The 144,179-nt window shown below is 30.3% G+C and overlaps 2 protein-coding genes and 1 long non-coding RNA gene across 5 annotated transcripts in view; all 3 read right to left on the bottom strand.

The window, feature by feature from the left end:
- Positions 1-6,425: 6,425 nt before the first annotated feature.
- LOC143195607 (peroxidase) lies at positions 6,426-110,944 on the bottom strand. 2 transcript variants are annotated; one of them, XM_076402876.1, is made up of 12 exons: positions 110,909-110,944; positions 19,083-19,383; positions 16,399-16,610; positions 16,162-16,338; positions 15,906-16,102; positions 10,780-10,975; positions 10,372-10,717; positions 10,159-10,315; positions 9,281-9,454; positions 9,036-9,219; positions 6,984-7,101; positions 6,426-6,929 (listed from the first exon to the last, which is right to left on the bottom strand). In XM_076402876.1, the coding sequence occupies exons 2-12, from the start codon at positions 19,373-19,375 to the stop codon at positions 6,818-6,820; spliced, it is 2,166 nt and encodes a 721-aa protein (XP_076258991.1). In that variant the 5' UTR covers positions 19,376-19,383; positions 110,909-110,944; the 3' UTR covers positions 6,426-6,817. The 2 variants fall into 2 exon arrangements, with proteins under 2 accessions (XP_076258991.1, XP_076258990.1); XM_076402875.1 differs by lacking the exon at positions 110,909-110,944 and adding an exon at positions 66,194-66,611.
- A 25,003-nt stretch (positions 110,945-135,947) lies between these two features.
- LOC143195609 (uncharacterized) lies at positions 135,948-137,182 on the bottom strand. The gene is made up of 2 exons (XR_013005567.1): positions 136,384-137,182; positions 135,948-136,134 (listed from the first exon to the last, which is right to left on the bottom strand). It is a non-coding gene; the product is annotated as an uncharacterized LOC143195609 (long non-coding RNA).
- A 4,873-nt stretch (positions 137,183-142,055) lies between these two features.
- LOC143195608 (E3 ubiquitin-protein ligase RNFT2) overlaps positions 142,056-144,179 on the bottom strand; it is a 3,094-nt gene continuing 970 nt past the window's right edge. For both annotated transcript variants that reach the window (XM_076402878.1, XM_076402877.1), the window contains exons 3-6: positions 143,959-144,179; positions 143,793-143,875; positions 143,124-143,339; positions 142,056-142,762 (exon numbers count right to left, since the gene is read on the bottom strand). The exon at positions 143,959-144,179 is cut by the window's right edge and continues 107 nt beyond it. In XM_076402878.1, coding sequence (XP_076258993.1) covers positions 142,529-142,762; positions 143,124-143,339; positions 143,793-143,875; positions 143,959-144,179 — 754 coding nt within the window. In that variant the 3' untranslated portion in view covers positions 142,056-142,528. The remainder of the gene's footprint in view (positions 142,763-143,123; positions 143,340-143,792; positions 143,876-143,958) is intronic.

Below are 144,179 nucleotides of genomic sequence, written 5' to 3' on the forward strand. Positions count from 1 at the left end.
GTTCTCAAACGAGTTCGTGTTCAGAAATTGATCAAGAAAGTTCTGTGAAAATTTTCATGAAGGTTTCCTTTAAACTGACAAAATAATAAACTCATATTACTTATAGCGGATATCTAATGTAATAATGCTGAAAAAGGTATATAACATCAGTGTATTAATAGTTGGCTTGCTTTTGGATATTTTCGTAACAGATAAAGTATTATTTATTCATATAATGGTATGGTATGGATAAGAAAAACAGGAATGATTAATATTTGGGGCATAAGGTGGGTGGGTTTCAAATTATGCTATTTCGATTTAACCTATCAGGTGCATTCGATAGTAATCTTCAAGATTATTATAAGTGATCTATTGTAAGACTTCAACATTTCTATAAAATTGCTAGGAGTTTTTTTTTTGCGATATAAAATTTTTTTAATGACAGTCTACTACTAGTCGTTGTTCGCTAATCTACTACTTGTTCTTGGAATAACTAAATATCTAGGAATAGAACACAAAACGTTTAATTTACTTTTAAATACTGTTTAATTTAAGGAAAGAAAATTTGACTTTTTAAACAGCAATACAACACGACATTGAGGATTTAAATTTATTTGAACACATGAGCCTATAAATTAGTTTTTTTTTAAATTTGAAGCTTGAAGAATTTTTAATTTTGAAGATTCATTAGGTTTTATCTCATAGTATACTATATCTAGCATTAGCTTGTAAATATGGATATTCGGTTTTGTCGTTGATGTTAATGCATGACCAGGTGGTCTCTATGATTTTTTCAATTTCGATTATCGTAACGAATCCATTTTTCATCACCAATAACAATACGATGTCGAATTCAGTATTTACATGATGGAATCGATGGAACGTGGTTGCCATAACCTTCACACAGCTATTTTCTTCAACACTGCTATTTTTCCTTGTGTTGAATACTATTTCATTGTATTATAAGATCCAATGTTTCGATTATTTTTCTTCTTGATCGATTATTGACCACGAAATGCAGCACTTCGATGTTAACATGCGAATTGACTCTTTATCATATCTCCTTCAAATTCCCTTAATTTCACCAGTGACAATTGGTATATAAAAGTTTCGGCTAAGTAATATTTCCTATAGTGCCCTCCTATAGTTACTCCACGATTCCTCTTTGGCTTTTGGTGTGAAAAATTTGTATTTTATATATGTTAATTCTTGCGAAATGCCTTCTGAACTGGTTTACTTATACATCAGCGACATTTTATGTGCGAATAATAAATATTTTCTTCCATTTACTCAATGTATTTTTTATATATTTCAAATCCATTCCTTTTCTTTTCTTTTTGATGTGCATAGCAGATACTGTGCAGCCATATTCTTTGGTTCATTCGATCGAATTTGATCGGATTTATAATACGATGATTGCTGTTATGCCAATCTAAACGAGGTTCGCCATATAGTAACGCATCCGCAAAGAACAATGTTTGATGGAGTTCTTAGACCTGTGGTATCATTGGTCCGTACTTTTTCGAAAACGACGTGTTGATGAAGCGTCAACCAGTAGCGCTGTACAACTATGATAATCGATTTATTTGGGACCCAAATTGAACGATATGTCGGCCTAACGTTTTTCATTTTTTCAGTTGTACACAATTTGTTTTCATGTTATTTATATAATAATGCTTTTTTTATTTGTCGGCTCTATCTTAGGATATTTAGTACAAAAAATTCACCATAAAAAATATTGCAATCATTCGAATTTACGATTACTCAGATTAGGTAAATATTTTTTTTGCAGTAACAACTGAGTGACTCATTGATAAAGATGTGTACGACTGCTATTTGTAATCATCTCTCTCAACTAAATGAAATACAAAATCGATTATTGTTTATTTTTCTTGGGAAATGTGAGTAAAATACTACAATCGCTAATTCAAAAATTATGTGTTTTTTTAATGAAATTGTAAGGGTTAATTAGTACAGATAATTTTCTTGTTAAAAACATGACTATCATCGCCTACATAAGTGGATAATGAGTGATAATGATGACTGGAATATGGCATGGTGTTTTATTTTGTATTTTGAATTTTTTTAGTTATTTGTAACTCGTGAAACTATAACTTTGAAATTATAACAATATTAGCGTCATTACTAAACTCGATATATCCATTTTCAATATAATATGGTGCTGATAATAATTATATTTTTCTTTGGATGACTCTAGTATTAAAAAATAAAAAAAAATTTGATTTATAATATTAATATAGGAGAGACATATTCTAAAAACACATTGAAAACATTCAAACAATCATTAAATGCTGTTGAGTGTATATTAAAATATTAAAACATAGTGACATAGTGAGGCTTATCTATATTTAATAACTAACACAATATATTTTATCTTAACTTATTAAACTCTTAAGCTTTTATTAAATAATGGAACAAAACTACTATTTTAGTTTATTTCAGATTTTTCTTCGTTACCGACCTTAGTATGATTATAAATTGGTATGTGGAAAATGGAAGTGGACAATAGACCTTTTTTGGTACTGCTAAATGAATTGAGTATTCCAGACATACTCGCGACACAAATATTAGAAACTGAAGTATGTTATACCATTAGTGTTAGTTGACAAGATAATTAATGCCGTGCTGCTTCACAGTATTTAGAGGGTACTCATTGGTAGATGGGAATTAAGAACTAGGTTGCTAAGATATATCAAAATTAGTTTACTAATTGTAAATGTACTGCAAAATTTTATTATGATAACTGTATCATGCAGATTGAAATATATACGATAGTGTTACAAAAAAGTATTTTTATATAGTAGAGTGTGACTACAACAGAAATAAAAACGTATAAAATATATATTTTTCTTTTAGCGTAAAATGCACTAATTATAATTTTGATGTTTAATTTTCATGGAACATGATAATTTTCATAATAGCACAAGGAATTACAATACTTTATTAATTGTGAAATTAGACGAAGAAAAATTATTGAGCACATTCTTATTCTTAAACACAATAATAATATAATGAAAATAAAATGTTCAATTATCTTCTCAACGTCATCTCTTTAACTAAGATCTGCATGATTTTTTTAATTATATATATATTTAAGATGTTTAATCTATATTTTCTGGGTCTCGTAATTTTTTTCTGTTTTTGAAATTATTCTGAGTTCTTACCGATGCATTATTCTGAGATATCATCAAACAAAATATTATTTAATCAAGGTGCGACAATCATCGTCTAATCTAATAATGCAAAATAACAGAATCGACCATTTGGTTCTTAGATAGAATGATTAATTCCGAAAAAGAACATGGGTTGAGTTCCAATAAAAATTTTTGTATTATGAAATTTATTAAGCATATAACAGTAAAAAATATTTCATTTTACATAAAGTTATTTTATAATTATAAAAACAACTTACCTAAACCTTATTAAAAAATTACTCTGTCTATGGTTCTTTGACCACTTATTTTTATCTTTTAATTATCTTCGTTGGTTTCTTTATTTATATTATGGGCATGCGATAAGATGGCCTTGAAATTTCGTCTAGAAATTGCATTTAAAACTTCATATATATTGGCAAATATATCAGTTGAATTTTATTAGTTATAGTTAGGTAATGGTAATCTGAATTGTAATTGAATTGGAGTAATATGAATTGAAGTATAATTTCTTCATAATTTCATTATTTTGAATAAGCGCTGGTTATTAATCTATTATTATAATATTACCAGATTAATGAAGGTTTTTCAGTTCATCGTATTTAATACTTTTAAGTACTTTATAAATGAAATAATATAAGTGTCGTTGTATTGTTTGTAATATTGATTTCGATATTGAAATTCAGTTATTGGTTTTAATAATTTTTTATCGGCCTGTTAACATTATCATTAATTGATTATCTTGTGAATGAGTTAAAAAAAAATATATAACCAGTTTAAACTGGATTAAAGATCTCTCTCATTTATATTGGAAATGTAAATAAATCTCTGTCGAATGTTATAAATCTCATCTCCGTCATTTGTTTCGAAAGAAGAGAAAGAGATTTTGTTCTCTTCTATTTAATATAACAATTTCATTTTTACGAAACCGTTTTGGGGGCTATAAGTATAAATAGTCTATAATACAATTTAAAAATGGATACTAATATAAGACTACCAACACAACCATGTTGAAGTAGAGGCTCTATCCAGACGGCACACATTAGCACCCTTACTGAAGTGATAATGGTTATTTGGTCAGCGACACTTAACTTAGCATAGGCTAGATTAGACGGAGAAAGTTGATTTCTCCTAGAAAGCCGAGGAGTCTGTTTGTATTTTCTCCTGTTAAGGCATTTCAAAAATTGTGCAGTCCATACATAGTTCTAATTTGGGTGAGTCGTAGACGGTCATTCAGTATGTGGTAGACTGAAATAAGGATATGGTGAAAAAATTCACAGTGAGCAGGCGGGCTCGAAGGCATCAAGTGACCGTGCAAGAAACGATAGTGATCCAATCTCAGTCGATTCAGAGCTGGCACGGTAACGAAGGGACGGAACGCAAAGAGAGGAGAAAAATCATTTGAGAAGGGATCCACTGCAAACTTGCCCTGAAGCCATTCAAATAAAGGATACGGATAATTGACAGTGAGTCGATGGTCAGGGAATGGTTGAAGTTCTGTTCCAGGAATATTCGAGTGTATGGGTAAGGGGATATGTCGGGAATCGGTAAGGATTAGCCATTCTTTGAAGGGTTGTGTTGTGATGTAGGATAAAGGATAAAGTTCAGGGAGCTTGAAATGGAACAAATGCACCAAGTCCGCTGCGACATTTAGAGCCATCAGTATATATGCGCTTGAGGCCAGGGTAAGAGAGGAGAAGTTCACAGAACTTGGACCGAATATGGTAAGGACAATGCTCTCTTTTATAAAGTTGACACAAGAATGCGTTTATGAAGGGAATAGTGAAGGTCCAAGGGAGAAAATTGTGGTAGTGGATAAGGAGGGGTCTTCAATTTCAGCCTTGGAAAGAATATCAGCAATTATATGGAAGGTACGAGTGGAGTAGTTAGGGATACGACAGTCCTTCTAATTCTTTGGTTTTCTATTGGTAATTTTTTAATACGATGTGTTTCTGACAACTCAGGGGGCCTTCCAATCACTCTTTCAGCACTCTTGACTGTTAAAAGGAACTGTGTTAGACTTGGGACTCGTAGAATTGCACGGATCTGAGTATAACTTTTTATAGAAATGTGTTAGATATTACTTTATAATAATATGTCCTGTCTATATTGGAGAAAGTCTTCGATATTCCATGAGTGAAACTGTTATTATAGCCCAATTGTTTTGACTTCAACATCAGTTAGACTTCGATTCCATCATTGAGAGAAGATGAGAAAAGCATTTACTCTTCACTAAGCACTCTCTCTGCAGTCTCAATTACTGAACACTTTCCAAGAAGTGAAATCCAATTGTGATTTTATTACCTCATTCGGAAGGGTACGCTTGAAAGTCTATGTACCTTTTTGAAGATTTTTGATTGTGGTCACAATAGCTTGTTTTCGTATTGCTAAATGGGTATTTGTAGGGTATTTCGAGCTTTTAAAATCGAACAAAGCTGTTACTGCAGAAGTGCACGGATTTCAATTGAACATATTGAATGAATATATTGTAAAGCTCAGCAATAGCGAGTAACAGACTCAAAGTCCTTTTGCATCATAACGTTCGGCCATAAGCTGCAAGAGTTGTGAATGTACACTGTTGCAACTAAAATATGCTCAAGTTCTGTCACATTCAGTATACTCAGCAGATTAGCGTCTTCTTATTAGTACTTATTCAGATGGATGAAGCATGGCTTAGCTTGCACGTAATTTCGTAATTCTTAAGAAGTGTGGAAAAGGGCCCGTAGTTGTATCGCAGCCAAATCAATATGCCGGATAGTTGTGCAAAAGTTGTAGAAAATGATAGCAATTATTTTATTCAATATATATTACACACAGAGAAAAAATTAGAGTAAATATACTTGGCACAACGTCTTTTGGAAAAATATTTGCGAAGCTCATATAAAATCTAATATTTGAAAATTATGTTGACATATGCTGGATATATTCATATAATATATGAAGCTTTATGTCAGATAACATTCATATACAGTCTTGTTTTGTTTATAATGAGGAAACATATTTTGTTAAATGTATGATTCATGTCGACACAAGAGCACATCTGTTGTATGTATAAAAGACCAGCGACGTAAATAAAGTTATTCTCTTGTTCCAAAGTCAAAAGTGGTGTTATTAGTTCAGTCTCATCCCGAATCAAAAGTGATTCGTAACATATTTGTCTGCAGAAGTTTTTAATAGTAAGTTTGAAGGAACTGAATTAAATTGGCGATGAATACTGCTTTGGCAAAGCTGATTAAACTTGGAAACATTTTATAATTATAATAAAAATACATATTAAAGTTACCAGTTCTAGCCATTTATTAATCAGTTATTCGTCCAGTAATTTTATTTACATATTACTATATACAACAAAAAAATAATGCAAACACTGAGTTTAAAGCTATGTTCTAATAATTAAAGTTATTAAATATTGGCATTGATGCAGTATATGGTTGCACTATCTATGGTTAATGTGAGTTGTACATGTATGAAGTTGTGTATATACATAAGAACGGTAGAACAACATTCGATTTTAACAGAACAGATTTGGTTTCGATGGAATCTTATAAATTAACAAATTATTAATAACTATTAATTAAAAAAAGTAGTGAAAAAATATAAATTAACAAATACTTAGTCAGCAATAATACTCGTTCATGTAACAGTACTAGCATTCACTTCATTCTTCATTTGTAATAGAAATCTGCACTGGGCCCCGATGGAAAACTAGAGAAAGAGTTGTCTTTCCAGAGGGAAAGGTCTACAGCCGGTAGTGATTCGCATGGTACAACGGTATTTCTAAAAACACATAGATATAGAGTATGTTTTAGATGTTAATGAGGATTAACTTACGCGTGTGATATCCTTTCAAAACCTCGTGGTTGCATAGCCTTAATGTTGTTTCCATTGTCACACATCAGTCTAGAAATACTGGATTTTCTTAATTCGTATAGTTGAGGTAAAGTAAAACCTAAAAGAGGTAATTAAGTTTTACATTCGTAGTTTATTTGTGGTAATTTAGTGAATGATTGATGAACAAGAAATGTTTTCCTTATTTTTGTTAAGAACATATTGGGTTGGAAATAAAATACTAGGGCTGTGAATTAATTATAAGGGATTTAAAAGTCTATTTTATTTTTATTTTTATTATATGCTATTTTGCTGAAGGTATAGACAAACATTTTTTTTTGCTCTTTAATAATTTTTTCACTATAAAAAAGCATTTATTGAGAAAAAAGGCATAATATATGTTAATCAAAATGGTTCCATTTTTCTGTCAATATGGTCATGCCGTGTCAAAGGAACAATGTTGATTTAACAGCGATCCATTTATAGATCTATTTTCACACTTTTTCAGCATTTCAATCAACAGCGGGCAAATCAGCCAGGCTGCTCTATCTGAAGACCTTTTGATTACTTAGAGGGTGTTATATCTCGTCGTACTACGCTGGGTGTGGCAGAACTTCGCATTCGAACTACAACAGTGTATTCTTCACAATTATTGTAACATGTGGCCGAGCATTGTTTTACAATAGTAAGGCACTGTATCTTTTCAATTTATTGAATTAATATCGGTAGACATGTGCATACAGTAGTAGTAGTTTGTTTTTAGTATCTTGTAATACACTACACCTTGGTGATACGATACCATATGCACAGTAATACATAAATAAATATTTTGACATAAATATTTTGTGTTGGTGTTTGCGTGGAATATCGTAATATATTTACTTTTATTTCAATAATTTATTACCAATATTATATTTAGTTGCAATATGCCTCAGAATACTTTTCTTTTTATACGACAAACAATGAAACGGTTCGAAATGGTATTCTCAGTCAATTCGTGTAGCCTTTTGAATCTTTTCTGTTAGATATAAACATTTAGAAACATTAACTGATAAGTTGTTTGAAAGTTTTTTGAGACTTTGAGCTGAAACCATCGAATTTAATAGTTAAGTTACTGCTTCTTGTTATCATCACATATTTTTATCTATATTTGACTGACATATTGCACTGAACTTATTATTATGAAGATAATCGAACATTAGCCAACTCTGTGATGTCTTAACAAAGCCTTGTTCTTTGGATCAATATATAAGCTTGAATTTAGAATCCATCTATTAGGTAATTGCTTGAATTTTGATAAGAGGTATCTATTGCAAAGCATCAAATAACTATTAAAATAGATGGTTTAATACTTCTCTCCACAAAATAACAGTTTTTCACTTAGCGTTCCAGAATTATTCTTTATATACATACGCTAATCATGGGATGCTTCTAATTTAATTCTTGACATTACTTTTTTTGTATTATTTGAAGAAAGCTGGAGCCGAAGCCCTTCAAAAATTCTTAAAAATCTATGCTGATGTTTCTATATCCGATATGCCGCCATATTCATAACAATGGTGTTGATGTCAACGATTTAAGTGATCAGTTTTGATGTCAATATCAAAGAATGGCCTGGAGGGTTCAAAGACCGTAATTAACAAGACGTTTTGGTCGAAGACTCGGTTCAAATTCTGTAGCATATTGTAACTGGATAGGAAAAGTATATCCACTATGACGACCCTGAGAGCAAAAAGTCATGGGATATTCCAGGAGAGTCATCTAGATTCACACCGAAACAGAATATTCATTGCCATCACATTGCTGTGTCTAGAACAAAATGTTATTGCATATATCTACCGATGTAAACTGAATGAAATGATCGGCATATTATTGCAAAAAAGATTAGCAATACTGAGTAACACATGTGAGTGTAAACATGGTCAGATGATTGAATCGACGTCAAACTAGTATGGTTCTTTCGACACACTATCGTGTGTGAAATATCGTGATGAAAATAGTGAAAAAAATATCAAGAAAATTATCTCGATAAATGTTGTGAAGTTTACAACTAACCTGAATCTCCACTATTTTCAAACCAAAAACGATCACCGGCTCTCGTTCTGAAAAATTGTTCAGTCAAAATGCACAAGAAGGTTGGTCCGGCTAAAGTTCCAGGAACAATTCTTTCCAAGGATCCCCCGACAGTCAAATCTACGTCATCAGGGTGCTCGTACAGTGTTTCCAAACGATTGACATTCTGAAACATGAATAATATGAAATTACCGTCAACTATATACATTGTGAATGTTTAAACTTACGTCAATAGAGATGACATCCGAGAAGTCCAGGAACGAACGAGCACGAGGAAGTCCACAGAAATGCCTGTAATCGTTATACGATGCCAAACCATGGTCTCGGTTTCTTTGGATGCAGATGGCTTTCAGATCTTGACCGAGCTGTTGTCCAGGCTGTCTGAGCCAGTTGAGTGTAATCTAAAAATGTGAAAGTGTGGAAATTATTTAAAAAAAAATATTTTGTGTCTATAACTTTTTAAATTTAGTTCTTAAATTTTGTATGTCAAACAAACATTCTGAGTGAAGCATCGATGAAGTATTGAATGAACAAATTTAATCAAAAGTATTCAACAATTGACCAGGTCCATAGAATAACAGATGCTATTGAAAATCCTATGAATGTAAAGAAGTATGCTCAGCTATATTCATAGATGTAGCACAAGCCTTTGCTAAGGTTTGGCATGATGCTTTGTTCATAAACTGCAGAAAATGCTACCAAAACAATACACCGAACTACTAAAATTGTACACTACAGCAATAATGTTTAGAGTTGAACAAGAAGAAGCTTACTCTACAATAAAAGAAGCTAAACCAGGTCTACCACAAGGAAGTGTACTGGGGCCAATGCTTTATCTACCCTAGAGGGTACAGCAGTGACATGTACAAATATTATTTCACCAGAGACTGAGATAGGGCCAATGGGTCCTCATAGTTATATACCTAGATTGAAGTTTTCATAAAAACAAATTGTAGGTTAGTCGAAAATGACTAGTAACTGTGTAATAATTGAATAATAAGAAAAATGTGAAGCTAATTTAAAATTGCAAATTAGTATAATAAACAGAAAAAAAATGCTGTAATATTTTTTTAAAAATTTTTAAATGAAATAAATGTTGTCTTACTTCTCTATCATGATAAGCATCAGCAGCTAATTCGGGTTGAGTAGCTAAACCTCTGGTGAGTTCGTCGAAGTTGTTGCCTTGTTCTAAAACTGCAGGACGATTGAACCAATCACTAAGTCTCACGCTTCCGTAGCTGTTTCTCTTTTCAGATACCAAACTAAAGGAAACATGATCATTAGAACCTATGATTGCAATATTAATAATTATAATTACTCTAATTGTCCAGCGATTAATGTATGGAAGAATCTGAAAGCAGCGGTGGCATGTTCGTTCAAGATGCTGGGATCTACGCTGGGGTTGTAGTCATTGACGTAACCTTTGGTTCTAAATACGATTTTGTTTTTCAGGGAGTTGTCCAAACCGATAAAGATAGGCAACCACTCGTAATAACTGATATGTTGGTGTTGAGCGATGTTAATTTTCCTGGCCTCTTGGAAAATAGTTTCGTCGTCCCAGTGAGGGTTAAGTTGAGCGAGCGCATTAGCAAGTCGGTTGTGTTCTCTGAGAAGAAGAGTTTGAAGAACGGTGAGTTGTGGATTTTGGTTCACTCTACTATCACCTGAAAAGCGTACCAATATTTGAATGATAGTCTACTTTTAACTTATGCGGAGGTGATCTTACCAGCCATATAGCATGGTTCATTGGGATTAAGTAGTGTACAAACAGCACTGACGTTTTGGTTTCTGGGTAACCATTCCTTGTTGTTTCTGACATCAGTTCTCAACCTTCCTCCTTGGAATAGACGCACTTGCTGATTGGTGATGTCATTGTTACCGTAGACAATTGATAAATCCAAATAATGATTTACAGCAGTTAACTGGAATAAAATAGAAAGATCAACATGCTTTGTCTGTTAAGTTATTATCATTCATTACTATGCAGTTATAATTGAATCAAAATTTTATATATTGGTAGCTAGTACGTATTGCTTAATATGGGTTCCTAACCTAAAGAACCTTTTTTCACCGTAAATGACCTCAGAGGGATTAAGAAGTAAAAAATTGGATCTTTTATGTTTTAGTTTAGGAACACAATTCTGAAATTTAAAAAATATGGCAAAAAGTAATATGGCAAAACATTTTAGTTTTATTATACTAATTGCAATATAATATAAAAATAATTATAAAATAATAATTGTGACTTATAACAGGTCAATTGAAAATTCCTCGGACATGACACATAGATGGCGCTACTAGAATTAAATCCATATGTTTTTAATTAGGCCTAACCCTCCAAAGATGCCTGTAGAAATTCAACAGCTGTCAGATCATTAGTTTGTGAATTATAGCGTTTTGAGTGAAGCAACTTTTGTTATTGTGAAAAAAATGGTTAAAAAAGAATGTCATGCATGTTGATAAAATATTGATTTTCCAAGGGAAAAATACAGTTGAAGCAAAAATTTGGCTTGATGCCGAGTGTCCGGGCACTGCTCCAGGAAAATCAACCATCAAGGTATGTTAAGTTTAGATGCGGTGAAATGAGCACCGAAGACGGTGAACGCAGTAGACGCCCAAAAGAGGTTGCTACCGAGGATAAAATTTAAAAAATCCACAAAATGATTTTGAATGACCGCAAATTGAAATTGAATGAAATAGCAGACTCTAAAGATATCAACTGAACGTGTACATCATATCATTCACGAATATTTGGGTATGAGAAAGCTCTGTGCCAAGTGGGTACTGCGCATTATCTAAAATTCATGTCTTTAGACTAGAATACTCCGTTAAAAGTATCATATGTAAATAAAGAATTTCATTCAAACATACGACATGTATAAATATCACTACATAGTATAAAACAAAGTCGCCTTTTCTGTCCCTATATCCCTATGTGCGCTTAAATCTTTAAAACTACGCAAGGGATTTTGATGCGGTTTTTTTCAATAGATAGAGTGATTCAAGAGGAAGGTTTATATGTATAATACATGCATAATATACTAAGGCAACATTTCTAATTTTAGAGGTTTCTAACGTGATGTCGTAAATTAACCTATTTTTTTAGGCTTATTTAGCAATTAGCAAAAACGCTGCCTAACCCTACGAGTTAGATCAAATTAATGTACTACAGTATTGTACACCATAAAAAGGTCTACAAGAAAGTCCGGGATGGTATATGTTTATCTTTTAGGGATAACCCACATTAACCATTTTTATTGTTTACTTTTTACGTGAGAAAATGGCTTATTTACGAAGCTATTTTAAGCAATACGGCATTAATCCTTATCGAATTAAGTACCTTAAATACAGTGTGCAATTAATATAGATCAATATGGTTCCTTACAGCATGTAAATTAAACAAAGATTTTCGGAGATATTACAAATTTAAAATTTGCGTTTAAAAATGTGTAATGTAATAAAAATTGTATGAATTTAGATATTCCAAAGATAGCAGGAAATCTTCATAGTAAGTATAGGGGAAAAGGAATTGTTTTACTTCAAATTTAATGCGTGCAGGCCAAGGGCAGTAATGAATGAACCAAAAATACTGGATCGATTTTAATCATGTTTTCATTGAGTGACATAGGCATATATATTTTATGCCCGTGCAAAGTCGGAGCGGGCCGCTATGTTTTTATATACAACGTTCATATTTATTCTGTAGTGTATTTAATTTAGTATCAGCATTGCACCCGTGCGAAGCCGGGGCGGGTCGCTAGTTTAATAATAAAGGAGTAACCATCTATCATTTTTATTATTTCTTTATATCAATATATAAGCAAATTAGCCGTTGATACCAGTCAGATAGGATGAAATATTAAAATATAATCTGATATTACAATATGGACAATTCTGTTTAATTGGGCCGTATTATAATTGAATTGGATTTACAATTGAACTAAATAGAATATGTGTAAATGTCGTTTATTCGATTTTTCTCAATTCTGAAGATGTAGTAATACAAACGAATAAGAATGAAGGCCCAAAGTAATGTTATTTTAAGTTAAGATGGTAACACAGCTTGCTTGGTTATATTAATCTGATAGTGATTTTTAATAAAGATTCCTACAATTTTATAATGATATAACTATGTAATATTAAATGGTAACTATGTTATATGAGAACTATGAGCATTATGTGTGTTTCTACAATTATGCTATTGTTGTTTATAGGCTAGTTTTACTGCTAGTTACATGACTGCCAATAAAACCCTAACCTTTCTGTATATGTAAATAAGTGTTGGCCTATTGACCTTTAATCCTAAATCTGTTCGTATGCATTTTAATTTGATAGTAGTAAGGCAGGCACAAGTTACTTAACTAATACTTTATTATGATTTCTAAAAGTGCATCTGTGAATAAGATAAATAAATATTTGTTAGTGTATTTATTATAAGACCTTTATTTATTTAGTAGTGACTATTTTTTTCATGATAATTAGATAGTGAATAATAAATTGTTGCTTGTTAGTATCGCTAAAACTCGAGAAAGGTATGTAAGGTATATAGTAAAAGTGTGGTTAACGAGACATAATTTTGATTTTCAAAAAATTGTCCTGGGAATGTTTATATATGAAATAATTACAAAGAAAATATTAAATCCAACAACTTTGTTCCCTATACAAACTGTCACTGTTATTAATAGTTTCACTGCCACAAAGGATCGACTTTGTTGGTGGTCAGATATTAACCGAGATTCCAATGACCGATATGACGAGAAGACCAATACACAAATATTGATATTTTTTGATAGGTACGTCAATAACGTGAAAATCAAGTTAAAAATAATGACGTATATCAAATATGATATAACTGTGAGCTAACGGAAATTTCGAATAATACTCTAAATGTGATTGTATTGGAGTTGAAATATGTAGTGACTGTTTATGGTATCTCTGTAATTGTATTCCCATTTGTTATTATTTAGTTACAAATTTAGTAGGCCAGAAATTTCTTTTTATTTATTATTAACAATGCCAAAGAGAAGAAACTTGCTTTAGTTCATCAAAGTCAATCAAATATGTTACGAGTTACTTCATATACTAGCCGTACTGATGACCAGCGAGAGACAGAAAATGAATAGTTGTATTGGTATGTCATAAACACGTTCGAGCGTGATTGGAAATGAAGTATGTATAAAGATTTAGAATGTAACGACTTCGTGTACTTTATACACAATAATGGCAACTACGACACAATGAAATTGAGTGATTCCTTAGACGTAGCACTCCTGCGTCTCAGGAGCGAGCAGTATTCCACTACAATACAGAAATAGTTCAGTTAAAATTGTGGAAATGACAATAGTCTTTTTGTTGAAATAAAATTGCCACAATTGGCATCACCACCAGGTTCATGATGCTCATTAGTTTTTGGAATGGTAAATGATTCTATCTTCTTCCTGTCCAACATTCATATGAGATCTGTTACCACTACTAGATGCAGATCATCAATTCTTACAAATTTATTTTATTGATAATATGAATTTAGAAATTTATACCTGTTATGCGCACAACCCAATAGTGAAACGAATTGTCCAAGGACTGCAAATTTATGGGACATATTTGATATAGTCAAGATATTCAAAATACAGTTTGCTGACAAAATACATGTAGATATTTAATTCACCTACAATTGGTATAGATGTTGGTAATACTAATTTGGACTGCTCTGCTAGTATATTATTATAATTGTATTACTTAATCTTATTATTCTTACCAGCATATCTATTTCTTCATATGAAATGAAATTTTTTATTTTATATTTCTATATTTTAAAAATCTGTAAAACTTTTGACATGCACCTGACTTCTCTAAAACATTTAATATATTATTACAGACAAAAATAGAGATTTAACTTTATAGACAATGTTTGAGAAATGTTTCGCGACATTTAATATCTAGATGTCACTACCTTAAACTTATTCCTTATTTGAATCGCTATGGTAAGAACCACAAAGGCATTTGGTTGGTTTAAGTAAAAAAGAGCGTTTTTATATGGTTTAGTTTTTAGTTGAAGTTAGTAGTATTTAGCTCATTAGTATAATAGTTGCTAGTACAATATAAGTATAATGCACCCTCGATCTAGGAAGTGTTGTGTAACCGAATGCACAAACAAAAGAAGAGGAAGAAGAAGTTGAATTTGAAGAAGTATCCGGCTGTCTTTAAAATATCTAAGATATATTTATTTTTATATTTTAATTGAATTTTATTTAATAAATTTGTTTCAGAAATTAAAAAGTTGTTTATTTAAGTTTGAATGAAAGGCGACGTCAGAAACCCCTATTGAGTTTTCTCTCTATTTCTTCATATTTATTGGTGTTTTAGCTCTTATTATGAATATACCTAAGTTGTACTATATTGCTACGAGTATTACTAAGCTGTTCAGTGGCAATCAGATCCATTTGTAAATTAAGCTCATTTAATTATTACAATGGTTGTGATTTTGTTTAAATACAAAATAGATAATTTCGAATAGTGATAAAATACCTATTTTGAAAAGCAAACAAACATTGAAATAATATTGATTGAAATATTGTTCTAGAAATAATGAAACTAAATAATGAATTATAGTTCTAATAATAAGGTCTAAATTTCAGAAATTAATTAAAGCCTAAGAAGCTGTAATTTTCCTAGGAACGTTAAATTAAATATGCATAGAACAACTCGTTTAATTTTGAAAAGGTTAATCATTGCATACTACTAGAGATTGAGTAAAGGTTTAAAATAAGTTTCCAACCAAGGAAAGTATTTCAGAATGTACACGATGTAAGTTTTGTCTGTAATTTATTCCATATTGTGCTAGTTTTATATTACCTGTTCAGCTGGCTGATTTCTGCTGATACAGTTACGATCACGGTCCGTGATGGTTCTTACGAAGTTCATGCATCTGACATTTTGTTGAGAGTAAGCTGGATCATCGACAGGAATGACGATAGGGAAGCAATGTTCGGGACTATTAGCCAGTTCCAAAAGTTGTCCATTGGGCGAACAACATCTGGTTGCGTGAGGCTCTATAAAGTTAAACACATTTATTTTAGTGAAGACTCATAGTTTGTTGATAGAACATTACGTGTTTGAGTGCTTCCAACAATCATACTCATATCGTGAGTGATGATCTGACCGTACTGCATAGCGTTTAAGTTCCAGATTGGATCTTCGATTGGTATGTCCGGGTATATGTTGATTGAAACTGTCCTGGCACTAGGTAAATCATTGCCGCTTTTAGCTAGAGTTGGAGTACTGATTCCTTGAAACATAAGAATCCATTGAAATAGTGCAAAAACGGTATTGGTCCTGTATCGCTTACCATCACCATATTTTTGGGGCAATAAACGGTTGTATCTGGTTTGGGGAGTTCCTACTCCAGGATTTTGGAGATTGTTGCAGGATCCGTCGTAGGATCTGTATCTAGATTTCGGACAGAAATTGGGTGTTTGGCCGCATCCCATTGCAGCTTCAGGGTCTTGTGTTGGCTGTGGTGGAGGAATGTTTGGAAAAATTTGTCCGAAATTATTTGAACTAAAACAAAAATTTTAAAATAGTTAATTGATTTTGATCAGTAAAATTAGGTTTGAATTCAATTTTGTTAAATAGTTTTAAGAATATTGTGGAAATGTATGTTTGAAATATAAGTATTATTGAAAATCATCAAAGAAGTTTTTATAGGGTGTCTTATTTTTTTTATATTTTTTTATTCAATATTTAAATTTAAAATGTCGCTAGGAGAAAATATTTAAAGAATGTATACTTAAATTGTTCAATATTTTATTAACTCAACATATATATTATTTAATAAGATATATGACAAATTGGTTCACAGACTCACATAATTTTTCTGGGTAATATTTACTTTTAATACCTCTAAATGACAAATCTCAAAACTTCATGTCATTCAAACTATTTTTTAGTAAGTTTAGGCATGATAAGCCTAAAATTATTTTATGAGGAAATATGATGTTGATGCCAAAATGTGTCCAATGATTAACAATTGTGGAGCACTGGGTAAAATCTGTAGCTGTTTCGGAAAACATAAAAAAGTTCACAAAATAGTTTTAAACTGGAGTTATGTAGGATAGTTTGTATCTTAAGGAAATCAGAAGGTAATATGTTTTCAATTTTATAATAGGATTTGAATTGAAATTTGATTTGATTTGAGAGTAGTGGAAATATATTTAAAGAAATAATTACCGAATTCAAATCTACTTAACTATACTCTATACAAAAGTAGTTTTAATACTTCTCTATGATCTTCTTATTTTTTTGGGATAATATAAAATTACACGGGGCCATGTCTGTTGAAGATGGAGACCTGGGGCATGTTTACAGGTTTTCTTTGAAATGTGAGTACGTTCTTTATTATAATTACTTTTAATTGTTGACACTAAATTGATTCGGCGAGCGTTCTGAGAAATTCGTTAATTTTTTCACGTGTTTCACTTCAGCTTCAACGTCTTCACTTACACTGTTCGTGACCTCTTCTTTTTCTTTTCTTATTTTACATTTTTAATATTTTGTTGCATATTAGTTTTATTATAACACTTAATACAAACTCTTTCATGCATTATACAAGTTTGCAAATTCGGCTAAACTTTTGGACCCGAGCAGATGAGAAGGATTTTTTACGTTATTTGATGTTCTGAACTCAAATCTTCAATCTATGTTTTGAGTATGCGGATGGTGGCAGCACTGTGCTCTTATAACAGCTGTCAGCTGACGATGTTGCATTGGACATTATTTGGAACTCATTTTATGCTACGATTGTGCTTCGGAACGTGTAGAAATGCAAAGATAACATTGCACAGTCGATTCAAAGTGTGTTTGTTACATTCGTGGACACTGTATTTCTGTAAACGTCGAAAAATAGGGACAAATGCACTCAAAGATGCGTATTTGCAGTACTTTGATTTTGTTGTAGTAAGTACGAGTATTAGGTGTTATAGTGTAGGTTATTGAGCTATTGGTTGAGATGTAACCTAAAATCACTGTTAGTTGATCATCATTATGTGAGAACGGCTTGACCAAGTTATAGCCATTACTACAAACTGTATTCTCTGTACGATTTGTGAACCCACAGGATGTTTTATTGCTAGACCTACACATTAAAGTTGACCTTATTAAGGACTTCTTCAAAGCGCTTAATAGCGAAGGACCGGCTTTCCAGTACTTAAGTAAGTTGTTCCAAAAACTGTCATACCCAAAAAATCAAATAAAGAATATATGGCGGACTCAATATTCGATGACTACAAAATTTTTAACGCGCGGTCAATCGATAACATTAATAACATTTATAACATTATAAGCTGCATGGTTTTAAAGTGTTTTTGTCAACTTTCTCAACTCAGAACTTGGGCGTCTTGAGTAAAAGGAGCGGCTACACCAAGATAACTATAGCGAAAATCGAAAGGCCATACCAAGGATTTTGGAACGAAGGCATTATTAAGACACTAAGCAATTATTGTTAAACCCTAATGCCTGAAAAAAATCCCAAGCAATATAAAAGACTCAGTTCCTCTGCTCATTTGTGATTTATACTTTCTAATTCAATAAATGGCCGTTTATGGCCAAAGATTTTAAAATAATGAATATATTTATTGAATATTTTAAAAACTACTATCAATCTTAGAAAAAGCGATGCCAATATAGCTTCATTGCCCCAATTTACCTTAACCACAGCTTTTGAATGCTGAGATCCAAAACCGTGATATTGACAAAACAAATTAAAATTGTGAACTGCTCTTAAATGCGTATTATTTAATCAACAGCTGACAGAAAATAAATAAATAATATGTATGGTAATTTGTATATACTTTCTAAATGTGGGTGGTGGCACAAAGGAAAATTGGATCAATACAGCCTCCACAATTTAAAAGGCCCCGTTACGTTTTGAAAACACCTGCTATACTTTTATCGCACTATTTGTATGAAAAATTATTATATATAACATTATATTATTGTTTATAATTATGTTTATTACTATAATTAATAACTTACCCTCCGGATGATGACGATGATGATGACGACGATGATGGGAAGAATCCATTGGTAAAATCAGTCTGTGGTATTTGAGAAGCACTTCCTTGACCGGTGGTACCCGAGCTGGTGAACGGTATTTTTTGCGGCGTAGTACTGAAGAAACTATTGTCGATGATGCTGCCACCAAATATCGTGTTACCGTATGATGGGTTGATCCTGTCCAAGAACAAGCTCTGGAAAGAGTGGCTTGGACTATGCGCTAATATCCCCATCACTTGCAGGATGAACAGTGATATTTTTACGACCGTCATTGTCGCGTCTGCAAACAAAAAGATGCTGTTACTGCATAATCGAGACTAAGAGTTAGAAATGAGAAAAACCAGTATTTAAAACCGTTTTCAAAAAGAGGACATGCATATTTTACCGGCATTACGTAAATAATTTTTGAAGTTTTGATATTTTCACAAATCTTCGATGACATTCCGTTACGTAACGAACGCTATTTTTATGCATTTCATAAATTAAGAATCGTATGTCTGATGTATTAGTACTCAGTGTCTTATGTAAGGTCATTATTCATATTAATGCAACATTTGCATATATTTAAGCCTTAGTATAAATAGTAGTTAAACGGTAGTATTTATTGTAATATTTAAATATTTTCTTTCTTATTTTAGGATGTTAAATGATGGTCATGATGTGGCAAATCTTCTGTCGATTACTGGAAACATAGTTAAAGAGAAAGCAAATATGTGTTATATTTTTAATTCGATATGTATTTACCATATGTTGAAATGGATGACAATCATTCTGCAGCAAAAGTAATTAAGTAAATTTAAGTTTGTAAGCTTAAAACCTATGTCTAAGCTAATACTAAAACTTCATTGATACTTTCAACAAAATGTCTATATTTAAATTATTTGTGACCATATTTAAAATACAACGTAGGGAAAAATTCTGCTACCATTTTGCTATGTTTGGTTTTCATAAAAAGTTTATTTGGTCTTTACAGTTTTTTCTTTATGATTAAAAATTTATATCGGCTAAATGGTGACCGCGATTTGCTATGTAACTTTCGGTTCTTTTTAAGGCATTTTTCCTGAAATCCTGCAACATCTGAGGATGAATTTCTTCAACTTCGTGACGAAGATTGTGTTTAATACATTGAATCGTTTGAGGCTTATTCACATAAACTAACTTTTGATTAAAAAAAAAATCCTATAAGAAAAAGTCTAGTGCTGTTAAATCCGGAGATCCGGCTGGCCATGCTAAATCGCCACTTTGCGAAATTAGACATTGTGGAAAAACGTCATTCAATAATTGAATTGTTGACAGAGCTGTGTGTGCTGTGACCCCATCTTGTTGAAACCACATGTCCCTGGTCTTTACATTTCCATTTCAGGCACAAGAAAATTTCGAATCATGTCTTGGTACCGTTCAGCAGTAACAGTAACTGCAACACCTTGGTCATTTTCAAACAAATAGGGCCAATGATGTTTCCAGCTTGAACACCACACCATAGAGTCATTGTAGTAGATCCAATGATGTTTCAGGAATTAAGTGAGGATTCTGTGTTCCCAAAAACTGACTGTTCTGTTTAGTGGCCACTGAGAAGAAAATGGGCTTTATAGCTCATTATTAATTTAGACGAAAAATCTTCAATTTCACTAGATAACTTTAGGATTGAGTTACTGTACTCAACTCGTTGATCAGGATCTCTCGGAAACAGGTAATTTTTGAGCTAATTGAATTTTGTACGGGAACACTTTCAAATCAATTTTCAAAATTTGCCTTAAACTGCATGCAGAAATATCTAATTGGGAATCACGTCTCCGAGTTGTAACACTATCGCCCACCATAGCCACATTTTCAACGTTACCAGAAGTCCGTTATCTTCCAGTACGAGGCCTGTCTGTTGTCGTACCGTACTGTCTAAAATTTGCTTGTAAACGATAAATTGTGGTTTTGTGAGGCACTGGACGATTTTTGACGCAATTTCTGCTGAGTGGCAATAGTGGAACGATTATTTTCAATAAATACTGTCACTACTTATGCTCGTTGTTGTGACTTATATGTAATCTATAGTAAAATGTGGACATCCACACAACACAATGGTTAAAGCGAAAATGGTAGCGGGACTTTTGCCCCACTTGTTATTTATATACATTAGAAATTTGGATACAATATTCGCCAACTTAAAATTTTCATTCATATCATATCCTCAGAAAATCAACAAATCAATATACGTAAGAATCTCCATTTTTACAATCAAGTAATTTTTTATATTAACTTAGAGATTTTTCTTTAACAATCATGCCTATACATTAATTTTAAAGTATTATTACAACAGATGGTGTTACTGTGTATTAAATCGCATCGGGTACATTTGTAACCAACAATGTTGAAGTCTCACTGATAGGGTTTAGTATGTGAAATTTCGTGGAAGCGAGAACAAATTAAATTTTCAGTGCGTTGAAAATGTCTGAAATTGTTCCGATTAATTGCATTTGTGTGAAATTTTGACTTGTTTACTTAGAAAAGGGCAGCTGAAGGCCATCGATGAATGTGTGTGAAGCTGTATGAAGCCTATGGCAACTATGCTCCATTGATTTCAATTTGTGAATACTGGTATCGATTTTTTTAAGGAGGTGATTTCAATAGTGAAGACAAGGAGCGTTCTGGATAATTAAAATAATCTGAAGACAAGATTAGAAAGCATTACTCGATGAAACCATCAATGGAGATTACTATAGAAAATAACTGATATATATGAGCCGATCACTGTGTGAAAATCGGTCGGAATACGAGCAAAGATACCAAAATGTTTTTCCTTGACATGAGAAAGTTCGACCACATGTTGCAAAACCGGTGAAAATACAATTGAAAATATAAAAATCGGTAATGGTGCCCCACCCGCCGTATTCTCCAGACCTTGCTCGTTCTGATTACTATTTGTTCTCATATATGAGTATATCTGAGCAGCGCTTCATTTCTTATAAAGATACCAAAAATTGGGTCGATTCGTGTATTGCTTCAGAATACAAATCGTTCTTTTCAGATGGATTTCGTAAATTGCCCGAAAAAAAGTAGTATAATACTTTGACTTGTATAATACTTTGAATAAAATACATTGTACCGATTTTTTACAATAAAGTTTCGATATTTAAAAGAATCCTTTAAAACTAATTTATATGCAAATACTTGGAATTGTACACGTTTGCATTCTTTAGCAACTTTTAAACTAATTTAAAGTGGTAATTTTAATATATAAAATTTAATACATTTCTTTATTTTTTAAGGAAATAATAAAGCTCTCATATGAAAGCTGGTTTTCAGTTACATACACAGTTGTATTGATTAGATAACGTAGGTCATTGAATAATTAAAAAGTCTCGAAAATATTTGTTACTTAAGGAGTGTAATATCTTTATTCATGTAATATGTGCATTATAATTTAATTAATATATTTAGTGATAATAATACACATAATTATATCCACATGTTACTATCTACTCTTGAAATAAACATAAATAATGAAGTAATTTCATATTTACACAGCTCACTTGTTTTTGAATATTCTTTTGGATAATTTGGTAATAAGTTACATCATCTATGGTGCAGTGATTTTATTTCTATATAAATAATTGACACAGATTGCTTATATACTTTCTCGAATAAAAAAAAACATGTCTTAAAGAGGCAAGCGCGCTGAGTGATGAGTTGATTCAGACTTTCATATTAAGGAAGCAATAAAACACGTCAAGTTTGATTAATTTGTAATACATAATTATTACACTCGTGTGATCAATTACATCAATTATTTAATAATTAAGGAATGAACTGCACAAATTAAAATATGAATAAAACTATTATCTTCGCTTTATTCGATCAGTATTAGATCAAAAATCATATTAATATTAGTGCTGGTCTTCCCGGCTGACGAATTACTTTTTCCACTATATCATATCAAGGTTATGGTAACACCAGATCAAAAGAACAATATAAAGCAAACAATAATTGAAAAACGATTCTTATGAAATCGTTGTAACGCTGTTTACGTTAAATAATAATATTAGTGTGGCGGTGGTTGAGAGGCTACCCACACACTGGTGAAACCGTAGGTACGATTTCAATGTTGTTCAAGAAGTATTACTCTTGAGGTTTTTTCCTATCGATGCAAAAAAAAGTCTGGCATTGACCAAGGTTGCGTTAGTAGGTATTAATACACCTTTCAAAATTTATTTATTATATATTGTACACGTCACTCAAGGAATTTTAATACTAGAAAAATTATATTAGTGTTACTAAGCTTCAAAAGATATATTTTAATAAATTTACTTATAAAAATTGGTGTTGAACATAATCGACATATTTTAATAATCTAAATACTTCTAATAAATAATAATTTTATCGATCATTTTATCATGAGTCACATGTTATGTTAAAGTATAATAACATATCATACACACTTTTATTATATTGTTACTAATTTGAATTATTTGCATTTAATTATTACGAATTATAACAATATTATTTGAATCTAATAAAACTTATAATCCTGTAAATTATCTAATTATTACTTATAAAATATAATAGAAATTAATCAGATAATTCTATTTTAGGGTGTGTATTCAAAAAGTAGTGTATGTACGTACGATATGTCTGGAAGTATCTATATTTTTTAGCCATGGTGATTGTTTACTTTTTTATGAGTTATTAAATGAAATTGTCAGAGCAATAGGAAATATCAATATTTGATGAATTTTCCAAGAGTAAAACAAGAGTTTACGAGTGGTGTAAGCGTTTTAAAATATCCATGAAGACAGATGATGATAGTCCTGCTACATTAGATAGTGAACACGTGAAAAAATGTGAGAAAACTAATTGCGAATGAGAGCTAAATTAATTTAATTTTAATAATTGTTAATTTAATAATATATCTGCTGACTCTTAATTGTATTGTTGTTTATAATGCATGGCATTAAAAGTGGATCGTTGGAAAACCATCACACTATTCTAAAGAACAAGTTCCAGACATTGTCATTGTTTTGGAAATAGGGAGAAATGGAGACATATTAATGTGGACGACTTTGAAGAGGATAATATTAGTAAAGATGAATAAATAATATTATTACTATAAAATAAAAAAATCCGTTAATATCTAATTTAATATACCTTGTTAATTTAATTTTTGAATTCTAGCAATATTGTTATTATATTTATTATTAAATAAATTTAGAAATACAATGAAAATTAAATTATTTGTTGTTTTACTGGTTATAAGCGAACAATACGGCTTAACAATGTTATAATGATATGTATAATTCTGGGAGTAATATATGAAAAAATACAAATCATTGCAAAAACGAAATAAGAACTGCATTAAATATTTGAATAGTCATATTAAATAAGCAATATAATTGACATTCTGTAAATGTTTTTATATATGTTCGTTTATATTTAAAGTCCCCTTTTACCAATGAAGGTTTATCTGGACTGGACATACTGTTTAACGTGGGCTCTGAACAACGGTCTTCAGCATTAAATCTACCGACTGTCGAATGACCAACTTAGAAATCATTCCAGAAGACATCCGGTCTTACCCAGCCTGGTTACTGGCGTGACTGGGATCATTTTCCTTGTCGAATTTTGCCTAATTACAATCAGAAATGTTAAACAATTTCAAATATAAATTTACGACCATGCCCCAGCAGGATTCGAATGCGCGACTATCACAACAAGAGGAGGACGGTCCTGTCGCTTTTACCACTGTGCCAACCAAGCCGGCTTATTTAGGTTTTATTTCCTATTTAGTTATATTTTATATCAATATAATATTATTGTTTTATTCTCTACTATGATAAATTTAGAGCCAAAAGAACTTATTCAATAAGTTTACTAAGGACCATCTGTTTTTATTGGAATTAGAACTACTAGGCATTTAATTAGATACAATGGGCAATACTTTAGGATTGTAAATTAGTGTAGAAAAAAAATTGTGTTCATATTTTCAGACCTTAACGCTTTAAGAATATATCCTTAAGAGGATTTTTCAAAAAATAAATAATTTTCTACTGAAACGATTTAGTTGAAATTTGGTGCGAGCCCGTTCTAATCATTATTCTACCGTACACAAGTAAACATAAAACAATATTTGAATATTTGCTAATTTAAAAATACGGAAATATTAAAAAATATTGGTAGTTTTCTTTCCGTTTGTTCGAACAACCGCAACTTTAAAAAAAGTGTTCTTTTACTATTTACGACAGCAGTACTTGTTTATATCAAACATTTTCTTCATATTGAACATTTTCTTCATGATATCGTGTCAACAAGGGTACGCAATTTTTTTGAGAATCTTCACGTCATCAACTTTTTATAACACACATCACGATTTTTAACTTTTCACTTTTTTATTTTGTGTTTTGCTGAATAATTAATTTTTTTCACTTGAAAAAATACCTTATAATAACATTTCTCAGCCCTCTGGACTTTTGAATAACCCCTTTAGCGATAAATTGTGAAATATACGCTGAACAGTGTAACAAGAACTAGTTCTTTTTTGTTATATTTTAAATTCCCCTTTTTACATTAAGTAGAGTTTAACTGGACTTGACCTACTGTTGAACCTGGTGCTTTCTGAACCACGATCCTCGTAATTAAGCCTACCTACTCGCGAGTGACCAACTTAGAAGATCACCTCAGAAGGTATACGTTCTAACGGTAACTCAGTCTGGTTACTGGCGTGATTGTGATTACTTCTCTTGTTAAATGATGCACTCTTCCTTAATAGAAAATCACAAACATAAATTTACAACCCCATACCATGTCCCAGTAGGATTCGAATCTGCGACCACCTCAATAGTGGAAGGACCGTCCCATCTCGTTGACCACTGCGACATCCAAGCCACCCAAAACTAATTCGAATGCTGTTGTGTTTGCAACATTTTGTGTAACTCTCTGTCGATGAAATTTAAGAGTATCGCTATTGTCTAAATAAAAACAAGATGCTGAAGAGTGATGCTAATCAGGCAAATCAGAAGCAATATTCAGTGCTTAGTATACAAGAATGTTTCAGTATTATAAAATATTAGAATCTTCTTTTTACCAACTAGATTTTATCTGCCATGCTAAACAGATTTATTACAGTTGGACAGGAATGTAAAAAGTAGCACTTAAGAAACTCTTTAGCAATATTAATTTCAGAATTATATATATTGTTAACTGTGCATTTCCACATGTTTCCGTCTTAACATATAATGTCTTAATACCTCAGAGATATTGCACAGTTTTAAAGGAAGAATCTATCATTTACTTAAGGTTAAAACAATAATTTATTCTCAACTTTTGTATGGCCCCAAAAAGCTTGTTACTACATTACATGGGAATCAATTCAAGGTAATAAATCATTCGTAGTTACGTAAAACTGTTGCAAATTGTAATTATTTATCTTAAGAAATATCTTATTAGATATTTTTGAGAGTCAATTGAGTATCAAATGTCATAATATTGTCTAGTTTTTAGATTTACTATTAACATTAACAGAAGAATATATAATAGCGTTGAATGAATGAGAAATTTTAATATTAAATAAACATTAATAATAGAATTATTTAAAATTTTCATACTCTATTTTCATTTTCATTTTTATTTCCCACATAAAAGGACTAACCTCTTTTTTAGTTATTCTTCTATGTTAGGCAGGTAACCTATTGACTGGCGGGTGACAATTTAATGTTATATTTATTTGTCGTGGATATATGGCAATTTATAGAGCTTATATTGAAAGCGAAAGTAAAATTGTTTAAGGTGTATTATTAATCATTTACCTTTAAATACCTTTTGTGTATTAGTCTCGTGACAATTCGATGCTTTATTTAAATAAATACGGATTTATTGGAAATGTTTTTTCAATGAATTGTTCGTGATTTCTCGTCATGTCTCGTGCCAACTCGTAAAATAACAACTATTATTTCCTATGAAATATAGACGTTGTCGTGCGGGTTGCGGACATACCTTGCCGTGACCAAGAACTGCTCGTTCTGAAAGCAAGCACGCCAAGTGTTAATGCACTTGAAAATTTTTTTTGGTTACATTTTTCGGTCGTGCAATATGACGTCAAAATATTAAGACCAAATTTGAAAGTAGGTTTAATATATACCGTGCCTTGTTTATCGGCGACGGTTTAGATCAATCGATAAGTTAGAATTAATTATTTTCTGCTGGTTTTGTTTATGAATTACTTTTAAATCATTTAATTACTGTTATAATTATTATGTTGCAAAATGGTAAGTTGAAATAGGATTTTTAGGAACAGCGTAAATATATTTATTATAAGTATTATTTAATTTTTACATATTTTTTCTTCTTCAGGCTTCAAATATAGATGTTTTTACGGTGTTTTAAGTTTATCTTAATGCCAAACAAGCCCACGCGGGTTACGTAACATCTTAGAAAGCAGATTTGACGATGGCAAATCGTTACATTTGGCATTGCACTTTTTATAAATTTTAACACAGAAAAAAGGCTTTGAAACCTTCTAAAATCAATTTGAAGTAATTTTGTTAATGATTGGTACAGATGCTTGCAATAACACGCATTGTCAATTAACAAGTTGTAGTAGGAAGCATTGTCTATAGTGTTATTGTAGAGTAGTGTGTGTGTTTCAGTTTCGATAAACTCCATCGGACACGCAGAGGAAGAAATTGACAAACGGTAGAATTGTGAACAAGTATTAGATAGATTGGAAATTATCAGCTATTTTTACTGATTTTAATAATGACTTAGAAAGTGACAGTGACTGAGTGAAACTCTGAATGTGGTAATTATGTTCAAATGTTCACAATTGCCAAGAGAGGGAGCTGAGAGTAGTGACAACTAAAGATGAATATATAAACAATATATGATAAATGTAGAAATCTGTATTGTAGAGTGTGCAAGATATGTGTTATATATCAGAATATACATGACCATTAGGTTAGAATGTATGAGGAAAGAATGAATACTAATTGTTTTGCAGATATGGCAAATGCATTAGGTAGAATTCACTAGTTAAATCTAATTAGAAGGTAAATATTCTCGCTAATTAAAGTAGAATATATTAATTGGATATACAATTGTTAATTAGGTGGATTAGGCTTTCAAGGATTCCACTAAATAAAAAATGCGACTAAAACACTCAGAGGTGGTGTAGAAAATAGTTTAATGTGTAATAATAATAAATCAACTTTAACCTACAAATTAATGTAGCTGTTTAATTTATTGTAGTTAATAATATAAGTCCTTTGGAAGTATGTGTGTTGTAATATCTTGTTGTACTATAAGAGTTTGTTTCTATATTTTATTTATATTAGAATGTTATATGTTAAAGTCAAAATAAACAAAAAGTCAAAGTTGATGCGGCAACATTGTGACATTTTGATGTAATACATTTTTATCGTCGATAGTCCTATGTTACAAACATATATTTTCAATGTACTTCTCAATATTTAACATACTTGAGGTTGGGATTTAATAGGTTAAATTTTAGTTGAAAATTATAATTGTGTCATATATTTCTATTTTTAGAGATGCACCGATGTACGATTTTCTTACTTCTCGATTTGGAACCCACTCTTCTTACACTACTATGATAGTAGAGGGTTCAAGCCCTTTTCAGGTGATTGATAAAATTTATATTTGTCTATAAGGAAGAGTCTTGGATGTCCTCCGACATAATCTATAAATCTGTCACGTGCCAGTCGGTACGCTTAACTCCGAGAACGGTGGTTCTGGGTCCACGTTAAGCAGTTAGTAAGATTAGTTGGTAAAAAGGAGACTTACAAACTATAATATAACAAAAAAAGTTCTAAATAAAAATTTGACGTAACTATTGAAAACATTTCTTTAATAAAAAATTATTTAGGTTAATTTTAAAGTGTATGTAACATTGGTTATTGCATATATTAAGTTGCAACGATTTCAGTTAATTTGAGAATAATAAGAAAGCAGTAATTTGCGTTTTAACAGTGCGAAATATTTATTCACGCCAATTGTGCTTGTTTCTGAAACAATTATTATTTCCCAAAATGTCGATTTGGCAACGTTTATTTGACTTTCGTTAACTCGTTAAAAGTTCATTTTAACAATGCCAACCGTTTCAAGAGCAAGAGTGTTTCTCGGAGGTCGCAAAATAATATTAAAGAATTTGACCTTATTTCGCAATATGGAATTTACCGGAGTATTTGGTGCTCTTATTAAACACTTTGACTTTTTTTCCTGCCGTGGTGGTCAAATAATCCTATTGCATGATTATTCAGTATCAAATACGGCTATTCAAAAATTTAATCAAGCTAAGAGAATAATTAAATAGGGCCTCTAATAATATTTCGTGATTAATCTCTATTATTATTTTACATTGCTTAAATAACAGACATTAATAACAATTTCTTTGGCGTTAAGTCCATTCATCAAGATATTCTCCTTAAGAATAATATCTTCAGTTTAGCACCTACACTCCGAACTTTTATGCTTATAATATTTTCGGCCTTTACAAAATATGATTAAACTTCTGTAATTTTTTTATTGAAGCCAAGCCTCATCTCATTGAGGTGTTCGTTTGAGGTCTACTAAGAGTCAGTAATCATAAAATAAGTAATCAAGGAATGACCTGGATCAAATTATGCAGAGCGACAAAGAAATTGGATGAGCAGTTCTTCCATTTTGATCATTGTTTTATTGACTTATTGCACGGTGAATTATCATTAACAGAAATCGTAAAGTGCTGTATGGAGATTAAGACTTCTGTAGATAAATATGCCCTCAATGTGTTTCATTATTTCTGTTATGTACTTGTTCGTATCATTATATTTAATGCTTTTGGAGCGTAAGGTTTATGAATTTAGTGAATTGGGATCAGCAAACGGATGAAAGGTTGTTGTTATATATTTATATATAAGTGCTCAGAAATTGCTGTTGTGTAATATAATCCAACCAAGAATCAATACCCCCAGCAATAGTGTTAGTCAATTTACTATTCATTTGTCAATCAGTTGTCCTTTATTAGTCATTTTTAATTGCTGATATTTCCTTTCAATCTATTTAAAATAACAGCTTTAATTTCGTGACTCACTTTTCCGTTAGTAAACATTAGTTGGAAAATCTCTTCGAGGCTAATAAATGAACTCAATCATATTTTCGTTATACTTGAATAGTATTTATGAGATTTGTATAATTTTCCAATTATTATAGCGGCCATCATATTAAACTGATGTTATGGGAAATGAAGAATTTAGTTAAACAGAGAAAGCTTCATAATGGACTAAAAGTTAATTAAGATATATAGAAATTATTTGTTTATATAATTTGTATTAATCATGGTAACTAAGGAATTGCGCTTAATTATTTAGTTATTAAAGTTATTGTTGTATTAAGTTATTGTAGGTTAGAGTTTTTATTATATATTTTTTATTATTATATTATATATTTTATTATATTTGTATTGCATTCTTTTCCACACCCCTCATGAGGTAGAGATCTAGTCGCGTTTTTTTATGTAGTGGTATCCCCTGGAGGCCTAATCCAGCTAATTAATAATTATATATCAAAGTAATGTATTTTACTTTCATTCAAGAGCATATTTACCTTTTTTCCATTTAGTTCTTGTTTCTTTTGATGGTTTGTTTACTTGTCAAGTCATCTTGATATCACTGTATTTTTTATTTCTTCTGCTACTACCTGTGTGCACCATTCTCGCCTAATGCTCATGTTTAATTCTGAACAATTACAATCATATCTGTGTATAAAAATCTATTACGCCCTAAAATTCCATTTTCTACAATTCTATTAATTTGGTGTATATATTTTACTAAATAAAATAGTGTTTGTACAAAGTTTGTTGTTTAATACATAATATACCTTGGTTAGCAGTAAAACTTAGAGTAGTTTAGAACGTTTAGTGATAAATTATTAACTGCTTTGAAATCGAGATTTAATGGACACTGTACATTCCGGTGATTCATGATGATCTACTATAATATAATGTAACTGAGAATGAATGAGTAATTAATAATATAGTGAATGTAACTGAGAATTTATAAAAATAATGTACATAAAATTGATATAAAATACGTACATATGAAAGTTTATAAAACGCGTAATAAATATAAATGAAAAGTAATAAAAATGCAACTAGTTAACAATAATAAGACGTTAATTATTTGAATTATTGCTTAAAATGGTTTCAAATTACTTTAATATCAATTATGAATACACGTTATGCGAACAATTAAAATGCATTTCAAGAAAGTTTCATTCATAATCTGCCTCGCTTCCTGTAAGAATGAAATGCACATAAACAATTTGTACATTTCTATCAATCAATAAAAATTATCACACTAGACTAAACGGGTGATGTGAGTGAAATCTGACTGTCCTGGAGATATATTATTCTAATTTGCATTGGAGATATGAAATACCTGATGGAGAAAGCACCTGAACAATACTTCATTGCATTTTTCAAAATCATTTTCAATATCAGATATATAGAGAGCTTGGGTTACAATTACACAGTAAATATTTATTAGAAATTGTGCTATGAATATGGAAATAAATCAAATGTAAATATTTTAAATATATTTATAATAAAATTCATTAACCTATTTTTCACCAGTATTTGCATAATAAATATTACAAAATAATAAAATGACTAATAATTATGTAAAAGTGATATATTAGTAACAAAATTGTAACAAATTTCGTAAAATGTTTTAATGTGATAAAACCAATTACAAAATCTTAGGTATTAATAAAGTTTTTTATAGTGTTTATGCTTTCTCGTATCTAAAACTCTTAGAGACAAAAAATGTTTTAAGAAATCTATTACTAAAATAGGGAAAGCTTCTTATTCGGAAATTAAATGACTTTAAAATGTTAAATACTGCCAGTAAATTTTATCAATTTCTATTAAAATCTGTGGAATTTGAATTAGTTAAAACTTATTAAAAGAAAACCGAAATAATCATTAAATAAATATTTGAACGTAAAATTGAAGTATAATTAGAGAAAGTTCTTGGGCTGTGACCTAATCTTAAAAGATTCACATATATACTAATAATTATACCAATGTTACTATAATTGTTCTGTACTTTATGTAATTTTGCTGGAATAGTTTATTATTGATGGCTATGATATCGCTATAATGAATTATAAGCACACAAAACACTTTTGCTAGAAGTTTTACTTCTGCCGTTTAATACGAAGAAAAATTCTGCTAATAATAATCGAGTCTTTCCTATTTTTATCACTTATAATGGTCTGGTAGGTCTAGGTATGTTCCATAATTGTATTATTCAAAACGGATTATCGCTCGATAAGAAAAAATACCATTTTCTATGATGCCCAGAACTTCTATTAAATCTTTCTGGATTTACTTTAGCGCCTCTATTCTTCTAATATAAGTAAAAAAGTAACAGTTTCTGTAAATATCCTATTAGTTAAAATAATTATCTCTAATAAATAAAAATCTCTAAAAAGGAATTTACTAAAAATTAAAAAATACAAAACATACAAGTCCAAACAATACAAAAATAATAATATAATTTGATATATAAAATTGATAATATAAAAAATTAGCAACAAAATAACTCTAAATAAACATAACTGTTTGGGTTCGGCACCGGCTTCAAAGTAGTTAATTGGTAGTAGTTTAAATAATATTGCCTTAGGTAGGTATAAGCATTCTGTGCAATTAGTAGAATATAAAATGCGTGTAGTAGATAGGTTAAATAAAGGTTTTTGATTATTTTTATTTAGTTATAACAACGATTATTATGTGTATATTTTATTTTAAAATGTTTTTTTTTGTTAAAAATCTAAGTGTGATTATTTCTTAATGTTTAGTGAGTTCCTTATTTATTTTTTGAAACCGGTTCAATTTTTATGTTAAAAATATTTTTTTTATATAGGGAAGTTATACGGACCCTTTTGTTGAAAGAACGGTGTATTTATGACTATTTGTGAGAAGTGATGAGTGAAGTGATTAGAATGTAGAGTTTCGTTTCAAACAAATACACACATGACCTGAGTGTTATAGGAATTCTTGACCATCGTAGCACGATGCATAGGAGATTTTCAGTTTTAGACTGTGTTTGTTCTAATGTTTTTTCAACGTAAGAGTGTGAAAGTAGTCTTGTGTGACCTTGTCAACTTCTTATTAGGTGCCGCTTTCCAGAAATATATTTCTTCAAATTGAGAATTAGTTAGTGATCTGACAATGCCTATCTGGCACTGTATCAGAGAATAAAGGGAATGGTAATTATATCTCAAATCTCGGTTTTCCTATTGACATTGCATCGTTGTGTTTAGGTGAGTTGTGGAGAAATACTGTTTTTCTTTTTCAGTCAGACGCTTTCTTTTGCGAATTTTGTCATCCAGCTGGTCAAAAAGTTTGTATTAATACTGTAATTATTCTCCGTTTTCGATTTCTGTCATTGGCGCTAATTTATCGGCTTCCACCTACTGTTTAGACTGCAGTTTCGTCCACAGCTTGTACTGGTGGCCATTGCAATATTTCATCCTTGGTAGTAAATCGCTGCACGAAATTGGCCCGATCCCCAATCGAACCGGTTCAAAGATTGCTGCTAAAATCGCCACACGTCCGGAATTCGAACTTTACTGCACATCGATGAAGGACAGGCAATACAGCAGTGAAACAACACGGTGAAACTTGTACGAAATAATGACACATACACCGAGACAGAGAACATCAGTTTTTGCTGATCGAAACGTCATATGTATTTCAAAGGGATAATTTTTCACCTTACCCAAGTATATATGACCTCACATATATTAAAGGTCTAATAAAGTATTATATTATGCATAATTATGTTAGCTGACTGGGTTTATTATTGCTTATTAATTTTAATTCATGTCATAAATATGGAAATATATTAATTATAAACATAATAATGGTTCTTATAATAACATACTGTTATAATTGACTATATACATTTTAGCTTAGTTGAAAGAGCACTTTTGGTGAAGCCAACTGAAACTAATTTAATTTCCCGTATGTAAAAACAAATGGGAAAATTATTCAAGGCTGCGAGTTAAAATTATGATGAAAAACCTGATTTTGAAAACCTGAACATGATTCCATTGATTTATCGCGTTTATCGATTATTTCTGTTAATTTTATACAGTTTTATTTATTGTATCTACATCAAATTAAAGTAATTTAGCTATGTTAGTTCTTCTAATAGGTGCTTAATAGATAGAGTTTTTAATTGGTTAAAATATTTTTAAGTCTATTCTTCTCTAGTTTTCTCTTCTAAGTCTTTCTTTCTATCGATTTAATTTTTGTTGATATCTTTGTACGTAGTGTAATTTTTAGAACATTTTTTTATTTATACTAATAACTTTAAAGTCATCAATCTTATCTCTATCAGTATATTATCCATTTTGGAAAATTTGTATTATCAATGCTGATATCAATATGTGATTGTGTTTATTTAATACTTTCCTTATTAATTAATTTTAGAGGATCTACAAAATATGGTGTTATGTGTATCGCATCGCACATTCCTAACCAACTTCATAGTGAAGATTCATTGACCGGCTTTACTTTTCAGTATGTATTAGTAGTTAATGCTTTGTATTTGGTGCGATCAGTTTGTAGTAATACTATGAGCTATCAAAAACGAGTGAAATCATCAATGGTGATCGCTGTCGTCTACAATTAACACATTTCAGACGAACACTGTGCGAAAATCCATCTGAATACGACAAAAAATATGTTTTTCTTGTTTTGTTTTGTTTTTCTTGTATGGCAATACTCAACAACATGATGAAAAATCGGTGAAAACATACTTGGAATCATTAAAATAGGAAGTGCTACTCATCTGCCGTATTCTCCAGACCTTACTCCTTTTAATTACTACTTGTTCCGACATACGACTTCTGATCTTTCTCAGCAACGTTTCACTCTTATAAAGATATCATAAAATAGGTCGATTGATGGATCGCCTCAAAAGATACATCGTTCTTTCGAGATGTAATCTTGAAGCGAAATAAATGGAAGAACAAATGGAAGAAGATGGAAGAACTTTGAATAAAATAAACTGTAAAATTATGTAAGTTGTAAAGAACTATAATAATAAAACTTCTATGAATTTTACTTGTGATTCTAATTACTACTCTTAGTTCATTGGTTACTAAATAGATTATTAAATATTTTAATTTCACATTGAGATTAGTAACGTCAACTATTAAACATTTCGTATGGCATTTTACATAGCGCCAAATGAATCATAAAGATACAAACTATATATAGTAATTGGTTCTTATGAGATTATGAAAAACTCATTGATTCTTTATTTAACAAATATCATTAATCAAATGCAAACTATTTAACGTTTGTTTTACGAAGACATGTTATTGTTTTGAAAGATTAAAAAGTGAAAAACAAAACATTTGAAGACACTGAAATTGAAAATATAAAGTTCAAGTATTCGCAAAAAACTGTAACGAAAAATGCTGATTAATATATTTGTTCTTAATCACTAGTCATAGTTGGATAGTTATACTTTAGATATTTTAATAAACATAATCACGATCCTTGTGAATTGTTACTACAGTATACACGTCGCCGTAAACACATGAGTCCAGTAAACCGAAACCATGTACACATCCTGATGTATACATCCTGCAAGAAAATGGTGAAAAACCTGACCCGATTTTGAACAAAACCTTGAACATTATTCCGTTTAACTAGAGCAAAACGACTGTATCTGCCTTATTTTTCTATTGTTTATTATATTATTACAGCACATTATTGGACTAGTTAAGGAAGGAAAAAAACGGCGTTGAGTTTCATAATTTTCCTTTCGTCCATTCGTACGTACAAGTCATTCAGATACGAGTGAAAGGATGTCGGAATTTTACTTGGTACGATATGCGCTGCAGCGTGGCTCGTAAATTAGTGGACTGATTGCAATCCTTAATGCATTTTGAGGTTGGCTTGACCAGTGTTACGGTTTCATGAGCGTTTAGATTGGTTATTGAGATCAGTGTTCAATAGTGGTAATAATTTCGCATGAAGTTTATGTGCTTTGACTATCTGTATAAATAGCCATTAACATAGTGTTTCGTATACAGTAAAATAACCGATTGTTTTGTTATAAGGTGTTTATTTATCATTCCGATGGATATTAACGATTGGCAATGATTATAGTTAATTGGGTCAGTCAATCACCTATAAAGACGGGGAAAATGTTAATTCGTTTCAATAATATTATTAGGAATACAAATATTACGTTAGACTTATTTTTGTTTTACGAGCAAGTATAATTTTATTTAAATGGCTTTATTTAATTTTTGCTTTTAGGGTTCTCCTAATATATTAAAAGTTTAATATTTATTATATTATCATGTTTTAGCCAATTCCTATTACTGTGAATATTATAAAACATATTTAATCAAACAAAAGTTAATGTTATAATACATTTTCATTAGCCTTGATTATTTTTTATCGGGTAATGCTTCAAATTTGCCAACAAGCTTTCAAAACTGTTTTTCTTATTTCTTTTTATGTTGTACTTATGTACCAGATATATCTTCTTAAAGTATTGTATGTTTGTATGTGTTCTATTGAACGACAATAACACAATAATTGGTATAATATAATCAAAATATAGTACAGAATTTTTTTAAAAATCACCTCTTTCTGGCAATATGGAAATTATGTGTTCAAGGAACGAGATTAATTTGGCAGCGATGGAATCATCGATCCATTTGCGAACTTCTTTATCGTTTAGCAGCCATGTGCCAACCAAGCCATGCTGAACCGATCTAAATAACTGGTAAACAGAGGACGCTGCTTGGTGAGATCATTGGGAAGGACAGAACTTTCCATTCCCAACATTCTCATGCAAAAGGATTATTTTGGGTCTGTTATTCGCTATTGTTATTCTATTTGTTCTATTGATTTATGAAGTAATACTTTAAGTTAAAAGTATAGTTAATAGTAATAGTTCGATTTCAGTAGCTCGTAAAACACAACAGTTTGTTTATCACGGCATATGTATTGGCAAGACTTTATGGCCATGAATATTCCGCTTCGGTGTCGATGTGAGTGACTTTTTGAGATTGTGATTCTCATAGTTGATCTACTTTTCATCGCCAGTGATGATTCGTCTTCTTCTTTTTTAGACTAGCAAGCAATGAGGCCGCAATGAAAGCTGCTCGAAATGGCATGTCCTTGCTATTGACAATTGTTTAAGAGTATGAATTAGGTTTGCTTCTTGGAATGTATTGTTTTTGATCTTTTTTGGTCCTATATTGGTATTTGGTTCTTTTTGAGTGACATTAAAAAATAGTTCGGACCCAAAACCGACAAGTGGGATATGACATAGCGCATCACATGTGAGCATTAACATAAGTTTATAAGAGTGTCTAATGAATGTTTACAGCATATTTATTCAAAGCTTGTTATTCTATTTAAAGAAATTATAAAACTATTTAATTTAACAGCTGAGTTGTTTAACACTTGTTTATATCGATAGTTCGCATGTTTACCAATCTCTGATCAAAATATATGCAAAATATATAGCAATCATAATTGTTAGTATAATTTGTTACGTTTTTGTTTGTTGTGGGTGTTGTGTCTTTCCAGAAGAGGGGACTTTCTTTCGCTATAATAGCAACTGCTAAATATAATAAATGCAAGCACGAGGATATCTTTTTTTTTCATATTTTAAAGTCTCCTTTCTACCAACGACGGTTTATCTGGACAGTATCTATTATTTAACGTGGGTTCTGAACCGCGGTCTTCAGTATTAAGCCTGCTGACTGGCGAGTGACCAACTGAGAAATAATCTCAGAGAGCATCCGGTCTTAACCAGTTTGGTTACTGGCGTGGCGGGGATCATTTCCGTTGTCGGATTTTACACTCTTGTCGATGACTATCACAAATATTAAACAATCACAAAAATAAAATTACGATCATGCTCCAGCAGGATTCAAACCCGCGACTATCGCAAAATTAGGAGGACCTCCCTGTCGTTTTTACCACTGCGCTAACCAAGCCGGCCAGGGGGATATCTGAAATTAATCTGAAATCAGTATGGATATGTGTATTTGATGCATACATGAAATTGTATTAAGGAAAGTAATGATAATCATCTCTTGATATATCTATAATAGAATGCTCTATAGGTTGTTGTAGAAGAGGGCATTCGAAAGCTATTCGAAAGAAAGGTTGATGGAGAGCTGGACAAAAATGTATTAATTTCAAGTACTAGAGATTTAGAGTAACACTCAAGAATATAAGTCAAGGCTCAAATATAAGGTCAGTGGATAACAAATTATAATATAAGACAATCAAGATGCTCACAAAATATGTATTTATAAAGTACTTTTTGTATGTTATTGGTCATAATTAAAATTAGATTTTTAATTACATTACTACTGGTTATTAACTAAGAACTAATTGTTAATTTATAATATTAATTTTTATTATTTGGATATAGTACTTGTGAGCGCTTTTTGTGAATAATTTTAATTAATACAATGTATTTTATAAACGTGTGAAGTTGTTTATCGTAAATATTTCGTATTTCAATATAGGAAAATATATTGGCTGAATAGAAGAATATCATAATTTTCAGTACATAATAAATTGCCATTAAATAAGCAACTACTGAGACCTATATGGATATACGGAGTTCAATTATGGGGATGTTCTGCAAAGAGTAACATAAACAGAGTACTGCAACTTTTGGACATCACCAGAGTAGGACACATACTCAAAAGTATCAAACCATCTGATCTTGTGTAGTGTTGTGCAGTGAGGTGCATATAATAAAAAATACAGCAGTGACATGTATATAACATTATTATTTCATCAGAGACTGAGATAAGGTCGAGGGGTCCTCTTAGTTATATACCTAGTTTTAAGTTATGATAAGGAGAAATTGTAGGTTAGTCGGAAGCGACTACTAATAATGCAATAATTAAATAATAATAAAAAATTCGTGTTTTGAATTGTTTTTGCAAATTTAGGGTTGGATTCAAACTTACTATGGAATTTTTGAAAATTATTCTATCTAATCCGGAAGATATTAATATAAATTCTGAGAATTACTCGATTATAATTTTTTTATGAAAAAATAAGCATAATCAATTGTAAATTTTCTACATACTGTATTTTACTTTTTATGCATTATTTGATATTACTATATTATTTAATCATCTATAAAGACATTATTCAAAAATATAGAGCATAACAATCTTATAATTATAGTAAGATTTAAATACTAATAATAACTACAAAAGACCAAAAGATATAAATTAACGTTATATATAAAGCTTATGTCCGAAGTGACATACGTTTCTGGGTCACAATATATTTCAACAAAAATCAAGCTTATATTTTTTGATCTATTTCAAGAAAGACTGATATATCTCTTATAGAATCCTTTTATATAAATAAAATGATCCTTATTAATGACAACCAAACCAAATAAGAAAAATAATGAATGAGACTAATTAAAATCTCTTTTTTAATTCTTATTTAAATGCTAGTAATTGTATATTTATATAGTCATCTCTATTCGAAACGCGTAAATTCTTTTTTTTAGCATTACTGGACGATTCTGAATAATACCGTGAATTATACTTTCTTTCTATGTATTTTAATTGTATCAAATAATAGTTCAATTGCAGCTATAAACATTTCAGATGTAATTGTCGAGTGCCTAGATGTAATTAGCCAGATGTAAAATGTGTAGACAAGCTGTGCGAAAAGAAATGTATCTTATAAAAGAAAAAAGGGTGGTATTTATATTTATTACTCTTTAAAAGTATTTATTGACGGTTATATCTAAATGAAAGTATTTTATACAACAACAGTTGTAGTGCTAATTTTTGCTAATGTATATGCATTATGCAATCTGTTAAATTGTTTGAAATATGCACATACATATCTATCTTTCACTTTATACAGTGTTTTGATTAATTGATATTTGAAACATATATTAACTTAAACAATGCAAACTTGGTCTTATTATTCTGTTGTTATTATTCAAATATGAATAGAAATAAATACACATTTATATTACTTTAATTTGTAAGAACTTTCTTATTCATTATTGTAGAGGTATTTAATATATATGAATATGCGTTTATTTATTTATGTTGCATAAACATACCATCCATAGTACTGTATTCATTTTTAGTTGTATTTAATCCTTTTTAGTGTGTTAAGAATCATCTGCCCATTGTTATAATAAATTTTAAAAGCAAAAAATTAATTTTTGCTAGTGAAAACATCTATACTTCAGTCGTATTATCATTATTAATTAATTCTCTGTATTATTTTATGTTTAATAAGGACCATCTGCATTATTTTATTCATTTAATTTAAATTTTGTTCTTGTTTAATACAGTAATATATTATATGTAATCACATAACAGTGTGAATACTGAGGAATATATTTATGCTTGCTTTTCAAGACACCACTAATATCATATTGTCACAAAATTTAAATCAAATCACAAACCTAGCAAACTAGCATTGGCCAAGTTTGTGCATACTCATTTGGCGCTAACATGAATTGACAGATTTGCCAGAGGTTGAAGAAGGGTTTATTATTTAGGTATTTATTAGGTAGTACCTAAATTAGTAGTACTATATTTAGGTAGTGACTGCAAATAAAAATTGATTTTCAATTTTTTTAAATATTTGGTCGTGGTCAATAAGCTCAGTAAGTCAAACAATCTTTTATTTTAATATTATTTTATTTATTACTGTAATATAATGTTATACCAAAGAAATATTTGCATATGTACATTGGTGTAATTTTGTATATTTATCATAAAAATATGTTGCTGTTGGTCTCGTTAACACAATCATGTAAGGGAAACCTAAAAAACACCCATGGAATAAACAAAAGAAATAAGGAATTAACCATAATGTTATTAACCTATAAAATAGCTTTAAAGGATCTTTTAAAAATTTTATCAGTGGTAAGCAGTTAAGTATCAGATATTATTTTTAATATGAAATAATAAATACATAGCTATACATTATTTCTCTGTATTTTTCGTAATGTTATCGTTTAGAAAGCATCTAACGTTCTTTTCGAAAAGAAACCGACAAAGTAATTTTTGATTTTAATGGCATTTCATTTTTAATCAATTCCGTTATTGGTGACCATGGTTTGTATGTTGGTGCTCATAATTATCTTGCTTCCTCTGCTAATAATTCTTAAAAACTAAAATAGTTTAAGTAATGTAATGCAATGTAGCAATGCTTTTCTTTTATATCACATAGGACACCATTTAGTTAAAATATGCTTTTTAATTCCCAAGTGGTTAACAGGTCAACATGTTATAGTTTTAGCAGTATCTTTTATTTGTATTTAGTTAGTAAGTGAATTTTGTATTAAGTTATTATTTAGTCGTTTCAAAATTTCAGCATGAATGATTTGGACTGAATTACTTTTGTTCTCTTTTCTAGATTACCAAACTGAAGCCGAAGAAGTCAGTTCAACGTTTTCGTTCAACTTTTTTTTCAGGCATTCCATAGATGCCGTCATTGGAATTAGACTTAATACATTAAGGATTATAGTACAAATAATGCAATTAAGTTGTCGGGAAATTTTATTTTCTGCTATCATAGAATATGTCAAATCATAAAGCCTCGAAAAGTTGTTTAAACACGTTAGTTGTTGTTTCAATTTTAGCAAGCTCATTGCTTTTCCCGGAGTGTTTATAAATATATTAAGTGTACTCCATTCGATTAAACGAGATCGAAATTCCGATATCGAAACTACAATTTTTATTACATAAACAGGCGTGGCCCCATGACCTTGTCCAATTGATCGCCAATTTTTTCCTTCTCATTTTAGTATAAGAATATTAATACCAGTAAGTGTTAGCGATGCATATAAACGACAGTAATTGTATCATGTAATATTCAAAGTTTTATTCTTTTCTAAGTCATTATGTCCACTTAGTTACCTCATACAATTCATGGCATTTTTGTAACTAAAAAACGTAATTAAATCATAATTACTATTATGAAATATATGTATGTACGTGTAAATATTTTAAATTTATAGTTATATATATTTATAGTTAGTATATCATTATATATGTAATTTAATATTAAAAATAACGGATCAAAATGTTTGATTTTATAATGGGGAATTACTGTTTTGTCATTTTATCGCAAAAACCATGTCGATTTGATCTCGATGGCTTTCATCAACCTGATATTTGATTGCGTTACGTAAAATTGGGAATTCTATTGGAATTCCGAAAAGTTTTCGCTATTAAATGATTACGACCGTTAAATTTCGTAGCGTGAAAACAATAACAAATGAATTATTAATATATTTTTAATGGTTTGATTATACCTAATTTTGGACGTTTATGTTACTATTGATTAAAAATGTATTATTGCGTTGTGAGGCGGGCGCTGTGATAATATAATAAAGTATTCGTACAATATTTGGTGGGGATTTGTATTATTTTTTTTTTAGTAATAATAGATCTTAGTAGGGGTTCAATATAGATGAAGCAAGCTGCATGAAAGGCATTAATCAAATAATTTTTGTGGCATGTATCGAATATTACATCGTTCTGTAAAATATTTTTATTGGGTGGTTTTAATCTGAGTTAACTGTTGAGCGATATTCATAGTTTAAAGATTATTTGTTAAAAACTTAAAAACTTACTTTACGTATTTGTTTGAAACTGATATTATTACTTCATTACAGCTGTATAATACTCACATTACAAACCTGCTCTGAAAGGAATTATGAAATATTTCATATTTAATATCAGTTTGAATGAATAACAAAAACAAACAGAAATTAATAGAGGCAATTATACAATGAAAATTTAAAATAAGAAACAATGTTCTTGATAAAATAATTAATAAATCCAGTTTACGATACATGTACTCGAGCTCAGTAGTTTCGCAAAATTGTCGTTAATTATCTTTTGCATCTTTATCTGTTCGCACTTTTGTTGTTAAGAGGCCAGTCCAAGGCTGGTAGCTTAATTCGTTTTGTTCCAGTTATCAGATGAAGAAATTCAGGCTTTGAGACCGTGAGTTTCTGGTTGCAGGATGTGAGTATTTTCCTGCAATTGTGATTGCACCTGGAACCGACATTGCGAAAGATGAAATTAATTTTCTTCATATTTTTTTATTTGTATGTTAAAAATTACCTGCTATAATTATATCAGGAATGTAATATATCGCTATATAAGTTATTTATCATTTTCACGTTTTAAAATAGTGATTTTGGCATTTTAGTAATATGATGATGAATGACGATGAATATGCTAAAATATATGTTCTTATGGGTTTAATAAAATTCAGGTATTCTCGAATATAGGATATTTTAAAACGGTGTTTGTATTAATTAACCATGACGTAAACTTTCTAAGTACTGATCTTGACTAGTTTAATTAAACCTGAAATTTGCTTGATTTAATTTTCCTGAATTATTATATTGGTGGTGGTTGCGGAAGTGAGAAAGCTTTTTAAAACAGGCCTCGATGCGGTTTATTAAATTTACTAAATCAATAAACCTTGACTTGTTGACTTGAAATATGTAAAGTGGAAAATTAAGAAGCAGTATTATTTAAAATTTATCTAATGAATCATTTGTTTTAATTTATATTTTCTTTGATAGTTTTTCATGTTTAGTGATTTGTTTGCCTTTATGAAATTGATTTGCAATCGTGTTTATTTCTTTAATATTGTTCAGTGCTTGTAGTGAGTTTAAGATTCCATACTGGACACGTTTACAGTGATTATATATTGAAGACTCAGTAAATTTTAAGAGAGTGATGATTTAGTATTATAGACATTATTTAGGGTTAAATTATTAAGCGGGTAGTACCTTGATATGGTAGTTCTGGTACTATGTCAATATCATTATCCGAATATCAATCCGACAACTATACATTTTTGTTCTCATACTCATTGGATGAAGTTCTGACCATTATTTCACATTAAAATGCATTCCTTAAGAAACATTGATACAATATATTTTAATCGACATTTTCCACGAGTTTTTCCCACCTTTCTGGCAAGACAGCGATACGATCGTGATTGAAAGAACGAGAAAATTAATGTGTGGCCAGGAAGAACAGGAATATGGCTTGTACGTTTGGTACTCCCTATTTTTGTCTTTTAGATTACCAACAGTGCGTCGTTTGATATATTGGAAGATAACTGCAGTAACAGTTTACAGTTACATTAACAGTAATATGATGTGGATAGTTGCTCCCCTACGTGTAGATAACTCTCCTAAAATAATTTATGGATTTTTGAATTTGGGAATGTTCACTTTTTATTATCAATCAAATAGGCCATAGAAAACTTCTCTTTTGTAAAATGGTAAGCAATGAAACAGCGATGTTAAAACTATATGAATTCCAATTATTCATTTCCATGAAGATTTGGGAAATCCATGTATTGCCATGTATCTAACGAATCTATATATGTTGGAGCTTATCCTATCACTAAGATTTCTTTCCATACCAGTTAATAAAAGTAATATTACAATGTATTGCATACTTCTTGTAACTGTTTTCATGCTAAATTTTTGTCATTACACTTTTTAAATTATGCTCTTCAAATACATTTGCTAGTATTAAACTTTAAAATTAATTCACTTTCATTATAAAATGAGATCAATCAATAATAATTTTTTTAAATAATTTCTATGAGTCAGATGAGAGATTTCTTTATGATAATATTTAACAATTCCAATAAAGAATATATCGCTTCAGATATAGAGACTTCAGATCTTCACAGTAAAATTTATAATAAAAAATTAATTGAAATTATCGTTCTGATGTTAGATGTGATGCTATTAATATTCATTATTTTGTTCCAGTTTTGTACAATTTTCCTTATATTACATAATTAACGCAATAGGCTTCAGAACTAGATTATTTATAGATCAGCACAATGTCAGAACATCGCAATTAAAACACATATGTTGCAACAACAGTCCTTTCACCTTTCCAAATACCAGAAGTAAATATCGGAGTGATAGCATTTTGGACATCCTTACCATCGCCTATCATAAATTCACGATTAACAACAATGAAAAAGAAAAAGAAAGATAATTATAGGTTATGTTATGTAAGACGCTAGGCCAGAACGAAAGCCGTTCAAAGCGGCGGATTAAATCAACCAATTATTTATCTTTCGAATCCATAGCAAAATGAGGAGCAATAATTTAATTATACACCGGGTGTCTGAAAATTAACTGAGCAATATTTACTTCTCTAGAATATATTAGTAGCAAGGAATAAATGGATATCAAATAAAAAGAAAGTCAGGCGAAAAGCAAAAGAACATTTTTAAAAACGAATTAACAAATCATTTAGTTTGACATAGTGAATGTAGTATCTAGACCATTTCTATATAATACTAATTCTCAAACAATAAGCGTTACTAGCAGTTTACACTTTATAGTAGTATTTAATACAACTTAGTTAATAACACAGATTTCGTCTATTGATTAAAGACTACTTTTTGATAATGAATTTTACGTTTATGGAAACATATTAAAGACCATATAATTATATATATATATATATATATATATATATATTTATTTACATCTTATAGTAGTTATGCTTAGCACAATATTAACTTATAAAACTAGTTTACTACTACTGTTCTGTGTTAAGAAATCATCCCGAAATATAAAAGCTATATGAGTTAAACATGGTATTAGTTTTCTCGTTATTTTTATCAATTTAATGTGGTTCGAACTACCATCTTCAGCATTAAGTTTAGTCACTCTCGAGTAATCAACTTAGAAACCATTGTAAAAGATGTACTGTTTTACTCAGCTCTAATGTGATTCAGGTTATGGTTGCTTGTCTCGTTTTACACACTCTCCCATAGATAACCATAAACATAAAAAAGCTCAGAGATGTTATGTTCTGTTATCAAATATAACAAATTATAGATGTAATGTATATATGTAAATGTATTAAGAAACTAAACTATAATTCAAGAGTTTACCGCTAGCAATCAATTAACCTAGGTGAAATGTGTATCATACATATACAATTACAACAGATATGTGCTAGAAACACAAAAAACATAAGCTATTAATTTCGATTGTTTTGACATTTATCTACATAAAATAACAGTTTTTCATTTAGGGTAGTTATTGAATTGTTCAGTGAATTTGGATGCTAATTTTGGAACACTCAAAATTAACTTTACGATATTCATTATATTTGTAGTTTGATTTGAGGAAATCTGTTGCTGAAGCCCATCAAACATTTTTAGAAACTTATGGTCATGCTGCTCTGTTATATTCCAATTGTCAGTTTTGACAATGATAAAGAACAGACTGGAGGACTTTTTGGATAAAAACTCAGCCCAAACTCTCAAAAAACATTTGCATCCACATGGGCTCTGGAGCAGCCATATTCATGGCAATAAAATCTTGCTATGAACATCGTCAGCAAGCAGCAAAGCAGCATGAGCTGCTAAAGTCGAATAAACTTGTTACTGTAGATGTGTATCAGCGAATATTGAACAAAATGAATAATATACTGTTGCAACCGAACCAAACCAACGTCGTTCTTTTGACATGGTATCGCCATATTAATAATAGTGAAAATAATATGTAGAAAATGATGGAAATATTGTTATTAATACATATTGTGCCAATTTTTCTCAGTAAATGCTCTTTTGAAATAAAAAAAAGATCAGAATACATGCAAGTATCTAACTAAATAGCATTAAGTTTAACTAATTTTGTTATTGATGATGAAATTAAATCAGTGTTTATTTAATTATTATTTGTGCCAAAATAACACTATTTTCGTACGAATTGAATATGTCTCTGATGTTATTATTTTGTGGTTATTAAAATACAGTGGTTTATATAGAAGTCACAATTAACACCGATCTATTTTCTTTCTTTTTTTAATTATGTTAAAATAAAATCGCTACCAAATTAAAAGAAAATGTTTAAATGTTTGGAAAATGTATGGCAACAGTTTCGAAATTAAAACAATTTCGAAACATTATACATCTCACGCCCACCTGATTCTATTTATGGCATATCATCTCGTTTCACCCCTTAAATACATACGGTTTTTTAATTGGGCTCTTTGAAGTAATTGCAAAAGACCTTTAATTAGAACGGAATGTTATTCTTGAAACATATCCGGATACACCAATTATGATGATGCTTTACAGGTTTGTTCAATGATAAAATTACCACAGCTATATCGATAATTTTTTAATTGGAAAAACAATACGGACTTAAGTATAACAATTTTAATTATCTTAAGGTTTTCTTCTATATATTGCAAAATATGTCTGCATTTAGTCTAATTAATTTAATGCATTTTATAATGATACGCCATTCTATTTTGCAGGAACTATGTTAAAATGGATATGTTTGTCTGAGAAACTAGAAATATTTAAGGTTATTATATATAAAGATTTGTTTACTGTATAGAGCTGCGACAGTATTTTATCATTTATGTTAGTAACTAACAATATAATTTTCAAGTATTACAATTTTGTATCAGCATCACAATTTTTATTCGAATATGCTCTAAATATATTTCTATACCCTTAAGGGGTTATTCTTTTACAATATACTCTTGTCGAGTGATGCGGCCTCTCAACAGGCTCGGCCGGAACCCGACAGTTTAAAACCTTTTTCTCAAAAGCACTCTTTTCGAGATGTTTGACATAATATCTCAAGTTTTACTTGAAATTTTGTGTAAGCCTTCTCTATAGATTCTACTATCTTACAAAGAAAAAGTGTAACAAAATTTAAATTTTTAAAAATCCTTTAAAAATGAAAAATTATAGTTTTCTCAAGGAGCTGTAATTTGGCGAAAAATAATTTGTTTGACTTTTTTTACTTCTGTAGAACAACACAACACATCTTTAGATTAAGATTTTTTTTGTTTTAGATCACTAGCAGTCATGTCAACGAGTTCTTTTCAGCGTCCTCCACTCTTCAGCCTGTAACTTTTTGGATTTTTAATTTTTTCTTATATGAATTTCTAATAAATATCTAACAAAAAAAAGATGGTGAAAATACTGATTGTAAACTCAATTCAAAAAGCAATTTCGTAAACTCAAAGAGGGTCAATATGACATCGAAGGCAAATAATTGAAATTAGTACTTTTGAGGTAAGAATTGAAGCACAAGTAGCACTTCTTGATGGAGAAATCAGAAGTTGGGTCGATGCTAGGATCGCCTCAAAATCTTCTGTTGATATGGAATCCGTACGTTGTTTGAAAGATGGGGAAAAGTCTTAATTAACGATGAACAATGCTTTCAATAAAATACATTGTACCAATTTTTTTGAATAGAGCCACAAGTTTGCAAAAGCAATCCTGTTTTTACATTCTGAATTAAATGTGAGAAGATTCAAAACTATTACTACATACGTAGGTACTACCGCGTCAAATTTATGTACAATGTATATTAAATTGCTCTCAACTAAAAATCAAAATATTCAGCACGTATTTAATTTGTTATTTTTTGACCTACTAATTCCACATAATTGCGAATGATTAGTTTAACATAGTCGGTATATCTATAACATTTCATAAACGATCAGCACTACATAAAGGTGGCCATTTATAGCTCTTGTCACGCAAGGCTGAATATGTTAATCTGTGACATAGAATATGTCTTATGGACATTTTATACCCTATTAGTCTTCTTACTTATTTTATGAGAAGAAAATTACTTATTTTATGAGATTTTGAATTGATAGATTTAGCAAATTTAAAAAAATATTTAAATGATATAAAATGGCCATGAAAATATGATAAATAATTTTCATTTAAGATGAGATGAATTTATATGATATTTGTTATATTGATTCTGTTCGACATATGAATAATATCACGATGTGTACTGTAGTATAAAAGATAACTATTTCTATTTTGAGAAGCGATCTTTTTTTGTAACAAAAGAAGACTTGAACGCAAGAAGGGTATACTTTATTACTAATTTCTTTCAGGCGATTCATTTGATTATTGTGAATTTACTTTTACTTTCTTTTATCATTAGCTTGTAGTATATTCAATTTATAGTTTATTCAATGAATATTTGAAAAAAGAAATGATTTCAATGAAGAAATTTCATCTTATATATATAGTTTCGGGAAATAAATAAATATGGCTCTAAAATAAAATTAGATATATTGAGATAATTTTATCTTATGGACAAAATATGAGCTCAAGTATTATTTGTAATTTATTTAAATCCATAATTACAAATTAGTTGGACCATATTATTTTCTTGGACAAATATGTATGATGGAGTTATCAAGGAAAGGAACAAACCTAGCTGACAGTTCAGGGTTATTATAAACAACATTTTATAACATCTAATTAAGTACAATTTTGTTTTCTATTAAAATTCATACTTGACAGAATATTGGAACTCCCTTTATGTGTTTTAGGCGTGATATTCTTAAAATAGTATACGGAAAGTCTTTGAAAAAGTCTCCCACGTACCCTGTAGTAGTTTTAATAGTAAAATTTAGTTCGGTTCGTTTTTTTATTACCAGTTATTTATTGCAAATGAATAGAATCTCATGATTTATTCAAAGTATCAAGTATTAAAAAATAACGGCTATTTTTTTCCATCTGTCTGATAGCATATGGTTATTATGCCGGAAGAATGCTTTATAACTTTTGAAGCTTTATTATATTAGCATATTTTGGCGTCATCTATGATATTTGGTTTTGCATAAAATTAATAACAATCATAAGGAGTCTATTCATAAGGTCTGGTGAATACTGCAAGTAAATTATTATATTCGACCTTAATTGATTTTCAAGCATATATTCATATGTTTAATACTATTCATATAAGTATAGTTACTTAATCGCAAATTTGTATTAAAAAGAATATTAATTTTTTAAAGATCACTTTAAGCTCATCAACTAGAATTTCTAATTGAACTATTCGAACGTCTTGTGTGTATTTTGTTGTCAATTTCGCTATCTTTTGAATACACATACGGCTATAACAAACCAACCTGATAACAAAATTCGAAAACAATAAGATAATACATACTGGCAAAAATCTCTTTTGTTTCAACATTATGTTGTTGACATTATAGGATATGGCGTTTTACTTTAAACAATTAGACTAATTGGGATATATGTCTAATAATTAACGAATTATTTTCATTAATTGTGTTACTATTGCCTAGGTGAGGAATTATTATATTGTCAGCAAGCTAGCAAACAATTATCACATAATGAATTAAAAGACATTGATGCTTACATGTATTTTGATCAGCGATATCAATTGATCAATGTAAATAATGTAACAATGTAGCTCGTATTTTTATATAAAATAATAACATTTAGTGCTAGTGTATCTACTTAGAGTTTACAGAGCTAATGACGGAGCACTCAAAATTTTATTTTCGATATTCATTACTTCTATTACTTAATTTGAAGAACTCGGCTTACGAACCACATCAAATACTTTTAGAAACTCATGATGATGTTGTTGTCAGTTTTGGTTTCAACTGCTTAAAAGCGGTGATTTTAATGGCAATAATAAATAATTGCCTGTATGACGAAACCCCCCGAACAAAACAGAAGGAGAACAAAAGGAGTGAAAATGACCAATTGACTGAAATGCCATAGTGAACCATTTCATGATGAACATAATGAATACTGAATAATGAACGAAAAAACAAGATCAAAATACATGCAGGTGATGATCAACCTAGTAATTAATTGGTGATTTTTTTATAAAGGTGAAAAATAACAGGATTCATGTTTGTTTAACAATAAATGGAAGATAGACTATTATTTTATCTCTAATTGTATTTTAATTATTTGAGATGCTTCGTACGGCTAAATTACCATTTCATTAAGGTATTGTCTAATATTTATTACACTATTTGGAAACCAATTCACTGATATCTAGTTCCGGATCAGGATCATCAGGTGAAAGAACATTATAAAAAAGAGAGGAAGAATGGTAAAAAGTAAAATATCGACAGCGCGTGATAAAATCGCCTTTTTCTAAACATTTCGAACTACCAATTTAATAATCTTGATAAAATCGACCATCCTTAAACGTTTTATTACCTTTTAATTAACAGTTTCCTTGCGTGGTATATAAAATGGATTGTAGCAGCAATTTAAGTGTGTAAAGTGGTGTTATGCAGATGAAATTCTGATTGAATGATTCGCTCGAATTCAACTCGTTCCCACATCAAGATTCATCATGTGACTTATTAAAAAGAGAAAGTATGAAATAAAAAATACAACGGACGTCTAGCAGAACAATTATGCGCAATATATGCCAGGCTTTATTTGGTAAATAATAACATGTTTATTTTATATTTCAGCGCATGCTACTCTTTAAACAGGAAATAAAATCAGGAAAAAATAATTGTAGTTAATTGATATTGGTATTGTTAAAGCGAATAATATTTTAAAATTCTGTTCAATTATTTTTAATTATATTGCATAGTAGCTTTGTTCATCTTCCTCTGAATATTGGTGTAATTACTCAGGGTTATATTTTATATTCCGTATTTGTTTTTTAATTGAGATTGATAATTTTATATTATTTAGTAATTGAAATATCCCATTGTCTTAAAGGTGCGGATTGTGATCTCAAGCCTTGTCATTGAGAACCAACCAAATTCGAAGACAATGAATTGCAAGATTTACAGGATGAAAATTTAGCTCAAGCTCTCAAAGAATTTTTACCCACAGCTTAGGTGCTCATGAATCAAACGTTTCTTAAATACCTAAATACAGTTGTGGTAAAAATACAAAAGGAAGGCGTGGTTTAATTAAAAGATTAATATTAAATAAATATAGTGTAGGGTAAACATATACTATTACGATCAAGAAATGTACAAAGTATATTTATACAATATACAATAAGTCAAAGTTAAAAATTTGTGCAGTACAGTGTAAAAATATTTGACAATTTAGTTGACAAATGATGCGTTAAAAATATCCTAATCGTCCAATGCCTCACAAAACCACAATTTATCGTTAACATACGAATTTTCGATAGTACGGTATGACAGCAGACAGGTGGAAGATAACCGACGTCTTGTAACGCTGACAATGTGCTCAAGTGCGCAATAGTATAGCAGTCTCCAGAAACATCACTTCGGAGACGTGGTTCCCAGTTACATATTTCTTCACGCAGTTTAAGTCGAATTTTGAAAACTGGACAAATTAGAAAATGTTCCCGTACAAAATCCAGTTAGTCTAAAAATTGCTACCGAAGCTACCGAAAGATCCTAATCAAGGAGTTGAATACAGTAATGCAATTCTAAGGCTCTCTGGTGAAATTGAAGAATTTTCGTCTAAATTGATAGTGAGGGATGAAGCCCATTTTCTTTTCTGTGGCCACGTCAATAAATGAAACAGCCAGTTTTGGAGAACACAGAATTGTCAATTAATTCATGAAACATTATTGCATCAACTAAAAACAACTCTATGGTGTGGTATTATAAAGGTGTTGCTGTTGCTGTTACTGCTGAATTGCACCAAGACCTGATTCAAAATTTCCTTGTACCTGAAATGTAATAGCAAGGACTAGAGGACATGGGTTTCAGCAAGAAGGGGCCACAACACACACAGTTCTTTCAAAAATTCAATTATTGAATGAAGTTTTTCTACGACTAAGATCGCGAAGTGGCGATTTAGCATAGCCAGCCAGATCTCCGGATTAAACAGCACCAGACTTTTTCTTATGGGTTTTTTTAAATCACAATTTAGCCACACACACACAAGACCTCACAAGAGCCGAAAGTTGCATAGCGAATCGTTGTCACCATTTAGCCAACACAATTTTTTAATCATTACGAAAAAAATTAATTACCTTTTCTTTGAGTCATGTTATAGGCAATCAAAATGGTAGCGGGTATGGTATCCCACGTTGTATATTAGGGACTGACTTATTCAATAAACCCTGGTCGGCTTCCATACCAAGATTTAGGTAAATATCGACGGAAAAATAAATTACAGTAAGTCGTAGGTAACTGCACAACGATTATAACCTAAAACTGATAATTATTTCTTAACTTAACAGATTGTAAGTATTGCTACCAAAAAAAAATATAAGATTGTGATTATATCTTAGCCATTCTAAGTGACTATATCCATACAGATGTTTAACAGAAATGAACATGCAGAAGCAGATCTTAAAATTGGAATAATTAGTATATGAGACACTTGTTGGACCCATTCTGTTTGAGAGATGCCTGTGTGTGTTTGTTACCCTCATATTGTAAAGTAAGAAGGGAGTATCTATGCTAGACCGTCCTGGCTATCCCTCATTCTTGAAAAACGAGAGACTGGATATTTTGATTAAGAGAACATGGATTTTAATTAAATCAACTGATCCAAGCTTAGCCAATGACTCAATGGAATTAACAATCTGAGCTAAATGTGTCAAAGGTGTAAAAATAATAAACAATAGTAGAACCAAAAGACATGGATATAGAATAGATATGGATGGATCTGATCACATAAAATATGATAATTCCATCTAATAATAAATACGCTATGTTTTAGTACCAGTGATTGTTGATTTGTTTTAGTATAATATTTTATTTTATATAGAAAATTATTTATTCATATTTAATTCATATTTAACAATTAACGTTCAGACAACATTCATTTTATAACTTATTTTTGTATACAAATCATATATATTGTTACAATGAACATTTGGCTTTGTCAAATATATTTTTATTAGTAGCTCAACAACAAATAATGCTTAAGCCCCATGTTAAAAATTGTGGTTTTGTTCGTATACAAATTGGAGGTCATACCTTTTTCATTTTTCTAACAAATTCGATTCACATTCTTCTTCTTCTTCCAATAAAAAAAAAGAATATTATTATTCAACGGACTATTTAAAACAATTTTGGAAGGATATCGAGAGTTACTGAAGCGTACCGTATATTATTCGTAACGCTTTACCGAAATTCAAATGCTGCAACGTAATAAATCATTTCTTTCATTGCTTGTTTCGTTCTGGCCTGTTCACCATCTTCTTAGAAAGTAATGGTGTTTTATTTATTATTTATAGCATTGTAACATTTAGTAAATATTGGTTGTTTTTCTGTGTTACTTCCTATATAACAAAATTAATTACATTTATATGTCTAACGTAGCTTCGGGAAAGAGCGCGTGAAAATTGGCGAAATTAGTCTAAAACTTAATCAAGAATAGTCTAGCATTAAATGATATCATTATTACCGTTATATGAATCATATTTCGGTATTTAATACCGGCCATTTATTCGCTACAGTTGAAATTCGTGTTTTTCGTTTTTTAGACGTGAAACTCAACGCTATTTGAATGTGCCTCTGTCTATGTGAAAGTTTTTTCGAAAGCAATTTTGGGTTTTTCGATAAACTATTTTATATTGTTTTATTGTATTGCTTTAGATTATCTAAATTAAGTACTATGTCTTGTTGGTTAAAGATATTTATAGCCTAGAGTAACTGGCACGTTTAAATGAACAAGTTTAGCAATAAAGAATCTTTTTTAGCCTAAATGAATATAGTAGACGTTTGATGTCTAATATTTATAAAAACGTGTATTCGTCACTGAAAGACAAACTCAAGTCCTCTTGAATTTAATTATTTTTATTATATAGTATTTTATTAACGAGCTATTTTGATATCTGCCATGAAATTTTCGATATTTTTACTTGGCGATTGGTAGTAAATCTACCGACTGGCCAGTGATCAACTAAGAAACTATTCCAGATGTCATCCTTACTGGCATAATTGGGAACGTTATTTTGCTTATAGAAGATTGAGGATTTTATTTCGTTGGCTAGAGAAATTTATAGATCATCCTGTCGCTTTAAACTCTGGGTCTTATACCAAGAGGGTACACTCCTTAACAAGTCCATAACAACACGGCTGAGTGGTCTGAAAGTTGCTGATTATATACTGAAGAAAGGGAAGACCCATTCTCCATAAGTAATTATAAGTACAATGTACTACTTATACAGATTTGGATTATAATTTGAGTTTTTAATATATACAAAAAATCAAAAGGCAAAAAATAGGATTTATTTTTAACATTTAACATAACTAACATTTCTTACTTCTTCGAGTTACGAATATCTTTACTGATAAGAAACTACTGATATGTATGTTTTTAATGTATCTTTTTATGTATCATTAAAACATTACTAAAGATTACACTTGAGATTCATACCATTAGGTTAGAATACCCCGAAAAAGTTAGTTTCCAGTTATTGTTTTATATGATTAAAAAAAGTATTTGGGTTTTTATAAATACCCACGGTCAGTACTATCTTAACAGAACGTTTATAGGAAATACTACTTGCTCTCTAATTATAAAGTCGTAAATGTATACCAATAAGAGCGACATGGTTATTAGTTTTCATGATCTATCACGAAATTGGTATCAAACTGGTAATCTGCAAGCGCTTGGTGTACCTGTTTATAATAAGAGATTTTACTGAAGTTCTATAATTATGGAATCGCTTATTACAAACCTAATTTGGCAATCGAATATTTGCGATTTAACATTATTGGTCTGTTCAATTTATATAGTAATTTATGTTTGATATAGTGATTTAAGGTTGATTATGATGGATGTTTGAAATAATGCATGTAGAATATTTTGTATGTTGTCTAGAAATTTTGAACTGATATTCAATATTTCTAATTCAAGTCAAAACTTGCTTTATCGGAACATTACTTTAATTCTAATTATTATAGTAATTAAATAATATTGAAAGCATTAGTTTTCTGCTTTAACTAAAGGAATATAGGTGTAGGTATCTCACATCGAATGATTGTAGAAGTTTATTGAATCAATATTGCAACTATGTTGTGGTGAGTTGCCGCTACTGTCTGACGATTTCTGTAGGAGCGATCGGTGTTTGCTACAGTTAATTCGGTTGAAATATATATGATTATAAACATGACAGGAATACGATGAAATATATGATAACGCACAGTCTGATGTCGTAAAAATCGCAAAGATCGCGCTGATAAATCAACTGTTTTTAGGATTTTATCTGCGAACCTTTAACCCGATATAACAAATGTCGGTCACAAGTTACAAAAGATGTGAAAGATACAGAATACAGTTTTTTTTGTTGTGACCTAAAACCAGGCGGTGAAATGCATGACGTCTACCTGGTCGAGGAGACTTACCCTGGAGTGACAAGTTGGACGGGTTATATGGCACTGCATCTGGGCTTACTAATACACTAAACCGAAACCGCCTCACCATTGACCCCCACCACTGCTAAATTTGGCTGATCGGGAAGCCATTAATGGGCACGAGGACCCGGCGATTTTACTGATTCGCGAACGTGAGTAACACACGTCTGTATTCTATCATATGGGGGCAAAAGGTATGACTGCAGCGATCACCAGCTCGTTGTTGATTGTTTTAGTTGAATGATTGAGATATGAAGTGCTTGATTTTAGGAGAGTCAGTTTCCCTATGAATTTCATTATTTCTGACAAACTATGGAGCGTTTAAGATTCTCTCGAGGATCTTATTTTGGAAAACTTGAAGCCGTTTGACCTGGTTGGTTGTAACAAACTTGAAGTAGACATTAGGTCCGTAGAAGAGTGCGGACCAAATTAACATCTTGTAAAATAAGCATTTGATGGAGATGGGATGTTTGCTAAAAGGGCAGATCAGAAAAGATAGCAGGTTTGCTATCCCCGAACGTTTCTGGATTGCTTTCTGGATTTGGGAATGCCAACCGAACCGTCGGTCGATGTGGGGAACTAGGTACGTGACGTTATCCATCCATGGAATTGTTGCGATGTCGATCTTAAGTTGCGAGACGTGCAGTGCGTATTGCTTCTTATGGAAAATGATGGTCTCGGTTTTCAGGGGGTTGATTTGCAACCTCCGAACATACAGAATACAGTATTGCCGCTCGAATGAATTTGATATTCTGTCGTATTCAGCGTACTTAGCTGATATAGTGCCTTTTGATTACCATTTGTTTACATTTCATGGCTAGTACATAGTATATTGTACCAATTTTTCACGGTACAGTAAAAAAATGAATACACGCAAGCAGCTAGAATACCAAAAGTTATTTGTTCCATATTTTGAAGAACCTACTAAAAATTTAACTTCTTGTGATTCTCGGAAAGCAATTTAATTTGAGCCTGAATTAATTGATTAACGTTAACTAGTATTAGTTACAGATTACATGCATGAGATAATTTGATTAACACACGTTGCTTTATTCACCATTAGTCGTAAACAATTAAAGTTTATTCACTTATTTCCATATTAAGCAAAAAAGTCAAAGAAGTCAAAGAATTTTATGGTATTTTAATTAATTTATTCGCAAGTTGATATTTATTAATTTATGTAAGATACTGGAATAAATTATTAGTGATGATGAACGCCTATGGTTTAATATCAGATCTTAAAATATTTTCTTTAATTTTTTCTTATTGTTCGTTTCTTCGCGGGTGTCCCTGGTGGAAGTATTCCTACCAATTATATATAATAGTTACCTTATATAAAAAAAAATCGTTTGAGCATCTATAAATAAGGAGAATATGGAGGTTGTCTTTTATATGTCAGGATTGTGCTAAACTAGTATTTATATTAGGATACTGACGTTAGGTTAACATTTTAAGAGTAAACATATTTGCGTTCTTGGTATTTTTATAGTATTTTGAAAAAAAAATCATGAATTTTGAAATAAAATATAATTAAATTGTTGAAATTTTTTGTGAAACAGCAATCTATCCATGAACTTTGATTTTTGGTGATATACCGTCTCTGACAATGGTTTATCGATTTTTTTTCAGTTTGAATAGAGGCTGTAGATTGCGTCAATTAAAAAAAAATGCAATTTACAAATATTTTACATATAAAGTGCAATGTCATTTCTGATACATCAGCATATCTTTAATATTTCCTGAATATTTGGCAATTATATTATAGGGGTTATACTTATTTGATATGTTGTTCATTTTTTGGTCAAATTCATTCCGATGTATCTTTAAATTCATAACAGGTAATATCGAGGGATGGATATAATGCCGAACTTTTCTAAGAATTATTTATTGGGATCAACTGTTAAACATTAAAAAAAAATGTGTAAAAAAATGAAGAATCGTCCTCGTAACGTAAAAAAATAATACAAAAGACTTGGGAACTTACTTAAAAACTGATTGGTAAGCATTTCGACGAACTTACGTTGCAATAAGCATTGGAGCTATTTTTTAGAAAAATACGAAATGGTGCTTATGCGACTTTATATAATAATTTTTTTTAAATATATTTAGTCTCCTTTTACCAACTAGGGGTTTATCTGGAATCCGAACCACGGTCTTTAGCATTAAGACTACCGACTGGCGAGTAACCAACTTTAGAAATCTTCCCAGAAGACATCCAGTCTTACCCAGCCTGGTTACTGGCGTGACTGGGATCATTTTCCTTGTTGGATTTTACAGTATTGCCTAGGACAATCACAAATTTTAAATAATCACAAATATAAATTTACGTCCATGCCCCAGCAGGATTTGAAGCCGCAGCTATCGCAACAGTAGGAGGACCGTCCTATCACCTTTACCACTGCCGGCTATATTAATATTTGGGTAGGACACGTAAAAATAGTTTTCGGAATATATAGTTAGGCAACTTTGCACTAGTTTAGAACATATTTCAACGAAACCATAGTTGAGAATAGCAAATGGCATGTAAATATTGGCGAAATTTGTAATAGGTGGGAACCATAATATTGGCGGATGGCGGAATATCATTATATAGTGTTATAAATATATATTTTCGTATATAAAATTAAATTAGTTGGATTGTTAGCCATGTTAATATAAATAAAATTGTTGTGAAAATATTAAAAATAATGTTTAAGAATTTTTTTTATATTTTCGCTGTTATTTATTTTGTTGTTAATAAATTGCATAAATTATTACACAGCTGTTTTGAACAAATTAAAAATATCTGCTGAAATGTATGTTAATGGTTTTTAATATCTGATAACGTAACTTATTTATTGGTGTAACTGATTGCTTGTATTTAATTATTCTTTATTAAAATGCTTGGTAAATTTACATATTGCTACAATATATTTGTCGCTCATATTAGCTAATCATTACTAACTTGCTTATTATGTATGGTGTCGTTATATTGATATATTAACAGAATTTTAAAGACAACATTATCAATAACTACATTATCTTTTTTTCTTTAAAACGACGCTATTAGGGGAAGCTTCGATAAAATATTATTATTAATGTATGAATATTGTTATATAGTTTAATTAACCAATAGACGCACATAAAACATAATTTTCGGGGATTTTTAATATAGAAAATTTTCAGAGGCTTACGGAGAACACATTCAATCAATAAAAACATAGTGTGGTGTGGAAGAAGCTGATTAGCTGTCTGGAGAGACTTACGACGATATATACTACCATCAAACTGAATAAATTGACTATGGGAGATGGAGATCTAATTTTAATTGGTGCTGTAACATTAAATTTGAGTCTAATATTGAAAGAAAATGTGTCATTATATAAGCAAAATGTGATACTCCGCCATATTATTGAAACTTTTCACTTATGATTACTGATTACTGGGCGAACTGAAAAGATTATCATTTTTCATCATCAGCTTTTGATATTTCACTTTACGTAGAATTAAATAAGGTCCATAATAATTAGAAAAAATAGAGATTAGATCATGTTTTATTTTCCGTATCTTTGTCTCTTATAGAAAATATATTAAAACAATTGTTAAAGTTTTACGCATTTTTAATATATTTTGTTATCTTCAGAATTCAGAGAGAAAACTGTTAAGTATCAGCGCCCTAACATTAATGATATAATGTGAAAATTATCTTTGAATTGAGTACTACGTAGTATATATACACAATGTCTGTGAAATTGTTGTGAAATGATTCGTTCCGACATAAATAAAATAATCATCAAATTTTATAGGCCAGGTGACACGCGGTGTTTTTTATGATAAGATTTTTTCATATCCTGTTTTAATTAAATATAGTACACAATGGCGGTTAAATTTCACTATTGCCTGTATTGTTTTTATGAATTGGTCTGTGGTTGAACATTATTTTTAGCGAAAAATCGTGTTTAGTCTTTGGAAAGTAATTTCGTTCTTATAAGTCGTTAAACAATTGTATAACAACATAAAATTGTAAAATTACCAGTAGCTAATATATTATATAAAATTGCTCTTAATTAATTTATACATGTTAATTTATAAGTAAATTGGGCTTGAAGGGTTTTATCTTAATTATAAATATTTTGGGTTGTTTGCGAAATTGGATTTTTGATGTGAGAATTTCAAAGAAAGGGTCACAGAAATCATTCAGTATTTACTATCTTAATTGACTGATTGAACTGGCAGTGTACTATTCTACATTGTGAACAATATTAGTTAATTATTTTAAACTAAATATTACAATCTTGATTAAATTTTGTTTTAAGTAAGATTTTGTAATACCTAATGTTATTATAAATACGCCATAATTAGATTCACTTAAAAATAGTTGTGTTCAGATATTGTATAAATATTTTGATAATAGACCTAGAAAAAGTAGAAAGCATTAAAAGATTTCAGCAATTACAAGCACAATTTTTATGAACCAAAAAAAGTAAAAGGTTGGTCCAAATTTATTGTTCTTCAAAGTTCAAAACGTTTAAATAGTTTTACAGCTACATAGCTTCTGATAGTTTGATTTCTTTGTATTATATTAATAAGAAGTTTCTTTGGCAATACTAACAAAATAAAAGGCGAAAATCGTAATTAAAGTAACTAAAAGTGAAACGATTAATACGATTTTTACATATTTATTTATAAATCATGCTCAACTAGTGTTGCTATCAGATAACAATTTTGTTAGACAACTATCAAGTTTGTTGAATTTGGTCAAGGTCGGTGAAAATTAAAATGTCGATGTTTATGGAAAATATTCTTAAAAAGCACTAAAGCAAACTTAAAAAAAGGAAATTATAGAAGAAGGAAAGCCCTGTCGAATCTTCACTGTATATATGTATCTATATGGACTTTAGTTGTGCTAAACTTTTGAATTTTTTAGTGAGTGAATCTCTTACTGTTTAGTTTGAGCTTCGAGTTATGGTCTTCTCTGCTGGATTGTCTTGTCGCCTTGACTTCCGGACTATTGTCACTAAATTAATAATGCAAAATTTAAGCTTGTTAAATACAGTGCTTTATATTGATAAATGTTACTACAAGAATTCAGAAATAAAGGCATAACGTTATAATAAGTTTTTTACGACATTGTTTTTAACATTTCGACTTTTTTTCCTATAATATATAATACTTCTAAAAAACTAAAAATAAAAGGCATAGGAGAAATTAATTTAACATAAATAACATCCTCTACATAAAATAACAGTCAGTTACGTATTCAACGATTTAAGAAACAAAAAACGTACTGGCGAACCAAAAAATTAGGAACACAATGAATTTCAAAATATCTTTAATAAAAAGAACTCACACAGCTGAGCAAGGAAGCTTTCGTGGAAGGAATATGGCTACCACACGAAATGATTGAAAATTGCATTTCGAACAGTTTGAACATTTCAGCGATTTCATTCAGCTTGCGAGATAAAAAGAAGAGCTTCCTTTGTCTTATTACGGTTTGTGATGAATTTTTTTTTGAGATATATTTTAAAGTCTCCTTTTACCAATTATGGGTTTATCTGGACTGGGCCTAAGGTTTAACATGGGCTCCGAACGACGGTCCTCAGCATTAAGCCTACCAACTAGCGAGTGACCAACTTTAGAAATCATCGCAGAAGACATCCGGTCTTACCCAGCCTGGTTACTGGCGTGACTGGGATCATTTTCCTTGTTGGATTTTACACTCTTGCCTAGAATATTCACAAATTTTAAACAATCACAAAAATAAATTTACGACCATGCCCCAGCAGGATTCGAACCCGCGGCTATCGCAACAGTAGGAGGACCGTCCCATCCCGTTTATCACTGCGCCACTAAGCCGGCGTGATGAAAATTGAATTTACTACGACATCTCCGAGATCAATAAGTAATGAGTTAGCACAGAAGAGCTATCCACGTCGATACCCAAACGGAATATTCATGGCGATAAAATCCTGCTCTATATCTAAATATGGTGGGATCAATCAGCTGTAGACTATTATGAGCTACTAGCTGGTACTCCAGATGTCTGTCGACGTAAATTTAATGAGTTGGTCTATGTATTATTGCAAAAAAGATCATCAAAATATATCAAGAAATGATAAATTTTCTTGTATGATTACGTTCGAGTTGTAAGATCTCAAGAAAAAAAGAAGAATGCTATATTAATACACTACAAAAGGAAAAAGGATACATTGTGTAAGCTCGAATGGGAAGTTTTGTAGACCCAGCATTCTCTCCAGATATAGGGCCTTCTCATTACCACTTGTTCAATGGCTAGGCTAGCATATTCTTTCGAAATTCCAAAGAAATGCCAAAATGGATCGATAATTGGATAGCTGCCAAATCAGCATAATTCTTTCAATACGATATCGCTATATTGCTAGAAAGATGGGAATCATATTTTGATTAATATATATTGTACCAATTTTTTTTAATAAATACCTTTTTATAGCGAAAATGTGATCAGAATATATGCAAGCACCAAATATACGTACCAACTTATAATATATGCTTTGATTAAAAAAACTTGGCATATAGGAGCTAAATTCTATTAATACTTTCTACTTTAAAAGTTATTGGCAATTTCTTTGTGCATTATTAATAATTCGGGTACAGTATTCAGTTTTTCAACGTAAACGTTAACAACGTTATAATAAAGGCGATTTAATTATGTTAACTAAACAATATTACAATGTGGTAAGTGTCCTGTTTTTTTTATTAGATTGTTCACTAGATATATATCCTTCGGTATACGATCTGATATAATCACGGGGCCGTTCTGAACTCCGAGAAAGGACCAATAAATTCAGTATTTTGTAACGCCATTAAGTCGAATAAGAACGATTGTTATTAGGCAAGTAACATTGGCCAGCGACCACTTTGATTGTACGTTTTAAAATGTTATTTACCGGGATCTGGACTTGGGCAATTGGCGCTGTTGCGTGATTCTCTTAAATTAGATGCAGTTGTGGTGTGAAATTTTTCGTTATGGGGAAATTTCATTTTACCAGGATGAAATACATACATACGCATGGGAATAGCGAAAAAAACACAAAGGTTCTTGTAAGAATAATTAAAAAAAATCAAACCGCGTCGTGTACTAGTGGTGTCGTTCTTATTTTTTTTGCGAAAAAATATATTTCTCAGTGAATTATTGCATAATCCTGTTGTGTATTGTTGGAGAAAGGCGTGCATCCGTTTGCATTGCTAATGAACTTGCTATACGAATGATACAAACAAATTTACTAAAGATACCGTTGTAATGAGACGGAATCCGATTACATCCTACACAAGTTTGCTTTTACTTATGCTATATATAGTGATTTAGGAGAAATGTTGATGTTTATTAATAACCGAACAATAATTTATTTTACAGTAATTATAATTTTCCCAGGATTTAAAAGGATATCCTTAATAGTGTGTTTGAATCTAATTTAATAAACTGACACAAATGACTGCAATAATCTTAATTTGATCTTTATTAAATCTTAAATTATTTTCCTATGTCTTCAGGATGAATTCTTCACCCACGGATTTTTTAATTAGGGATAGGCAATTCTAAATTAATCTGTCATATTTTTGTTTTAGATTGAAATAGTATTTGATTGCTTTACACTAAATAGTATTCTTCTATAAGTCTGTCATTTGTATAGTTTGTGAATATCTCTTACAGCTTATATTTCATTGATACGAAGTATTTTTCTTGCTATTTCTCCATATTGGTTTAAAATATTTATAGAAACTAAAACACATTAAATATTAATGAATGAGATTTAAATATTTAATAAAAAGTTGCTCGATGTAACAATTTACTGATTTGTTCAATAAATATGAGCAATACATCCAATTTGTCAATAACATGATTTTTGATGCCCTTTAGAATTTTATCCTTCCAAATTTTATGACTAAATTAAATTAAATTAAATTTAAAATTTTAAAAATATTTAAAGAAAGTTGTGTGCACAAGAGGCGACGCATTCCTTAAACATGCAAAAAGCACAATCGAGTGCATCATGCTTAAAAAGGCTTTGTGCTTAGTGGATATGTATAGGATTTCATGATGACCACCATGATTACTATAAAGTATTTTTCCAAAGTAAAATTATGTTTTTATATTGTGAAACATTGGATCCCAAATTATTATTGTAACTTCTTGAACCAATTAGAAGCGAATTTCGAGAAGGAAAAAGGTTTATAGAAGAAAACATTTCCTATAATTCTTATTTCCCTATTATTCTGTATTTTCTATGTAATTTTGTAAAATTGTTACAAAATCATAAAAATGTAAAAACATATTATAAGCATTTCGATTAAATTAAAATAATTTATTACGATATGATCGAATAAATAATTGCGATCATAATAATGATAACAAATATTGATATTTGTACTATTATAAATGCTACTTCATTAAATACTAAAGTTAAAAATTTTGTTAATTTCAAAATAAATAATTAAGTAATAAATAGGAAAAAATAAATATATACAACAATTAGTTATTAAATTATTAAGTATTCACTAAACAATTCTGCTTTCGATGATAATTGGTTACACTGTAAAATAGAAACCACCATGCCTTCATGTAGATATCTAAATGTTATTAAATTAAAAGGAATTATCGCACAATTTATATATAATAGGATAAAAAATGTAGAAAGCAAAGCGGATGTTGTGTGCTCTCACATTTTTGGTTTCTTCTAAAATATAGCAAAAACCTATTTTGAAATTTGTGTCAATGAAAAAGCAAAGCAAACAAATAAAATGTGGTTTTCTAGTTTTCTTGTAGATTTTTTTTGCAATAAATATTATATAAGTAGGACAAAAAGTTAAAAACAAATACTGTTTTTAACTAGGGTGATGGTTGAAATTAAACAGTAACAGTTTTCTTAGGTTTGTTGTTTATCTTTGAACCATATAGAGAAAAAATGTATATTAAATTATATAATTTGTTTCCTTGTAGAATTTGTTTGCAATAGATAATATAATAAATAGAACAAAAATAATGCTTTTAATTAGGCTGGTGATTGAAGTTAAATAGTAACAATTTTCTTAGATTTGCTATTTATCTCAGTGCCATATACGGATATAGATTTTATATTTAATGAATTGTTTTGCATTGATTTTATTTCCTTAAAAATTTAAATTAAATTTGATCGTTGCAAAAATAGATAATTCAGTTGTTACACACAATCAAATTTCGTATTATTTAATATATTTTCAAAACAACACTTTGAAATATAAAATTTTAGAATAACGAAATTATTATTTATGGGAGATAGTGGCAACTTAAATAGTTAATTATTATGTTATGTTGTTATAATGGTTTGTCTTAACACACTGACATATTAAGAAAAATACCAAACAGACAAAATGTAAGATGATTAACATACTATTAATTATTTTAACTAAAATGTGACGATTCTATCTGTATTCATATCTGTTTATATCAAATTATGCATAATAAAATCATAATGTTTTATTCTAATTTATTGTTTTGTTTACTCCTCTAATAGATTTGGTGATATCTAATAACAACACATTATATACATTAAAAACTCAAGGAAGTAAGAAGAATATGAAGAGGGAACAAATTTAAATTGTGTTGCAGATTTCGGTTTTTTACTAGAATTAATAAAAGTATTTATATTTTTTTCCTGCAATTTTATACTAAAAATGTATTGTGTAGTTTCTTTTATTTTTATCTATATTTTCTTTTTATTTTTATTAAAATATTTTTTATTTAATTATTATATAGATTAGTGGTATTATTAAATATATTCTGCTCTATGTTATTCCATTGTGATTTATTCACTTATACACTTAAATTTCTACGTATATTTGGAGCAAATTTTAAAGTGTTAAAAATAAAATAAAAACATAATGTATTGTTGAAAAAAACTTACCTTTATAAAAATATCTTCCTGAATAAACAGTATCGTACACAACAGTTTAAAAAAAACGAACCAAAAATATAATCCCCTTGTGGCACACGAAGCAGTACCTAAAGTATCCGATCAGGATCTAACCAATGACACACGAAATATGACACTAAGAACCCAGACAACCGCCAACCCTATCTTAAATAAATTCGCAAGAACAAGTGAAAGTACCACCGCACCGCCTCAGCTTCAGATATGCTCGATATATGCGTTCCTGCGGCTATTGATAAACAGGGGTCAAGCAAACGGGCAGTAACGACCCGAAAACCTGCTCCAGTACCGCTTTTGGTTTCCTACTGGCTGTTTTTTTTCTGGCGCGGTCCACCGGTACTGCCGGATTTTGACTGCATGGATGCGATCGAGCCGAATGCCGATTGTTTCTGCATGGCCAGCTTCGATTTGCCAGCGTGCGGTCCGCCGTTCTTTGCTTGGATTTGCAGTTTTTTTTTATTGAGACGAATGTACTGGTTTGGAAACAGCTGAGCTAATAAAGGAAAGATGTTGCGTATTAGATCAACTCATAATGAAGCTTGAAGAAGAAAATCATTTTAGATATTCAAGGTGTATTAAATTAGAGCTCTTGAGAAATCCAAGAGGTTAATTAAAATATGATTGTGTCGTGAGGAATAAGGAGCAAGGTTACCTTTCGGTGAATTTCAGAGCAAGCCATAAATAGTCATCTTAGTGGATATGATTAAACAATTTTTTAATAGGGTAATATTCATACATAACAGGTGAATTGAAAAGTATCCGGCCTACCATAGTAAAATATATTTTTTGGCAAAATTTTTTTTTTTATTCAACATAATTCCCTTCAAGGGCGATACACTGATTATAGTAACCCTCCAACTTTTCGATATCATTTTTGTAATACGATTTTGGTTTTTCTTCAAATAGGCCTCAATTTCGGCGATCACCTCTTCTTTCAATGAAAATTTCTTCCCAGTGAGCATTCTTTTGAGATCTGTAAACAGGAAATAATAGCTGGGGGGCAGATTTGGAGAATACGGTGTTATGGAGCGGGTTCATCATGTGCAGCCCACTCGGGTGACTGTCGATTGATCTTCGAAGTGAAATGATGGAGCTATGTTTCATCCATTGTTACATATCGAAGTAAAAACTCGGGTTTATTACTCTTGATCATCTTCAAACACTGCTCCGAATTATCAATTCGTCGTTGTTTTGGTCAAAAGTGAGCTCGCGCGGCATCCACTTTGCACAGAGCTTTCTCATACCCAAATATTCGTCAATGATATAATGTACACGTTCAGATGATATCGTTAGAGTATCTGCTATTTCATTCAATTTAAATTTCAATTTATGGTCATTCAAAATTATTTTGTGGATATTTTTAATGTTTTCGTCGGTAACAAGCTCTTTTGAGCGTCCACTGCGTTCATCGTCTTCGGTGCTCATTTCCCCACGTGTCGTAAACTTAGCATACTAATCCTTGATGGTTCATTTTCCTGGGACAGTGTCCAGAAATTCGGCATCAAGCCAAGTTTTTGCTTCAACTGTATTTTTTCCAAATATTTTATCAACACGCCAAATTCCTTTTTAGCCATATTATTCACAATAACAAAGTTGCTTCTGTCAAAATGGTATAATTTACTAGCTAATGATCCGACAACTGTCAAATTTGTACACGCATCATTTGAAGGGCTAACTAAAAAATATATGGATTTATTTCTAATAGCGCCATCTATGTGTCAGACCCGGGATTTTTTAATTGACCTGTTAATTAGTTATTGGTTTGGTTAGCACTTCTGGATATGTTAAGGTTATAACAAATGGAAGTTAACAAGTCGCCTCTTATTTCCGTTAAATAAAATAATATTTTTAAGCATGTTAATAGTTTTTTTTTGTTTAAATTCCCTTTCATATGTGATAACCGGCGCAGTTGGTAGGATTCCAGGGAGATCATAAGGCTGTTCTTTTTTGAATTCATTCAATTAATCTGAATCGAATAAATTATTAAGATAAGAAGACAGGTTGATATTGGATTGACTATGGTTCCGCAATTACTCGAAGCGTTTTTTGGTGTTGTTAAGTGGACTTCGGGTAAAAGTATCGTAACTGAACCTGTCAGTTTAGAAAATATGGATTGCATGTACTCAACGACCCCTAGCCATAAATAATTCCAATTTTTCGAAGTGTTTCTTGGTGTAGTTAGTTAAATGGGGTTTGGGCAAAAGTATCAGCTATGATGACCTTACATCCTCAGCTATGAGACTGTAATGTCACGAAAGGTAAATTAAAAGTGCTCAACAACACTTAGCCATAAACTATTCCAAGTAAGATACATTCAAGCTATGAAAACCACTCCTAGACCTTGGATTCCGGCATATGCATCACGGTTCAAGATGTTTGATTACCAAAGGCGTACTGAAGTTGCTTTGAATTAATACAGTTTACTGGAATTTTAATAGAAGCTTGAAGTTAAGGGTAAGAGACTACCAACGGCGGATTGTAGTTGTTCATTTACTTCAGTTTTTTCAGCCGTAAACTATTGGAATATGGTGTCAATGAAATTTGGAAAACATTCCATAGTATGGAAATTTGCCTAGAAAGTGAGCCATTTGGATACAATTTTTATAACGTGGCCGTTTCTTGAGGAGGGTGGTGTTATTATATAATACGAGTCTGACTATCCCACCCTATATTTAAAAAACTACCTATTTGGTGAACGAGTGTAATAAATATATATTATATATTATGTTGTAAGTAATATATTTTATGTTGAGTTGCAGAAAAACATCTTTCTTCGTTAGGATGTTTGGAAAAACAAAAAAATAGTAAAATATTTTATAATAATATAATATAATTTAAGAATTATTTATTAGCCAGTCTGGTACCTTACTCATCAAGTAATCGGATGGCTCTTCTAGGTTTTATATTATATTTGGAATTACCTACAGACAGGAATGTATGTAAAATCTAACAACTGTGGTCGATTAGAGTCACGCCAGTAACAAGGCTAACTTATATATCATAGAATATTATAGTCAGTCAGAGCCAGAATTCGCGCAATAGCAGAGCAAGAGCATGCGACTTTAAAGGACCACCTAGAGGAAGTAAATATTACCTGAACCAGATATAATATACCATTGCGAGTGGCTTATAAGGCCTTTTTCTTTAAATTTCATTTATTAACTATTTTTGGTGATATTTCACGATAAGGACCGACGAGTTTCTTTAAAATGTTAATGGTCAGGTTATTCGGCTCATATATGGTAATCAATTCAGTTAAATAACGCAAACATTCTGATAACTTTTTTTCATATTAATTTCAAAGCTTGTTACTTATTAATTTTTCTATAGTTTCGATTAGGTCATCCCTTTACACCAGCATTCATTTGCCATTTGCTGTTTTGATTTGATAACCTAATTAGCTAGCTAATTTTTTGTTTAAAGTTTCAAATATCTTTATTTATTTTAGAAGGAAAAAAAATAATGAATTCACAAAACCAAGTAGAGAAATATTTTTGGGTCAGTTATAAAATCTTGTATCACTAAAAAATAATAGGAAAGTGTTTGTTACTATTGCGAAAAACTAGTAAGACGTAAAAATTCGTCTCAAGAGGTTGAATGGTAGTTTCAGCATTGCTTCCTCGTGTCTCTCTCTCTCGCTTTAGTGGACTTAAGTGTCACGTATTGTTAAATAATTTAAAGTTGCTTTAGAAATCCGTTTTATCTTGCGACGAAAATATTTAGCTATATCAGGTAACATAAGACGACTTATTGACTCAAATATACACAAAATACTGCTAATTTAATCCTATTTTAACATAATGAAAACTTTTTTCTATGGATTACTATATGGATTTTGGATTATATGGATGAATATAACAGATATGAAATTTCCTTTCCTTTCGTTGTTTGATCCTTGTGATTTTATATTTTGTTTGATAAATTTCTTTTTGTTATATTTCTGAGTCTCCTATTTACCAACTAGGGTTTGTTTATCTGCCCTGGACCTACTGTTTAACGTGGCTAACTAGTGACCTCGGCATGACCAACTTAGAAATCATCCTAGAAGACATGCTCAAGATTCGAACGTCGCGGTTACGTTACAGTAGGTAGACCATTGTGCCTTCTTGAGCACTGTACCAACTAACCTGACATATATTTATTAAAAGTACTATTCCTAATCACTGAATTGTCATTTATTAGTTCAATGAAAATATATATTTTAATAAGCTTATTGGGCAAATTGTTAGTAAATTAACATATATAACATATGGGAGATGAAAAAAGTAGGCTTTCACACTTATTAAATAGGTACATTAGTTAAGCAGTGTGCACACACTTTTAGAAGGGAAAAACAAAGAATCACTATCAAAGCAGAATTTCGTTTTAAGGCGAATTTCGAACTCAATATACAGGGAGTAGATTTTCGTCAGTTCATTTATCGTATGTAATTCAAAACGCATTGTAATCAACCTAACATGTGTTATCATCACTTTATGACTATATTTTCATCACCATATATTTATATATAGTTAAATTTACTTGTAGTTTTTTTTAGTTGCTGTATTCGTCAGACACCAGTCCTTTTGAAGGACAGCTCAAAATTATAGACAATAATGGACGATACCTTAATTGAAATTAAATTAATTTTCTAATTGTAAACGATAGTTATTTTCAATGAAAAATCCTTTAAAATATAATAACAGCTGATACTATATTTGTATTATGGCTGACTTACTATGAAATCATACATAACTTCTGGTATTATTAAAGCTGACCTTAATTTGTGTATTGAGACACTACACCAAAATATTCGGTCTATTATTATTGCATTCTAATGATCTGCATGGAATTACTCTTGTGATTAAGAAACGTTTTGTTTTTTGGGTGGGACATTTGTAGAAGATTAATATCTAGAATAATATAATTGATGTGGGTGTGATATATGAAATATTATCAAATTGTCGGTGAGCAAATCGTTAGGTGTGCAAGGGTTCAGTCAATAGAGATTTCTTTTCGAAAGTTATTTTCTAAATTGTCAACAATATGATGTTTCTCCTATAGAGACGATCTTGTGGGTCATTGTTTCTTTAATATTATTTAGTTTATAACATTTATTTATATCAATGTAACAATGAATGCGCTTTCTCATGTGGTTTTATAGTTAACCGTCATCTCAAAATCCATTTTTTGCTTTTCATGCCTTGTCTTGTTTGTGTTGTCAGCATTAATTGTAATTACTGTGATTTCATTTTGAGATTGTTTTTATAGATTTAAACTTTTATTTAACAATATGGGAACAATGAATATTAACTATTATTATCCAAGTATTTTTACGTTTGCTTACTTCTAGCTCGGAACTTCGGAATGAACATTTCATTTGTGTTGAACAGTACACTCTAAAAGTAAACCTGGAGAAAATTGGATACAATTCCTGTGAAAATATGGACTCTTGTCTTATATTGAGTGAAAATACCATAGTTATTATTACATAAGCCACATCTGTGATAAATTTGATTAGATTATACCAAAGATTATATTAAAATGTTTTAGATTTTATCATAACAAAATGGATCTGTTTTTACTCTATGTTATTCTATTAAACTTGATCTGATTTATCCTTTTCCAATACTTATTGTTACTTAACAGAGTTTATTGATATAAATAGTGTTACACCAACATATGTTTAGGTTTAGGTATAAGAATTAATTTAATATAAGTTCTGTTATTTTTCTAGTATGCAAATTAATGACGTGTATAAAAATTTGTTATATATGTTAAGTTGACCATATTTCTTATGCATAAACTAAAGACTGTATACTTTTGAATCAATGGTTCCAAATAGCATTAATTAGCCAGTTGATTAGTACAACTGGCAGTAAAAATGGAGTTGTATGAGTAATATTGCTATATGTCAGTAGTGATCCCAATTATTGTCAGAACCTCCTCTGTCATACGATCTGTTGTAAAAAAAGTACACTTTTCTTAAAACTGTAATAGTAATGGTAATAGTAATAGTAATAGTAATAGTAATAGTAATAGTAATAGTAATAGTAATAGTAATAGTAATAGTAATAGTAATAGTAATAGTAATAGTAATAGTAATAGTAATAGTAATAGTAATAGTAATAGTAATAGTAATAGTAATAGTAATAGTAATAGTAATAGTAATAGTAATAGTAATAGTAATAGTAAAAGTAATAGTAATAGTAATAGTAATAGTAATAGTAATAGTAATCCTAATAGTAATAGTAATAGTAATAGTAATAGTAATAGTAATAGTAATAGTAATAGTAATAGTAATAGTAATAGTAATAGTAATAGTAATAGTAATAGTAATAGTAATAGTAATAGTAATAGTAATAGTAATAGTAATAGTAATAGTAATAGTAATAGTAATAGTAATAGTAATAGTAATAGTAATAGTAATAGTAATAGTAATAGTAATAGTAATAGTAATAGTAATAGTAATAGTAATAGTAATAGTAATAGTAATAGTAATAGTAATAGTAATAGTAATAGTAATAGTAATAGTAATAGTAATAGTAATAGTAATAGTAATAGTAATAGTAATAGTAATAGTAATAGTAATAGCAATAGTAATAGTAATAGTAATAGTAATAGTAACAGTAATAGTAATAGTAATTCTGACTACTGAGGATTTCGCATATATCCAGTTACTAAAATAAAGAAGAACTTGATTTAACATTAAAAGTAACTTCTTTAACCCGTATACATATACATATACATACACCACGTATATCTGCTCTATATTGAAATGAAAGTGTGAGAACATATCGTTAATTGCTTATTCAGCTACATCGTTTTATATCGTAAATCTATCATAGCATCGGATTCCGCTCATTAATATTAAAAAATAGATGTGACATACTTAACTTAGCTTTTAAATCAAACGTACACAACTCAAATACACATAATGAGATTATCTAATAGAGTAATGTAAGAATTTAGAATTATATAATTTTGTGGTTTAGCAGGTTAATTGAACGTTTCTTCTAAAACCACTGACCAAACTAAATCAAATTTGTTAGCTTCGCAGACACAACATATAAAATACTAGTTATATGCGCCATTCACCGGCGATTTTTTTAAAGATTTTTATCAAATTTTGCTACATTTATTTTGTTTTGGCTTTATTTAGTTACAATAAATTCTGCCAATATTTTGTAATCAACAGGCCGTTATTAATTGTTACAAAATTTAATAAAAACAAATATGATCAATATTCAATTGATATTTTTAATAATTTGTTTGTTATGTACCGTTCAGAGCCGTTAATCAAAGATAAGAGAAAAAGTAATTTCGGTTTCTTAATAGACGATTTTGAAGTCATATTTCTCAGATAATACTTATTCAGTGAAGTCATAATATAACGTGTTAGAAATATAAAACTATAACGCTGATGAGGGCTCAAGCAACTAATGCGATTGATTCAGGCAATTAGAAACGCGAGCAGAATTGGTCAACAAGAAAAGTCTTCGTCTTTGATTACGACAATGCTATATTGTACACATATTTAATGAATCGGTAAAAATTGAAAGAGATTTACTGGAATTTTTGAACACCTATTCGCATCTGTGACTACCGTCTGATTTAAAATGAAATTACTTTTTCCCCAACCCATAATAGTTCAGTTTTACTTGAATACTATTCCAAATAAAAATTAAACTAAACTACTTAATCTAAAATTAAGACTAAATATTTTTACACTTATAATAAGTATATAAGTTCATGTGGTTTGGTTCGCTTCAGTCTCCTACATGTTGTTCAGTACCAATATTTCTTCTAGGTTGCTGTGATGTAATAATAACCTTATTTCGTATTTTAAAGCGAAATTTTGGATAACTTCGTTGCTTACGTAGCGATAAGCATTAGACTTTAATCAAAACATTTTGTTTTGGCCTCGTTTGTTTGATTTAGTTTTAATGCAACCGCATATTTAACCCCTTCAAGTCCGAATAGGTTTTATAATAAATAGATAAACTAATATGTTTAATTTTAGGCCAATTTAGGAGAACCTTCTGACTAACCTGTACAGTTCTTTGATTTTGAATCTGATCTGTTCTGCATTTTGTCTGATGTGATGATTAATACTAACTCTAATAATAATAAGACAAGAGGAAATGAATTTTTAACTCAGAAATATGCATTAGTTACTTGGAAGACTGTGTATTGAAATACTTGCTCTTGTATTATTTTTGTAGGGTAGTTAATCTGTTGAAAAGATTATCTTCCCGTTCGATTGGAATTTTTCTGTGTGTCCTTGATAGAGTACCGAAAACTTTGTTCTTCCTCAAAGTTCGGAGGCATTGGAATATTTTAAGAATAAAAACAACTTAAGACGCTTTCTTCTAAAAATGGCAATTGGTCTTAGCAACTACTGAATTATTCATGACATCTATCAATCCATATTAAATGTTCTGTAAGGGAATTTCATGTGAATTTCTATTCAATTATAAGAAGGTTTTTTCTTTAAATTTTAATGAAAATGTGGAAAAACTAAGAAATATGGAATATGTTTTTAATCATAAGTCTTTTACCTTAACCTATCGATAAAAAAATGGTCATATAAGTTCAAAAATTGTATCTGTGAATGTGCTTAATCGAAATTAGTATCTCAAAAAATAATTAGCAGTAAGTACAATTTTTTTAAACAGAATTGAGAGTTTTGAAAATCGAAAATTATAAATCTGCTCGTCAACAAATTATTTTGAAATAAATGAATTTATACAGGCAGTACAACACCAAAAAGACTAAAAGCTAAGTATATATGTGGTAACATAAGTTAAGTATAGTTCCTTATAAAATTTAGTTACTTGTTTATGACATTTTCCATATTTGTTAAAAATAACAGCAGTCGGAGTTAGGCTTTAGGAGTCATTATAGATAGGGTTTTTAAAAATGTTCAGAGTAATAAATAATCTGGCTTATTGCGCCCTCTGGTAATTACGAAGCGCAAAACTTGGTTACGACATTATATATGGGAGATCGCCTTCTATTTTTTCTTTATTCTATAGTCCTATAAACATCCTATTCTTATAGAATAGTTCTATATGACTCCTGTGAGTGGATATATTTGCTCGTGTGACTAAACATAGTTCACAGAATCATATTTTAAATTACAATATTGCTTTATAATACAAGGAAGAACTATAGTAGATCATTAATGAAGAATGGCTAATAACAATGCTTGAGGCTACTATTTAAGCCATCTTACGTAAACATTAAATTACCAAATAAAGGTATGTTGATTAACACATATTTTAACATACCCTGTGCTGATGATTCTTCGTTAAGGTAATACTTTTTCTACATAAATATATTTTAGGTACGAATACTCACCTCTAGTATGAGTTGTATGACCTGATTTGTATACTTATTCTGTCTTATATTTATTATAGGAAGCTTTTTGTATTTTTGAAATCATCGGACGAAAGATTTCAGAATGCTACGTTTATCTGGGTTACATACTCTCTCAGAATACAAATTGTTTTAGAAATGGACGTTTATTTTACCGATTAGATGTGCCTTGGCTAGGCTCAATAGATCGAAGATAAGAAATTGAAAACTCTATTGCATGAAGCTTGAACGCACACAGAATAATTGTCAGAGGACAGCATCACAGCTCCCAAATTACTAAGGGTTTTTTAGAATTACCCAAAGAACCTTCACCACACGTTTATCACAAATGCGATAAATCCAAAACGATGCTTGAGGTTGACTCCACTGATTATGGTATAATGACTGTGTTTATGACGATAAATGTGACCGAGCTTTATTAGAAAATTGATATCAAATTATATTATAGACCTGACATTACTGTTACTATCCCTATGTTGACGTTGATTATAATAGTTATAATATAGCTTTAAGATTCTGATTTTGCGAATTTCTTGAATTATTTTTGAAACACTACGTTTTATATTGGTTAGAAATAGCAGTTCGCTCAAAAACAATTGCCCCGAATGTCTTTAATTCGATTTAATTTAAAGAAAAGGTGCAAACCCATTACGTTTTCTAACACTCTAATTGTTGCTCCTGTTTTGGTTCAATATGCGTTTATTAGAAACATTAACATTTTCAATGCGTTAAGACCTATCTCGATATGACGTGAAATGGAAATCAACTAGCTGGTATGTTAACAAGGCACCAGCAGTTATATAAGAGCAGAAAAAGTCGATTTGCCAATATTTTTGTGCGTTTGTTTTTGTAATTTGCATATCGATTTTATTTTAGCGGTACTTGTTTGTTTTACGGTATTTGGAATTTTTGTAGTGTAGTTTAATTACTATTTACACCAAGTAGGTTTAATTATTTCTTTAATAATAATGAATATCTTAAATCTTTAATTAATATTGATGATTTTTGCATATATTTGTTAGCCTCCAATTTTTTAATTGATATGTTGGCAGCCGTGTGTTGGCCATGCTGTTTTGTCATAAATTATTTCGAAAAGTTAAACTCTTAAACTCCTACATTTCAGTCAGGATGCTTAGGGTTAAAGAAGCAGAAGATCACTAAACACAACACAGTGTTTAGTGTTCTGATCTCTACCTACTCTATACATTTCACAAACCACAAATTGAAAATGTTGTTATGGCAACATTTGCTTATAGTACTGCGAAACTTGCCATTGGAAACAATATCGAAGAAGCAACCAGAAAACTGCAACAACCAAATAATGATAAAAATAAGTGGGCCAAGGTATGGAGAACTAAATCGAAAAAACAAAGAGTAATAACATATATGAATAATAGTATTATTCCATACAATAACAATGCTACATTTTGGGATGAATCTTGATGTTAAACTTGGAAGGACCATATTAAAAAGAAAAGAAAAGAACACGAATTGGAATACAAAGAAATGTATTGATTATTTGAAAGAATATCTAAATTGTTCATACGTATAAGTTTCATAGACTTATGGAATTCCGTTATGGGAATATTTTGGCAGAAATAATATTAGAATAATGTGAGTATTTCAGAATAAAAATCTTGAGAAGTATTGTGAGTGAACCCAAATCCTATAGGAATAACTATTTACACCGAGACCTTTGGAATCCTCTCTGTCATTCATCAGAGAAACAGATTCGCGAAAACTCTAGGACAACACTGGGCTGGGACGCAGACTTAAAAAAACCAAACATTGTGTAGTGAAGCGTACCAAATGACAAAAACACTAAAAATTGCTACTAATGTTTATTATATTAGAGACTAATTTCCAGTGGGTCTTCTTTTTTTTTAGTTTTAAGTCACTTTGAAGAGAATATGTCTTAAACTTTTGTCTAGTCTTTTTCTCTTATACAATTTTTATCAAAGGTATACTCTGCTCGATGCTTGTATTTTGCTTAAATTTTGTCAGAAAGTTTTTAGTAAAAAATTAAAATTACAGAGACAAAAAATCACCCAAATAAGGTACTTGGTATTGTTACCTTGCAAGTATTTCAAGGATCAAGGAAAGTCTCGAATGTACATATTGTTTTATTTATAACCATACTTTTCACAATGATATAACAAAATAAAAGGTCCTTTGAATCAATGAATTTGTGGTATGTTGTTCTCCTGCAAAACAACGTTTATTGCTTAAATAATATGTACAGATTAGCCTTTTTTATATAACACCAAATTATTATAAGCATGGCCATTAACATAACAAATAAAGTTATAAGGAAGAAAAGACTATATGTACGAATATGTGATGTATATATGATATGTTATACACGTGGACATTTCACTATTAGCTAGACATAATAAAACTATAAATTAAAAATATTACCTCTATTTGGTGGCACAAAATTCCTAAATAGAGTCATCTCTTTATTATTATAGAATAATATAGACAGCTACAAACTTATATTTACTTCTTGATTCTACTGTTTCTAAGGTGAGATGTTGGTTAAACTTTGGGTGGTAGAGTCCTTATAAGGATATATTATACTAGTATTTTTAAAAAAATATATTAAAAAATAAGCTTGCGAATGAGCACATTGGAACATATGTTAAAAAAAACAAAGAAGTAACACTTTAATACTGCACTGATGTGAGAACTGCTATCGAAAGAATAACATGAATAAGTGATAAGCTTTACTTTATATTTTACATAGAAAATGTGGTAGTCTCAAAGACATTTTTGGCTAAATACCTTTATGACTATAAAGGGTGGGAAAGAAGCGACAAAAATAAATTAAGTACAGTGATAAATGGATGGATATTTTTATAATATTGACGTGTTTAGTACATTTCAGAACGCATTTTTCTATGAATTAAAGAAAAATTATAGTAATATAATACAATGGTATTGTCTCAACCTTTTTTCAATTACTAATTCTAGTAATTGGACAATTCTCATATATGTTCCGAACAATCATATATTGGAAAATAATATTCCAATAACCGTTGGTAAACTTAATTTTTTATGTTGTTAATAATTATTTTTTATATCAGGGTATCTAATTTTCCTAAATAATGTTTATTTAGGAAAATATAAATATTTTGATTTCAATTTTCATGTTTTTCTATAACGTTTTTATGTACTATATGTATTATTATTAATCATTTCTAGATATTAAACCCATATTTATCATTCAAAAACATCTGTGCATCAATAATTAAATTACAAAGAAAAAAACAGCTTTATTTTCTGGAAACCAAAACCTATGTCGTTCATAATCCCGCCAGTTTTCCCCATTCTCGTTAAAATTTGTTGGCCTCATTCGCGGCTTCCGCGACAAGATTTTATTCATCATCAAGCGCTGAAAGTCAAGTGACAAACATTAGAACTAAGCAAAATGCATGCTTTGTACAACTTTGAACCAATTTTGGACCTGTTCGTCGAGATCAGTTCTGCTCATGTGTATTTTGAATTTACTTTCATTCGGCTCCAATGTTCAGATCTGTACCTACCATTATGTGACACGTAGACATCCAGATGGAACAATATATAGTCTACGTCTATCTAGTTAAGTTATTATAATAGCCACTCGTCCGAAAATACGCTTGTATTTCTGCGCACTAAACATCATCTTCGGATGTATAGCTTCCATTTTGCTATTCGATAGTGTAACTTATCATGTATCTAAACGTATTGACTGAATAATGAACGCCAGATTAAACAGATCTCACCAAAACAACATTAACTCGTCCTTGTTGAACAACACTATATATAATAGATAGATACAATTTAAAAAATATCGATATATTCCATTGTATTAGCTGATTTAAATGGCTATGAAAGTTATGTGAAATATAATCACATCTAAATAAATCAACTATAAATATATGATAATAAATTAAAAAATAGCGATATACTCAACAGATAGAAACATTTCAAAAACATTGATATATTCGATTGCATTATTTAAAATTTATGAAAATTATTATCCAGTTTGATTTCGAAGCGTGTACCTTTTTTCTCTATTGGTAGGCTATGGTATTCTTGAGATTCCACCACATTTTTTTTTAATACTCTTCATGAATCCACAATCTGCCCTATCGGCAATAAGTATTTCTTATGTCTATATTATATATACATGGCATGTAGAAAATCACTTCATTAAGCAATCTTCTGTATAAAATATTATCTTAATTAATTAGTCTTATTTTAAAGCTTATTCCAAAGTCTACATATGTCCAGTAATCAGATCAGGTGGTGTTAAACGTTTTAGTCTGCTGATTAGTGTGTACATTGGGATGCACTGAGACTCTTTCGAAGTACTTCACACGAGGAGTTCCAGAGGAATATCGCGTTTTATCACTTTATTTGAAACATAGTACAGAGCATCAACAATGGCACGCAACACCTTATTTTGGAACCGTTGAATGATGGATATATTAGATTTGCTAGCGGTACCCCATAGTTGGATTCCATATGCCCAAATGGGCTTGAGTATAGACTCATACAGCAATACCTTGTTATCTAATGATAACTTGGATTTTGTTTCCGTTTAGAGAGTATGTGCTTCTTCCGGGTTAGGCTTCGATCTAGGTGCATACCAAGATAATTAACATGCTCTGCTTGCGGGAGTAGACGATGATTGATATTCACTGGTGAACAGGTTCTTCTACACAGGGTAAACGTTATATGCGTCGATTTTGTTTCATTGGCACCATGCCTTCAACCATAATTGTATTTGCTCCAGGTCATCAAGTGCTGAAAGTCAAATGACAAGCATTAGAACTAAACAAAATGCATGCTTTGTACAACTTTGAACCAATTTTGAACCTGTTCGTCGAACTCAGTTCTGCTCATGTGTATTTTGAATTTTCTTTCATTCGGCTCGAATGTTCAGGTCTGTACCTACCATTATGTGACACGTAGACATCCAGACGGAACAACATATAGTCTACGTCTATCTAGTTAAGTTATTATAATAGCCATTCGTCCGAAAATACGCTTGTATTTCTGCGCACTAAAGATCATATTCGGATGTATAGCTTCCCTTTTGTAATTCGATAGTGAACTTATCATGTATCTAAACGTATTGACTGAATAATGAATGCCAGATTAAATAGATCTCACCAAAACAACATTAACTCCTTGTTGAACAACACGATATATAATAGATAAATACAATTTAAAAAATATAGATATATTCCATTATATTAGCTAATTTAAATGGCTATGAAAGTTATGTGAAATATAATCACATCTAAATAAATCAACTATAAATATATGATAATAAATTAAAAAATAGCGATATACTTAACAGATAGAAACATTTCAAAAACATTGATATATTCGATTGCATTATTTAAAATTTATGAAAATTATTATCCTGTTTGATTTCGAAGCGTGTGTAATCGAAAAAAAAGTATAGAAGGAAGTAGTGTAATTCCTTGTATAGATTACTGTTTGAAGGCCAGGCCCGTTCAACGTCTTTTATTTTTGACTTTCTCGAGTCTAGTCTATTAGAGTTCATTGCATTAAACAAATATTGTACTTGAGTGCAACTGTTTTAGCTGATTACAACATCTAAAATTATTAAAAACATTAAACCGAAGCCAAGAGCTTTATAATGCATGATTAATATGTGTGGTTTTGTGTAATTTAAGAGATTAATTAATTCTGGTCTAAATCATTAAAAATCTATTAATTTTTTACGATATACAGGATGTTATGATGTACAAATCGTGACTTAAACATCATGTTAATATTAAAATTTTATATTTTTCGATCTAATATGTCTCGTTTCATTTCCGTCTTATTATAGAGATAATGGGTATGCTTTTGTGTAAATGTATTAGTTTTCTTACCTACGTTCTTCTGTGGTCAAATGTTTGGGAGGAGGCCCACTCACGACGATATTGTTGCTTTGATATTTGTTGGTCGTATTTGCTCTTTTAACGATGATTCATCAAGTTCAATATGCTCAACATCGAAGATTATTTCCTTGTTTGCTATATACACTTTTTATTAAGTAAATGTGACAAATATTATTCTGACAAACAGATATTACGCTATTATAATATGTTGCCTCTAAACTTCAATTACTTTCCAAACAGATATCTTTTACTAGTTACGTTACTTCCACATTAGCAAATATGTGATTTTATATAATTTAATATCTTCTTAACTAATACGGGTGCCACAGAATTTCCAACAGTTCTAATCAAGATTCGTAATTGCTGACCCTGGTTCTGATCTTAAATACTCTGAAGCGTCTATTATTCAAAATGTGTATTATAATGACATGTATATTTTTGGACCGGTTAAAATTTTCTATTCTTTGATTGTATATTAATTAATTTATTTTATTCCAATATGACTTCGGAGAGCTCAGAAGGGCCTGATAGAATTTGCCAATGTAACTTACTAATTCAGTAGTGGATGCCACTTTCTTTTTCTTCTTTTCTGTTTTATTGATTCCAAATACTTAAACATTTGTACTTGTTCTAATTTAATTCATATATTATTCTGTCTCAAAAGATCGGATTGGTTACAAAATGGCATTATTGTCCGTTTTTTTTACATTTTTATATCATTTACATTTCGAGCAATTGGATCTACTGCTATTGTTAAGATTGATATAATTCGTTGTTTGTTTATTCGCAGAAAATTGGAAAAAATATGCTCATATCACTGAATCTGTTTAATAATTTTCCAGAAGGGCATAATTTAAGTTTAAAAACTGCGTAATGTGAATGCTAGAAGTTTAAAGTCGAACGAAAGCCTATAAACCCGAAAATCATCTGCTTTATGGATCAATATACTGACGTCGAGCGAACTTTTATTTTGTGAAAGGTTATTTCCATTATCGTACCGTTATCTTATCGTATTTTCGTTTATTTCGTTCATAAAGGCTTATTCGTTATTTTCGGTTTACTTTATGAAAATGTGTGAGATTTCACACACATTTAGAAAAATATACAAATTTATAAGAAGAATGTATGCCCCGAAAATTTTTTAATGATGCTGAATTATGTTAATAAATAAAAAAAAGTATAATATATATATATATATATAAATGTATAAATAATATGTATGTAAGTATCAATCTAAACTATTGTTAAACAACCTCACAAAAACTGATTGGTAAAAAGATTTGGAATTATTAAGTTTTCGCAAATGTCTAACGTGAAACGCTTAAAATTAGACTTTCGACATTCATCAGTTTTTTGAAATTTGCAAAAATCTGCTTTGAAAGTCCATAAAATATTTTGGAAAAGTGCTTTCAACTACCTAAATATGTAATTTTAGTGTCAATGGCAAAGAACGACCTGGAGGGTAGAAACTTTCAAAGAATTTTCAGACATCTTAACAGTGAATTGTTTCCAGACATTTACATGCGATGGGAAATATCCAATGGAAAGATCATTGATTTCCACACAGGTTAACTGAAAATAGCCTTTCGAAAGGATTTTCGGTAGAAAAATTACAGCAGATAATTACTAGGGAAAGGAAGAAAAGTACTTCCCGTGGTGTATTATGAGTGGCTTTCAAAAGTGGAATATGGACACTGAAACAAAATTTTCATGACCATAAACTCTTAGGGTACATTTGCTGGGATCGACAAGGTATACTACGAGATGATAAAATCGAATGAAACTGTTGCTAGAGATAGCTTTGTACCCTTTTTTGATAGTTCTTTTACAATTTTGCCAGTAATTAAGTCATAACCAGGAGCTTTTTTAATATTAATCTCCCTCATTATTGATTGTTTAACGTTTTTGACCGTTAATTTCTCGTGCAGTAAATCCATTTGAAATGGCGAGATTCCACAACATAAGATTCTAATTTTCATTTTGTTTACTAACTATTACTTTACTTAAAATAGTTTATAGTATAAAATTTAAATGTAGCTCATTTAATGTAGTTTAGTTCAAAGTAAAGAAATGGCTACTTTTTGGATCGATCGATGATCAAACAATACTGATGATGACAAGAAACTTTGACGAAAGCTGATAGTGAAATACACTATTGTAACTCGAATAGGAAGTTCTGCTGTCTTAACGTACTCACCACACAGCGTACTCTCCGATTACCACTTGTTCAGATCAAGGCTATAGAGCTTGTCTGGACTAATGGTTCGAAATTCTGAAGAAGTTTAAAATGAATCAATTGCGTCACTGTCAACGTCACTCTCCCATAGCATAAGCATATTTTCGAAAAATTGTAAATTATATAGAAAATGACGAAAAATAAAAATTTTAAAGTGATTTTTTGTATTTTTTAAGTGAAAAAAATGATCAGAATACATGCATCTAATAATGACTTATTCAATACAAATTTATTAAAGAATTATTTGATGTCACCGTGCAAACAGAACACACTGTATGTGCATTAGTCGCAAATTGTTAATATCACCTTTCAATTAAACATCTAAATAGGATTATATAAGCTGAACGACTGTACATTTCCCAATATAATACAATCAATCCGTATCTCACTAGGGATCGAGTTAGTTGACTTACTGAACAATTCAGGGCACCTGTATGAGTCGACGTAATAGACTAGAATGATTTCAGTAATAATGAGCGATGGTGGTATGCAAGGTTAATAATTATAATATCCATTTCCTCTCCATCTTGTTTACTGCTTCATTGTAACGAGTTCATATTTCAGGCTTCTTTATAGTGTGTAAACAGCCAAGTCATTTTGTATCACTTTGTTCTATCAGTATTAATAACCATAATGAATACGCCAATTAACTTTAATGATTGTTACAAAAAAGCAGATTTTAGTTATTTCACAAATCCATTAATGGTACTGATATAAAAATGATAATTGATATTACTGTAGAATAATGTAAAATAATAAATTTTGATAAGTATTAATAACTTAACATGTATTTAACTTAGGAGGTTGTTGTAAACAGCTCAAGTTCTTACTAATAATAATGTTGAAATCTGTTATCGTCCACGTTTAATTGGTTCATCAATGTTACATGTCTTTTTGGTATTTGAAGATCAATTAGCACTATTCATATCAAACATATGTATATCGTTGAAGTGTACTTTTTTGTCAAATTATATACCTTCCGTATTACCCTTAATTTACATGTTTTGCTTGGATTTCATCAAGATTTACTGCATTTGTTATCAGTAAATTGTTCATTTAAGAATGTATCTATACTAATATGATACAACTGTGATATAGCAACACTTTTATTACATATGCGAATATATCTTTTATATAATCACAGTATCTATAGTAGAATATTAACCATATTGGTGTACTATAATTCCATCTGCCATTGTGATAATCCACTTCTCTAATAAATAATTTCAGCCAACTTATGATAAATGTTCTGTATGCTAGAGTGATGATTCTTTAAAATAGATTTTAAAACTTCATCAAGTTCAATATGCTCTGCATTGAAGATGATTTCCTTGTTTGCTATATACACTTTTTATTAAGTATATATGACAGACATTATTCTAACAGACAGATTATTATGTTATTATAACATATTGCCTGAAAACTTCAAATACTTTCCAAACCGATCTCTTTCACTAGTTACGTTACTTCCATATTAGCAAATATGTGATTTTATATAATTCAACATCTTCTTAACTAATACGGGTGCCACAAAATTTTCAACAGTTCTAACCAAGATTCGTAATTGCTGACCCTGGTCCTGATCTTGAATACTCTAAAGTATCTATTGTTGACTTCGAAGAGCTCAAAAGGGCATGATAGCCTTTGCCAATGTAGCTTACTAATTCGTAGTTCATATGAACAATCGCACGTATCCGTCTATATGATTCTGTTGTCTAATATCCGTTTTTTTACATTCTTATATCATTTATATTTCGAGCAATTGGATCTATTGCTATTGTTAAAATGAATATAATTCGTGGCTTGTTTATTCGGAGAAAATTGGCGAAAATATGCTTCAGGTGGGATGGATTTTGTTTCATTGGCTTTAATGCGCCATATCTTCAACCATAATTGTATTTGCTCCAAGTGGGTTTGTAGGTTTATTGATGCTGTGACTGGATCTTCATGGGATGCTAAGATTGCTATATCGCCTGCATATGTTGCCAAAGTAGTTGTTTTTGTGGTGGGCAGGTCAGCCGTATACAGAAGATACAGTACTGGACTCAGTACACTACCTTGCGGTACTCCTGAATATATGGGATGTAATTCGGTATGTTCATCGCCTTGATTTACAATAAAATGTCTATCAGTGAGATACGATTTTAGTAACTGATAGTCCAGATGAGGGAGAACTTTCTTTAGTTTAACCTGCAAGCCCGTATGCCATACTTTGTCAAAAGCCTGAGATATGTCTAGAAAAGCAGCCGAACAATATCTTTTGGCATTTAGGTCAGCGTTTATTTTGTTTACAAGTCTATGCACTTGTTCTATAGTCCCATGCTTATTGCGAAAGCCAAACTGATGTTCTGGAATAATTTTTCTTTTTTCTATTATATAGTTTAGCTTTTTATGTATAAATTCTCGAAAACTTTCGAGATTATCGGTAATAAACTTATAGGTCGGTAGGAGGTCACATCTTCTGGTATTTTTCTTGGTTTAAGAATCATTAATATTTTGGCTAATTTCCAGATACTAGGGATGTAATTCGTAGCATAGCATTAAATATAAGTGTTAATAGTTTAATATAAATAATAAGCCTTTTCTGACAGTTCTTTTAAAATTTTGCCAGTAATTAAGTCATAACCAGGAGCTATTTTAATATTAATCTCTCTCATTATTGATTGTTTAACTTTTCTGACCTCTCGTGTTGTATATCCATTTGAAATGGCGAGATTCCACCACATAAGATTCTAATTTTTATTTTATTGACTAACTATTACTTTACTTAATATAGTTTATAGCATAAAATTTAAATGTATAAATGTAGCTGATTTAATGTAGTTTAGTTCAAAGTAAAGAAATGGCTACTTCTTAGATCGATCGATGATCAAACAATACTGGTGATGACAAGAAACTTTGACGAAAGCTGATAGAGACAGATTCAAGCAGGTTTGCGTATTTATTTCAATTGTAAAAATAATTTACTATGTAATAATTTTAGGATATGTTTGGTTTAAAAACGTTTCAAGTTGGTCTGATTAAGCCAATTGGCTACGTTAAGCTGCAGGTCCAATCTAGAAAAACTCTAGTAGGTAATAGGGACATTCTTGAATATTGACAAAAAAATCTCAATGTACTCATATTTTTAGGTAATAATCTAATTATGAGTTTGTAAGTGATGTTTAAGTGGTATTTATCGTAATATTTAAGATATAGTTTTTAGCATTTATTCAGTTTTTGTTAGTGCTTTGAAATAATTGTTGCCTATTAATTTATGAAACGAAGGAATGAACAAAAAAATGGATGACTATTAACCCATTATATATCAGAAGCTTGCATTTATTGTGGTCTTCGAGATTCATTTCTATTCGTTACTATTGTATTCTTTATTTTGAAGTAATCTTTTGCCGAAACTTATTAAACATTTCTATAAACTTATGGTGGTGCTGGTTTCAATTGTTTAAAGGCAATGATTTTAATGTCAATCATAAAGAATGTCTTGGAGGACTACAAAGAGTCGAAGACAATGAAACTTGTTTGACGAAAACCTAGCTCAAACTCTAAAAAAACGTTCGGACTATTTAGAATGTATATCAACTATTTTCAGATCTTTAACTTCAATGGGAAATATCTAAGAGAATGAAAAATGGCTACTACAAGAGTTAACTAAATATTTAACTAAATACTAAATAACTAAATACCATTGCGAACCGTTTCAATATCGCAATTTAATTGGTTGTTAGGAAAAACAAGTTTTTATATTACAGTATTTGTATATTCTGTATTACGATAGACCAAGGAAAAAAAGCGATGAGTTAGGCTATTAAAATCATCTATCCATTATAAAGTATTGTTGTGAATACGGTAGGATCAACAAGGTGCAGTTAAAACTTATTGAAACTGTTACTGCATATGCATGACAGTCACACAAATTAAATGGCACATTGTTACAAAAATAACCCGAAAGAAGAGTAGCAGGCGCTACGTAATTCGCTTGTGTAGGATAAACTGTTGTAACTTGGATGCGAAGTTCTACCGCACACGTAGTACTGCTTTCAAATTGTTGCTTTCTTAGATGGATTTAGCATGCACACGGTTGCGAAAAAACAAACACCTTCAGATGTTATATGAAAGGTGATAGGTTTTAGAAAAGGACAGAAAATAAATTGATTAATACATATTTTAAGTTAGTTTTTAGTCAAGTTATTTTCTTAGTTCGTTTGAATATTTGAATTTTAGAACAAAATATTAAACCCAGTACGTGAAGCAGACACCTCAATGTTCTTCTTGTTACTGCCATATTTTGTTTGAGATAATTTGTAATTTCTTTCGAAAGGTGGCGATGTAGTAACACGATGTTATATATATATATATATATATATATATATATATATATATATATATATATATATATATATATATATATATGAATATTAATTAGTTATTTTTAGTAATAGTCTAGTCTATTTTTATTGGTACCTAATTGGAGCTTTATAGCCTAACAAAAATACATTTAAAAACATAAAATTAAAATTATTATAAGAAAGTCGTCGTTGCGTATGAAACGATAAGGGAATGAAATAATATAGTCACATGATTCGAAATCAGGCCGTTTATTTTGGACAAATTCATTAAAAAGCGAAAGGCTTTTTCTACTATAGAATATGAACTGAGAAAAGTAGACCACCGTATATACCTCGACCAGCAAATTTCAATGGATGGTGATATCATCAGAGAAATCGAAAGGTGTGTTAGATACGGCCGGTGGGTTTTTGGGAAGTCGTAATGTTTAGGATGGTGATCTTGAGATACCATTTCAAGATAAATTGCCAAAGATACATTTTTATCAAGAATATTTTCGGTATTAAAGGAAAAACGTTTGTTTATTTGTCCAATACTTTATTGGTATGAAACGATTTACTATTAATAACAAAGTATTTCTTAACTTGGAGAAAGCAAAACGGAGGAAAGCGAAAATGCTGAAATATTTCACAATAATATAATATTAATATGTGGATTGCTATGTGCACGTGTCATTGTATGTTGGTAATAACTCTAATTACGGTACATAAGAGTCAACAGAACTTTATTATGTATCTACTCCACGTGAATCACAAATTCACGTGCGTAATAAGTTAACGATGTCAACGACATTGATGTTACAGCAGAAACTAATCTACTGAAATTAATTATGATAGAAGATGGGATTGAGCGAAGGTTATAAAATGAACTTGAGCTGTTGCACGCTAGTCATCGTAGAAAGTTATGTGGATCGGTATGTTATGAATATTTCACTTATTTTAATATTATTCGAATTGGATATATGGTTTTTTTATTTAAAAAGTACATACATCTAAAATTTTCTAAACAGTTTTATGGTACAGCTTAACTCAAATAGATGAAGTTCTTTTTGTCTCTTTAAGTCCATTGTTGAGGAATAATTGTAGTATTTCGGCGATTTTATGTTCACGCAATTTCGCTTTGGGTTTTTTTTCTCGCAAATCATAGATCTTTGTGTATGTTCTTTTCTCAGAGGAAATGTTTGCAAGAATCTTGTTTTGACCATCAAAATTTAGATCATTCTGATACTGGATTTATTTCAACTGGAACTCAATAACAGGCTAGATTACCATTTTAAAAAACTAGTTTATTACAATTCTACGTACTTACTTTACCCGGAATAAAAGTTATTTCTAAAAAATTGACGTTTTAAAATCCTGCTGGGGCATGGTCGTAAATTTATGTTTGTGATTGTTTAAAATTTGTGAATGTTCTAGACAAGAGTGTAAAATCCGACATGGAAAATGATCCCAGTCGCGTCAGTAACCAGGCTGGGTAAGACCGGATCTCTTCTCTGGGATGATTTCTAAAGTCGGTCACTCGTCGTACGTTAGGCTTAATGCTGAGGACCGTGGTTCGGAGCCTACGTTAAACTTTAGGCCCAGTCCAGATAAACAAATACTTGGTAAAAGGAGACTTTAAAATATATATAAAAAACAATGCAATATAATGGAATTAAAAAAAGCAATATAACACTAGAAGGATTTTTATGACTACATCGTTATAAATAAGTGTAATAGAATTTTAATAATATGCAGTACCTATTCATATTTCCCACTTCGTCAATTACGGCTTCGTAATTGTTTCTGTTGATTGTATGCAAATTATATTCTATTTCTTTTTCCTTTAATGTAACTTAACTTTATAATTATGCAGCGATAACGTACAATTTTTATTTTAAGACTAGTAAATATTGACACGATTTGTTAATTTGGCTATTTTAGATATTGCTTATATAACTTATTAGTAATTAAGATATAATTGAAGTTCAGTTCCAACCTTCGTAGGGTGAAGACGTATTTTCAATACGGTCCAAGCTATAAAAGGATACCTTTTTTTAAAAAAACCCAGTATTTTATTACGGTTATTTAATAGAGTGTTAAAAACGCATAACAGATGCGGCTATCCGTCTCTCAGTGGACTTAAAGTGTAGTGAATACGTGTTTACGTGACCAGACAAAAGGACTGCATCTCATTTTTATTAGTGTTTAAAATTATTTCATCTTATTTTACAACAGTCCTTTTGAAATTAATTTATAGTATTTATAGTAAAAAACTAGTGCTAAAATAACGTAAGTGAAAAATGAAGTGCGTGAAATAAACAATGTATTTATTTTATTTTTTTATCCTCTGGAAGTAAATTAAATAAAATATTAAAAATTAAAAAATGGCAAACCATAGCGATTCAACCAAATCACCTGCACACTTTGATATAAGATTAGAACAAACAGCAACAACGCAAACTCCACCATCAGAATGGACTACAGTCATTAACAAAAAACGATTGAGAAGTCCAGAAGAAGAAATCGCGAGGAAACAAACAAGAATCAGTGACTATTGGTTGCAGAAACCGATAGAGACAAAAAACAGTTTTAGCAACCTGTCGGAAGAAATTGAAGAGAACATACAACCAAGCCCTGAAAAAGTTGTTCCGAAACCACCACCAATAACAGTCTATAAGGTAGGAATAATAAAAAATATCCATGACTTATTGAAAACCATTACTACGAACTACACAATTAAAACAGTGAGCTATGAAACAATTAAAATCCAATTGTTCGAAGCGGATCACTTTAAAGTTCTTATTAAAGAATTGGATGAAAGAAATACCCAATACCATACATTCAGGCCAAAATCCGAGAGAACATTTAAATTCGTATTAAAAGGATTACATCACGGGACGGACTTTAACACCATCAAGGTAGCACTAGCTGAAAAAGGCCACGAGGTCGTAAATATTCACAATATACGACATCACACGACAAAAAAACCTCTGCCTATGTTTTATATAGACATAAAACCTAATGGAAATAATAAGGCGGTGTATGAAATCACCAAATTGGAAAATAATATTATTAAATGCGAACCACCACATATAAAAAGAATTATACCACAATGCACAAGGTGTCAAGCGCACGGGCACACAAAGACTTACTGTCGCAAATCATATAGATGCGTAAAATGTGCAGGAGAACATAAGACAGGAGATTGTACTCGTAAAGTTCGCGATGAAAAAGTGAAATGTGTTAACTGTAACGGAAATCATCCAGCGAACTACAAGGGTTGCGCAGTTCACAAGCAACTACAGCAGAAACTCTATCCTGCCTTAAGGGAAAAAAGGTATCAACAAAAACAATCCACTACTACCAATCTACCACTACCCACCAGAACAAGTCAACCAGACATAACTTATGCCCAAATAGTTGAAAATGGTTCAGCACAAAAACGAGAGACAATATCTCAACCTACTGAAACTAGCAACATCTCAAGATTAGAAAATATGATGGCCAAACTAATGGATCAAATGAGTACGATGCTTGGTCTACTCACAACCGTCGTCAGCAAACTTGCCTAATGCCTGAAACCAATAGCTACAAAATCGCCGTCTGGAATGCCAATGGGCTTCAACAACACGCCAGGGAACTAAAAATGTTCGTAAATGAACAAAATATTGACGTTATGATGGTTTCCGAAACACACTTTACGGACAAGAATTATCTGAAAGTTCCTAAATATAAGCTTTATCATACAAATCACCCTGATGATAAAGCACATGGAGGTACAGCCATAATAATTCGAGATGATATAAAGCATTTCGAAAAAGAAAAATTCCGCAAAGACTACCTGCAAGCCACCAGTATAACCATAGACGAAGCCCATGGACCATTAACAATTTCTGCGATATATTGCCCACCCAAACATAACAACAAGGCAGAACAATTTCAAGAATTCTTCAGTACGCTAGGTAATAGATTTATAGCAGGAGGAGATTATAATGCAAAACATTTAATGTGGGGTTCAAGAATAATAACCTCAAAAGGTAGAGAACTGCTCAAAGCCATAAGGAAAGATAACTTACAACATATCTCTACTGGTGAACCAACATATTGGCCTTCAGACAGAAATAAAAAACCAGATACAATAGATTTCTGTATTACAAAAAATATTGATCCAAAAAAGTGTCAGGCAGAATCATGTTTCGACCTGTCTTCTGATCATTCACCAATAATAGTAACAATTTCTTCAAAAATTACCATCAAAGATAAACCCCCTTCTCTGTGCAATAATAGAACTAACTGGCCCTCATTTAGAGAAAACTTAGACCAAAATATCTCTCTAAACTTACCGTTACAAACTGAAATGGATATAGAAATAGCAGCAATAAATCTTACAAAAAATATACAGGAGGCAGCATATTCCGCGACTCCCAACAGTGAAACATTTCCAAGAAAAAATACACATATATCATGTACAATACAGAAAAAGATAGCAGAAAAAAGAAAGTTACGACGAAATTGGCAACAGCAAAGGACTGAAGAGAATAAAAGAAAATTTAATAGGGCCATAAAAGAGCTGAGAGATCTAATCCAAATTGAACAAAACCAAGGCATTCAAGAATACCTAGAAAACTTGACATCAACTGAGGCTACAGACTATTCGTTGTGGAAAGCAACAAAAAAGCTTAGGAGATCCCAGCAGCATAACCCACCTGTTAAAACAAGCGAAAATAATTGGGCGAGAAGCAATAAAGAGAAGGCCGACATTTTCTCAAAACACTTAAAAAATGTTTTTAAACCTTTCCAGTCTCAGCTACATAAAGATGACGAAAATAAAATTACTAGCTTTCTAGATTCGCCATTTCAAATGGATTTACCGCACGAGAAATTAACGGTCAAAAAAGTTAAACATACAATAATGAGAGAGATTAATATTAAAAAAGCTCCTGGTTATGACTTAATTACTGGCAAAATTTTAAAAGAACTATCTGAAAAGGCTATAAAACTATTAACATATATTTTTAATGCTATGCTACGAATTAATTACTTCCCTAGTATCTGGAAAGTAGCTAAAATATTAATGATACTTAAACCAGGAAAAATACCAGAAGATGTGACCTCCTACCGACCTATAAGTTTATTACCAATAATCTCGAAAGTTTTCGAGAAATTATACATAAAAAAACTAAACTATATAATAGAAAAAAGAAAAATTATTCCAGAACATCAGTTTGGCTTTCGCAATAAGCATGGGACTATAGAACAAGTGCATAGACTTGTAAACCAAATAAACGCTGACCTAAATGCCAAAAGATATTGTTCGGCTGCTTTCCTAGACATATCTCAGGCTTTTGACAAAGTATGGCATACGGGCTTGCAGGTTAAACTAAAGAAACTTCTCCCTCATCCGGACTATCAGCTACTAAAATCGTATCTCACTGACAGACATTTTATCGTAAATCAAGGCGATGAACATACCGAATTAAATCCCATATATTCAGGAGTTCCGCAAGGTAGTGTACTGGGTCCAGTACTGTATCTTCTGTATACGGCTGATCTGCCCACCACAAAAATAACTACTGTGGCAACATATGCAGACGATACAGCAATCTTAGCATCCCATGAAGATCCAGTCACAGCATCAATAAACCTACAAACCCACCTGGAGCAAATACAATTATGGTTGAAGACATGGCGCATTAAAGCCAATGAATCAAAATCCACGCATATAACGTTTACCCTGCGTAGAAAAACATGTCCACCAGTAAATATCAATCATTGTCAACTCCCCCAAGCAGAGCATGTTAAATATCTTGGTATGCATTTAGATCGACGCCTAACCTGGAAGAAGCACATACTCTCTAAACGGAAACAACTAGGACTAAAATTATATCAAATGTATTGGCTCATTGGGCGCAAATCCAAGTTATCATTAGATAACAAGGTATTGCTGTATGAGTCTATACTCAAGCCCATTTGGACATATGGAATTCAACTATGGGGTACCGCTAGCAAATCTAATATATCCATCATTCAACGGTTCCAAAATAAGGTGTTGCGTGCCATTGTTGATGCTCCGTACTATATTTCAAATAAAGTGATACAACGCGATATTCCTCTAGAACCTATAACGAGCGTAATCCAACGTGTTTGTGTGAAGTACTTCGAAAGAGTGTCAGTGCATCCCAATGTACTCGCTAATCAGCTAAATATGCGACGTGATAGTGAAGTGCGTAGACTAAAACGTTTAACACCACCTGATCTGATTACTGGACATATGTAGAGTTTAGAATAAGCATTAGAATAAGTCTAATTAATTAAGATAATATTTTGTACAGAAGATTGCTTAATGAAGTGATTTTCTACATGCCATGTATATATAATATAAACAGAAGAAATACTTATTGCCAATAGGGCAGATTGTGGACTCACGAAGAGTAATAAAAAAAAAAAAAAAAAAAAAGATATAATTAAGTCGCCGTTATGTAACAAGACGAATATTCTCTTTTTGTAGATATTTAAATATTAATATTAAATAAAAATGTATAAATATTATATATTTAAAGTAGATTATAAAGGCAAATTAATTATATGCTATAAGGACTTAATAGAATTAACACAGATAAATTATTATTGGATAAAAGATAATTTCTTTCGAGATTAGTTTTGATTAATTTCTTAATTTCCAATTAATCAGTAGATTTAATATATATTATCTGTAATATTTGAAAACTTAAACTATCAGAAACTTTGTATCAGTATCACATTTTTCTTCATATCTCGGTTTCGACATATTCTGACCATTTTAAACCCAAGTTGATAATGGGTCTAATAATTATTAATAATTCATATACTAATCTGGAATGACGCTGCTGCCAAGATCGTAGATCTCTATAAACAATTTGAAATTATAATTGTTTCTCGCGGATGTTATGTATTCAAGATAGATGATTAGATTCCATTGGACTTCTTCTTGTCCATCAAGCGATACCTTTAAGGCCAATGCGGTAATTAGTCGTATTTATGCAAATAAATCGAATTTATATTAATAGTGAACTTAGAGAACTAGAATGAGAAGTATCAGTAGTAAACAAGCCTCTAAAAACCTTGAGAAACCTAATAACCTAAGGATTCTTACTAGATTTTCTGTTTTGTGACCAGCTGCTTTAAATATAAACAAATGTTCTAGGTTTTCATAACAATAAAAATTGATTGGTAGTTGTGTATATTTAGAATTTTGCGCGTTTAGTGTCAGTAAGTAGTCGCAAACAGTATTTTGCACCAAAAGGATAGCACTTGCTATTTTGTCTAACACCAAGAGGTTAGCGTTCGTGCAAAAAATGTGTGATCTTTTGAAAATAAAAAGAATGTATGGTATATCCCCATATTTAATTGAAACCTACATTACATGTTCCATTTTAAGACATTATCTCAAATTTGTATATTAGTATTTGTCAGCAAATCAACCAAAGAACCTAATAGCTTTTCAATTATCACCCTAGCAAGCCTCTTTGGATCATTTCCTCCCAACAAACTACGATTCAATAGCTATGTTTTTATTAATACTTATATTTTGTCAGAATTACTGAGCCCCATCTTTATTTATTACTCTTACAATAATAATAAGTATGTAATTGTATAAAGTATCTAGAAATCCTGTTTCACCAGCCTCCTGGTTCCCCAATTTATAAACACCACTTTCCCGCATTCCTATAGGCTATTCAATAAAACGGCGAATGTACGTCATCAAAATATATGACGTCAGCACGTAGCAATTTTGCCCCATCAGTTCGAATTGCTTTATAACGTTTGCCGTTATTAGAATAACCTTTAATTATTATCACGTTTAAAAGAATTATATAGACACTTGACAACAGGGTGTATGTTTGGAGGAATTACACAGTGCTCCGTCTCCCTTTAAATAGGGTAAATAGAGGCGGAAAATTCACTCCGAGTTAAATTGATATTAGTAAACTCAGAATTGGTTATTTTATTCGAAGAACTATCATCTATTTTTGTGTTAAAAAAACATGTTATGTATAAATTCGAGCACAAAAAAGTGTCACTTTAGCTTTATATTTTTTGAAAGATTGGTTGTATACAGAGATGAATCTTCCAAATTATGGTTTATATTGCGAAATATTTTTTTTTATACTTTACTATGAAGTAACTGCTCTAATCTTTAATTATAATTTTCCTAAACAAAAGTACAAAAACAAAAGCTAGATAAAAATCCACTTCCTTGCAACACGAGCCTTTTAAATTAATGTATTATACCTGTCTTTATTTTCTTTCTGTAACAATTAAAACTGATTAAATTGCATAATAAAATGGTGTGCGTGGTAACTAAGGAATTACTTTTAAAAATTTAGTAACAAGCAAAAAATCCTGAAAAATTGCAGTATTTATTTCAATTATATAAAATCAATCCCTGTAACTTTTTGTTTCTATATTTTTTGGAATTTCCGTTAACTGCTAATGGTTTGCGCCTATTTGTGTAATTATCAAAACGATCTACAGGATTTCAAAAACAAAGTAATTAATTAAGTTTCATAGTTGCGTAAAGTTTAAAATTGTAGTTAGCGTTATGCACTTGAACTCGATTAAAAAGATCTTAATGTAACGACTAAACGTAAAAAATAAAAATTAAGATGGTGGTGTCGATTCTTTCGCGGAAAAACATCATCATGCGGTAGATAAAATTCCAGTGAAGTTGCAGAAAAGTAAATTATTTAAACATATTTTTACATGCAATAAAACAGAAATATTCAGATAACATTCGTAATATAAAATGATTAAATGTATAATCAATGTATATAGACTGCATCTTATTTCTCTATAACTTAAATACCACTTATCATTGCTTGAAAGACTTCACAAATACTTAAATATCTCTTAATTGATGATATCACTAGTACGTCTTGTACTATCTAAACCAAACTGAGATTTATTATTAATGAACGGTTTACTTAGTTATTTAATATTCGAAATTAAATTTTCATATAAAATTTTGTATACAATATTTCACCAATGAATAATTGAATTATTGCTATACAGTAATTTGAATGAAATATTTAGGCTTTTTGTTAAAATCGAATTCATTTCGCACAGTTCCACGCTTAAATTTGGCACGAAAGAAAAAAATTGATCGATTCTGAAACTTGCGCCATGGTAGAAGCGGACCCAAAAAGTCAAATGAAGTAACCGATGATGGTATTGAAGCAAACTGATAATTTTATAAACAAAATTTCGAAATTATCAAGCGAAAAAGAGAAGCCGCAAAGTTGATTTGCAAATAAACGGACATTATAAAAAATTTGCAATTTTTAGCAAATTAAAAAAAAAAGCGTAAAATGTGTATACTCTTGGACAATACTCTTTGATTCTTTATGTAATCGTAAATATCAGGTCTATAGATTAACTTGAAACAACTATGTTAAAAATTCGCTAATAAACTTCTTCAGTATGAGTCATTTCGTCGAAGTATGCAAAACATTTTCATTTCACTACATTGAAAATGATTTTGTGTGTAAACCGTATTTGTGGAAAACTTCAGTTTTTACTTATATTTATAGAAAATGGCATGCTCCATTGATTTCAACATGTGAATACTGGTTCGAATACATGGAGTTTAAAACTGGTTATTTCGGCACTAAAAAAAAAGAGTGTGCTGGACAGACAAAAAAAAATGAAGGTGATGATTTGAAGACATTACTCGATGATGATCCGTCTACAGTTGAGGTATTTGAGATATAATATGGCCGAAATACGAGCAATGACAAAACAATATTCTTCTTCAGCATGACAATGTTTTGAATAAAGTACATTGTACCAATTTATCACAATAAAGCTTGAAATAAACAAAGATAAAGATATGCTTCTATTTGTATATAGTTTGAAATTCAATACAGATGCTTCTTATTATACAATATAATAATGTTGCCGAAATACACTACTATTTTATCATCTATTATTTCTATTATATCTTCGATCGATAAAAAATTATATATATATATTTATATATATATATATATATATATATATATATATATATATATATATATATATATATTTATATGTTTGTATATATATTCAAATGAAGTAACCGATGAAATTTCGAAATTATCAAGCGAAAAAGAAAAGCCGCAAAGTTGATTTGCAAATAAACGTATATTATAAAAAATTTGCAAATTTTAGCAAATTTAAAAAAAAAGAGTAAAATGTGTATACTCTTGGACAATACTCTTTGATTCTTTAAGTACCGTAAATATCAGGTCTATAGATTAACTTGAACTAACTTTATGTTAAAGCATCACTAACAAACTTCTTCAGTATGAGTCATTTCGTCGAAGTGTGCAAAACATTTTCATTTCACTACATTGAAAATGATTTTGTGTGTAAATCGCATTTGTGGAAAACTTCAGTTTTTACTTATATTTATAGAAAATGGCATGCTCCATTGATTTCAACATGTGAATACTGGTTCGAATATATGGAGTTTAAAACTGGTTATTTCGGCACTAAAAAAAAGAGTATGCTGGACAGACAAAAAAAAATGAAGGTGATGATTTGAAGACATTACTCGATGATGATCCGTCTACAGTTGAGATATATATATATTTGAGATATATATATTGAGATATATATTTGAGATATAATATGGCCGAAATACGAGCAATGACAAAACAATATTCTCCTTCAGCACGACAATGTTTTGAATAAAGTACATTGTATAATATATATATATATATATATATATATATATATATATATATATATATATATACAAATTAAATTGAGTAATAAAGAAAAGGAGAAAAATCAACACGAGCAGATAAAAGTTGTCAACCAGATACGTATCTGATATCAAAATGAATAAATTCATCAAAATTTTCTTATGTATTCATAACGCCAAGTATCGCACGTAATAAGCAATTATAATAATGAATATATAACAATAAAAATTAATGTCTCAAATTTGTGAAATTTAATTCCATTGATATTATTTCCTATACCTTATATAACAACTAAATTGGCGAACATTTTGTAAATAACATTACCAATAAATAAACATATAAAACAATTTAAATGCAGTTTAAAATCAGGCACCATTATATGGAATATATTGATATTATAAATTTTATTATTAACATTATTTAACTTTCTTTCTTTTCTTTTCATTTAACTTTCAAATGCAATGTAATCAGGCAATATGTATTGATTGTGTTGAATATTGAGATTGTTATATTTCCTGTATAGAAGCTCATAGAATGTCTTGGTGATTTTTAGTTGTCTAGAAAGTTTTTTGCAAAACTAGTTTTCTAAATGATATTTATTAGCCAACAGATAATTGTTAAAATAAGGATTATTCAATAGATTCCTTCATTTAGCAAGAAAACATTACTGTATTGTTTGAAATTCAATGCAGATGCTTCTTATTATACAATATAATAATGTTGCCGAAATACACTAGTATTATACCATCTATTATTTCATTTATATTATTTCATATATATATATATATATATATATATATATATATATATATATATATTTATATATAAGGCAATTATAGATAAATAAAATGGGTTTATCTGGACTGGGCTTAAAATTTAACGTGGGCTCCGAACCACGGTCCTCAGCATTCAGCCTACCGACTGGCGAATGACCAACTTTAGAAATTATCCCAGAATACATCCAGCCTTACCCAGTCTGATTACCGGCGTGACTGGGATCATTTTCCTTGTCGGATTTTTACACTCTTGTCTAGAATGCTCACAAATTTTAAACAATTACAAACATAATTTTTCTGGATAGCGTCTTCTTATGCAATTAATCTAAAATGTCACAATAATATTTCGAATTTTTTCTATTAGTTCAGTTCGATTCAGTTATTCTATTAGTGTGTAGCTATTACACAAACAAAATGTTTGCATCTATTGTCATATGATTATATTCCATAGAGATAGATGATTTTTAATTTACGTTTAACGTACTCGATATTGAAGTTTTTTTTCTTTATTTATAATCAATAAACTCAGTGAAGCGTTTACAAAATCCGTTTTTATATGACTCAATTTTGTCCAAAGAACATTGGTCTTTTATTTTTTATTACATCATAGATTTCTTACTAACATAACTTCTTATTAATCTCACTTTTTCTACCAGGTGCTTATAATTTAACAGTAATAATAACCCAAATTTAATTTAAATCATGTCACAATAAATATTTCAAAGTTGAAATCTAGTGAATAGCCTATTTGTTGAAGCATCAGCTAATATGTTCGTCTGCATTAATCGTTGGAACTATTATAATTTTTTAATGATTGCTTGGTATATTATCTGTGTCTTAGTTTTGAAGCTTTTGATACCTTTTTGACACCTTTTTGAAACATATTTTGTTTTATTATTATATGCTTATTTATCTCAGGATTAATTTATTTTCAAGAAAACACCCGGTTTTGGCAATAGGAAACGGATCATCGAACATGTCCAAGAGGCTGATGGATATCCGATAACACGAGAAATGATACACAATGTTCGACAATTATTTATTAATAGTAAATAAACCTAATATTATTATTTAAAAAAACAGAGAGCTAAGAAACTGAGAAATAGAAAAAGAAATAAGGCTAACAATGTAAATAAATAAAACTTAATACAGCGTCGTGATCGCAAAACACAGGAAACAAAACAAATAGGTCAAGCTTTCAATCAAAGAGACGAAACACTTTCAAGTTTCGAAGATTTTGAGAAAACAAACTCTAAGGTAGATTGGATCCTATAGGTCATGTATCAAAGGTGGCTATACGAAATCTGCACGATGTACGATGATTTTTGCAACCAAATTTTTAAAATTGCCCACTGAAGAAAAGCAAAAAAAAGAAAATAAAACAAGAAAGGGAGAACCTGAAAAGGGTACAATTAAATTGATCGTGATTCTTTTTAAGATAATAAATATTTGAGATTAGTATCAAAGATGAGTGGATCATCTAGATAACGTTAATTAAAATTAAGACTTATCCTAAAAACAAAACAATAATGTATTTGAGTTAGACACCTTAAAAAATATTGTTTTCTTATGATAACGATAAAAATAATATAATGCGTGAAATAAATAATAAAGAATAAATAATAACAGAGTATTTAAAGTAATTAAGTACCAAATGTGATTGTGCCATCTGAAAAATCAAAATATTGTTTCGCCAAATACATGCATATAAAATATATGATCATTTTTATTATTTCTTTTATCTTCCCATTCAATAAATATCGAAATTCATAATATTCATAATTATTTCTTCAGGGCAACTATCCCACCAGTCATATTATTATTACGGCAACTACCCCACGCAGTAGGCATCTATCCCAGCATATAGTACTTTTTTTGTTTAGCTATAAGTAAATAAATAACACAAATAATATTAAGTTATCCTCTAAATTATAGGATTATTAAATGGTCGTCTTCTGATAATAATCACTCATTTCAAAAAAGTTAGTATCTATCCCAAATTTACCCTATATCTCAATAGTCAGTTATGTTTCCACGATTTAAAAGTAGTAATTTTGTTGTAAATGACTATATAGTATTATAGACTAGAAAACTAAGTTCGAAGTTAATGAACTGTAAAATTATTAAACGAAAACCCAGCTAAAACTTTCTAAGAACAGTTCAGACATTGGCATGGGATGTTATAGATCCCAAACTGTCAAATGTCAATCGAACCATTTCAATATTGCGTATATTAACTGCCAGTGAAAATGAAACTACTACAATTCTACCGACAATTTGATCATAATCACGCTCAGTCACACGTTAAAAGACTTGTGAAGCATACCATTAAACATACCGTCCTCTAACTATCACGTGTAACAACCAATAAAGAACGACTTGGTCGACATATGGGTTTGAAGTGCTAAAGAAGTGTAAATATTATTTTTTCGACACTGTATCGCCATGTTGACAAAAATATGAGAAAACGTAGAAAATATTGAAAATTATTTTAATTAATATATATTGAGTAATTCACACTAATTATTCCCAATAAACTCATATTTAAAGTAATTTAAAAATGATCAGAATACATAAAAGCATCTAATAAATAATTCGTAAAATATTAACTAGATATACAAGTAATTTATCGATCATTGCATTATATTATAACTATACATTTAAATTTTACAAAAGAACATAACAGGTTTTTAGCAAGTTTCCTGATTGTTTTTCGATAAGTACGTAGTGGTTTGTTTGCTAATAGTCACTTAATAAATAAGAATTATTCAGTGCTACTGTATTTTTTCCTCGGTTGCCCTGGTATTTTGCATTATTAGTTTGTGATTATATAGTAGCGTGGTATCAGTTATTTGATACGGAATTGCACGTTATTTGCATGCATACGAAGGAGAAGAAAATATTTAACCAATTAGTAACATAGTTGATAATTTAATAACAAATACGACCTTCCTTATGGTCTATTGTTTATATTTAAATTTAAACATAACTGGGTCAAACCTCACGGATATTATGTCCTCAGAATTCAACAGACTTCAATGATTAATGGGAATGTTTAAATATAACAGGTAGTTGGTCTTATTTCACAATTTTGTGAAAAAAAGCGTTTGGCAATATTTATATTGCACAGTACCAGTGCGTACTCGTTCGCCTTTTGAAGCGTACTTGAAACCTGAAATGTAATGATGATATTTGGGTGTGACCTGTTAAAATGGTCTTGTATTTTTCTTACAAAATCTTTCAGGTTTGCGGCAGTCTACCTTTATTGACTTAAGAGTTGTTATACCTTCGAAAATACTTACGTTTAATTTTAATTTAATTGGCTGCATTATTGGTATCGCGTATACGCGATTGAACCACTCTCACAACTTCCAAATCCTAATATAGGTAAGATATGGTGTATATAAGTAATACTTATATATATAATACTATATACACACAATTTAGCTTAATACCTACGTAAATCTATTTATCTATTTACAATATTATTTTAACCACTACCAACTGATTATTTTAAAAGCCCAAACAGTTATATTAATTTAGATTTGATTTGTTTGATAGTGATTTGGATATTTTTGTATTGCTTGAGCTCGGATATATATAATAGATAAATAATTATTTGTGTTTGTACTACGACCTGCTAAAATTTTATTAAACCATCATTGCCGATGTCTACTGCCGTCCAAACCAAACCAAATCAAGCACAGCGAATTACAGAGGCAATGTGCAGATGCGTTGTGAGGGATATGCTGTTGCAATCGGAATGGTAAGTTCGGTCACACCCAGCATACTCAACAGACATAGCTTCTTCTGATTACCACTTGTTCAAATCGATGTAACATGACCTGTCTCGCACACGGTTTCGAAATGCTGAAGAAGTGCCAAAATGAATCGGTACTTGGATGTTTGCCAAACCAAGTTGAAGAAATATTGTGATTAATATGTATTACACCAGTTTGCCTGAATAAATGTCTTTCTAACTGAAAAATAATTTAAAATTTATACCCAATTCTAATTTTCTGAATAACACCTGTGTTTCATCAGATCCTAATCTCCATCAACAGTGATAATTCTTATTTGTATTAGCATCACGTGTTCTATCGGTTGAGGGAAAATCCGCTACGGAAATAACATGAGAATTAATTAGATTTTTTAATTTAAGCCAATAGGCTTATAATAACAATAAAATTAAATCAAATAATGTATTAGAAATCAAACGGCGTTAATTCCTGAGAGACAACTACATACTATTGTCAATACGTGTTGTTTTTATAGTTTGTAAGAAAGGTTAATGCATTTCAGCTATTTTAAAACTAATTAAATTATACGCCAGGGGAATTGCTTTTATTTATAGCTTTCTACGTAAATCGCTTATAAAATATGCATATCGATATAATACAAATTCCTTGAAAGTGAAATTTTATTGTTGTTCATCGAGTTACTAAATTTGTATATTGATTATTTAATTGATATTATTTTTTATTGTTTATTTTTAATTTACAACTGAGAAAAAATATTTATTTTATTATATTATTTATTTATAATAGAATTGTGTTGTTGAGCGTTATGACGGATGATAAATGTAACACTCAACGTTGAATTTTAATTTGAAATCTGCTACAAAAACCAATGAAACACTTTTAGGAACTTGTGGTGATGCTGCTCAATGGATCTCACTTGTCGATTTTGGTTTCAACTATTTAAAAATGGAACCTGAAGAACTATAAAGTTCAAAGACATTGATTTACAAAACGCATTTTATTGAAAACGTAGCTCAAACTCGTTAGAGTCGAAGAATCTTCAAATAGGTTAGCAATTCATGAATCAATTATTTCCAGTCGACTACATGCGGTGAGAAATATCCAGAAGGCGGCAAATAATGGCTACCACATGAATTAGCTAAAAAGCCATTTTGAATGGTTTCAATATGGCGGTTTTATTGCTAACCATGGAAGGAAACTTTGTAATTTATTATGACTGACTATGACAAGTGGGAGTGAAAGTTCAGAAATCGTTCTAACTCAATTTTGTTTTGTTGTAATTCTTTTGAAATTATTATAATTTATATCGCTAGAGTACATATCTGAGCAGTACGAAAGTCAGTGGAAACTTAATTAATCTCATTTGACAATTGCTTTTCAAGTTCTGACACCGCTTTGTCAGGTTTTATTGATGGTTATATTAAATGCCACCTAATATTTCTATTGGCGGTTTTACCTTAGCACCTATCTCGAAGGCAACTTACGAATGCTCAACCTTTTGCATACGATTTTAAAGGCACTACCTTCTGATATGCTAAAGTGTCAGTTGTTTCAAAACAAATTCAATCACTTTTTTATTGACTTTACTTACGTTTTCGAAACAACGCCAATTTTTGGGAACCAAAGTTTATTTCACTGAAAGCTTTATAACTTCGAAACTAAAAGTTGGAAATATAAGTAAAAAGATATACTTTGAGACATATTTTGAATGTCGGTACTACCCACAAATCATATGGGTCTTTCAACAATGGTGTTCTCTATGTCTTGGAGCGAATATTTGTTGAGCGACTATTGAAGGTTTTATTATTTTATTATTTCTATGGATATGGGCATGTTAAAGTCTGAGTCAACAGCTTTAAGTTACCATTTTAATAGAGTTTAAAATCTTTTTAATATATATATATATATATATATATATATATATATATATATATATATATATATATATATATATATATATATATATATATATATATATATATGTTACAAATATTATTTGATCACAACAGACACACATCGTATATTTAGTATATAATGGATTGGTAAATTGAAATAGTGATGATATAATGGCTGAATATCGATTAAAATGTATGTTAAAATGAAGCAAAAGAAATGAAATAAATATTTTTTGTTAATACTATAGTTGATCTTTTTCTAAAAAATGGAAAGTATTTAAGAAAGTGTCGAACTAATTCGCATTTCTGATAACCAAATAAGAGCGTTTTTATTACGGTGCACATTTCGTGGTGTTGGTGTAAAGTGAAAAGTTGTCTAAACTGAAGACCATATAGGATCTACTTAATAATTTCGCCGTAAACATATGCGCATATAATTATAAGGCACAGCATGGCGTGTGTAGACGCTGAAGTCCAATAAAATAACTTTATAAATTTTCTTTTTAAATTTTATTATTGCCAGATGTTCACCAGACAGTGTTTGTTTGAATTATGTGAAAGTGGGAAACAAAATAAATTCATGAAATATAATTAGCGATATCAATGCGGAGATATATATATTTTTTATAATATTGTAGAATATTAATTTAACAACCTGCTCTTATAATAGCAAATTCACATGCGCTGTGGGACAACTGCGTATTGAGTATGTGTATTACGCTCGAATTTCATCGACTATAACTAATTCTGAATAAAAAAGACAGAATCCTGCAAAGGTTTGATAAGTTTCACTATGGGTAAAATGACATTAACATTTTTATTTAATTTAGGGCTGTGCATATATTTATTCAATTGCAATAAACAAACAGATACAAAAAATGAGATACAAAAACATGGATTGGCTGTCAGACGCCTGTCCTAAATACTTAAATTATCCCTGTTGGTCTACGACAACGTCTCATATTATTCTTATTCATATTTAGTAAATGTTATAAACTGAAATATATACCAGCTTTTTACGAGCTATATTAAAACAAATATTTAGTTGTTTATTCCAAAACGGAACAATTAAATTATTGAAGCAGAAAAATCGAGAACGTTACTCACTCAAAACATTAGATAGTGCTTAAATAGCATATATATTTTATTCAATACAAAAGTACTTTTACTTTTATTGAAAAAATTAACAAAAAAATGTATGCAATTGACACTGTTCTGTGACTTTTTCAGTCAAGGTTGTGATGTTTCGCGCATATATAGTTTCCTTAATGAGACGGGAATCTTAATTAACTTGTTATTTATTATCAAGAAACATGGAAATACCTGAAAAATTATCATATATTTCTGACAAAACCATGTTTATTTAAAGAATAGTTTAAAAGGATATAATAGATCAAGGTTATTTTTAAATAATATTTTAGTTTTTATCCTTGGGTAAACTTAATACCTCTTGAAAAAAAAATACAGTAATTACAGTGTCCGTAAATATAATTAGTATGAACGAGACAATTTCTAGGGAATACTTATATCATAAATTAACTAAAAATAACAATAAGAAATACGGAATTTTTTTAGAATTTAACTGTATTATTCTTGAATTATGTAGTGTTCGTTGTAAATGAGGCAGTCGTGCAAAGAAACCATTACACCAGAACAAATCGGCTAGTACGAGTGTCAATAACTCTGACTGAAAAAATAAATCAATGGATTGTGGACAAATAAAAATCTAGTCTAAAGCATGAATAAAAATAATCGCCGTTTAATTACATTATATCAAACAAAAAGTATCTTTTTCAATTTTACATAAAAGGTTTTAATCGATGTTATTCCCATTAATCGTGATTATGATACCAACAATTCTAATTAACCTACTAATTCAATCTACTATAGGTATTGGAGTTACGGTAAGTACCGCTATTCGTAACTTATTTGGTTGCTCTGAAAATACTGAAAATCATTCTCAACATCTGAGTTGTTAGGTTGACCAAATCCTATTAGGCAGGTTGACAGTAATCAACAATCACTAAAATTTTTTATTTTTCTAATCCAATAATATTAATATATAGAAGAATGTATTGGAAAAAAATCACAGTGATCAGTACGTAATAAATTGCTATTATATAAGCAAATATTGAAACCTATATGGACATACGGAATCCAATTATGGCGATGTTCCGCAAAAACTAACATAAATACAATACAAGTTTTCCAAAACAAAGTTGTGAGGAGTATTTTAGGTGCACCGAGGCACTACAATATTGATTACTTACATCGAGACCATCAGATACTGACTGTCACTCAGGAAATCAAGAGTCATGTCAATATCGAAGTAGTACCACTCTTGGATAATATCAGAATAGGACACAGACTCAAAAGCATCAAACCATATGGTATTAATGATATTAATATATTTAGAAAAATTATTTATATTTATATTAAGTTAAAATATAGGAGAATGTATTGGTTAATTGGAAGAAAATCATAGTGATCAGTACGTAATAAATTGCCATTATATAAGCAAACATTAATCGATGTTATTCCCATTAATCGTGATTATGATACCAACAATTCTAATTAATCTACTAATTCAATCTACTATAGGTATTGGAGTTACGGTATGTACCGCTATTCGTAACTTATTTGGTTGCTCTGAAAATACTGAAAATCATTCTCAACATCTGAGTTGTTAAGTTGACCAAATCCTATTAGGCATGTTGACAGTAATCAACAATCACTAAAATTATTTATTTTTCTAATCCAATAATATTAATATATAGGAGAATGTATTGGAAAAAAATCACAGTGATCAGTACGTAATAAATTGCTATTATATAAGCAAATATTGAAACCTATATGGACATACGGAATACAATTATGGGGATGTTCTGCAAAAACTAACATAAATACAATACAAGTTTTATACATAAGTATAATACAATACCAAAACACAAGTTTTGAGAAGAATTGTAGGTGCAGCAAGGCACTTCAGGATTGATTACTTACATCGAGACCTTCAAATACCGACTGCCACCCAGGAAATCAAGAGTCATGTCAATATCGCAGTAGTACAACTCTTGGATAACACCAGAATAGGACAAAGATACAGAAGAATCAAACCATTTGATCTTGCATAGTGCTACACTATATTATACTATGAAACGCATTTAATAGAAAAACAGTAGTGTTAATAGATCAACATTATTACACCAGAGACTAAGATAGAGCCGATTGGTCCCTCTTGATATACACCTAGATTAAAGTTAATGTAAAGACAAATTGTAGGTTAGTCGGCAATGACTAGTAACAATGTAATAAATAAATTAAAAAAAAACATATTAAAGAGATTGATTATTTATTTCATAAAATAAAATTGTTAAATTCAGCAATCCGCCATAATAAGTTGAACGGCATTCAAAACAATTGCGTCACATCTACGTAAACTGATGCAAATAACAATTTGATTTGTGCCAACTTCAACAGTATTAGCGCTTTTGTAATCATTTTTTCCAACAAGTCTAGAATTGTATGTGATTTTATATAGTTTTGGAGAGAAAAGCAAATGGCTATAATTTGATTTGGTTGAAAAGTTGATTTTTTATGCTAGTGAAATTTTTGGTATTAGACGGAGACTTCTTTACAGGGATTGTGATGTAAGATACGTAAAATCAGGCAAACCTGCCTTTTACATCTGTTGAAATATGGCTGTAGGTGATTTATTGACGTAATATTGCATTAAAGGACTGCACACTATTTATACGTGTTATACGGCCATGGTTACGAAGACTTCGACATTCAAAGGAACGAGGCCATGTGTTTATATTAAGACTATTTGTGTCATTAGCCAGTGAATTCTAGACACAAGCATCACAGTAAGACTTCCTATCCCTTTGGTTCTTTCTTTAGGAGGAAGATGTTATTCCACGTGCGTGCTACTAAGCTTGCTACGAATATCGTGTATTCGAAGGAACACAGAGTTTGATTTATGTTAAAATAGATTTAAACCATCAGTGTATTTCTGCATCGCTGTTCAATAATTCACAAGTTATTTCATTAAAATAAAATAGTTTTAAAGAAAGATAATTTAAACCTTTCATCAGTTATTATAATTGATTAAAAAGCCATTAAATCATTTTAATACCTAATATAATATTCTTTATATAAAAAATATTACATATTTTGTAAGTGGATCTATGTTCAAGTGTATTGAAAAGACTTTCTAATATTATAGCATATTGGTTTACTTCATGTCCAATCTGCATTTTGAAAATAGCGGATTCTTGAAGATTTAATCTTTGAACCTCTTAGTGGCTTTATAAATAATTACCATATCTAATGTTAATGTAGACGATCAATGTTGTATAATTTATTTAAAAAAGAATTACTTTCATGGCAAGTCGAGATATATATCTCAAATTTATTCGATGTGTAAATAATAAATACGTTTATTACAAATTATTTTTAGTTTTAATTAACGTATAATTTCGATTTTTTAAGTTGTAATAACTATAATAATTAGTGATTCTTTGTTAGAGGCAATAACGAACGCATTTTATCGAATAGATCTGAGATTCGGTGGACGGATAGTTCTATTTTTGCACAATTTCAATGTCTCAAATATAATACCGGACTTAAAATAAATCTACAGTTTAAATCAAATATAGCATCGATAAACATCCTTGAATAATAAAATTTTTTTGATACTTAATTAGTGACAGTATATTGGAACATCTTTAAAAACTATATTTTATAGATGTGATTCTCAAGATTTTTTACAACGGTACGTATATTATATAATACTCTGTAAAATAGTTTATCATCAAAATCATGGTAAAAAAATAGAAAATCAACGCTAAACATAAGTGCTGCTGTAGTGTCGTTTAGAGTATTCTTTTTACCAACTAGGGATTATGTAGACCCTGCCTACTTATTATCAGTAAGCCTACCAGCTGAAGAACGACTAAGTACTGATGTGAGAGCGATAAGTATACTTTACTTTGAATATAAGATGCAGTTAAAATAACTCAGTAGTTCCATTAAAACTGCTTGAACTAATTTTTGTAATCTTAAAGAGTTCGATTGTCAATAAATCATATTTAAAAAGGTATTCAAAACTTGCGTTACGCCATTTAATTACGAATCAGTAAATGATAATGAGATGCTTAAGTAATGATGTGCCATGAATTGATATAGAAGGTATCTCAGAAGAGAACAGGACGGTGCTTGAGATTGAATATTCGAATGTGTAGCTATTTAATTAGGAGTCAAACATTCCTCGCCGGAAAATGAGCCAAAAACGATTCTTAAAACACCAACGTCCAAATGTGCCATACACTGTCGTAAAACACTGTATTATTATATGAAAACTATGAAAGTGGTATCAGTATGTATTTATACATGAAAGCTTTATAATCATGTAAAACTATTAATAATATTATTAATAGGAATTAATAGTATTTCTTCATTATAATAGAAGAAATAGTGATATTATAATAGAGAAAAAAAAGTTTATTGTATTAGAACTGAAAAATTTTATAACGATAATTTTAGGATGCAGATACAAATGTATTTGACCGACTTACAAAAGGACTACAAAGCTGATAGTAAATACAACATACATTTGATGAAGTATGTATTAAACTTACTTATGTGTATAAGTATTTTTTATATAACTGAATAAAATAATTTTCAAAGAAATAACTTACCGGCTACGAACGGTTTAGGACTTTCCTTGGTATATTTAGTCGCATATCTCTAACTTTCTTCTATTTTCTGAAGTTCTTGTCGTTGTGTATTTACACAATTATATTATACACATACAAGTCCATAATTACAACATAACTCTATATTATAAAAATAATGTAACGATGAAACTTGTAAACATATAAATGATCAAGTGCTAGCAAGTATTTATATCATACATAGAATTGTAATGCTTCAAAGGTCTATTATTTCTTCAAAATCTTTTTCTTGTCAAATAATATTTATTTCGGATAAAGTAAAAAATAATAGAGTAGTTTTTCGAAATTAGTCATTATGCCCATTGAACTAAGATCTATTAACCCTATCTTTAATTCAAGTGAATATATGTGATACAGTGATAATAAATAAAGTACAGACATCTTGTTCATGATATTAACTGATCTAAATTGCAACACCAAATACCACTAGTTGGGATAAAAACTGTTTAGAATGGACTCTATACGATATATGTGAAAACATATTATTTCAAGGTAACATTAAATTAAACATTATTTTGTAAGCGTTAAATTTATTTGATAATTGAAAACGATTATCTTTAATAACAGTCTATAAAACTGTGAACAATAAAGCCGCCACTAGATATTGTACAAATAGAAAACAGGATGACAAAAATACGCAACATATAAATTCGGGCTGATTTAAGTGAAATTATGGAAGCCCTCATTACACACACGCACAAAAGAGTCATAATATTTCGTCTCAAGGTTGGTCTTTTAAGAACAGAACAATCACCAGGTCTGTCGTTCGATTTCAACACTTTTAAATCTCATTCATATTGGGCCCGATTTTTTTTCACGTATACATTAACTCGCATTGGCGAAAATAATATGGTAATGTTATTACAGACCGTTTCTTTAGTAATAATTTTATATTGAACAATAAACAGTAATTCTCAAAGGGGTTGGATAGCGCAGTGGTTAAGGCGACTTGGCGGTCTTTCCTACTGCTACGATATTCTCAGGTTCGAATCCCGCAAGGTCTGGATGTACTTTATATATACGATTGTGATTCTAAGTATCTATAGGCAACAATGTAAAATCTGATGGAGAATAACCATCCCAATCGTCTCATTAAACACGATACTGTAAACTGAAGGTAATTTCAGTTTAACACATGCACATTTTCATTTATTTGAATTAATAATCTGAGTGAATAAACGCTCTCCTGGCAAGTTGTACGCAAGCGCATATATACATCATATATACATCTATCTGGTCGTGAAAATGTTTTGTCTAATATATTTTTATTTGCTTATTGGGCCGAGACAGACAAATTTTACCCCATGAAATTAAAAAGCAATAATCATATATGTATTAAAATAGTAAAGGAAGTGCTGAGAACTCTTTTGAAGACCAGCAAACATGGCAATATGAAAACTATTATTGTTTTTTTATGAAATATTTTAAAATTAATTGAAAGTGTTGTAATTTTGTTTACCGAGTAAACAAAAATTGGAAAACATTTGAAGATAAATAGTGATCAGTTAAGCAATCTTTAAGAAAAAACGGATTGTAAAACACCATATTTATACAGATATTATATTGAAATATGTTCAAGTCCATGCATACACCATATACCATATTTACATAAAGACTATATTTAAAGATATATTTGTGTATGTCATTCGTCCATGTCAAAGCAAAATCTCCTAATTGCAGGCCATCGTATTTTTGACCTGAAAGAAGTCGCCACTCAATACATTTTTACAAAACAATAAATTGTTTACCTATGCTCTTTTGTAAAATTATATTAATTTTTCTTTGCTTGTTTCACTCCTCCACTTTCAGAGTAATAGTCATTAGATCATTAGGATGTCATTGATGGTTAATGTTTTATGCACCATGACTGAACCAAATCATTCGACTCAGATCAACTATTACTGGTAAAGTTGGTCTTTTCAAAGTATCGTTCTTCAATATTCCGGCATCCTGCAAAATGCTATCTACTATTTTAATTTTACTTTCATCAGCTCTGCCTCAAAATTACTAATAATACTTCACATATAAAAGAAAAATTAAATCATTACTAAAATATATCATGATTGAAGTAAATGTCTAATTTTTATCAGATACTGTAATTTTTGTTACCATTTTTGAAGGACAAACCCCAGTAATGAATCAACTACTGAACTGATTAGCTTTTGGTTGACGTATTGTACATTTACTAACCTAAAACGAATGGATATTTAATTACAAGAAAATGTGTAAATTACCTTTAGCATTACTTCTAGTACATTTGTATATTATTTCTCTCATACCCTTTGCAAAAAAAAATTTCCTCTGCTTCTTGTTATCGTCTTGTAATCTGCAACTATATGAGGGTGAAATTTTTGGTATATGTCGACTTCTATTTGATGTCATTGAAAATGTTTTGTTGCAAAATTGGCGAATAATATTCCCACTATAAACAAGATTGATGCTGTTTGGATATTTTAACTTAACCTAAAATTCCGTACTTACGTTTGTTAATTTTAAAATGGCCGATAATACACTGTAGGTAGAGAAATGGAAATTTCAATTCCGCAATGCATGCGCCAGTTCCATGAATCCTTTAGTTGAACTTATTCTCTATTTGCCAGGCTGGGTAATGTGAAACAGGATGTCTTCTGGGATAGTTGTTGAAAGAGTTGGCCAGTGATTAGTCGGTAGGCTCAATATCGACGACCGTGGTTCAGAGCCTACGTTAAGCAATAGGTTCTGTTACATTTAATTTTTCGTGAAATATTCGATTATCACTGACATTAAAATACTGGTAATATGCAAATTTATTTTTACAAGTTTATTTCGTCAAGCTTCAAAGTAACAACTATTCCTCTTGCATCTTATTTCTACAATTAATTTATGTTAACTTCATCTGAAACGTCCTTCGTCGTCCCCGAAGCAGTTTTTTGAGATTGCAGTATAGGCAGAAGTTTGAAGCAGCTAAACAGGATGAAAATATGGAGAAAACAAATGATGCATTGTTATTATCTTATCGGCCTTTAAAACGAGTTTCTATAATGCGTAACACTCAGAGTTGCTAGTTTTGCACACAGTTTGCTATAAAGAATTCTGAGTACTATACATAGAGTATTATATAGAGGTTTAAGTTAAATAGACGAAACCGAGGAAATGTTTTGAGTGCCCCTACCAGTGCAGGTACTGAAACCACTTTTTTGATTGGTTGATTTAAATTGCCCCACAAAAGCATTTGCTTGGCCTATTTCCATAAGGCAATAGTTTTAGTTTGTTTATGATGCCATTTTTGTGTGCCTGATATAGAGTACGTTCAGTACTTTTGTGATTTAATATTCTGGCTTAAGGCTACTTAACCTAGATAGGTGGGATTTTTTTTGAGTCTAAGAATGGAGTCAGAAAAATTCATTCTTCAATAAGTATACCAACAAGTTTTTATAGATAAGAGAGTATCTCATGATTGTTTTATTATATTGTTAATAAATCTTTAAGTTGTCCCTTTCCCTCCTTTATTTCACCATACATACATTTTTAACTATTTTTTGCCTCTCCTTAAAATATTAATCAGTTGAAAACACTACAGCCGCTTTTATTTTATAGTCCGATGTTATCTATTTTGTCATCTCTTAAAGATGTTAATTAACTAGAGCTTCCTTTATTTAACTTACTTAATATCTTGTAAAACGTAAAAAGTCATATTAAAGTTACAGCAAGACAAGTGAAGACACTTCACGAACTTTTAAGAACATTTTCATTTAAATTAAATATATATAATTGTAATTTCGTTAACCTCTTGCGTGTTTTAGGGACTGTGTCTGCTTGATTTCCAGTCTTACACTGTTACTGCTATGACTGGAATAATTCTCCTTATCGGCTTTTATGCTATACTGTGACTATCGCAGCAGCAGATGGCCATCCTGTCCAAGCCATCTTAATAAAAACATTAGTACATTTCTTTAAATTTTAAAATCGTGTTTTTTAACTGACTTTTTTTTACTTTTTTGTTTTTGTTTTACTTAATTGCCCAATAAAACACCATTTTACCTAGTTACGTCCATTGTTGCATATATTTTCATTATAATTCATTCCAAATATGAGTCAGAGGAATGTCACACATTAAATATTACGGATTAAAATAATTTGGCGGTCAGGAATTTTTGTTTTTAATTTTTGTAGAAACATATAAACGTTAACAGACACACACTTCATAATTATCACAAAAATGTTGGGATTTTCCAGTTGTCAGTTATCTTGAAGTTTCCGATAGTTCATATCATTATATTATCACCAACAAAAACATTTCGTGGTTTAAATATTTATATCGATGAAAAATATTTTTGATATATTTGATTATCGAAAAAAAATACCTGTTGCTACAGGAAATGCTCGAGTATATTTTTTGTATATTTATGGCTACACAAGGCATATATGGTGATTGATAAATTCATTTAGGACTAACCCAAAAATATACTGATATTTTCGAATTTATGTCATAAGATTAAGTAATTAGCGTTCACCATCTCAGCAGGACTTGGGACTTAGAAATAAATTTTGTTATAGATTATTAGTTTGTTTTATATTATTTTTGTTATTATAAAATAGTCAAATCCAGCCGATTGCAAATTAACGTATTCAGGCTGTTACTTATTTACACCGGTGTAAATTAAGCAAAGCAATATAGCCAATTAAATAAAATATTTTTTTACATGTCCAATATAATTTTATTTCATTTTCTATTACTCGCCTGTTTTAGTTCGTTTCAAGTGTTATAAGTTTTGATTGAAAGCGAAGAAATATTAGCTAATGAACGGCTATATTTGCATTTTTTAATTAGATAGTTGTTTTTTCACTTTGCTATAAAAATAGTATTTTAGGCTGTATTTAAAAAAAAGGTCAAATAAATCTAAAATGTGCAAAGAAAAAATATTACTAATATTCTGAAAGAAAGTTAGGAAATTTCACATAACTATTAATCCGAATACTTAAAATTTATCATTTAATATTGTTCTTGATATCAGTGCGGTTAGTAGACGGAATTTCAAGTCTTGAAAAAATGTTCTATTATCTTCTAAGGTGATTACGCCATAGTTCTTACATTTTTTAATTATATTTATAGGTGCGTATACCTCAGTACACAATACTACACAAGATCAGATGGTTTGATTCTTTTGAGTCTGTGTCCTATTCTGGTGGTATCCAAAAGCTGCAATACTTCAATATTCTCATGAATGATGATTTCTTGACTGACTGTGTATATCGGAAGGTCTCGATGTAGGTAATCAGTCCTATAGTATTTGAATGCACCCACAATACCCTTCAGGACTTTTTTCTGATGAATTTTGTATTTTATTTATGTTACTCTTTACAGAACATCCCCATAATTGAACTCCGTATGTCCATGTAGGTTTCAGTATTTGCTGGTATAATAGCAATTTATTATGTACTGATAATTGTGATTTTCTTCCAATTAGCCAATACATTTTTCTATATTTCAATTCCAGTTCTTTTTCCTTCTTTATATGTTTCTTCCAGCAGAGTTTTGCATAAAACTTCGTTCCGAGACATTTAGCGTTGTTGCTATATGGACTGATAGTATTATTTAATGCTATTGGTGCTGGTACGGTCTGTTTGTAGGTGAAATGCACATGCACAGATTTACTTTCATTAATTTTAATTTTCCAAGCTTGTGTCTGATTATTAATATTGCCGCTTGCCTGTTGTAATTTTCGTGAGGCTTCTTCATTATTGTCTCCGACAACTATAATCGCAGTATCATCAGCAAATGTATCCATCGTGATATTCTCCATTTGTGGTATATCACAAGTGTAGAGTAGATAAAGCATTGGTCCCAGTACACATCCTTGTGGTACACCTGCTTTAGCTTCTTTTATTGTAGACTAAGCTTCTTGTTGTTTGACTCTAAACATTCTGGTTGTAATGTACAAGTTTAATAGTTCGGTATGTTGTTTTGGTAACATTTTCTGTAGTTTATGAACAAGGCCTTCATGCCAGACCTTATCGGTGACTTGTGCTACATCCAAGAATATTTTCGTAGGCTTTTTCAATAACATCTGTTATTCTGTAGACCTGGTCAATTGTTGAGTGCTTGTTAATAAACCCAAACTGGTGTGTTGGTAATAGTTTTTTTCTCTCTGTGATCGGTTTTATTCTTTTCAACAGGAATTTTTCATAAATCTTATATAAAACTGGCGGCAGTGAGATAGGTTTATAGGCTTTTATTTCGTGTGGTGACTTTCCAGGTTTGGGATCATTATAATTTCTGCTATCTTCCAAATGCCTGGAACATGTTTTACTTTAAATACTGTATTCATCAAGTTGATGAGTTTTATAATTCCCTTTCTTGGTAGTCTTTGAGGTAAGTCTCCTGTTATTAAATCGTAACCTGGTGATTTCCTAGGGTTATCATAAATGTCAGTTTTAGTAACTCTGGTTAGCTCTTTCGGCATGACTTATTCAGTCATCGAATTTTCAGCTTCATGTCCGTCAAATTATATTCAATATTAGTTTCATTTGGTTTGAAAGTTTTTTCTAGATATTCAGCAAATGCTTTTGCTCTTTGATGATTGTCACGTGCCCAATTCCCGCATAGGTCTCTTATGGACTATGTAGACATGAGCGCTTTAGATATTTTCATGTGAATAATCATTTTCTTTATCATCTGTTAAATTTTTCAGATAGTCATTTTTGTTTTGTTTTTAATTTCCGGTATTTCCCTTTTCAGTTTTTGGGTTATAGTTCTTACATAAATCTCTCCAGCAGCACTCTTTGTTCTCGATGCCGAAACGAAGAATGGAATCATGTAGTGGCTAAAGATACTTTGAACTAAAGATAGTGAGAAGAATAAGATTTTTTATTGAATCACAACATATACCGAAACTGAGAAACTGCATGAAAGTTTAATTTATCCTAACACGAAACTATTGTATCGTAGTTAACTAATTCTTTGTTCCATTGGATTCTCTATATGTTTGTGTACCACTCTGTTAAATTGCGACTCTATACTCTTTCATTGTGTCGTGTTTTTAGGTCGTCAAACAAACATTGTGCCACTTTGCAGATGTTTCTCCAAGGGAAACGCCAACGTGATATTGTTCATTTGCTTAATGTTACCCTGTCGACTGTTTCACGCACCACCGACTATTTCAAAGAGCTTGACCATTATAGTACCCTCCAGGAACTGGAAAAATGTGCACCACCAACAGTTTTGTTAACCGCAACATCATCAAGAAGCTAGTGCAGCAAAATTCGAGAATCTCCACGGGAAAAGTCGCCCGTGGTACTGCTATAACCACAAGGCGTACGAGCTCTAAAAATTTCGGCTCCCTACAGATGAGAACAAGCGGATACGGATCGAAAAATATCACAAACTGAAGCGTCGGGCCTATGCTCAGCGATGGGACGTATCCCCTTTAGGGACGAGAAGCTATTCACCGTTGAGCAAACGCACAGCCATTAAAATTACAGAAGCTGCTTCGCTGAGGCTCCTGGCACGAACATCCATCATCGAACACCACCAAAATCCGCCTCAAAAGTTTAGAGTCGCTGTAGTAATCACTGTGTAGAGAATGGGACCGATTGTCGCCAGAAGACCTGCAGCCCATTACCGAAAAGTTTAGGTTACGTTTGAACGTGTGTGTCGCTGCGAGAGGTACATTGAAAAATACAATAATTTGATGATCGTAATATTTAACATTGGTAATCATTACTTCTTTTTTTGTTCCAGAATGACCAGCTAGAACCAAATAGTATTTTGCTGATGTCGCTTTAGGTTCGGGATAGTGAAGTGTTTTGCAATAACGCAATAAAGTTTATTAGAATGTTTATAGCACACTAACAAAAGAACTGTATTAAAGCTATAAAATAAAAATTGGTATAGTTAATAATATATGTAATATAATAGTAATGTTTGGAAATTAATAGGTTTACATTTAGTGTGCAATTTTGCAGACATTATAATTCAACTAAATTCTGTATCGTCTATATCTTTTCCGTTTCGATCTTTGTCCTTGATTTCGAAAAGCGTTACATTTTGTCCAATTGCAATCTTAAACAAGTTATTAATTAAACTTGACCACTTAATATCCGAAAAAGGTTTTAACGTTAAATACGAAACGTCACTTCACAACAAACACACAGTTTACATTATTTTTAGTTTTTTATTGATTAATATCTGAATTCTATATAACTTATTGATCATTAGTCTGATGATCTGGAGAAATTATTTATATTACGCCCTGGAGTAAAAATCTTCAAGTATATAAGTCAATATTTATGAACGTCGATATTAGCTATCCTCGAAGTGTCTATTAACGATACTCAAGTCCCGCTTCACCGTTCCCAAAGAGGACTTTATACTCCACACTATTTAGTTGCTCTGCGGAAATCGTATATTAATATAACTGTGATGCATATAACATGTTGCTAATTTTTTGTTTTTTTTTTTTGAATTTTGGAGCAGTTATCTTTTTTCTCTGCTATAACAACTCTGTTGCCGTCTAGTACACCTAAACCCACAATGAATTCAAGCAGAATGCTTGACATTGTCTGTCACTGGTCAATTTAGTTTTTGTGAAGGTCAGTTTCATTTCAACTTTAAATTCTTCCGATGGCCCAGTATCCCTAGTAGTTGTGTATAAGTCTGAAATTATTCGCAACACCATATCTGCTTCCATATTATCATTAATTTGTTCTCCTAATTCAATCTATTTTTTACAATAGCATTATTGCATTATTATATGCATTTCCATATCATCATTGCCCTTTAGTATTTAATATTTATTTTGTATTTTCGTGTTGACAACACTTTTTGCACTTGACTGAGGATTGTATTATCATGTATTAAAAATTAATATCTTAAGGCAAAATAAAAATTACTGTTTAATCTAATAACATATATAAATATTACAATAAGAGGACTTAGTCGAATTCATTACAGAATATGACATAGTTGTTTTAATAATTGATTTTTTATGTGCCTTTAAATAAAAGTAAAAGTACTTCGATGCCTGCCGTCAGAACGTGCATACCGTATAAGTTTTACCTACTGTTAAAACTAAGTAACGTAGTCGGTTTTCTGCTTCAATAAATAAATTGTTCCCCTTAAGAATAATAATTGGTAAGATTGGATTAATTGTGGTTAATTAAAAGTACTGATCTATTTACTATGTTTATGTGAACCATATCGAGCTAATGATGATTTTAGTTTATTGATGCAACATATATGTTACGTACATGAAGGGGGATAATATTTCTTATTTCGACATATAACATTAAATTAACATTTAGAAACGACGTTATGGTTTATAACATTTGGAGAAATAATCTTCATGCCACAGTTATATTTTAAAATAACTTACAATAGCTTCTCTCACTTAAGAAAGTGTTATCATATACTTCAATGATGCCCAAGAACGCCGACGTTTTACAGCAGATTGCATCTTCAGGGCTCTGATACTGAATATCTATTACGTTATCATTTATTGAACTGAATGTTCTGGCCAGTATTCATCTAGTATTTAATCCAAGCTAAATGGACCGTGTATCCATATCTCATATATACCGTTCATGATACTGTGTAGATGTTCTTATCATCCTTCCAGTTTTTCTTAAGTACAGTTTTTTACACTCACATGGAACCTTGTATACACCGGTTATTTTAAGCAGATCCCTGTTTTGAGCATTGGGATAAGAGAGTATTTAAGACAACTTCCTATCTAGTTTGAATATAATTTTGTTATTGTTTTTTTACTATCAAATTAATTACTTAGTATCAACATTACTTTAGTTTCAAATGCAGTGTATTGCTCCTTGAAGAAACTGCAGAAATGCAAGGTATAATTTTCGGGGTTATATTTACTTTTTAAAAGTAGGTGAGCCTTTAATATTAAGGCATGTTTGAAAGATCCTTTTATTTATATCTCTCAAGCTGAATCCATTTTGTGGAAGGACACGTTTGCGGTGATGAATTTTGTTATATGAGTAATGCGGTTCTAGTTCTAAGTATGAAGGCTTTATATATTATACCTTTCTAATACTACTATTGTTACTCATACTATTTTAGGGTAAATGATGTGGCTCGGTAAAACGAAATGATACAGTGGTGTTTACATTATGTGACCGTTATTTATTGGCAATATAAAAAAAATTGAAAAATACATATAATAAAGCGGATAGCAGCGGTGTTACCTGGAGACGAGGCTTGGGCAGTCAATGGTGGCACGTCTAAACCAAACGAGGGTTCAGCACTGAATAACTGAAATACCGTTCAATAACATCCCAGATAAACGTCTCGGGGTTGCCGCCAGCTATTCGTTGTCGGGTTCTAGTTGGCGCTGCTGGCACCCCGCCCGTGTTCAACATCTGGGATTATATTTCTGGGCATTTTGTAGACCGTTACTCCACGATGTAAAATTCAACATGCCTTAAGGTCACTACACTATTTTGAATTGATACTTTGTACTATGTGCAGAATATACATCTTCAAATTTTATCTATGGTGATTTAGTATTTTTTTAATCTTTTTGATAAAATTTAAATTTCATGTCATTACATGTCCTTTCATGTCAAACATAACACGTCTTTTAAAGTTATCCAATAAGAAGCTGATTTCCATTTCCATATTTAGATAATGTTTGACGAAGACGCGAAGAGCAATTTTCAATACAAGCTTACCAGTTCAATGGTTTTAACATTACTTGCATCGACACCTGAGCGGAATATTCATTACCATATAGTCTTGTTCAAATGGAATGTAGATATAGTAGAGTAGGGTCATGTAGATATCTACAGGTCACATGTGAAATAGTTGAACTTAATTCTCTTGTAACCCAAAGTCATCCTTTTGCATAACGAAGCTTAGCCACACATTGCAAGAATTGTGAAGAATACACTGTTATAGAAGTACTGGAATAGCTGAGCCTTCTGATTATCACCTATTAAGAACATGGCAGCATGGCTAGGCTAGTACACGATTTCGAAATGTTAAACATGTAAAAGTTGATTAGATTGCTGACAAGAGAGTATACTTCTTTGGCGATGCTATCGTCATAAAAACACAAACACAGATAGGAAAAAGTTACAGAAGATGATGGAAAATATTTTGTTCAATATGATTTGTATCCATTCTTTTCAACGAATACTTTTTTAATATGAAAAAAATTATCAGAATACATGCAAACACCAATATTTAATGTTAAGTAGCAGTAAAAGATTTTCCTTTGAATTAAATAAGATCAATAAACTTTCCAGAAAATGGTATTTTGTTTTAAGTTAAATGATAGATATTTTACATAGCTTCCATACTACGTTTATTTAAGCAATATCAGAGCTATGATCTCCATTTGTAATGTATCTACAACATGTATCTATATATTTTAGTTCTCTCAATATTAATATCAACGATTTATTTACCATTTAAAATTATATGACATTAGCATCGCCAAGAATTTACAATATCATTCACTTTAAGACTTTTAATATACACAGTCCTGTTTGATTCAGATAAATGAATATGCAATTTTATGGTATAACCTCCCAATCAATGGATTTTACGCATTCCTAGGCTGACAAGTGAAAAATCGTATTTTTAGCAAACGGTCTCGACGTAGTTGTCGTAGGTCTGGTAAAAATTGAATTCGATCCAATTGAATTGTTTCGTACCGATCATTGGTAATTCTGCGGAGTACTTTCGATTTCTAAATGTTACAATTGTTTCAATTAATGATATGTAAATTGGTGTTGTTAACCAGTTCACTTTATATTATACATCGCGTGTACTTCCTTTTAGTAATATTAGTAGCAGTGTGACTATAATATAAAAATCTAATTATTCCGCAATTCATAGGATAATTTATAGTGTCAATTATACTGGCTTAATTAATATGAGTAAGCCTAGATAATTAAAAAGGATTTACATTGAGTGGAAGGAAGTGTTATTTGAAGTTATGTTTTTATGATTAGTTTATTACACAAAGAAAATTAGAAATGCGCTGTATAATTCTTAAGTCTTTTGGGGGACTATAATCTATTCAATAAAATAGTGAACTCGCGTCATCAAAATTTATGAAGTCAAAATGTTTGTTTTATTGTATTTACATTGAACTCTTAAACCACATTGAACCACCTATGGTATTCCATGGAGGTTTAATCCAGCTAATTCACATTTGTATATCCAAATAATGTATTGTAAGTATTTGCTTTCATTAGACAGCGTATTTACCTTTTGCTCATTGGTGCCTTTCCTTATCAAGTCACTCTATTATCGCTTTGTTTCTCCTTAGTTTCTTTTGTTACTAATTGTGTATATTTTTCTTGATTAAATAGATTAATGATAGATTTAATCACTACGTGTTCCCTATGCATTTGCCATATCTGTAAAACAGTTGGTATATTTTCTCTTCTCGCATATTTTAACCAAATTCTCATGTATATTCTGAAAAATTACACAAATATCTAAGCACTTACATTTTACACACTCCATAATACGATCGTCTACAGTTATCTAGTTTTAGTTATATACTTTATTATATACTGTAACCAGAGGCTGTTGTTATAGACAATCGTTCTAGCTCATAGATTCCTAGTTCTTTAACAGTTGATTTTCAAAGATAAAAAAAGAAAAGATATTGATATGATTTTTTTTGTTATCCTTAAGCCTGATGGATTTTTAAATATGAAAATACATCATATATGTATCATTTTATATAGCTTTTTAATTTGTATTATTCAATTTTTTGGAGCTGCTTTTTGGACTTGACACACTATAATGTATCCACTTGCTTGTGTTTGTACATTTAATTATCCATAGACAAAAGTGCAAAATTTAACAAGAAAAAACCATTTCTGTCCTTCTAGTAATCAGGCTAGGGTAAGATCGGATGTCTTCTAGGAAAGTTTCTAAGTTGGTTCCTCATTTCGTTTAATGAAAGAGAATCGTGGTTCGAAGCTTTCGTTAAACAGTACACAGAAGTTCTAGTAGACAAAAAGGATACTCTAAAATATTTCAATATATTTGAAACAATAAAATAATAAAGAGAAGGAAAAGAATAACAGAACATTTCATTGATGGCTTGGTGGTGGCAAATCTAACTCTACTGTGTATATCTAATACGGTTTCTCCTAGGTAAAACCATTCCTTGTACACACCTGTTACCTTTAAGGAGTTCTTTCTAGCTTTGAGGTTAAGAAAAATCTGATACATCTACGAATATAACCTTGACATTGAAATTATTTTATTAAGATTCCAATTCGATCTGTAATTTTATGAAAGGTTCTACTGTTCATTTTCTAGCAGATGAGCATTGGATCTTATTACTTATTTATATGATCTTTAATTAATTTACAGTACTGTATTGTTATGTAAATTTTGAGGAAGGACGGTTTAGATATTAATAATCCATGTTCATGTACAGTGATGACGACGAAAACAAGAGCATTACAAACGAACAATGAAAACAAAGTTATAATTGCAGCACATTATTGCTGCAATATTAATATGTAAAAGACGCCATAAAATATACCAAAATATTTTCTTGTGAACGTATTAATTATGGTAAAAGTAGAGCTTTATTTATTAATTCTATTCACGACGAACCAGGTGCGACATTTTGCTTAGGAACAGATTATTTATTTTATAGATGCCAGTTATATAACAGTATATTTATTTAAAGTTGTTGACTTTATACATGCGTTATTGCCTAAGCTTCATTCTAATAATATCTTATATTATTATATATTATTTTAATTGCAACTATACTAGGAGGTGCCAAGCAGGAAAAGCTTTCAAAAATATATTTGCATAATGTACTTGCAAAAATTTAAATTTATACACGAAAAATAAAATAAAACAACTTATTTTATTAACATAATATTTAATTGGCTTGATTATCATGGCGACAGGACTGTCCTCCTACTGTTGGGATAGTCCTGGCTACGAATCTTGATGGGAAAAGCATTAATGTTTGATATTAAGATTAATTTTTAATATATCAATTTCTGCGTGGCACCTTGTATACTGCTATGGCAGAATATGAAGTCTCTTTATTAATTACAACAAGCAGTGACATTCAATCCAAAAATGAACGCACATTCCAGTCAAAAAAAGTATTGGAAAATATTGGTAAACAAAAATATTGATATATCGGATATTAAAAAAAGGGATATATTTTCGGCATCCCTAATATAAGAAATGTTTTTTAAACATTTTAAATGTTTTGTTTTTTGTTTTGTTATTGACATTTTTAGTAAATCTTTAAAATTAAATGTCAAAAACCTAATATTAAATATGTTTTAACAATTTTAATATCTTTATAAATGTGTAAACATACCGGGCAAAAATATAGATATTTTTGTCCGTATCGATTTTGTTTGTATTTTGTACATTGGCATCCCTATTACCTTTATTTACAAGATAATTAATGTCTTCTTCAGATATTGGACTTCTTCAAATTAGGTTTTTATGAATTTTTACAAACTTTGTTTTACTTTTGATAATATCATTTCCAAAAAACAGCCTTTATTTTCATATTTTTGCAACTCACTTCTAGCTCCAAGTGTAATTTTGTTTCCTGTCCTTGTGTCTTTATCTTATATTACCAATAAATGTTAGTTTTCTTTTGAAAATTAATGAAAATAAAATTACATTAGCCTCAAACTATGTAAACACTTTTCTAAATAATTGATAATTAAAAGGGTTTAGTAAATATGTTAGTGCCGTCAGTTTAATCTACTTTTATCTATTATGAGTTTACCCAAAAGTATATAGCACACGCTATTATTTGTAATATTCTATCTGGAAAATCATCATGTAGTGTACAATTAAAAGGTTTTAAATTTACATGTTATATTATCGACGTGGCAATATTGCGGGATAAAATAATAGAGTTTAAAATAAGGAGACCTACTGACAGCATAATAAAACAATTTTCTGGGGTATAAGATATTGCCTTGACTCGTTTATTCATATCTGAACATCTGGAATTGAAGTTATAGAGTCATCCCCCATTAGAATGTCCCTCATGTTCATCTTCTGAATTTCCTAAAGGCCAATGAGATGAAAAAAATAAACTAATGTTAAGCGCTTCAAAGGATTTCTAAAACATACTAACCGAGGATGTATATTCCTGAATCCATGAGCTAGATCAAACAAAAGTATTTTGGTTAAGTAGCCTCAAGCCAATATATTTATATGGATAATTACACTTTTTTTCTTTAATGAAAATAACCCCTCAAGGTAGTTATTAAATTGATGACACTTTAAAATAATTGTTCTTACTTGGACAATAAATTTTACATAAAAATTCCTCGTATATTGAATATCGGTTAATCCTCTCTTAACAGATTTACATTTAGGAGTTATTATTTTATTGGAGCTGCAACCGTCGCGGCTTATAGCGTAGCGATTAAAGCAAGTAATAAGTTAAAAGTAGCGACATCTACATGTTGGACGTCGCGAAATATTTCCCTAAAATTTCCTAAAAAGTTAAATCTTTATTTCTCTATGATTATAATCACTTCGCAAGGAAGACGATTGCGGGATAAATACATCAGTAGTAATATTAATAAACATTTTGTACAAGTTCGTGTGGTTTAATTCGCTTCAATTTGCTGATGTTGGAACCTTATTCCGTGTTTTACGAAGAAATCTTGGAAAATTCCGTGGTTACAATTAATTTCGAGATAATCATTCGATATTCTTTATTCGTTACGTAGCGATAAGTATTAGTAATTAATCCAAGAACTTTGTTTATGATGTTTTAGTGCAACCCTATTCAGTGTAAAATAAAATTGACAGTACAGATTTTTAGTTACTAGATTGTGTTTTCCCAGTCTCCAATAAATTTTTGTATAAAGCACTGGTAGATTTTCTATAGCTCTAGACAGGCTGGATGTACCTTCTGCCATAAGTTCTGCTCATCTGTTCAAATACCGTGTACAGGCATTGTTCCAAGTCCTGTTACTTTTTTTGTTAGGATATTGGCAGTATATATAGACCACATACGCTACCAAACATGACAACCACTTTCAAGTTTTTGTTTACAACTCGATGAAATTTTAAATATGTCATCATATACACATTTATGTCGTAAAATATATCACACTGGATAATATCACTAATGAATAATAATATCACTGTTATTATGATCTATACAAGTTATTAGCTTAGGATAATAAAAGAGCAATGTTCTTTAAATCTTATTTCTGAACGACCAGGTGTGACATTTTCATCAGATTAAGATTACTTTATTTATTTGATTGTTTTATAGGTAATATTATATAACTGTATAACGACCATACAACTATATATCAGTATATTTAGACCAATAATAATTTAACTTCAGTTTGTCATCGACATTATTTATACTCTATTACCCAATAATTTATTCTATTAATGACAATATGATTGCATATTACATTAATTGGAACCATACGGAGAGATAGAAGGCAGAAAAAGCCTTCGAAAATATGCAGATAAAAACTGTATTATGCAAATTCGCTTGGAACGTATTCGCAGAAATCGACACACAAAAAAGAAAAGAAGAAAATAATAATAAAACCACTCGTTTCTGTAATCACAGGGCTTCTAGTACTCAAAACAGTTATGTCGCAAATATTACGGGTTATGAATGTTAGACGCATTACTTAATGTTTGGTTTCTTTATTGTTTGTTTTTATTAATGTATACTTTAAGAATTCATGAGCCGATAAGTTCGGTTACTTAACATATTAATCTAGTCGACTGGTAGGAACGTATCTTTGAGTTATACGCGGAAGTTTTTTTTGCCTGTTAACAGATTTTAGTAGTACGTAGTTTCCACTCCAGTTACTCCAAAAATTAATCTTACTAGACGCACAATGGATTTTTCTATATGATTTGGAAATCTCACGGTTATTTTTCGCTTTTGATATATTAAATTACAGCTTTTCTGCTTTCTTTTTGATAATTTTTTGTATATAATTATGGAGAAAGGATATAGTTAGCATTAAAAGGAATATACACTAATTCTCATATATTTCTTAGTGAACTCAAGGCCATATTATAAAAAATAAGAAGCATATATTAGATGCTTGCATGTATTTTGATATCTTCACTTGTTAAATAGTCATTTGATGAGAATAATTGGTAAAATACATATCGATCAAAATATTTATCATTATTTTGTACAATTTTTCTCATTTTGGCTGGTAAGATGGATATACCATAACCAAAGAACGATTACGGTTTCGCAATTATCGTTATAATTCAAAGGACTTATACTTAATAAATCAGTAAATAAATTAGTGAATTTAAGACTATATTGTATAAAATAATAAAAATAGATTAGATGCTTTGAAAGGGCATTTCTTGGAATAACTAGTACAATATGCATCGATCAAAATGTTTACCATAATTTTCAAGTGGTAACCAGAGACATAATATTTGAAGAGTACGCTGGTTTAACTTGCCATTCGAGCGTCAACAATTAGTGTATTCTTAATAAGTTAACATCTTGTGGCAGAGCGTTATCATACAAAATTATTACTTTGCTCTTGTTATTCGGTAGTGCTGGTCTTTTTGAAACAATTCTATGTTGCATAATGAACATAGCACTTCACATAAACTACCACATAAAGCACAGCAAGGTTGGTATTATTGTAATTGATCCACTTTTAACCACCAGTCACAATATAGAAACTCACAAAAACTTTTTGGAGTGCAATTTGTTTGGATCTGGCAAAAGTTGAGTCATCAGCTGCTACTTATGCCCAAACAGAAGCATATAATTTTTTTAAATATTTTTTCTGATAACGCTGATAAGCAACAATAACCTTTTCTCTCATGTATCTTGATGTGTTGAGTTCAAATACCGATTAGATTTAACCTTGGAGATATAAGTGTAAAATTTAACTGCATAAACACAAATTATCTAACTAGTTGAAGGTTTCAAAAGTTTATTACAACTATATGATGGATTTATCCTTACTAGGATAGAGCTAATTGTCGTTTAAAAAAAATTTAATACAAAGTAAAGGAATTCGAAATAAAAGACGTGTTTGAGGTCGCTAAGTAATAAAATTTAGTTGGGCTACTATAAATTAAAAAAAAATATATTCCCACAGAAAAGCTCTTATTAATTTGTCTGTGTGTTAAAAACTAATTATTTAGGTATAAACGTACTGGAAAATAATTAATATATTTTACTGTGTCTATAATTTGGCAAGTGGTTGAACAGACAGCTTGTCAGTTCTTCTTCCACCCAAAAATTTCAACAAGCCTTTTATATCGGACATCCCTGATTTTTGAAAAATGTTGAGTTTTGTGATCTCGTTCTATATCTTGATTTTTTACAGTAGAGAAACTAAAGTTAAAATTAAACAATTTAGAGCAATGTCGGGATGTTCATCAATAGGAAGTCTCGAAGAAAAAGACGAAGAAACGAAAGTGAAATCTATTTTCTTTGTCATGTTCGTTTTTGTTAACAGCTCATTAAGCAAAAGACACATTCAATTTTTGATATTGGGTTAATAATAAATATTAATTTGCCTCAATCTCAAATTAAATTTTGTTATAATCGTTTGTTTTAGTTAGGCTGATAAAACATTAGCCAGAAACTTACACAATTTATGACCATATAAACCATAATCCATAATAACCATAATATCCAAAATAACCATATCTCTATAAGATTTCACTATGTTCTACCAACTTGGTTGGCGCAGTGATAAAGGCGACAGGACGGCTCTTCTGCTGTTGCGAAAATCGCGCTTTTGAATCCGGCCGTGGTATGGTATGTTTTTGATTGTTTAACATTTGTGAATGTCCTTAAGCAAAAGTACAAAATCCGATGAAGAAAATGATCCCAGTCACGCCAGTAACTGTGTCAGACTGGATGTCTTCTAGGATGATCACTCGTCAGCCAATAAACCTAGTTCGACCGTACCGGAGCCCACGTTAAATAGTAAACTATAAAATAAAATAATTGTCCTGTTTATATTTATAAGGTGCATAAGTAAAAATCAGGTTTTTTCGTTTAAGTGATAATAGTGTATTAATGTTAAAAACTAAAAAACTGCAGTGATGATGTAATAGTATCAGAATTTCATTGGAAATTTTCTACTAGTTTCATTGTTAATTACACATTGGTGATTATAGCGTTGATTTTGTTGATGATGTGAAATATTTTATTTTATAAAAATATATACAGTAGTACAGCCTTTTAGCTTCAGGAATAAATATCTATAAGAAGTTAGATCCAGCATTCATGTCAAACAATAATTTTTTATGGTTTGATTGATCTATTATTATTTAATTGTTTTTTTAACGCCTCAAGGAAATTCTGTTCTATTCGGTTAGTTCTGCCGTTGCATTTTAATGATTTGGAAATGCATTTGAACGTTCGTGTCGTTGAACAGCAGGAACTCGACGCATTTCACACTTTCGTATCAAAGTATAAAATGAAATTCAAAACAAAAAACGTGAACGTCTTGATTTTAAATTGCATCGGCCGTAAGTAGCGTAGTTGGCTCAGGTCAGGGATTCCTTTAACTTGGCCACTTGTGAATTCCAAGAGTCACTTTCGATTTCCACATCAGACAATTTCAATTACTTCAGTTAATATCATGCAAATTAGCACGCTGACTGGCTGGTTGTCATTTTTTCCTCTTTTTCCTGTGCTAGTTATTAGGTTTTTCTCATTTTTTAGCGTTTACTGGTTTATTAGTCACCGGTACAAAGAGGTTTCGACATTTAATAAAACATTAAACGTGTTTTAAGTGCTTAATAAAATCTTTGGCTTACACAATAGGTCTAGATGACTATTTTTGAGTAAACTATATTATAATCAAAGTTTAATAATTTTTTACTTTTTTGTGACTTCCTTATTTATTGTTTGATGTCGGGTCAATTTTCTTTTAAATATTTAATTTTTCTCTTTTTAGTATTAGACATTTACTTAATAAGTTACGCAGTTATTTTATTAAGTACTACAATAGGTAGAGCAAATAAAGATACAGCTCGTATGAGGGAAAATAGGAATAAAGGAACAATGATTGAAAATAATGAAAGCTTCGGGCCTCGGGGTCTTCTACTTAAACTATTAGTGATTTGACAAATGTTGTAGCCAAACTAGAATAACAACAAAGAGTCGTTTCTCCCACCAGAAATCAAACTCGTAACCTCCGCGTATGACCTGAAAACCCTAACCACTACAGCATAGATATAGTTTCCTATAATATTTCTACGATTTTAGTAAGAAAATCCTTACTAAAAACTTCTCAAAATTCCCTCAAGGGTGTAGTGGTCCGGTCCCTGCTTTCATCATCAGCTCTCTCAAATATTTTCAAAGTATACAATAAGTTAACTTTATATACTATTTAACATATAACATATATGTACATAATATTTAAAGAAATATCCTCTAACCCCTAACCGTTGAGTAGTTGTGTCTTCCGTCGCATCAGCTCAGCAATAACATTATACACAAATATCTGATTATTTTAGATAAAAAAATATATGAAAACATTGTACGTGCCTTTGTTGGTGGTTGATTTGGTCCGGGCACGGATTTCGCCGTCAGATCCCAACTTGATTCTAATGGGACCACCTCGAAAGTGCACTCGAAAGTGCAATAAAAAAAGAATTTTGGAAATCAGCCCACAATTGATGGAGAAATCACTGAACATCGAACATAGAAACTTCTCCATGTTTGAAGTCGTTTAAAAACTACTTTATGACAATTCCACGTATTTACTTTTCCCGGAGTAAAAGTTATATCTGTAAAAAAATTGACGTTTGAGATAGTGTAATTTTTAAAGCGCGCTCCAATCTGCGCGTTAAACGACGTTAAACTGTCCCGTCCAGATATACCCTCTTTGGTAAAAAGGAGACTTTGAAATAATAAAAAAACATAATTTGTAAAATAATATTGTACTAAGCATATCTAATATAGGATATAATTAATTAAAAAATATCTATTAATATTTAATCACCTCATTCAAGAATATCTAACCATAAGAAAATGCATATAAACAATAGATCAGTCAATGAACTGAAACAAACCCATAAAACTAGTTAGCATCAGCAAGGTCTATTGCAGGAAAAATGTCGTTTTAAATGTCAAGAAGAGTCATGTACGAGGCCACAATATCGTCTATACAGGCATCATTACATGTTCTTCTATACATATCAAGTTCAAGTTCAATAAATAGAAGCGAACCCAGCAAAAGACGATGTTTTCGATTGTATCAGAAAGTGAACGTGGTGCGCTACATTTCGTCATTCGGAAGAGATTCTGGTAGGATCTAGATAATTTATCGGATACTTATGTCGGTTGTACACATTAAGAGAAACTGAATGGGTCTCCGACTGAGTGACAGGTGGCTCTTAATTGTTACAACTTTCTATGAAATTTTCAATTTCGATCAAACAGGTTTTAGTGTTCGATGCTTTATTGCTTGAAATTTTTTCTCTTGTTCAGGACCAGTTTCTGGGAAACTGAATTTGTTAAATGCTATACGTATTACATCTTGAAGAAATTATTTATTCGGTGTTGTTGAGTGATTCTTTTTATATAAGACATCTTTAAAGAGCAACATTTATTCTACTTAACATATCTTTGGTTAATGAACAATAATGTATAAAGCGTGTTGAAAGTATTTCTTTGTTCGTATATAAGTGCCCCTCTTGACGTTCATTCCTAGAGATATTTCGCTCGTTACACCATGCTTAACAGATGGCACCTCAGATTATAGTGTAGGCTGTAGCTACTGGAGTACTAGTCGTATGATATAAAACCTTCCTCCTAAAGAAAAGATCACAGAGATGGGCGTGGCCTTTGTCCCGTCTGGACAGCTTATAGTTCTAATAAAATTGTGTTTGAGTATCGCCTGTACCTTCTGGAGATCTTCAAAATGGCACTGTTATTCAAATGTCCATGTTATCCCACTTTAGAATGGTTTTTCAAGTTTTGTTGACTTCAGATTTCAATAGTCTTCGGCTGGGATACTGGGCTACTACAATCCGCCTTTCCGACGGTGGCCGTATATCTTAAACTGTGTTGCATGTACCCAGATTCCACGGACTAGGGGTGTCTTTCCTAGCTTGAATGTTTCTTGCTAGGGGTAGTGTATGAGTTAAGGGTGTTTGACCAACTTAAATTCATGTTTTGTGACCTTACAGCTTCAGCTGCCCAACTTTTTCCCGAATTCCCATTTAACTACAACAAGGAGTGTTTCGAGTAACTGCAGAACAATTGACAATCGGAAGATATAAGAGAAAAGACTGCGCCAGTTATAAAATGGAAAAGGGTTTACAACACAAAAACTATTAATTTACTTTAAAAATTCAAGGTTTTATGTAAAGAAAAAAAATGATAACTAAACGGAGATACAAAACGGCACTGAGGGTTTTTATCTATTATAAAACTGGAACCAAAAACGTTATACCATTCTTAACCAATCGCCACTCAGATCACAGTGCAGTCCGTAGCCCATCTGACTAGAAATCTTTTTGGCATATAAATCTAATATCGTAATAATCTAAAAGATCACCAATCAGAATTTGAGACTAAATGATACTTAATTAAAACTGGTTCTCTTATCTATATTCAAACCTCTAGTACTGGTACTATTTTACTATTTTGTAAATTTGTACCTTGCATATTATCTAAGAAATCGGCTACGTTAAGGTTTTTAGTGTCCCTATGAATGAGGATATTCCTGATTAAAAATAAGTCATTTAAGATTATCTTTCGTGATATATTTTGTCTAAATTTGAGAGATTTGAGCAATGGCGGGAATGTGATTACAGATCAGACTAGAAAGTTGGTTGGAGAGGAGAGCTTACTTATCCTGAAAATTAAATGGTTTAAACAGGACAAACACTTAAAAGATTAACGATATAATTTCGTTTTAGTTCATCTAGTGGGAGAGAGTCAAAGTCATACAGTGGGTTCTTGGTTCCATATCCCTTATGGTGAGCACTAAAATGGTATTGTATCGTGAATGTAGTGAACCTTACTGTATTTAACTATATAAATATCGGCCAAGAAAATTGTTTTATGGGGTCAGTGCAAGAGGAAGCTTTAGAGGACACTTGCTTTTGCAAAGATCTGTTCCTCTGGTATGATTTGACGAACGCTACCAGATTGTAGGGACCTCCAAGTTTTTTGCAGCCATTACTAAGATCTAGAGTTCAATGATTATATACAACATTTTGGATCAAATAGATGTAAAAATATGTGAAAACAAATAGTGAAGATGAAACAGATGAAAAAGGTTTTCAATCAAGTCTTTTTTATTACTCTTAATTGTCACAATCTGCCCAGAGGGCAATAAGTATTTGTTATGTTTATATTTTATATACATGACATTTACTTCATTAAGTGGTCTCCTGAATAAAATATTATTTTAATTAATTAGTCTTATTTATTAAGCTTATTCTAAAGTCTATATATGTCCAATAATCTACACTGACACTCTTTAGAAGTACTTCACACAAACACATTGAATTACACTCGTTATAGGTTCTAGAGGAATATCGCGTTGTATCACTTTATTTGAAATATAGTACGGAGCATTGACAATGCCACGCAATACTTTATTTTAGAACCGTTGGATGATGGATATATTAAACTTGCTAGCGGTTCCCTATAGTTAGATTCCATATGACCAAATAGGCTTGAGTATAGATTTATATAATAATAACTTGTTATCTAGTGATAACTTAAATTTGCGCCCGATAAGCCAGTACATTTAGTAGAGTTTAACTCCAAGTTGTTTACGTTTGGCGAATATGTGCTTCTTACAAATTAGGCATCGATCTAGGTGCATACAAAGCTATTTAGCATCCTCTACTTGCGGGAGTTGACATGTTCTTCTACAGAGTTTAAAAGTTATATGATATGATTTTGTTTCGTGGGCTGTGTACAGAAGATATAGTACTGGGCCCAGTACACTACCTTGCGGAAGATTTTAGTGAGGTAAGATTTTAGCAGCTCATCATCCGGATGAGGGAGAAGTTCTTTAATTTATTTTTTTCTTTATTGCATGTTTCGGTCAAATTAACGTACAACTTGGAAGATAAGAATAAGAGATAAGAATAAGGAAGATTGAATAAGTGTATTAAAGTTAAATAAAACATACTAAAAATTAAATTATATTTACAAAAACAGATCCTTCATTTCTATTCCAAAAACTGGTGTAAGACAATTGACTAAAAGAAACAAATTGATAATTAACTACTTCATAATTAACTGATAAATCTAAAGCTGATAATAAACAGTGAAAAGTGTGTTTAGTAAAGAGTGACAGACAAACCCCAAAAAAAATGAGGAGCTATTTTGCAAAAAATACATATCATGATTTAATTCCTTTCAAATAATTAACATGTCATTATATCATAATATGAGTTTGCGCCAATATACATTACACTATTTTTTATTCTTTCAAAACAAGGATGTAAATTCACCGTTGGTGAATTTTACCAGAACCAAACCCCAAATTTCGTTTCGTCACAAAGAACTAGCGCGCACCGTCTACGTGACTATTGAAACATATCTGTGCAATACCTGAAGATTGTTAATTTCAGAAACATCGTAGACGTTTCTTGATCGACCAGACCCAAGAAAAAAAGTGGAAAAAGGCATTTCTGATCAGAAACGGTTTACGTTCCGTTTTACGGTTTGATAATTTGGTTAGTTCAGTCGCTATAAGAATTTTTCAACTAAAAATCGCTCAGTTCTGATTGATCTATTAACTCCTGCGAAATGAATTAGTCAACCCGTTTTTACCGGGCGATACTGGTTCCATAACGATAACACTGTTTTTGTCGAGATAGTATTTCGTCAACTGAGTTTCAAATCATCAAACAAGTAATTTACTACATTTCATTTACTACATTGTATATACGTTATGTAAACGAAATGTAAACTACTGTTCTATGTAACAAGCCTATTACCCATTTTTTATGTATTTATAATTTTTTGTCTTATTGATATAAAACAAGAATATTTTCAAAAATACTGTTATAACATATTTTCTATAAATATATTAAAATATAAAATTACATTAGAAAATAAACATATAATATATATAAGAATATTCTGTTGCAATATTATGTGTCTTGCCTATTGCCTATACTTCTCTGCGTTCTACGTGTTGTCTAATCTATTGACTACGTTATTTCATCCTGGTCATTGTGTGTGTTCATTATAGGACAGCTGGAAAAATAACATACTACTTCATAACAGCATAGGGTATAAAAAAGGTGAATGTAAAAATTTAAAATGTCCCGAGTGTTATTTTTATTAAATTTCAGATTTTATTATTTTATTGTAGTTTTATATAAATTACTTAGGTCTTACTGTTGGCTATTAATTGCAATAACTGAAGAGGCGGTGTTACAATTATTGAATTTTTCAGGGTATAAAAAGTTAAAAATGTAAGAAATACTGATGCCACATTTTTACCTTTATTTTATATTTTAGATGTTTATTTGGGTACAATACATTCGTACAAATTATTTACACAAACTGGAAGGACTCGAATTTCTGAAAAATATTATATGCATTATATTAAAAGGATTATTATTTGATTTAAATGCCATTTTGTTTTGTTAATATATTTAAAACCTTATTAATTTATAACTTTTGAATCATCTTCTCTTATATATTATTAATAAAATGCTTTTTCAATTATGCATACGTCAAACCTAATTTACGTAGAGACTAAATGATACTTAATTAATACTGGTTCTCTTATCTATATTCAAAGCTCTAGTACTGGTACTATTTTACTATTGATTTTGTAAATTCGTACCTTGCATATTATCTAGGAAATCGGCTACGTTAAGGTTTTTAGTGTCCCTATGAATGAGGATATTCCTGATTAAAAATGGGTTATTTAAGATCATCTTTCGTGACATATTTTGTCTAAATTTGAGAGATTTGAGCAATGGCGGGAATGTGATTACAGATCAAACTAGAAAGTTGGTTGGAGAGGAGAGCTTACTTATCCTGAAAATCAAATGGTTTAAACAGGACAAACAGTTAAAAGATTAACGATATAATTTCATTTTTTTCATCTAGTGGGAGAGAGTCAAAGTAGAGATAGTATTTCGTCAACTGAGTTTCAAATCATCAAACAAGTAATTTATGTATCTACCTCTTTTTACCACATTCAAATTCTTTATAAAAACCCGATTAACAACATTTTATTTACTACATTGTATATATGTTATGTAAACGAAATGTAAACTACTGTTCTATATAACAAGCCGATTACCCATTTTTTATGTATTTATAATTTTTTGTCTTATTGATATAAAATAAGAATATTTTCAAAAATACTGTTATAGCATATTTTCTACAAATATATTAAACTATAAAATTGCATTAGAAAATAAACATATAATATATATAAAAATATTCTGTTGCAATATTATGTGTCTTGCCTATTGCCTAAACTTTTCTGCGTTCTACGTGTTGTCTAATCTATTGACTACGTTATTTAATCCTGGTCATTGTGTGTATTCATTATAGGAGAGCTGGAAAAATAACATGCTGCTTCATAACAGTACAGGGTATAAAAAGGTGAATGTAAAAATTTAAAATGTCCCGAATGTTATTTTTATTAAATTTCCGATTTAATTATTTTATTGTAGTTTTATATAAATTACTTAGGTCTTACGGTTGTCTATTAATTACAAGAACTGAAGAGGCGGTGTTATTTATAATTATTGAATTTTTCAGGATATAAAAAGTAAAAAATATAAGAAATACTGATGGCCACTTTTTTACCTTTATTTTATATTTTAGATGATTATTTTGTACAATACATTCGTACAAATTATTTACACAAACTGGAAGGACTCGAATTTCTGAAAAATATTATATGCATTATATTAAAAGGATTACTATTTGATTTAAATGCCATTTTGTTTTGTTAATATATTTAAAACCTTATTAATTTATAACTTTTTAATCATCTTCTTTTATATGTTATTAATAAAATGCTTTTTCAATTATGCAGTTGATTGTATTATGTGCTAAAATTATTATGCACTTTGATCAGCGGTAATCGGTGTCTATTAACCTACCTGTTAAATTCGATGATTTTGACATCTTTCTATATATACATGTTGTATTGATGTTGATAGAACATATCAAACGAGATAAAATGGCTACAATACGTGTTACATACTATTATAAAATTATTTCAACATCACCGTTTCACTGCTTGTCAGAGACATAAGAAGAGTTTTTTTGTAGCATATCTTAACTGGCGGTGAAAAGTGGAACTACTACAACAATTCCAAGCGTAAAATGTCATGGTTTAGTCCAAGAGAGCCATCAACATCGACACGAAAGCGAAATAAAATGGCTATAAAGTTCTAACTCATCAGATATAGCTCCTTATGATTACCATTTTGTTTACTTGTTCATCATCATTTATACTATTATTAATAAATATCTATGAAATGTATATAATTACCTTTATTATTTCCTTCATACGGTCAGGACGGTCCTTGTGTTGTTGTGATAGTCGCGGGTTCGAATCCTTCTGGAGCATGGCCGCGTACATTTATATTTCTAATGGTTTAACATTTGTGATTGTCTTTAGGCAAGAGTGAAAAATCCAACAAGGAAAATGATCCCAGTAATGCCAGCAACCAGACTGGATAAGACCAGATGTCTTCTGGGATGATCTCCAAGCTGGTCATTCGCTAGTCGTTAGGCTTAAAGCTTAGGACACCATGGTTCGGAGCCCACGTTAAACCATAGGTCCAGTCTAGATAAAATACCCTAGAAGGTAAAAGAAGGCTCTAAAATATAACAAAAATAAATTGATCAACTAAAGAAAAATACATATAGTCTATTCAAAGTTCTAATGTGTCTGTCAAAGTCGTCCGGTTGTCAGACATACGCAAAATTATTCAACATATTAGTTATAAATACTGCAGGTGCCGGCAAACGTTAATTTAGGGCTTTGATTATTTTGATAAATTTTAAATCACTCCGTAATATATCATATCACTTTGTTTGAAAATGCCAAAAAAGGAACGAGATAATGAATGCCTCTTTTGTCCGTAAATTCCGTTAGATAGTTAATTATTGATGATATTAAATATTATAAATTGCTGCAATTTTATTAAAAAGATTTTTAGTGTGTTGCTGCTGCGCTGAATATTACTGTGAATAGTGTGGGCACTGTGAATAACATAGCTTACAAAATGAAGAACAATACGAAGTGGGTGACGAATCTTGACCATCTTGATATTGGCTCTATTCGAGATCAAATATACGAAATGTATAAGAACAGTGAGCACACAAACTATTTTATTGATATAAACATAATTTAATAAAATTATTTCAGAGAAAATTGTTAGTCTGGAAAGTATACATAAAAGCGTTAGGGACATGCAGCCTTTTGAGGGATGTAAGACATTAAATTTTCGGGCCATCAGTTTTTGCGTACTTTTACCAGAGATCACATTTAAATAAGTAATATATAAATCGTCCCCTTTCTTATCTAGGGTCCCGTTTTTTATTCTAATTTATTATTTTATTTATTTCTAATTTTTTTCCTACAATTTGTCGTTTTCTATGTATTGTAGCTATTTAGCTAAAATTTAAATACATGAAAATATACATTATTAAAAAAAAAGAATATTTATTACTGTGTTAATGTTACATATCCTGATTTGATTAACCGACTTGTCATTTTGATTTATTGCTTATTACGAGGTTTTGGATAGTTTCAGGTTACCTTAACATGTGGTAAATCACATTAACTTAATGATATATTATTTTAAGAGCCTACCAAAACATAAAACATACAACGTTCTTGTCCTTGAAAAAGCCCATATGAACAGAAACTTTCTTTAAGCAGTTGGTTCCGTTTACAAGGTGAATATTGCGATTTCATCATTCGGTGTCACGTGAGGGAAATTTGGGCCATTCTCGAGATGAATCACATGATGTTTTTGTTGCGCCTTTCTTGTTATCTCAGAAAGAATAAGTATTACGCAATAGCTTTTGCATCTATATGGTGTCAAACATTTTATGAATGTTTTACATACCTAAATACAAATGTGTAAATGCTGGAAAAACATAATTCCTTAAAACAAATTATTTCATTGTTTCTATATTTGATCATGTTCTAAAACATCATTGAAAATATAGATATGGCTATTATTTGTATCAGAAGGCTCGTTTCAAAAAAAAATCAAGACCACAGTTGTTTCACGATTTGTTTAATCAGTCGGTGTGCTATTGATCTTAATTGCAGTAGAGTTGTTAAATATTGGAACGTTTAGTCGTAAATACTTGCATATCAAGGTTTGTGGACTAGAGAGTGGAAGTAGCGCCTTTATGTTCAATAGACTTCATTAAAAATATTAATGGTTTTATTAAAAGCTTGTTTTTGTTGGAAAATATAATGGAGTATTTTTGGCTGCCTATTTACGACCAAAAACTTTAAATATATTTTTGTAAAAATTACAATACAAGCAAATTGGTTAATATTATTTATACACGCTCTATATAATTAAAACAGTATTGTATAATTCGATAAGCTATGATCTAATAATTATTGATGATATAACCATTAATGATAGATGCGTCAAATATAATTAATAATCCCAAAATTACCATCGAATCAGATCTAATTTGTTATGTTGCCTTGTGGGCTTTTAGTTATGTTCCATGTTCTACATTTCAGAGATTGAAATGATTTGTTATTTATCGTATCAATAAGTATTTCGCTTTTAAAATATGCTATCAATTAGCGACCAACATTATATAATATCTTATTTTAAATTGTAATTTTTGACATGTTATAATTAAAGAGAACATAATTATTTATAATAAAATCGAAGCTATAATAGGAAGACACAATTTGCACTGCCTGTTATTCAATAATCATTTAAATATATTTGCCATAAATATTACCCCAGACCCCTCTTTATTTTTTATGATCCAAGTTTCAATAATATCAAACGTTAAACCTTGTGTGTCTTTTCGAGTATACAATTATACTAAGTGATTAAATTAAGTAAATATGTATACCTGTTTACCAATAAAACAATATATTGTCCACTAGTATTGGTCAATAAAGCATGATAAATCCCTACTCTTTAGGCAATAAACAAGACATTAATAATTATGTGTCATCTAACATACCTAATGAACAAATGCGCCGATTGGAATGGATATAGAAGAATGTATTATCTTGATGTTCCATACAACTAAACTGAACAACTGACTACAAAAGAAAAATTGTAAAAAAGCAATTACAAAAACATCAAACATCCCGATACTAAAAAACAAAACACCAGGCTTAAACTACACCACAAAAAATATACTTCCCAGCAAGAAAGTATAAGGCAAGTTGATAAAACTGTGCTCATAAACTAGATAAAACACTTAAAAGATGATCAAGAGGCCTATTCCTTTATTTGTAGTATGTCGTGGAAGATTACAGAAAGTATCTAAAGATAAAATATCACATCACTGCTATATAATCGAGTCAAAATTGTTCGAGAGGTTCTTAAAATGCATCAAACCAATTCATTGTGGCTCGCTAACTTGAATTTAGAATTAATACTCGACTATTGATCGAGTGTATGGTTTGCGTTCGAATAAAAAGCAAATAAATTACCTGGTCAAATGAGCTAGAATCCATAACTATAATTGTCACTTCGTTATATTTGTGTACTACTAGATAGGTGGACATGAGCTATATTAGCTGTATCATTAGGAGATATAACCCAAAGACATTAAACATGTAGAACACCCAAAAATTAATCAATATGATATAAACGTGCTAAACCAAAGTTCTTAAAGCATTGTCGATGCTTCATGATATATTAGAAACGAGGACATCCAATCCATCCAATGATAACACAAAGCAAGATTGTGTGGCCATAAAAAGTATTACAGGTGCTAAAGCTAGAAGTATTACAGTTCACAAGACTTACCCAGTTTTAAACTAGCTGCACCGGTGAGAGTGTATCCATCAAACACTATTTAAGATTGAGTCTTACTTTCTCTCTGTTAAACTTGGTATTAAACAAAGAGTTTTTGTAATGTATAATTTCCAATAAAGTACTTCTGATGATTATAAAATAACCAAGAAAATAATTCCCTTAATTTTTAATATATTACAGTGAATATACAACTTCTTAACATATATAGAAATATTTCTACCCCTACAACAAGACAGTCTTAAGTTTATTTTACATAACAATGACTACTTTCCGGTATATACAAGTCGGCGAAATATAAGTATGCTGTAGTAATTACTACAGTACTAAATGATAATATAATTTATCATAACAATTAATAATGGCTTAAATACTTTTTGGAACATGTTAGGCTTTTTAAATTGTTTGAGATTCTAATAATCTTCATTTGAGCCATAAGCAGCCTATAAAAATTGCACAAAATTCCTTAAAAACTATATTTTCTTAAGAAAATAAATGGGTATAACTTAGTGAAGTTAATATCAAAAATATTACTTCTCTACCTTTGAACAATGGTAAAAGAACCTAAATATAATGCTAAATATATAAAAATAATTAATTATCACCAGAATGTTCTATGAGAATTTGTTTCAGAACAGTTGAATAAAGTAAGAAGTAGATCCATCTCTCCATGAAGGATCGTCAACGATACGGGCTCGGCATAATGGGCAGGTCTGTTCCCTGTCAAACCAGGTGGATACACAGCTTTCGCAAAAAATGTGGCGGCATTGCAATAGTACCGGACTACTGTAATTATCATGGCATATTGGGCAGTGATCGCCGGCTGTTTGAATTTGTTCTTTACTTGGGGACGTACCCAAAGACTAAAAGTAATAATATTATTAACTAATGTTAACACTGTAGAAAATGGCAGATTAATTCATATTATTTTAGAGACACGGTATAATTGAAGAAATTATTAAAATAATTATTTATTTAGGACTAATATAATTATATACAGACAAAAATAGATAAATATGATAAATATAGCTGAAACAATTAAAAACAAATAGACAATTGATACTCTATGACCTTGTAACATATTTTATTAAATTTGTGACAATGACAATTGAATAAATGCCCAATACATTCTATATTTAGGCTTAGGGATGTTATTTGTGTAAGAATAAATTGTTTAAATGTGTTGAAAACTAAACAAGAATCAATAATGTCTTGAATACTTACAACTGATTGCAGCAACTTAAAAAATGTCGTCTTCAGTAATTTAACTTTAAACATTAGGTCAGAGCCTTTAGAAATCATGTAAAAGGCAGATAAAAATACTGCTACAATCTTTTCAGGACCCTGATATGATTCCAGAAGATAATAAAGCCATGGTTGAATTGTTGCTATGCTTCTGTACAACTGTGAAATTGCCTCAATAAACAGATAGATTTTTCCCTAAAAAATAATTTTACTTGTAGTATAAAGCAATTTGACATCAAATTTTAAACTATAAAAATTAAATTTTAAAAATACGTATTCACTGATAAGCGTATGCCAAGAAGTTAGTTGAACCAAAATATTTTCCATTAATTTCCACATTTTGTTATTTTTCAATACAGCAATACTGTATCGAAGAAATATATCGGTCGCGAGGTGTATCTCGCGGTGTTCCAACACATCGGAATCATATCAACAAGATATAAATCTGATGAAGTCATAGTCAGAAGACATTTTCGAAGCGAACATTGAAAGTTTAAATGTCACTTATAAACAACAAATGCTAAAACTAATGAAAATGATTCCATATTAATCACCATTAACTGCCATAAAATGATGGACAACAGATGACACTGATGTTAACTTCGGAATTTAATGTATTAGATATAAAGGCAACAAATATATTCATACCCTTTTTATAAATTCAATGATTCTTCCTGGTAACATTGTAAGCATAATTTTTATCATAACAGTTATCAGTTTCAATGTAAAATCTAAAAATAATATTACAGATAAACAAGTAGATGATAACTATGTTTTAAAAAAACAACATTAAATGGATACTTTCAAAACTTACCTGTTATTGTTACAATCCATAATAAATTTAATACTGTTAATGGATGGTTAAATGTCCTAATTAGGACTAAATTTAGTATCATATTAAAATTATGTAAATCATCTTCAAACAAGTAATGTATTGAAACAATACAAACAAAAATGTAACAGAGCTCAACACTTAACGTCCAAATACTACGTCTAGCTCTCTTCAAAGCTTCATGTTTCACTGTTGTATTAGCA

Source organism: Rhynchophorus ferrugineus, unplaced genomic scaffold (assembly GCF_030347505.1).
Source record: "Rhynchophorus ferrugineus isolate W39M unplaced genomic scaffold, kcgeb_rfMv2 rfM4, whole genome shotgun sequence".
NCBI lineage: Eukaryota > Metazoa > Arthropoda > Insecta > Coleoptera > Curculionidae > Rhynchophorus > Rhynchophorus ferrugineus.

Excerpts from the sequence above, each read along its gene's own strand:
- LOC143195607 (XM_076402876.1), bottom strand. The coding sequence starts at position 19,375 with ATGACGGTCGTAAAAATATCACTGTTCATCCTGCAAGTGATGGGGATA. Across the intron at positions 16,339-16,398 it reads GCCCCAAAAATATGGTGATG|GAATCAGTACTCCAACTCTA; the intron begins GTAAGCGATACA and ends TTATGTTTCAAG. Across the intron at positions 6,930-6,983 it reads TTTGAAAGGATATCACACGC|AAATACCGTTGTACCATGCG; the intron begins GTAAGTTAATCC and ends ATGTGTTTTTAG.